This window comes from Solanum pennellii, chromosome 9 (assembly GCF_001406875.1).
Source record: "Solanum pennellii chromosome 9, SPENNV200".
Classification (NCBI taxonomy): domain Eukaryota; kingdom Viridiplantae; phylum Streptophyta; class Magnoliopsida; order Solanales; family Solanaceae; genus Solanum; species Solanum pennellii.
In genome coordinates, this window is record NC_028645.1 from 82,727,723 (window position 1) to 82,867,056 (window position 139,334).

Sequence of the window (139,334 nt, forward strand, 5' to 3'; positions counted from 1 at the left end):
GGAGCTGGAGGGGGAGGAGGAGCCGGAGGAGGTGCTGGTGGAGGCATTGGAGGAGGTGCTGGTGGAGGCATTGGTGGTGGAGCCGGAGGAGGTGCTGGTGGAGGCATTGGAGGGGGAGGCATTGGAGGGGGAGCTGGAGGGGGAGGAGGAGCCGGAGGAGGTGCTGGTGGAGGCATTGGAGGAGGTGCTGGTGGAGGCATTGGTGGTGGAGCCGGAGGAGGTGCTGGTGGAGGCATTGGAGGGGGAGGCATTGGAGGGGGAGCTGGAGGGGGAGGAGGAGCCGGAGGAGGTGCTGGTGGAGGCATTGGAGGAGGTGCTGGTGGAGGCATTGGTGGTGGAGCCGGAGGGGGTGGTGGCATTGGTGGAGGCATTGGAGGAGGTGGTGGAGCAGGTGGTGGTGTAGGAGGTGGTTTTGGTGGTGGTGGAGGTGGTGTTGGTGGTGGTGGAGGTGTAGGAGGAGGTTTTGGAGCAGGTGGAGGATTTGGAGTCGGTGCTGGTGTTGGTATTGGAGGTGGAGCTGGTGGCGGCGGAGGCTTTGGTGGTGGTGGAGGTGGTGGCATTGGTGGTGGCCTTCATTGATCAACAAAGTTTCAATCATCTTGCACACAATAATTAAGCGGTTAATAACTTTTAATTAGTCGTTATTCTTTTGTGAAACTTGTTATTCCTAGTAATTAAACGAGTCCACATCTAATCATACTTATATTGTTCTTTTGTTTGTTGTTGAGTTAAAAGCAAAAGCTTTTGTCCATCTTTGCTTCTAAATAGCTATGGACTTTTTAGTTGTAATGTCAATCTTGTCATCATCATTAATAAATATAAAAGTTCTATTCTCAACATTGTTTGAATCAATTAGAGTACTTCATTTTTTGTTTATCAATCTCCGTTCAATATAAATATCTGATAACTCTATGTTTACCAAAATTAAAATAAATTAAAAAGAGCTAGCTAAAATTTAAGCTCTGAGTTCGAAAATGTAATTTTACATAATATATCAGTACTGATATAAATATTTTTTTTAAAAAAAGAAACAAAGGAATGACATTCAAAAAAACAAATAAATTGACATGACTAGGTACAAATAATAATTATGCTATCAAAATATATAATTCAATTATTATTTAATAAGTATATATACTAGTGTTGTTCGTATACTTTTTAAAGTTTTCAGTTGTTGTTTTATATTCATATTATAATCGGACTACATTCGGAGTCGCATAACATATACAACTCTCAAGATCAAGGACTCAAACCTGAGACCTCTAGTTAAGCGTGAAGAAATACTTATCACTCTATCATAACTCATGTCGGTAGTGTTGTTCATGTATTAGTGATGCATATGTTCATTGTGCATTATGACAAATACAATATTACTTTATTGTACATGTAATTTTCTTACTTTAAAAAAAATACGAACTTATCATCATAACTAATTATTCATTATTAATAGTAAGTGATAAATGTGTGTACGAAAAAAACATATTAATTTTGCATTTAATTATTTGATGAGTGCCGATATATTATATATTTATGACCATAAGAAAAAGGAAATAGGCTTGTAACTAACATAATTTATTTTGTCAATTTATTGTTAAATTGATTAACAATAATTTTTATGATTTAACTGCGAAATTTGTCAATTAATTCTTAAAATTTTATTTTAGTGATTGTTAAAATGAAACGAAAGGAGTATCACGTATAACCATATTGAACGAATCATAAATTAAAAGGTAAAAATACGAATTACTAGAAAACCTTAAAACTCAGTCGATTAACTATTTGATGAAAGTTTGATATCTCTTCCCGTGTTCCTCCTCCCATCCCCATTTTAATAAAATATCCTATTTTCTTGCTTAATATTTTTTAAAAGAAAAATTAAGTTATGAAGTTATTATACATAAACAAAATGGATCTCATTAATTATTTTTTTACTAGAGATTCTGAGTAAGAGTTCAAAAAAAAATAATCGTAAACGGTTTCTATTTTGATCAATCTTGCATATGTCAAAAGGGGTTAAATATGCCCTTAAACTATGTGAAAGGAACAAAAATGTCTTTCATTTATAGTTTGACTCAAAAATGTTGTTATCGTCAATATTTTGACTAAAAAATGTCCTTGCAGTCAATACTTTGGTTCAGAAATGCCCCTATAGTTATAAAATTAGTCAAAAATGCCCTTTTTTTAATAAATACATTATATTTTTTCTTTTTAGGCACGTTTTTTCTTCCTAATTAAATATTATTAAAGAACACTATTTTTCTTCTTCCTAACTAAAATATTATTAAAGAACACTATTTTTGTTTATTTTCTTCTAAAATCACTTTAACAAATGAAAATTTAGGAAATATTTTTTGAGCTTCTTAATCTTATTTTATCAATTAAAATAGAATAACTTTATGCACACTTTAGAAAAGTAAGATAAACATTTGCTATTTTTTTTTAAAAAAAAAACATTATTAGAAAAGGAATAAATATTTATTTGGAAAATAAGCATTTTTGACCCATTAAAAAACAATGACATTTTAGATCAAAGTATTTAATGCATGAATATTTTTAGATCAAACTACAAACGGAGACATTTTTGAACTAAAATATTGACGATAAAAACATTATTGAGCCAAACTATAAACAAAAATTATTTTTACTCTTTTCACATAATTTAAAAACATTTTCAAACAACGATAAAAAGAAATTGGACCCCCCAAAATTTTGGGACCTAAAACCCACGGTTTGATTGCTTGATCCTTTGGTCGACCCTCATATTTTGCCCCCTTTTGGGTGTTTTCCCACATGTATCAACAAGTTAATAGTGTAATATTGCTAGTAGTAACATTTCTAATACATAAAATTCGAAAACGAAAAATCGTGGAGCGATAAATATTTAAAAAAAAATATTAGTCTCAGTCTTTGATCGAGCTCCTATATCGTAGTCGCCTTTGATAACAATGTTTTCCCTCTAATGTAAGATATTTCATCGAATTATTCAAATTTAATTGATTCTAATATAAATATCGAACTTCACACGCGAAAAATAAAAATAAAAAACATTTCTATTATTAAAAAGTATGCTGTGTTTTTCCAGGCTACATTTTGGCATCTTCTATTTGTCTTGTAAAAAATACCATAGTAAATGTTCAGTTTGATGTAGATGGAACATTCATTATGGGGACCTCACAAAGACCAAATCAAACATGAAATTTTGGAGAAAAAAAAAGTTACATTAGACAATTTTTTAACTTTTTTTGGATATGAATAAAATTAAGTTATCATATCTTCAAGATTAAGGTACTAAATTAAGTACACATATATGGTTAAATAGTTCTATTTACACTAATTAAAACATTATTATAATTAACATGAATATGAACCGTAGTATATTACTGAGACACTGTTTCATCTTTGATTAAAGGTCTCGCAAGTTTGAACCCTAAGTATGGAGAAAATCCTATTGGAAGCGCGAACAGACACAGCAATGCGGCTTTCGAAAACCAGGTGGAAAAACTTATTTTTGCTTCATTCTTTTACTAATCATATTATGCTAAACGAAAGCCAATTTGATTAGTATTCGAAGTTACATTGAATTAGATTAATTATATATTATAAATTTATATTAAAAATTATATGAAATATACAATAAGTTATTATCCGAAATTCTCATACTAATATAATTAAAATATGCATCTTATAATATTAGTCCAAATTTATATAATTATACTTTTGAAAAAAGAAATATAACAAATAAAAATAATCGAAAGAGCAGAAGAACCACCAATAATTTGAATTTACACTATATATTATAGTTATATAATTATGAAATCATATCAACTAATCAAACTTTTTTCTCTTATCATAGCCAGCTACTTTATTTTATTTATATTATATAATACATGGGCCACTTTTTTGACAAGACACAGACAAAACTCAAATTTAAACATTATTTTTCAATAATTTTTTTTATATAAAAAAAACATCATGATCTGTAGCAAAGAAAATCTGACACAACTGTATTTTAAGGGTGTCTCAAACTTTTTTTTAATCTCTGAATCACTGCTTGAAAAAATAAATAAATTCAAGAATCACAAGACATGAATTTTCATCAAACATCCTTTGTGTACACATCTACATTTAAATTTTGAAAATCAACTTTAAAAAAAAAGTATTTAAAAGTTATGAGTTAGTGTTTTTGACCATGTAATTCAGTTTTCCAAAAAGGTTAAAATTCGATGAACTGGAAAAAAAAATTCACTAAAAAGAAATAGTCTGAACGAATTTTTCAAATTTAAAAATTCATTCGTTATTCATATCTCTATCGAAATAGAATGATTTCACATGTTCTTCATTAATAATGATTATTCTTTTTCATTTATATCTCTTTTTAAAATTTTAATCCCGATTAAATTAACCTTAAATCGACTATTTTTCAAAAATGTTTTGAGTATGGTATTGAAAAACGAACCAAAAAAATTATTCAAATTTATAACCAAATGATCATTCAAATATTTTAATAAAATTTCATCATGAACATTAACAACATCAAGGGGGAATATATATATATGTATATATACAATCCACTTTTATTTATTAATAAACATTAATACTATATAGTAGAAATATAAGAGAACAAACTAATAGTTTCCCATGTATATAACATACTAACATTTTTTTTGTGATAAAACAAAGAAAGAAAGAAAAAAAGGAAATCATAATCATAGTCATAATCATAATATTAATGATACCAAATTGCTCAATAAGATGCAATTAATTTTTCATTTGTTGGACTCCGGATTTGCACCACTAGGAACCTCATGAAGGGCCTCCCCATAATATTTTCGACTCGGCGCGCCGGTCCCACCGGTACCAACTGTAGTTGTGGTCATGGTCGTGGTCGTGTCAGTATCAGTAGGAGTCGATTGTTTGTGATGGACTTGCATATTGGTGACCAATTTTCCATTAAACGGGGAAAAATTTATGAGTAGACAAATGAAGAGAAGAAGAAAAAAAAGAGTTTTTGGTTGAGTTATTTTTGCCATGAAGAAAGAAATAGTTGAATAATATTAATCGAGAAAAATAATAATAACCACCCCCCAATAACCCTAGGGAGATCAATATCCATGAACCAAATGAAACCACTAATAATATAAGAAAAATTTTACAAACTAATTATAGAAGAAATTTCTTTTTTTATAATCTATACTATGAGAAGAAGTTTTTCTCAATTTTCAACAAACTATAAATGTTATGTGACTTATAAATATGGGAAATCTTGTTAAAGTATGATATTTTCTTTTATTATAATTCCCATGTTACCCTTCTTGTTTATCTATTTTTACAAAAGATAACCCCTCTTTGTGAATGAAAAAAAAAGACTTTAAGTTCATTCACATGTGACCTAGAACCTTTGAAGAAAAGTCAAGTCAATTATCATATATAATTGAAAATGAAATTATTTGAAGGATTTAAATCATATATATATGGATATAATTTTTTTTATATATATATTATTGGAATAATGGAACTTTACATTATTTTTAGTTGATATATATAGATTATACGTTAATTATATATTAGTACACACAAATTATATATAAAATATATATATATTATATATCCATAGGCTAATATTTGTTTAACCAATTAGGTTAATTTTTTTAATTATTGATTGATAATCATTTTTTAAAATAAATAATAAATAACCTATTAAATCAAAATAAAATTATTCGTAATTATCTTTTAAATGATCTAAAAACGTAAATATTTCATTAGAGCTAGTGTGTTAGACGAAAGTAGTAATACTAGGATGATGGGGGTGGCCTTCTAAGAAGTTTTCGTGTTGCATTCCTTTTTTTTAAGCTAAAAAATTATCGAAAATAATTTCTCTATAAAAAAATAAAATAACATCACGTACACTCTATCTCTTCTATGGAATTTATAATTTATTGCACTGAAAAGAATTTCTCCTTTTTTTGTGCAATGGCTATTTAACTAACCATATATATAGCTCTCCATTAATATAAAAAATAATTAAAATAGCGATAAATGTCTTTCTACACGAAATATAATACATCTATTTTTGAAACATAAATCACTCAAAAATGCAAAAGTTACTTTAACTTACGACAACAAAATATTCAGTAAAATCTTGAGGCGCGAAGAAAATAAAATTTACGTAGACTTTAACTCTATCTCGTGAAAATAGAGATGTTGTTTTCCAGAAAATCTCAACTCAAGTAGAGAAAAAGAAAACAATGACGAAAGCATAACAATCAATAAGAATAACAATGTAAAGTTTATAAGAAAGAAACAATAACAACTACAAAATAGCGTGATAATCAAAATGCATGCAATAAACAACATATATGACAAGCACTACGCAGATATACTTACTACCCCTACCAATTTACCTCTACTCTAATACACGACATTACTCTTTCTTTTCTATCTAAAATTACATCATCGATAATATAACATTATGTCATATTCTATCTAATCACCTCTCTCCAATATTTTTTAAAGTTAATTCTATATTTTGCATATAAATTATGAAATTATAATCTCGAAATGACTCAACTTGTTTAATATCGAAAATTAATGTAAATGTCAATAAAATGAGGGTTTAGATCAATAGAAATAAAAAATAATGGTGTGGGGCTTTTTGTAGCTTGGACTTTTGCATAAGAAATCTCTCAATTTTGACTCATGCAAATCTATTGATAATTACAGATGATTTAAAAGCCTTATCATCTTTTAATATTAAAATAATAATTACATTTTTTTGGGATTATAAAATTAAAAGTTGCTAACAAAACAAAAGCAAAGTCTCCATTGCTTTCTGCAATTGTTACCTTGATTGTATGCATTAGGTCCCCACTGAATTATTATTATTTTTTTAACTGTATAAACACATGCAAACTTGTACGTTAAGGTTATTATTGTAATATGATATTTTTTGTAATTTTTTACAATTTTATTATAATTTATTTTTAATTGAGAAATGAACCAAATATACTCATGTACGATTTTTAGCGTGTATAATGTATAAAATTGAACAATTAGACACACACATCTGATATGTAAAATTAATTTGAGTTATGTTATGTAGAACACACGCATTTTGTTAAGTAGAACACGTATGTCTACTCCAAATTTTTACGAGTTTGAATATCTGATTATACATACTCAAAATTAAAAGACATAATTTCACGATATCGACCAGCTAACTTTTTAGGAACCTCATCAAGTCTAAAAACAAACATACAAAGCACATATTGCGCCTTCTTGTCTGCTGATAGAGGCATTCAAGTCTTCAACTAACTTTATTATATAATACAAAACTAAACATTAATTATGTTATGTCAAAATATGGAATTTAATTTCCACAAGAAAAAAAATCATATCTAAACAATACTTAATTTAGTTTTTGTCTTTTTTACTCTATCTATTTCTACACAAAATTGCAATTTTATTTTATATCATTGTTGAAATGGTGAAGCAAAGGATCTAGTTTGAGTCCTAATGTAGTAGAATTATATGTTCAATTTTCTGCTTTTTCAAACCTAAACATTTACTAATATTTATTTGCTATTAAAATGTTTTCGTTTGATAAAAGAAATTGTAAACGTGAATCTGATTATAAGCGTGATAATTGATTATTAAACCACACGTATACTTAATCTATTCGATCGAACACAATCAAGCTTATTCATAAATTGTTTTCTAATTTAGGTGAAAGGATTAAATTGAAGCCACTATATATCATAATAATTTCTCTGATGAAACAACTATGTTTTTTTTTTTACATCAAAAGTTAAGAATATATTAACCAATATGACCAAGTCATAATTATAATATAATAAGAATTAGATAGAAAATAAAACTATATATATTAGTCAATCTTTTCTACTGGCCATGCAAAACATCTTTTGTCTTTTTGTTTGTGAAATTCATGTACACATGTCTGAGAAAGATGCATCAACTTTATTTCTAGATGTATAATATAATGCAATAATTGATAAATAATTATAAAATTATATACAAAGTGTGGAGCAAAAGATAGTGTCTCAAGTTTGAAATTTATTACCAATTTAAGTCTTGAAAATAATTTTCGATAGAAATATAAAATAAGAATGTATATAACTTTTAAGTGTTTGTAATTAGATTATTTTTTCTTAAATTCTGCACGTAACAAAAGCTTTAATACATCAAATCGAATTGTATAATTGATTGATGTTGAGTCTCTGATGTACTTTTTTTGATTTTTCATGTGATCATAAAAGGATAAATGGAATTGAAGAAGAAATGAACATGTTAGTAGATAATCAAGAACTCTTGGTTTTTGCTACAATAGACCCTGGCCCTTTTCCTGTCTATCTTCGGAGTAGGGGTAAGCTTCATATATACTTTGTTATGCGGAATTCGAGATAATACGAGAAAATATAAACGCTAAAAACAAGACAACAGATTTACGTGGTTCACCAATAAATTGGCTACGTCCACGGGAAGAGGGAGAGCAGTTTTATTAAGGAGAGGCAAGAACAGAATTACAGAATAGGGTTTGCCATAGCGTCTATATATAGTGCTAAGCTATGCCCTAACAGGCTTGGGCCCAAAATACAGAATTGACAGATAATTAAGGGCCCAATACAATAACATTGTATACCGTCGGGCCGGGGGCGTCTCCGCCCCCCCGGACCCCCAGGCCAGGGGGCGCGTCGCCCCCCTGGACCCCCCGACTCGCTGACCGGGCAGCGAGACCCCCGTCCTTTCTGTTTGTAACGGGTCCAATTCAAGGCATTCAACATACTTTATCAGGGACGGATCTAGCCTTAAGGGTGGAGTTTCACGACATGCATCAATTTTGGTAAAAAAGTTAAGTGTGTGTGCGTGCGCGCGTGCGTGTGCGTGTGTGTGAGTGATTTATAGTTTCTTTTTCACATTCCAAACAATATATGTTTTTATCATCTAATTTGTTTATGTGGTATCAACAGAATTTAGAGATTCAATTAAACTTTTTATATAGCTTTTAAATATTTAAGATGTTAACTATAATAATGTATAGTATTATTTATATTATTTTTTTTGAATAAATTTAAATATTATATGTTACTCTTTTAATCCCAATTTATATGGCAATAATAGAATTAAAGTGTTATATAATTGTTAACTGTTGTGATATGCAGTGTTCTTTCATGTAGTTTTTACTATTTTTGACTATACTAATTGCTAATTATTTTAATATGTAGTACTACTTTATTTTATTTTTAAAATATGTAATCAACGAAATATAGTGACCAGTGAGACATGATAATTAAAATAAAGAAAGGAAAATTTTCATATATAATCATTCATAAATAGTCTAATTACTTTTCATAACTATAGTTTTTATAATTACAATTCATAGCTACATTTTATGAAAAGGAGAGAGGCGAGCGAGATTGGAGAGAGAGGAAAGAGGTGAATGAGAGAGCAAAGAGTGGGAGAGAGAGGCGAGTGAGAGAGGGAAAAGAGTGGGAGAGAGAGTGAATTATATATGTATATTGGTTAGATTATGGTATATTATACATATGCATTTGTATATATGACAAGCGAGATTAGGAGAACAGAAGACAGAAAAGCGAGATTGGTTGGTTCCGTTCAATTCGATTAATTTGAAATGTTATTGGCTCAACATGTCAGTTATAAGAGGATATTTAAATTGACTTAAAATTTGGTCAAATTTACTTTTTAGTCGAGTTTTGACTTCTGCACGTGTTTGACAAATATACAAAATAACTTAAAATAAGTCAAAAATGACATTTAAGTTAAAAAATGTTTAGCAAAGGTCAAAAATGTCTTAAAATAAATTTGAAATAATAAAATAAGCCGAAAACCAAAATTAAAAGCTCATTTGAATTGACTTAAAAATCAAATTTAAATGACTTTTTATGTTAAAAAATAAAAAGTCGGGGTGACTTGTATATGAGGTATAAGTATTAAATCGATGCTCAACCGGAGGAACTTTTCCATGTCCGAGTTTTGATGATAAATACCGAAAATGCCCTTGTGATGGATTAACTCATAAATTATATCACATCAAATGAAAGAAAGCACAATCATGNTATATATATATACATAGAGAGAGAGAGAGAGATAGATAGATAGATATAGATATAGAATTAATGTATGTACATATATTTTTATAATAAATATTTTTTTATTATAAAAATATATGTACCATTTATAGCAATAACATTTTTTTTTTCACTTGACTATTTTCAATTCATTTATAATACGAGTTTAATACATATTACAAAGATAAATTTATTATTCAAATATAATACAAGTTTTAATATGGATAGTACATTTATCACACATTTTAATACACTTATAATACAATGTGACAATTTTTTACCAAACAAACACAATATATTTCAAAAACAATTATAATTCAAATATATTGCAGTACATAATTCACGTTTAATACATATTATATATTTATCACAATATTGCTATAAATGGTAATAAACAAAAAGTATCGCTAAAATCAGTAATTATTTTTTAAAATGTATTAATTTATGTAATTTTTCCTATTTTTAATATTGACTAAGAATTGTAATAATTTTTGATTGATTGACCACATATATATATATATATATATATATATATATATATAAACTTTCATAAATAAAACTTACTAGGAGTAAAACTCATTTTAATCTCACCAAATTTAAAGGTGAAGGACACTATGCCAAATATCAATGTACCTCTAATGCTCCATAAAAATGGAGATCACGTTATTCAGTAATTAACAGTTCAATACTAGTTCTTTTTTTGATTAATACGTTCTCACGTCTAGTATTATAATTACATACTCATTGAAATTTTATGAAATGAGATCTAAGAGAATAAAGTGTAAACAGACTTTATCATTATCTCAAGAAAAAAAAGAAATTATTTTCGAAAAAACTCCTTGTTCATGTGCATCCAACCAAAGTAACAAAAGAAAGGCAATGAAAGAAAGCATAATAAGAAAAGCATCATAGAGTATACAAGAGAAAAATAATAACATCGAAATTGTGTGATAATCGACATTAAACGTACAACATATGACAAAAACTACAGAGTTCGACTAGTTCTACGATAGACGCTAGACCTACGTACGACAAGACAACACTCTGCCCCTACTAACCTTCTACCCTTCTAGTATTTACATCAAATCAAATATTTATATGTATAATTTATTCATGATTAAGTAATATAAATATGCCTTGCATTCATTGATTTGATATAAACATTATGAAACATATTATCGGTGCCGGAATGATATCTTTTTTTTAAAAAAAAATGGAAAAGACTTAATCAAATTATAATAATTGGGTTCCCATGTTGATTTGAGTCTTGAACTAAAAGTACAATAGCAAAAACATGAGGGGAAAAAGTGGTCCATTAGAAAAAGTTCAAGGGCCTTTAGTACAATTTTACACCTTTTCAAACGTCGTCGTTTTTAAGTTTATGAATCTCCTTCAATCTCAATTTCTTCTTCCCAAAACCACATAGATCAGATTCAAACTCCCATTTTTCTCCTTCTCTCTCTCTACAATGGATCCAAAATCTTCTTACAAATTCACTTTTCTATTACTTCTGTCACTCTTTCTGCATTCTAAGGTACTTTTTAATATTTTTTTTGGTTACTGAATCGATTGTATTGTAAATTTGTGAATTTGATGTTTGAATCGTGAAATTTGATCCAGGTTGCCGATGGAACCTCTTCAGTGTATTTCATCGATAACCCATCTCACCGTTACTTCCGTTCTCCATCTTCCGATGCTTCTTCTAAGGTATTTCGACTTTTTTACCATCTGGGTGTTTCTTCAATTGTAAGATATTTTGTTCTGTTATGATTGGTTAGCTGTTGAATATTGAGATTGGGGAGCTTTAGAACAATATAATGACCATTTGGGAACGTGGGATTGTTGTAATTAGGATTAAAGATGTGAACTTGATAGTAGATGTGTGAATTGAAAGCTTAGCAACTGCCATTACTTGTTTGGAGCTAAATGCCAAAGATATTGCAAGTCAACTAGTTTGAGATTGGGGAGCTATGATGACCATTTGGGAACGTGGGGTTGTTGTATTAGGATGAAAGAGGTGATTTTGATTGTAGATATGTGAAAAGAAAGCTTAGCGATTCCGGTTACTGGTTTGGAGCTAGATGTTGAACGATATTGCAAGTCAACTAGTTTGAGATTGAGGTGTAGTTGAATATACGTGTGTGTGTCTTGTGTGTTTGATTTTAAGACGAATTATTTGGTATTAGCTCGAATAGAGCATTACGGATTACATGATTCATATGGTCGGTTCCAACGATCTCGGAAATGAAGTGAATTTGCTAATATGTATGTAGCTTAGCAACTTCAATTTCTGATTTGGAGCTAAATGTTGAAAGATATTGCAAGTCAACTAGTTTGGGGTTGAGGTATAGTTGAATATAATTGTGTGTCTCTCTTGTGTGTTTGATTTTAAGACAAATTATTTAGTATTAGCTTGAATAGAGCTGAATGTTTTAGATGGTTCATATAGCCGGTTCCAACTATTTTGGAATTGAGGCATAGTTGATTGGTTGGTTGATTGCAACTTGCAAGTCAACTTACCTAAAAGTACTGGATCGGTGATTTATTTAGTTGTTTCCTCTGGCTTAATTTAACTTGGTTATCTGAATTTCCATGGGCCGTGGTTGGCTGTTCCTAAAAAAGTATTAACATCCAGTGGAGATTTGTGAGTAAATGGTTGAGATAAAATGGGTGATTCTGCTCAAGATTTTATGGCTTCAGCAATGATTAACGCGTTCCCTAAGTAGGATCATGAAGGTTACCCTCCTTCAACTGATTGTTTTCTGCGTCCATTACCATATATTCATAATATTCACCTGGTGGGTCACGTGTGTTAGCTCAAATTAAATGAATTAATGTTGATAGCTTATAGAGCACTTGAGTGGACTAACCATAAAGATGCACTATTCTAGCATTGTCCATTGTTTGTGTTTGGGTATACTTGCATAAGATAGTAATTTCGAATCTTGAGCATAATTTTAGGAGCATCCTGTTATCAATATACATGAAGGCACTGACACAGCAAGGCTATTAACATAGCGTAATCAGTAAAGTTTCAGTTTAATGATGTATTAGAAGACAAATTGAGATCAAATACACGGACTCCAATGCTGGAAGGCGCTTGCTTAGGCAGGAAATGGGGAAGGCGATTATAGACAGCCTTATGTCATTGGAGAGGCTGCCTCCAAGATTAAAACTGTGGTTATCAATAGAAATGTATACTGCTTCTACATTGTTCCAAGGTTCACTTCTGAGACATGAACATCAAATACACTCAACAAACAGCCTCTCTAACTCATCCAAGGGTGTGGCCTAGTGGTCGTTGAAGTAGTTGAGAACATGAGGTCTCAGGTTAAGTTCCTATTGGAGACAAAAAACACTAGGTGATTCTTTCCATCTGTCCTAGCCTTGGTGAGGTACCTGTTGCTGGGTTGGTGGGAGGTGGCAGGTATCCCATCCCGCGGAATTAGTCCAGATGCGCTAAAGCTAGCCCGGACTCCACAGTCATTAAAAAAAACAGCCTCTCTAACTAATATTTTAATATTCCACTGCAATTATTATGTTCAGACTCTGCGAATAGGTACTATTATCTACACAGTAAGACATTGCCTCCGTAGTTTCTAAATCTGAGTTGCCAAACAACTTGAAAATATGACATTACAAGTTCCTCTAGATATTTGGTTTGAAGTTCGCCATCCATTATTTCCATACCACAATACTCTAATTATTTTTATTGACTAACTGCATAATTGTCTTCTGTACACAGATAAGTTCCTTGTCTCTTTCCGATGTTGGTGCTACTGTATCAGTCTTGCTTGGTTTTGCACCTCCTGCTACTCTTTCCTCTGCTAGTTCATCGAAGGTAGGAAAGATGAATCATTTATTAGCTAATTTTTTTTTACTTTAAAGCGAAATATACATCATCAAATATCCATTGGTTGCAGTTGAATGAGGTTCTTGTACCAAATCCATTTGATAGGCCGGGTTCTGTCCTCATCCTAGAAGTTACAGGAGCTGAAGGTATGCAAGCTGGAAAAAATATATAGTACAGTAGATTAACATACCGAGTTTCTCTTTCTCTCTCTCACTCCTGTGTGAGCGTGCACCTGTTTGTGTTATAAGATAAATAACATACTTATTGGAGATTCTAGTGTGCTTTTTTTGTCTATTAAGCCTCTATCTGGTGATTATATAAGATTGTACTTATTTGATGCCCATTTGTTGTTATAGGTGTTGCTTTTGAGGCCCTTAGGAGCAATGTAGCAAACGAAAATAGAGCTGACATTCAACTTCCAGGTAGTTGTCTTTTACTCTTATACGTGTTGTAAGGTGTTTTACTAGTTTGATATGTTAATTACTTGTAAAAAAAGAGAATTAGATTGGTTTACATCTAATTAATTTGTCATGCATGCAGATGCAGATAAAGTTTCTCTTTTTTCATTGGATGAACCAAAAACAGATGCTGAATATTCAGACAAAGAACTAAGTGAATTTGTGAGCGTCTGTTAGCAGTTGCATTGCATGATTATCTTTTCACATTGAATAACTTCAAGGTCATACAACTCATGATATTTGTAAGCAGGCATCATGGTTGAGTGGTTCATATGTGAATGGAGAGCTGACAATCCCCTTGGAGGATGGCGCTAATTTGAAATTTCAATTGTCAAAGGTACTTTTTTAGGCTTAACAACCTATACTATGACTTCTTTTTATGGTGTTCTTTCCAATTAGGCCTTTATTGATTGTCCTTTATTACTTGCGGCACAGGAAGAAGATAGGGACTTTGTAACAAGTCTTGTTTCACTCACCCATAAGATTCAAAGAGCAATGGAGACGCACCAAGATTTGTCTGGAGCTGTGCACCATCCATCTGAGCTAATTTCTGGAAAATTTGATGGCCTTAAGGTTACATTTGAATCCTGAATTTACTTCGAGATATAGTTTCTCCTTTACCCCAAATTAAGCTTTAGTGCATACATGATATAGTTTTTCCTTTATTCCAAATGAGTTTTCTGATTATAAGTTATGCCCTTTTCTCAAAAAAAGATTCCACGAGTAGGATATGGAAAGGGTAGGTCTGCGCAGACCTTACTCCTACCTTTGTGGGGTAGAGGTTGTTTCGCATAGACCCTTGGCTCAAAAGAAGTGTAGATAAAATATGATAGAAAGGAAAATAGCGAGCCGACAACAAAATAGCAAGATGAATAGAGTAAATGAAGTAACAGGTAATAGTGAGAATTGAAGGACGCATGACAAAAACAGGCTAAGAAATATTAATGGCAACAAAGTGGCAAGATGAACAAAAACAATGGAACAAGTAACAAATAAATTACAACAAAGTAAATGTTACTATGCAAGTACTAGATAGTAATACTAATAACAAGGAGAGACTAGTCCCCTGATTCTCCCATATAAAAGTGCTACAACACTCGGCTACCTACTAACCTTCTACCCTAATTTTTAACCTCCAAACCTTCCTTTCTAGGGTCATGTTTTCAGTAAGTTGGATGTGTGCCATGCAGTTCCAGATGATCATTTATGTCTTTTATGGCTGTCATTTGTCTGGAAAGGAAAATTCTTTTCCTATATTGGTGGTTATCGGAAATGTTTGACCGCACTAAAGATACATACAAGAGGCGAACATGAAACATGTTATACCGGCCATACCAGCTTAATTAATCTTTTGATTTTATGTAGGCTCTCAAAGAGCAGTATGGAGCAGAAGGTGTTGTGGAAGGAGCTAAATTGTTTAGTATTGTGATGTCGAAGATGTTTGATTCCTTAACTGAAGCCTATAAAGGTTGGATTTTGTTCTCTGATTTTGACAATTTTGATACAACTTTTAGCAGCTTCAGCGATCTTTGAATCTGCATTTGGTTGTTGAATTTACCCATCTAGTGTATTCTTGAAACTGGGGTTGCGTTTCATGGAAGCACCTGAACTTCTTAAATGGAAAAAATTATGTGCAGTAATTAAGAGAAGAATGTGTTTCTTTGTTTCTTCCTTCTTTATTTATGTTAAATTCAACTCGTTATTACTCATGCAGGTCAAATTGTTGGAGTCATTGTCTGCAATGAAACACCTTCAGTAGCTGAGCCATTATTCAACGTTGTTTTCACTTCTCAACCATCTGCCCGCTGGCTGGAGGAAACACAAACTTCACCCAATTCAACTGCTGTTGAAGAAGTTATATTGGTTAGACGAACTGTTGCATGGATTACAGGACTCTTGCTTATAATTGCCACTCTATTAGGAGTAAGTCTTTGCTGACCAAGTACATCTCAATGCTTCAATTTTCAGAATTGAAAGAACTATTGCACATTTGTTATAGCTGACCATGCATGGGATTAACTTTTAAGTTATAGCAATCTAAGAATACATGCACATACAGATGACAGGCTGATAGCTTTAGAACAGAAATCTAGGTCTGTGTTCTATGATATCTACTTCATCAAAGAAAAAAGTCTCTTTATTTTAGATGGGCTTAAAATTCTTTTTAGTCAAATCCATCCTGAAGAGGGTTCAAGTGATTATTGAGTTCTTCTCCTCCAACCTTTGGACCGCTCGGGAGCTATAATAATGTTCTGAAGTTTCTCAGGTGCTATAATGGGCTTCCAAGTCCTGTAGGTTCCGAATAATTGCACCGAGAGTTTCCTTTTTCTTAGAAAGTATATGTATAGTTTCCTTTTTCATAGATTATCTTCAATCTCAGACGCGATTATATTTCTTTACTTTTATCGCTCTTCTTGTTTTCTTTGTACATTGTTTTGCTGCAATCTCATGGCATCTCTAAATGAATGCAGATCTACTTTCTCCTCAACATGCCACTCACAAGGGACACCCTTCTCTATTCTAACGTGAAGCTCGACTAGAATTATACAGCTGCATTAAACGTCGTGACATCAATGGTGCAATCTGCCCCATGATATTGTACAATTGTGATGCTCATTTCCTGTTTAAATTATACTGCCATTGTCATCAACTTATAGCTGTTAATAAAGCTGGTTTTGCCTACCGGGGGTTTTCACGACATGTTTGTAGCTTTATATATGGTGAATTATTCATGGAAGCAAATGAGTAGGAGCTGTTGTAGCGAAAACGAGTTGAGAAAACAGATTATGTTTTTGCTATTGTGTATTCATTTAGGTTTTGGTATATGATGTTTTGATTTGTTGTATTCAAAACCAAAATATTGGAAAGTATGGGCTACTATTATATTTTTGTCATGAATAAAATTTCGAATTTGAGTCATTGATAGTCAACACAACGATGATAGTTAACACTTATATTTTGTTGAGCTCAAATGAAGAAGTGGGAATTTATATAGTCGATCTTAAATTTGTTTGGATATAAAACGAGCTTAAATGCCCAACTAATCAACCATGCCCTTCCGAGCTATTTTCCATAGTATATCATATTAAAAAGGGAAAAAAATTCTTCGGGTGACCTAGTGGTTTGGGCTTCGCACTTCTATATTGGAGTTTCAAGTTCGAAACTTCTTGTCAGCAAAAGCACGGGGTTTGCCTTCTGGGTCGAGCTTGTCGCACCAGGCTTGCATAGTGCGGGTTATCGTGGTTTTGCGAGCTATTGCATAGGAGTTGGATTTTTTCCCCGTGCTCACTCAAAGGATAGCTACTCATTCCATTCTCATAAAAAAAAAAAAAGGAAAAAAAGACAAATATACCTCCAAACTTTGTATGCAGATACACTCTGTCATACTTCTGCGACATTAGTGCCCTTGTAGTAAAAAAACTAGAGCATGTATACCCTTTATATTAACAGACATACACTTGTTATATCATATCGACGGACAAGGTCGCGTCACGTGTACCTATTTAGTCTTTCGTAATATTGAAGTACATATATGGTCTAATTTTTTAACGGGAGGGCACTAACTTCCCTAAAATATGATAGAGCGTATATGTATCATTTACGATAGTTCGGAGAGCTTCCCGCTACTTAAAATATCTCTGATTAGTTTTTTCATATAAATAAATAAAAACCGTTAAAACTGAAAACAGAAAAAATCTGTTAAAAGTTTTCACATCCATGGCATCTTCACTACCACTGAGTTTCCATATCATTACCTCAAATCTCCATAGCAACAACACTTACACACCTAAATTCTTCTCTCTAAAAAACTCCTCGGCATCCGTTTCTGTATCTCACGTTTGCTACAGTGGTTCGCCGGAAAGGGAGGAGTCACGGTGGTTAAGGGAGGAGCAGCGGTGGTTGAGGGAGGAGCAGCGGTGGTTGAGGGAGGAGAGAAGGTGGGAAGCGGAGCGAGAGGCGTTGTTGGTTCAAATTCGGGAGTTAGAGCTTCGTGTTAAGGAGGTTGAGAGTAGTAGGGATTCGCTTCTTCCAGAAGCTACTTCTGTAACGGAGACGGTAGCTAATATTGCTAAGTTATTGCAGGTGCGGTACATGGATGATGGATCTATTTCAGTTTGGGAAGAACAAATTGTTGATTGACTTGTGCATACTAACTAAAATGCCCTAAAAATGGAAATGAATTGAAATTATCAAATTTGTGTATGATTAGGTTTATATTATTACACCTGATTTAGTTTATTTTGTTATTAATCGCTTTTCCTAATTGCAGTTTGAGCTTCAGTTGAATTGATTATTCAGTTTTGAGCTGAATTTTTGGTTTAATAAGGGCCTCTAGTAGCAACAACAACACTGGAAAAGTGATTTTGTTTCCTAGTTCGGAGTCGGAAAAGATGAGAGTAGGCTCACTAGTCTATCATTGTTTGATTAATGTATAAATTGTTAAGTACACTCTTTAGATGTGTGATCATGTTAACTGAACTATATTAGTATCAAAATTTATGATTTTGAGGCTTTTGGTGTTCTTCTCTTTTGTACCTTCCGAAATTCAACTTGGAATATGTTTCCCTTTCTTTAAAATAAGGTTCCACAATTTCATGAGTTGCTGAGTTAGTAAATGTCTATCTTTAGGTAGTTTATTCTTGTTATGTGTGTTTGATTCACGGATCCTGGTAAATTTGTTACTTTTGCTATGAGTATTCAAGGAAAACAAATACAAAAAAAAGCATTTTTTTTTCTTTGGTTAGCTTGTTTCTTTTTTTTGTTTTAGTAAATTGGTACTTTGAAGTTTTTGATCAGTTCTATAATAAGTGTATACATGAAAACCTTATCGTTTATGTTTCTTTTTTTGGTTTTCTAGCTGCTGAAGGAGGGAGAGGTGGGAAAGAATGTAACTGTGATTGCAGAAAGTGGGTCGATTGCGTTGCCATTAGTTTTAGAAGCAGCAAAGCAAAACGAGGTTATTGTCCAGGAAGAACCACAACAGGAGAAGGTGATTAGGGAAGTTCCTAAAGAATTGGAAGGAGAGGGTAACAAAGCCAAGAAGAGGCGGAGTTTGAAAAAGGGATCTGAAGGAGATGAAGTTCGACTGATGCAGGTCTGCTAACTTAGAATTACCATGTCTTTTTATCACATTTACTTGGTTAAGTCAATGCTCCTGCTTGTTTAATTGATTCTTTGCTTTCTGTTTTGTATTTTTACACATACTAGATGCATGACATAACTAAATAAAGTCATTGATTTAAAGAGAAGTACCAAAATAGAGTGTGGTGAAGTTATGAAAACTATGTGGAAACAGAGAAATGAATTTTTGTAAGAGGATATTTTCTGGGTACAGCTGCAGAAAACCCACTATGGAGACTTAATTTGTGAGACAACCTGTAAATTTTGAACCTGATTATTCATTTGCTCTATACAAGTATTTTCTTTCTTCCTTCAGCAGAGCTTATCCGTCATGTGATCTTCACGTGACAAGTTTCCTTCCAACATGAACAGACTGGTAGTCCTTGTATCATTGTCACCAAGTAGTCCAAGAGTATCCAGGTTATTATGAGCATAAAATGAGCTTAGTTAGTAGATAGTTTGACGCATCAAAGTGTTATTGTTTCAAGTATACATCAACACCAAACCGTTTAATATAATATGACGATCACTTCCCTTATTGGTATCGTTATAACTCCCTTGCTCCAGTATTTTGGTCAATCAAGCTAATTTTACTGAGGTATCATGGATGTGGCACAGAATACCTTACTTCCTGTTTTGGAGTCACGCTTTCGTACTTGTGTTTATCTCTTAGCTGAATAAATTAGTGATAACAGAATAGACTTCCTTTATCCTTGTGTGTTGTGAACTTCATGCACTTGCCGGAAACTTGAATTGTGTTGGATCACATAAGCACATATGTAATAGTTCATTGACATTGATTAGTTCTGGATTTGCTTTTTTATTTTTACAGTTTTCTTTCCTTTCTGGGTCTTTATACTTGTATTTTACATACATCCCTTAATCCCATTTGCCCTTTTTAGGAACAATTGTTAAAATTGGGCTTTTATTGTGGTGAGGAAGATATGGAGTTCTCCAGCTTCTCTAGTGGGACTGAGCGTGCTGTGAAAACTTGGCAGGTTTGCTTCCATTTGTTTTGGCTGTGGGTACAATACAGATGATTCATATTTCTCTTTTATCCACCTGAGCAGGCTTCATCTGATTTACGAGAAGACGGCATTATGACTTATGAACTTCTTGAAAAGTTATATATGGTGCAAAATATTGACAGAGTGAAGGAAAATCCCAAACAACCAGATGGAACTGAAGCTAAGGTGTGTTATCCCAAACAATGATAGTCTTGATCATCAATATCAGTGTGGGTTTCCAATGTCACTTGTGTAAGTAATCTCAATCAGTATACTATAATCCGATGTTGTTCTTTCCATGTCAGACTGGTGCAAATGGTGCAGCAATTACATCTATAATGGAAATAGAGGAAGTTCAGCAGACCATTGTGAAAGAAGATGGTGTATCTGAAAATGATGTTTCACACCATCGAGTTTTTCTCCTAGGAGAGAATCGATGGGAAGAACCTTCCAGACTTTCTTCAAGTAAGAAACCAGCAGAGACTAGTAGCGCCAGTACCACCATCAAGTGTATTACTTGTCGTGGAGAGGGTCGCGTATTATGCATGGGTATATATTCTGTCCCTTCTCTTGTATTTGAAGAACTATTGTCAAACATTGAGGGTAAAATGTGTTTTGTGCAGAATGTGATGGTACTGGTGAACCAAACATTGAGGAACAGGTACTTTTTTTTTTATAGCAATATATAGTTCTTCAAGTGTTTGGTTGATAAACTTATGTTTGAATGTATTGCAGTTTATGGAATGGATTGATGAAGGAATGAAGTGTCCTTATTGTGAAGGCCATGGATTCTTAACTTGCGATGTTTGTCAAGGCAATAAGATAATGCAAGCTTAGTTTCCAAATTTTGATTCTTCACCTTTAGAGGAAAATTGTGTACGTCACAAAAAATGATTCTCAACGAGTATCGAAGATTTATACAGATGCTAATGTTGTAAATTATGTAACATCAAATATATATCTTTAGATTAAAATCACATGATTGATAAATCTTCTATTCCGAGTAAAACTTAGACAAATAGATTGAAAAGGCAAAGTACAATAACAATAATCTCACAGCTAGGATCTGTTGAGGGTTTAAGTGTACATAGACTTACCCTTACCTCGTGGAGGTAGAGAGACTATTTTCTCAACTCAGATTGGGGATATATTAACACCAAATCAGTGCTTGAAACTTGCTGCTAGTACAATTATCAAAAGACCCAAGCGCTAATGTTTATTCAACATGCAGATATTTCTCTGTTGGTCCTCACAAACGTATTCAAAATCACAAAAACAAAATCGCACCATGTAGCTAAAATACTATGAAGTAAATACTGAATGTAGGTGTTCTTTTTTTTTTCCTCATGAAATCACCCTCTTTTTTTTTTTTATGTGGTAGTATGGTTTTATCACATCTTTGGTTCCTCAGAGGTTTGTCTTTGGTTTGTTTGAAGAAACGCGCCTCGACTCTGAACGCATGGTCACAAACTCTTCTGCGGCAGAAGGATGTATTCCCACCTGGGGTGATAAATAAGGAAAATAAATGAAGGCAGAAAACCAAAACCAAAAAAAAAAAACAAGAAACAACTCACTATAAGATAATTTTAATGTCACCATTCTTTAGTGATGAGGAGTTGAGGATTTAGCCTATTGGGAAATCATTCTATGGAGTAGGTCTTCTTTCTTTTTTGGGGGGGAAATGTAACAAATACTATTCATCAAAGTCATATCCCAAATTTATCCGTGGACGGAATCTATGAAATCAGGTATTCACTCTGTTTCGTCTTTGATGCAACGCTCTTAGTACTTGACCTTTTAGGAAGAAATTGTAAAAGTAACATAAGACTTACTGTACTGTCGAACTGCTCCTTGGTTGCTCCACACTTTAGTGCAACGGCAATGCCCTGTGTTGGTGGAAAAAAGAAATATTATCAATCATGATCATGATGTAGAAACCTTAGAATGATGGTAAAAGGAAGAAGTTCACGAGGGGCAATAAGAATGAAATTTTAAAGCTAATCTGTCATCCAGGAAGAAGCCATATTGTTACTCGATTCTGAAGGACGGTAGCTACACTGCTAAAATTGTGCATGCTGGGAAATAAAAGTGCAGGGAAGAATGAAGACAAGTGAGGGATAATCTAATATTAAGTGCCTACCACCTGTAACCATGAGGTTCTAGAGGTTGGTGACAGAAAGCAAAGTTGGGTAAGTCATTGTTGGGACTCCTGACTACAAAGATGACAAAAGGCAGTGGCACAACGTTCAAAAATTGAAATAAAGGCATTCAGCAAAGACGTGTGAATAATGAAACTTATGATGGAAATTGGATTTCAGGAGAGAGACATTGCTATGAGAGACTAAATGATGGAGGCTGTTAACATTATTATGCAACAAAAAGGATGCAACCCTCAAAGATGCTGATACTAGTGGGCAGTCATATTCTGCCATTAAGACTCAGATGCACCAACTACATGGCATGATACTCAAATTATTCACAGTCGAGAATCTCATTATGGCATTCAAGAATAGGCAAAATATAAAAGGTTAAAATTAATCCAAACATAGAAAAGGCAAGTGTACAAGCAAATTATACGCAGCAGTGAAGCAGAAAATACATGCCTGCATGATTTCAGGTGCATCTGGACCGCACATGGATGCCCCTATAACTTTATCTGTCTGGGCATCAACAAGAAGCTTCATTACTGACTTCTCTGTTCGTCTGTTACGGTATAAATATTGAGAATTAGTTGCCACAATTCTACTATTTATTGGTTTGACCAATTCGTAAATACAAAAAACTGGTCAAGAATCAATACATAACATCACAGGAATGCTACATACAAGAAATCAGTAATCATCAAACATCCAGTACTCATCAAATATGCTGATATTAGAAACATTTTGAACAAATAAAAAGATAGAGAAAAGAAATATCTCCCCTCCATTGTAGCTTAAGCTTATGTGCACACACAAGAACCATGGAGGGTCAGTGAATTGACGAGCCAGGTAAAGAAGAATTAGCTGTACTATTGGGTATACATTTAGGGGCAACCTACTGACAACAAATCAAAAAGTAATTTGGTTGGTACCCAGATATGGTGTTCTTCATTGGATTGAATGATGATGTGTAAACTGAAACTTCTCCATTTACTTGCTCTATGGCCTGTTCTTCGCTGGACCCCACAACAGAGAGAGGCGGGATGCTGTCCAGCAAAAATAATATACTTGTTATAAATTCAACCAAGAATATCAAACAAGATATTAATCATGTGATTAACCTCAAAGAAATACTTTCTACCGGGTATGGGCTTACTTCACAACATCAAAGCAATTAATTTCAGAAGTTCGATAAGAAAATGAGAACTGAATTAAAAAAAAAAAAAGCACCTATCCACACTACAGAGCTAAAGTAACTGCCACATGCCGATTTGCTTCTCTAGATAATTTGGTATCACTTAAGAAATTCACCCCCATACTTCATAAAATCGTCAACTTCATTGTCTAGTTTTCATCAATTGACATCAACTTAGGTCCAACCCAACCCCAAAAGCTAACTCAAAAGTTAAGGACTGTCCAAGATATAAAGAGACTACATTTCATATCCTCAATCCACGTGGGACACTCCAACACCATCAATGCTTTGTACTGGATATCTAGGATGTGGATAACATAACAGGGATTGGTCTGATATTGTTATGATAGCAAGAAAATGAACCTTAGGCCTAACTCAACCCCCAAAACTAGCTCAGGAAGTGAATATTCTCCAAAATCATCTGTAAACCTACCTGCTATTCCCTTAGCCAATGTGTGACAGTCTAAACATAATTTTTTTTGACAAAGAACAGTCTAAACATAATTGATTTCCGAGAAGTACCCGTTTCTGCTGCTGTCCTAAAAAACTTCACAAAATGTTGACATCGGCTTTTCTATGAGATTGAATTCAAAAAGTCCCAATTTCTCTGGAGAATGTTCCCATCAGCTGTCTTATGAGATAGAATTCAAGTAATCAATTTCTTTGTTGTCATGTTTTCTCCACTAGAAGTCAGCTCTTTATTGACAGTTGTAAAAATTGTACTTCCTAAATGAGACTAGGAACTCCAAACAACTTACATCGGGAGATCTTTCTAAAATTGATTCAACTAGTTTCAAACTATAATAATAAAGGATGACATTAGGAACTGACCTACAGTTCGTTCAGGACTAGGACAAGCTATTTGGGATGAAGCGTTACAAATAGGTCAGAATAACAAGAAAATAAGAATCAAGAAGGTATATCAAAGACGTACCAGAACACAGCACATGGGATATGTGAGTAGTCAGGCTTGGTAGGCTTTCCACCAAAAACAGTTTTCTGCAGACATGAAGCACAACATAAGTAGGCAATTATCTTTCAGGAGATGACAACAAAAGCAACCATAGTGAATCCACCAATCCAAGTTAAGGAGAACTAAATGATTTCACTCAGAAAAAACAAGCATAAGAAAAAGTTACCGCAAAACAGGTTCCTTCCATCAAAGCAACAGGAGTAAGATTCATTCGATTGGTGACATCACCAATGGCCCAAATGCTGGGTATATTGGTGCGGGAGTACTCATCTACCTGGACAAACATTAGGGAGGTCTCTCTCAAGACAACAGCATGAAACATCTTTAATTTACTTGAAATTACAGCAATTTGCTAAACAAGGTCATCACTAGAAGGCAATCTTAAATACAAAATGAAACATAAGCATGTTCACAACACTGATACTAGTAGGAGAATTAACAAAATCATATACTCCTTATCCGAGTATTCCTGGTCTGAGGATAATAGGTCAATTGATGTTTGATTATTTAAGCAATTTTAACAAGTACAGATTTACAGGGCTCCAAGGAAGGTATGTTATTCACTTGGTTGGAAGTGGTGGGGGTGCATTCTCATACATGTGAAAACGTGCTGAAGACATCAATTACTTTTTGCTACACTTTGAAATTGGTAATCATTGGGGTGGACACTCTACCAAAATATAGTGGGCAATTAGTCAAGAATATGGTGTTTAATTGAGGCCTCAAAAGAAAAAAAATGCAAAACATGGTATGTAGGCATGTAACTCCATTAACTCTTTAGGTATCTTGGAGAGAAAGGTATAGGAGAGCCTTCAAAAGTGTGAAATGATTTGTATAGATGAGGGCATGTCTTCTATTTCTAGTTAGTTTTTGGTGCACCCACGATATTCCTGTTGGATGATTGGATGTTACTTGTTTTAAAAAAACACAATATGGGCAAGTTCTCGATTCCTTTTCTCTTTTCTGTAAGGTCTCTTTTAGTATACAGATTGGATACTAAAAAAAAATTCCACAGCCTTAATGAGATTATTCTTTATAGAAAATTAACTGTTGTTGATAAGAAGAAGAAAAAGCAATTGTCATCAACTTAAGTTAGAACTGAATTTTAGAACAATTTAGAAGCAACAATATTTTTTGACATTAATTTAGAAGCATGAAATTAGAACCACATAACCATGCATACTGACTAGCATTGAAAATCAACAGTTAGAATTTCATATACTGGAAAAAAAGGAAGTAGCATTTAAGGACTCATAATGCAACTTTTCCCTTTGTTTTAGACTCTTCAATGTGTGTGGTAAACTGCCAGATGGGCTGAAGGGGATGCATATTAACATACAAGATATTAAGTAACCCAGCATAATAAACACCCACACTAGACACTTCACATTTTATACTCAGTTAACTCTAAAGTCCTGCGAGTGCCTCAATGATCTCGTTCATCATAATACATTGAATAGATGACCCTACATCATTAAAATTTTCAAAAAGGAAATTTGCATTCAAGTTCATATCTCAATACAGCATCATATTTGTAAAGAAGATGTGGGCCACATCTAAGAAAACCCACAATGCACCAACAATCATCATCTACAAGATCTTTATGAAGAAGATAAATCAAGAAACTCAAATAATAGGATAAAGCACTCGTTACTAACCTTCACCGCTTTCATGTTGTCAAGCTCGACACCAACAGCATCCAGATTCAACCTTTTTGTGTTAGGGAGACGACCTGCAATACATAGTATTGAGCTGCTTAAGACCAATCCAACAAGATAAGGAATTTTGAAAAAGAGGGAAAAAGGGCATTGCTGGAGAAGAGACACAAAAACACTGTAAGTAATTAGACAATGGTTTACTACATTGGCAACAGAGACAAAGATAGAAGGAACTTCCAGTTGTATTGGACTGCAAGTTTAACTGAGGAGAATTAAAGAGAAGATACTTGGACAGCCAAAAACAGATAAATGGCCCAACCCAATAGACTTAGTAACCTGACTTCAGTTTCTCTATTGAGTATACTTATAATGAAAAAATTACCAGTTGCAACGAGCACAACATCTGCCAATATCACTTCACCATGGTCAGTGTGCACTTTGATGCCACCTTCTGCTTTTTCAAGCTGAGATATTAAATTGCAGTTAGGAGTAGCAAATATGTAAATGCAATTACTCAAAATATGCAATATAGGCATAGCAAAGATAATCAACAGTAACTTCGGGTAAAAGGAGTAGAAGAACATAACATAGGAGGATAAACAACACATACTTTTTACTTTAGGGTGGGGGTGTAGCTCGAGGATAGGTAGTACCTTTGAAGATTTGAACATAAATTGCAGAATAGGCAATCAAACCAAACCAGCAATTGGTGATGACAAAAACCTTAGGTAAATGGGGAAAAAAAATAATTCCCTGTGTAGAGTTACACCGAAAAAACAAGTGTTCAGTCTCCATACAGTTACGGGAAATAAAGTACCTTAGTCAATGTCGTGCAAGGATGCATAGTGATTCCTCTGCCTTCTAGATTTCTTGCAACTACAGCTCGCATTTCATCATCAAAACCTCTGCAATTCAATTTGGTAATATTATAACGTCGCATGAGGTATTGAGGTGTCACAAACTTATGACCACTAGCACTAGAATAGAACTCTCTTTGTAATTTTGATTTACACAATTCTAGAGAGCCTGCTGAAAAGACTCTATTTCTTTGAGAAGAGAAAAGTTGGTCTTCCCGACTAACTACTTGGGAAAATAGACCTTCTTTATTCAATTTTCGGTGAATTATAGTGTCTCACTTCGACAAGAAACCACTTCCCTTCTTTAGAAAAATAGAAAAAAGATAATTTATAACAAGACATATTTTTACCTCAGTGGGAGTTCCTTTCTGAAACATAGATCCACCGTTGAACCCATTCCTCGCCATATAGAAGCAAACTCAACAGAAATGTACCTGTAGTAAAAAAATACCTAGTTCACATCCTAATTCATCAGTGGAAACGAACTCAAGATAACGAAGATATGGATATGCACATACCCTCCACCAAGTATCACAGCACGCTTTGGTAACTCTTCCAAGCTCAAGGCTTCATCTGAAGTTATGGCTAGCTCCTATTTGCACAACATAAGGTACACGATTAAGAAAGAAAAAGGTAAACGGCATTGAGAAGTGAAAATGAGACGCCACAAGAAAACCAAAGGAAAAAAAAAGGGAACAAGATTATACAATCAGCAAAGAGAAACTACTTTTTTTTAAAGGAAACCAATGGAAGAGAAACCAGGGAGAAAGGTGCCCGGGAAGGGAGCAAGATAATCATTAATCACATTGTTAAACATCCAACGAAAATTATCCCCCACACAGATTCTAGATTCAAGTTCCTATTGATGTAATGAACATGACAGGAAGCAGACCGCCAGAAATTTAAGCTCCATTTAACCATGTTGCAATAATTATGAAGTTTTAGATGGATCTGATTCACCTGTCCTGGAATGTCTGGACGATAAGCCCTACTACCAGTTGCAATTAGAATGTGCTTCGCCGAATAGCTTATCTTGGTGCCATCCAGTTGAATTAACTCAACTTCATTTGGACCTACCACTCTTCCCTCACCTTCAAATAGTTTTACTCCTGCATTTGAAAGTAGCCTCTTATAGATCCCATTTAACCGTACAATCTCCTCGGTCTGCAAGTTTGAAACATAACATTAGCAAAATTTGTATCTTTGAACTTAAATTATCACTCGAAGGAAAAATACAAGGGCTAGTGAAAAGGTGGACAGTTCTGTTTCTGCATGTAAAATATATAAGTTTGAGAAGGTATCCACAGATTAGGCCCCACAGTGAATACCATGTCAAAGCTATCATACTCTGTGTTTCATTTTCCTTAAGATGTTGATGCTTCAATCAAATGAACTTAAAATTTCTTGTCTATATAAAAGATCAAACTCTCCACAATTATTTCCATTGTACTTCCTCAGAGAAATGACAATTCCTAGAATAGAATTCTTAGATGAGTTAAAAGTACGGATGAGGTCTGCCTACACCCACCCACTCCCCAGACCCCAATTGTGGGAATATACTGGGTATGTTGGCGGCGCGATCCCTCACATAAAAATCAATATTTCTAAAAAAAGTTTGAACAACCTTTTTATGCAAAAGCTTCTTCCAGTTGAAATTGACTTTCTCATTCACTTCCCATCCATAATTCTTTGCATCCTGCAGGTCACCCAGAAGCATCAGAGGACCAAATTACTTGTATCAATTACACTTTACTGTCGTGTAATCGAACTAAGGCAATGGCAGAACAATAGAAATAGATAGTTCTGTAAGCCAAAATATTTAGTAGGAGTAAAGTTTCACCTCCAGTTCTGGCCCATAGGCTGCTCCATAAACCAAAATCTTTTTAGGAACGCAACCACGAAGAACACACCTGTAAAAACCGGATTTACATTGAGCTTCTGTCATCTAATATGCATAAAACTGAAATAGTATAATCACATACAAAAATGTTTCTACCACATGATATTTTTTTAAATGAGGAGCAATCTTATTTCTTGACAGGTTACATATGGGACTTCAAGAGAGAGTTCATTTTCAATTGGTAGTCATAAACCAACACAAGTGAAATCATAAACATTAAATTAGTCTGCAACTGAAAAGGTTATAAGAGAAATAATATGAACTCACGTTCCACCAACTCCCCCACTAACTTCAGAGCCGATGGGATCAAACGGAAGCTCACAGATTGCAACCTTCAAAAATCAATACAAAATTATTGTGTAAAGGAAAATTGAATGGGTTTTTATTCAAGGATCAATAGAAGATAAGTAAATAAGAGTGGTAAGGACAAGTCACGGAACAACAGAAACATGTTTCATCATTATGTGATGACATATCCCAGCAGGAAATGCAACCATTGAGGAAGAGAAAAAACAGAAACCTCAAAAATAGTAACCAAGCATGTTGCTTCAGTTAATGCTACTCAAGACATAAAGCCATCAGAATGAAATAAGATCCTAGAGATGCTATATCCTATATTTATCAATATTTGATTATAATGGTTTCACCATCTACCTGTCCATGACTAGATCATTCTAGTCTTAAAGCTCTCTTAAATTGAGTTCCGCAGAGAAAAACTTAAAATTACCACCTGGATAGAATAATTATGACTTACAAAATGGACACTAACTATCTAGTCTAACCATTCTAGAAGAGACCACTCAACAAACAAATAAGAGGACAAGTCATTTTGACACAGGTACTTATCCAGCTTGTCAATGTTGTTCAACAACGTGAATGGAAATTCACCCTTCATGTAATCACAGAGACGCTAAGACCAACAAACGAAAGCAGGAACAAACTTTTACTAGCTTTGCTGCATATCTCAACTTGTCATATCCATGAACAAAACTAATGGAAATTTATCCCTTTCAAGCGACCTTAAAGCTACAGTTGAACAGAAAGATCCCAATAACTCCAGTCCATTGCTTCGAACTAACTGTTGGGCACATTAGATTGAAACAATTTGAATCATAAACAAATTTCAGAAGTACCATATACCTTAGCTCCATATTGGGCTGAAAACCGACTAGCTCGAACCCCACCACTTCCAGCACCTATTACGAATAAATCAAAGTCATAGTGCGCTTCTTCTTCACCAGGTTTGCTCAACTCTCCATCAATTAGCATCTTCCTAGACATGATTAGTCTGTATGCACAACACCCATAAAGGAAAATCACCACTACTTTCATATACTGCTTACCAGGAGAGAAATGCACAGAAAGAAGAAGGGCAAACAAGAGAACTCTTGTGATAAGTACATGGGCACTACCAAACGAAGTTTAACATAGCATTTCAAAACAAGGAGCTCAAAAAACCCAATATTTGAAACGACCCATTAACTTAAAGATGCCTATAAAATGATAAGGAACTAGGAAGCAACTTGTTTGTAAATAACTCAAGAAAATAACACCTTAAAACAATACTAAATCTGTTTATACTTTTCTGCCACCCTTTAGTTCTTAATCACACCAAGATTCTTAGCAATAAACTGTAGAAAGAATCACATATTAGAATACCTTAGTAAACTTGAAGCAAACAGTTATCAGCAAAGTTAATCCTTTTCAGCTTAAGGGGATAGTTAATCTGGAAAACTTCTGAAAAGCACAAAGTGTTTATAAAACTAAAAAAAAACTTTGAGTGGGTCAATGGAGAGATGTGTATACCATAGTGTTCACATGATAAAAATATAGTCAAATGTGTATAGGAATTGTAGAACTATACAACAAAAAAAAATCTATCTTTCTCAAAAATAATATTAAAACAATAAATATAATATTTAGTTAAAGTATATAAAAAATAAAAAGCTCTTTTGGTCTCTAATCAGTGAACAGGAAGAAGTTTCAAAACAAAATATGTATTATTCTACACAAAATAACAATACTGTTGAATAAAACATAAATAAATTCTCTTGCAGCAGCCGCAAAATCAAATATAATCACGCAAAATATATAAAATTCCGGTTTCCCGATGACCTAGCAAAACAACCGACAGCACGCCGGTGCCGGATCGAAATCAAAAACTCAAAACTCAGTACTAGTATCAATTCAAGTATTAGAATCAACTAATCGCTGTAAACCTCGATAAATAGTTCGACGATTGTCAAATTAAAACTTCAAAAAGTTTCATAGTAAGCTGAAAATATGAAATTACCAGTAGATATAGTGAGAGAGACAACTTCCACTCGCCGCCGGTAAACTATCGCCGGAGTAGACAACGGAGAATTAACTGCAAGTGCTCCTCTTTATATAGGGTAGAAATGAGAACCCGGTTTTATAAAACCAAAAATGAACCGGCACCCACCGGTTCATCTAAGCGATATTCAAGGTTTTGGGGAATTTATTTATTTTTTCTTCGAGGAACCGAAATTGACTATTTTTAATTCGAAATGTATTTAATTATACGAAAATTGACTATAATTTTATATAATTAATAATATCGAAAAAATAATCATAAAAGTTGATTTATTAAAATGAAGAAAAATATAATGTATTTTTTATATATATAAAAGTCATGTAAAATGAATTGGAAGGTGGTTTGGAGAGGTGAATATCATTCACACGGATGACTTAGATCGATTTTTCTCGTTGCCTTATTGTTTACAGTGGTTTACAGGAATTGTGACAGAAATTATAACAGTTGCGGATTATTTCAAAATTTAAAAAAATGAAATGAAAGGAGTAATAATGATCTCATTTCCGAATAAGTTTGACATCAGCTCTGCGAGTTCTCATTTTTTAAAAAATTAAATCATATCATTGTCATAAATAAAATTAAACTGAAAAAATACATTAAAAATATGTAAATTATAGTGCTAATTCATACTGATCTAAAACATAATATCAACTAGTTATTATTATTTATATGAATCTTTTCGTTCTTTTTTGTTAATCATGTCTTATCTTTAACTAAATCTATATTAATATCAAGTTTTACAGATTTATTGAGATCACTTTTAACTATATTTATTATAATATTTTTTTTTAAAAAAATATCAAGTAATTCGTATTTTGAATAAATTTCTCACAAATACAATGAAGTAGTAAATTACAACTTCTCTATCTATTAGTTTATGGTTTGATATAAGTTGTTGCCTAAATTATTGTTTGAAAATAAATATGTCATTATCACAAGTATAATATATAGTTATTTATTGAGATTTTTGTTGAAGATTATGCTTAGCCAACACAAAAAGCTGGATGGTATTATTTTTTCTTTTTTATGTTTCGCATCGAGTCAGAAATCTGTATTAGAACTTCAATTAAATTTAAATTGTATAACGCAAAATTCATTTGAGGTTGACACATTCTCCATATCCAAGACTTGTTAAAATAAAACATGTACTAAAGCGTTGCGCACAATCATATATATATTTGTTATTTTTAATATATGTTATTTGAATCGAGGATCTTAAGAAAATAATATAAATGTCTCTCTACTTTCACGTGATAGGATACAAAGTCTATACACACTCTATTCGATTTCACCGAATATGTTATTATTACAGTATTGTTCTAAAAGATTTTTTCTTTTAAATGGTATGACGATCTCTCTACTTTCACGTGATAGGATGCAAAGTTTATATACACTCTATTCGATTTCACCAAATATGTTATTATTACAGTATTATTCTAATTTTTTTTTTTTAGAATGGTATGACGATCTCCCGTTCGTCATGTTTGATGCATATAAAAGTAGTCTTGTGTTTGAAACTATAGAAAGAAACGAAAATGAATAAAGAATTATAGGACAAATTCATATGTATAGCTAAAGCCTAAATGATCTTTAAAATTATATAATATAATGAAAATATTTTTAAGACAATAACCTATTTTTGGAGGGGTTCAAAATTAATGTAAAGTTATAATGAGACCATATTTCATTTTCATAATTATGGTACTAACCAATCATTTTCATAATTATGGTTACTTGCCCTACATAATGAAAGACACTAATAATTAGCCTATTCGGTGAAATCTCACGAGGTGAGATCTGAAGAGGATAAAGTATAAACGAATCTCATCATGATCTCATAATTATAAAAAGATTATTTTTGAAAGATCTTCAACTTAAGTACATCAAACTCAAATAATAATCGAAGAAAGCATATATTCATTTTTTAAATTCGTTCCATCAATTTTTTTAAGTTTCGATTTTCTACTATTTATATTTCTTGTTTGTAGACAGTCAAGATGATTATTTCCATGATATGATAGGTGATTCACCTAGAATTTATACATTTGTTAATAGAAAGAAAACAAAGATACTTCAATAGTATTGTCTTGTCTTGTTATCCATCGCCATGATTTATTATGTTTTAATTATTGTACTATTTACACATAATAATCTTTTTTTAAGTCTGGAGTCTAGAGGGTGAAAAATATTGACAAAAATTCCAAAATTGTATATGATTATTTTTTTCAACCAAAATGATAAAATCGCTGTGACGAAGTAGCGATTTTGTTTGCCGAAAAAAGCAAAATTGTCGCTATAGCAGCGATTTGCGAAATTTGATTTAAACAAATATTTGCCAAAGCAGCGATTTTCAAAAATAAATTTATTTTTTTCTTATTTTTTAATAAATCGCTGCCCTGACAGCGATTTAACGTGTGCTATTTTAAATAAAAATTAAAATAAAATTGCTGCCAAAGCAGTGATTTTGATACAAATATTTTTATTATTATTTTATTTATTATGGTTATATACGTACACATTAAATTTTAAAAAAAATTGTACCAAAATTGCTGCTTCGCAACGATTTCATTTTAATTTTTTTAAATTTTTTTATTATGATTATATTTTTTTATTATGATTATATACGTACACATTAAATTTAAAAATTTAGAAAAAAAATTGTACCAAAATCTTTGGCAGCAATTTCATTTTAATTTTTTTAAAAAATAGCAAATAAAAAAAAAATTCACGTTAAATCGTTGTCAGGGCAGCGATTTATTAAAAAATAATTTTAAAAAATAAAATTATTTTTTGAAACTCGCTGCCTTGGCACCGATTTGTTTTTTTTAAAAAAAAATTAAAATTTTACAAATCGTCTACATAACAACGATTTTGCTTTTTTCGACCGATAAAATCGCTACTTCATCAATGATTTTACTGTTTTAGTTAAAAAAAATTCGTATATCGTTTTAATTTTTTATCAATATTTTTCACCCTTTAGATTCCGGACTCATCTTTCTTTCTTCATTGTTTTCTTTTGAACTTGAATTTGATACACTTTGAACTGAAGTATCAAGTGTTATGTTTCAATTATCATATAATTTCACTTGTAATAATTGTTCTTTTCTTCATTATTTTCTTCTTTCTTTAACTTAGAATTTGATGCATATTAACTGAAAATCTTTTAAAAAGTCTCTACTGCCTTGTCCAACATCTCTATAACCACGTAGTTGTAAAATCTGTATACACTCCACCCTTCCGTAAAGATCTGCATACACTCCACCCTCCCGCGAAGACACCACTTAGTGGCATTCGTTGTAAAATCTGTATACACTCCACCCTTTCGTAAGATCTGCATACACTCCACCCTCCCGCGAAGACACCACTTCGTGGCATTTCTCGGAATATGTGTTGTATCAAAAACTCATTAAAAGGTATACAAGTCTGTTAACTACAATCAGAGAAATCATTAATTAGAACAAAATTGTGCTCTATGAACAGAAAATATTTCAGCTCCATACTAATAACATCCTATACAAACTGACTTTCTTGCAGATTGACTACACCAAACTTGAGGACCCGTCTCAACCCGAAGCACGTCCACTTCGCACCGTTTCAGCTCAAAATTATAAAGAACTTAGTTTCACTAGTATACCAATGCACCCAGATATCACATGGATCTTGTAATATACACACATACACATCAGAGATGTGTACTTACAAAGTTGAGACTCATCGATAAGGAACCACCAGATTATCATACCAGCTTTCGTCATTATATCTCTATCAAGTCAAGTACTGCAGATCTCTTTATAGCCCTTTTTGTCAAGAGATTAGCCAGACAGCGACTTTTCACTGTCTCCCCTAGACGCGGAAGAAAGGAATGAATTTCTACAAAAGGTTAAAACCTATGAACTGGATTGACTCTTAGCAAGAACAGCTGAAGATAGAATTGTTAAAACATTTTGCTTTTTTGACTATTTTCTGGACACCTGTCTCCTGAGGAGTGTGGGGTTTCACTTGAATTCTGTCCATTATATTGACCTTAGGGGCATCAAGGATTGTCTTAGGCATCGATAACGCCCATTGCATGCCCCAAATTGAGAGAGGCCTCATATATATCAGAGATCGAAAATGTCCATCAGTAGTCCAACCTTCGGGTGTTTGAAATGAGTATCTGCATGATAAACGGAAAGATGAAGACACACAAGAAATCCAAAGAGACAAAATTCTATTGCTATCTTCTATGTTGGCAAGTAAATCAAGACGCAAACCAAAAATGCATATGCTTGAACTGGGTGAGAAGTGCTTGAGGTAACGTAGATACCATAAAATGGATTTTCTTTTATCTTCAACATAATAGTTCCACCATTTATGGGATACACACTTTTATTTGACTAAAGATGCGATGAAAAGGCTGCAAGTCCAGCGCTACACCAATTGACCGTATTTGTTTTTAAACTTTTCAAGTCTTTTATGGAAGGACCAACAATTCATCAACAAGGAAATGCAGGAGGCAAAACATTACTAAGTATATAAAGTAAGACTCTAGCAATTGCAAGAAATAAATAAAACAACAAGAAGTCACTTGATGTGAATATTGATCTAGAAGAAGAATGGGCATATACAAGTAAGATGTCCTGCCTAGCCTTCTTTATTTATGTTTACTGCTCTGTTAATGTTGCTCCCTTTTCTAAAAAGAATAACCGAGAAACACCCTGCAAGTTAGATGCCTCGATCCAGTAGGCCGCCTCGATCCAGTAGGCCGACGGTTTGAAACTCAAGGCCGTAGAGGCCAGCACTTTTACGCACACCCACCTATACATCAGGCTTCAGACACCTAGCATGTTTCGTACTCATGACGCTCTACCTACACACCTATGTTTCTTCCTCGCCATTGAACCCAAATCCTGTGGGCTCTACTAACTCTGCTCTCTTTTATTTACTTCTTGTTTGATAATGCTTACTGCTACTCAATTCTTAAAACGTATGCTCCATTTCTAGTCCCCTATACCTTTATGTTTCTCCTCTGTATTTTATGGTCTCTGCTAAACTTTTTTCTTCTTGGTCTCCCTATATTTTTTTTTAAAAAAAAACTGTTGGGACTTCTTCAAGGGACAGTGGTGGACAGATGCAGGTTTCAATTATACAAGGCTATCAATTAAAGAAAGCACTTTCGGTACGGCACACTCCATATAATTTGTTGGTGATGAGGTATCCGAGATTTGAACATCTTTCCATTGAATGGATAACTCTGTGCATGCCTTAGAAGGTTATACTCATCGTGTTGGTAATTTTTACAAGATCGGATAAAATGCAGCATAGTTTTTTCTGTTTATGTAACAAATTACTTGATATGTTATGGATACATAAAAAGAAATTATACTGTTCTATATCAAGATAACATGGTATGCGTACCAAATCATGAAATTATGTTTTATGTGATCACTTTCTAACTATCAGTGTGTCCTCTAGGCTCTAGCTATACTTTTTAAGCAAATTATGTTACAGTACTTATCACTTCTTGAAGCAGTGTCTCCTATGCTTCAAACATTTAGGTGTTCAAGTCTGATGTCATGTTGATAAACAAGGATCTTACAGAACGTGATTGTTTTTGGGGAATTGCCTAATTTTTACTTGTATATCGTCCAGCTATTTATAAATACAAAACGTGATTGTTTTGGGGGAATTGCCTAATTTTTACTTGTATATCGTCCAGCTATTAATAAGGCAAAGTTCACTAAATGATGCAAGGGAAAAATGACAAGTGACGTACCCATAGCCATCCTCTGACCAGCCTGCCGTGAATATGCCTTCAGCTGTATTGAATGCCTGTTCCTCCATACCAGCATGAAGCATGGTGGCAGCCACACCATATGTGACACCAGTCCATATCTCACGAGATTGCATGCAAGTATCATCCACCTTTCCATTTGGATGCATTCCATTTACTGCTCCCATTCTGCCTCCACGAACTTTCATGACATTGAAGTCGTAAATCTTTTGAAGAGTACTCTTGATCTTTACAGCATCAAAGAGATCAGGCAAGCCAGAAGATGCCATATACCACTGACCAGCTAGCTGATCAGCCTGGATTGACTTACTGTTACTACTAGAACCACTGTCATAGTTAAAATATGAGCCATTCCATAATTTTTCCTCATATACTGTCTTGGCTTTTATCAATTTGCCTTTGCATTTTTCTGCAAAGGCATAGTCGCCCACGTGCATGGCCATCGCAGCTGCAGCTTGAAGAGCAGCAAGCCATAAACCACCGCAGTAAGCACTTATTCCATGAACCGTCCATGTATCATATGTTTGATCAGGGAAACCATCATTTTCAATTAGACAATCATTGTCGTGATCAAATTGATCCATATACTCAATTGCAGCACATACAGAAGGCCAGACGTCTGTAGCAAAGGAAAAATCTCCAGTTGCAGCAAAGTCCCTATAGACCTGAAGCACAAATTTTGGATTGAGGTCCTTCCATTTACTAGTATCATGTATGTTATAGGCATTCATTTCGTGCCAAGGATCATGCATTCCAAGATCATGAGGAATAGCGCCCCTGGGCTTCCGTATTCCCCAATTACCCTCTGCCAGAAACTTCACTTTTCTCCCATCTTCACATAAGACGGCTTTGGCAAATTCCCGCTGAATGCTGAGCTCAATTTTAGGAAATAAAGCAAGAAGCGCAAACGAGGCATAGAAGTGCACATCATATGTACACCACATAATATATTCTACTCCTTCCAAATATAGAAACCTACCCACATCATCACTGTCAGTACTTGACCCTGATAACTTATCAGAACTTGACAACTGGATGTCTTCCCCATAACCATTATATGCAGTCTGCTCCACTTGTACACCATTTTTAATCGATTTAACTTTAGTTACTTCCGGTCTCCCTGTTCTGGCACTAACCGAGTCTGAAGAAGGAACACCAGAGTCTGCAAAAGTGAGAGTAAAGAAAAAATCACCATAGTGATTTAAAGATCACAACTCTCTCACAGGTAGAGCTTTTGTATTGAGATATCTGAATTCAGCTGAGTACAATAACATTGTGACATTTTAAGGACAGAGGTGTATACAAGATTTTGAGATGATGAGTGCATTATTACGAAAAGGTGGATCTAAGATATAAATTTGATCGGTATAATATTTAGGCTCTCATCACTGAAAACCATTGAAAATTTAAAATTATAAGTCCAAAATTATGTTTATCTATCCAAACCACTTAGAGAGGCGTTACCCAATTTTAGAAAGGAAAACGAAACAAGATTAAATAAAAGATTCAAATTTCTAGTCTCACCACCCAATCATCATCGCATGCTATTATATGATGCTTCAAGTGTGGGTTCACACATCTATATTAAATATTTATTTAAACAATACAACACTACTATATATGATTGCAGGAGGAGAGCATGGGTTCACGTGAACCCGGTGCCCCCCTCCTAGATACGCCTCTGTTTAAGGACAGCATATGATGCTGCAGACTTATAGAATAATGTCATTCGGGGTTCAACAGAATAACAAAAGAGAACGGAAGAAGCAATCACATGTCTTCCCTCAACCCACAATAACTTCTAATCACCTGTGTTGGATAGGAATCGCACCCCAATCATCCATTCAGTTCCAATAGGTGTTTTAAGTGTGGAGAAATGAGAGATTCGATATAGCACTTACAGTTCAGGATTCATTCAAGAATTTAAGACAATAGCAAGTGTAGAATGAATGAAAAGATGAATACCAATCCAAACTGTTCCACCAGCCACCAGAAAATACAGCTCGTTAAACAGCGTAAACTTGTACCTGTAAATATCAGAGTTTTAACACCTCAACACTCGCACCAGACAACATACGTTCACCTCAACACTCACATGAGACATACATATTTTGACCGCTGTGTGAATAGAGCGTATACAACTGTAATGTTCAGCTACAACTCCCAAAAATGTTAAAAGAAATACAATGAAACCAAACTCTGTAGATAACCCAAAAACAAACAAGCAGCCAATAACTAGAAGAAAGAGTGAAAAGAACAGTACAAAAGTAAGAGAACAACAACTACGCTGCCAAGCTAGTAGGTGTCGGCTATACAAATCCTCACTAATCATGTTTCTCCATTTAAACTCATCTGAGGCCACTAATATACGAATAAAATAAGTAGTACTAGAAAAAAAGTCCTATATACTGAAGGCTAAAGAAGTCCTAACAAGTTTGGGACTTGAAGTAAATATACTAACATGACAAAGAACATTCTCAACTAATTGGTATCGCCTACATTTTTTTTCCTTCCCTTGAGCTGCTTTCACTAATTCTGCATGGGATGCCAAGAGGAAAGAATAACTACTTTCAAATCGTTATTATACATCCACTTCATGTTCAGAAAAAAATAAGAAGAAAAAACTGGTGACATCGGTTCTCCCTCAATATGCTTCATCTGTCCCATTCCATGTCTGACCATACAAATGACATGTATCAAAATCAAATACTAACATTATGGTCAACATAGTATGCACTAGCATGCATTTTTTGAATCTCCCTCTGAACTCCACGTACTCTGCTTGACGTCAAGATAACACTGACGAACAATTTGTTCTGTAGTTTATATATAAATCATAAGATGTTGTTGGACGACTTCATTTATGCACAATATAATTGTTTCATGGACAGCTGATATGTGAGAAGTTGAACCTTCCAAAAGAAGGAACACAGAGAGAAAGGAGTTGATACATATTGTGTGACAAAATCTTGGTAGTGAACTCTATACATAATTGGATGTACGAAGTGTTGGTAAGTCCTAAAGATCTTATCGCAAAAAGTTGTGTGTGTTAACTTTATGTTAACCTTCCTTTCTCAAATTATTCTCATGCTCATAATGATAACTAACACAAAAAAGCATAATGCTATTACCACAATTGCAAAACTCTATCAATACTTACCATTCCGGTAGCTTATTATCATTAAGGATAGGATTTTGCCATTTCTCAATTTCTTCTTCCCACAACTTATAATCTGATCAATGTAAAAGAACAGTAATGCCAACAATTAGTAAGTACAACTAAGAAAACAAACAGGAATCTAAGAAGAACAGAAGATACTCACTTGTCAATGAATGATGAACCAAATCGACAGCAGCCCTTTCTGAGGTTCCATAAAACCTTGTGTACCGCCTGTAACAAACCCCCACACCCAAGAGAAGGAAAGTAAAAGAAAAAAAAGAATAAGACGAGCATCCTCTAACAGATACTTTTGAGGAAAACTTAATACCTTGACAAATTTGACTATATAGCTTGACAAACTAAAATATGATAAACTCCTGATATAATGAGGATGGACATTTTTTACTTGTTGCCTATTCAACTCCTTATGTTGTTACGTTTTTGAGGATAAGGGGACCACATTATGATCAAGTTCTTAGACAAGGTAAAATTGCATTAGTCACAAAGAACCTAAATTTTAACAATATGGGACCACAATCGAGTGTACGTCCAACATCCAAGAAGAGTAACCCATGCATGAGATCTTACCTATAGTATGACTTCCCTTTCATGAATTTAACTTGAGGAGATGACCAAGCAACAGCGAATGCCACGGTACATTTTCCATGTGGTTCAACCCATGCAGCTGCAGAAACAGCAGCACAATGTGTTTCCCCAGGTGATGATGGCATGCTTGGTCCTTTGCTGGAGTTCTCTCGATCAAAGTGCCCATCCTTAAAAAAAGATAAGGTAGCCATGAGAACATTGTATAGTGCCCAAAAAGAACTCCTGCTTCAGAAATTTTACCCCATATGGACTGATGCAGGACTGGTCTCCAGACAGATAAAAAGTAAGCATGATAATGGACCATCAAATCAAGGTTAAATAATGCACCGGGAAGTCTCAACTATCAGAATATAGTTTAAGCAATTACCTGCACCATTTTACCCCACATATCCTTTGCTGTTACACAGCTTCCCTCAGTCAGGCCGAAACAGGGTAAAACAGTTACACTGACATTCTGGGTTTCGCATGCAGCTACAGCGAAAGTAACAGGAGGATTTTCTTTTGTCCTGCAGTCCAGCCAACGACATATCTATCAGCACGACACTCAAAATTTCAAATCATAGATATGGGTTCACAAAAGAGAAAACAAAACCTCAACCATGATGATGGAATAAAAGACGTTTCCCTTTTGTAATGACCATGGATGTCATTATCCCAAGAGGGACACTTTAAAGAAAGGTCAATAACAGTTACTAGCAGTTAATACATGTTTAGGATTTTGAATCTAGTCTTCTCCTCAACTAAAAGCAACTCCCGAACGTCAAAAGCAGAAAAGCAGATAATCACACTAGTACAATAATATGCAATATCAAGCAGTAGCTTGCTAAAATCAGAAAGAAAATATAAGCTTGTCCTCTTAACCTTTTGCTCTACTCAAAGTTCAGTCTGGTACGGATTTATTGATAAAACTGTACACAGACATCCACTTGCCGCTTTGAGCTCAAGTCACGTGCTTCAAGCCTCACAGTGGATGAATGCCTCATTAAAGCAAGTGTTCAAATGAGAAATCTTTTAAAGTCCCTTGTATCTCATATGGTGAGAGGAAAATAGTTTAATCCAAAGGTAATAACATTCTCTAATCGTAAAAGTTTGTACATTAAAAGAAAAATAATGGATGATTATACTGTAATGACTGAAAAATTAAGGCCTGTCCCTTACTATTTTAACAGCCGCTATTCAGTTTTAGAGAAGGAAACAGCAAAGACTGAAGACTTGAGAGCCCAGATATATAAAGATACTTTGACTGTGCTATGAACATATTCTCCAATGTAATGCTAGATTATTTGTTTACTTGACTAATCTAATCGTAAGTATTCAAGAGGAAAGACATATTTAGTGTCTCTGGAAGTTGTTTATAACTGTTAACCTCTACAGATACACAATTCTCTTTTTCACTTATCCAGTGACAGCCTTCCCTTGACTTCCACAGACTACAAAACTGAAAATACCGAGGAACATCTGCAAACCAACCGTCATATCTAGCTAATAAGGTTTGATGACTTGCTTGTGATGTAGGAGTACGCCAGAGACTCCGTCTTCACCTCTGTCAAAAGGAAGATAAAGAAGAGTTGGAAACCAATGGCAAAACCGCAAATATATGGAAGATGATTGATAATAAATGATAAACACTCACATAAATGGTTCGTTCACGTGATCTCCTGATAGGTGTGAGACACCACCAATTGAATTCTGTACAAAACAAATTATTGTGACTAAATATTGAATAACCCCATGTTTTTTAACTGAAGGGGGCAAAATAGAAACAATCAGAAGAGCGGAGCCACTAACCGTCCATGTAAAAAGAAGGCTAACTTGTGCTCTTTCCTTCCCAGTGTTCCTCAACTGCCAAAGAGACAAAAGGAAAGATGCTAAATCAAGTCCCTTGGATCGAGCTTAATGCTGATCATATTAGGTAAATATCACTTCATTGATTTCCAAATGACTTCCGACTCTATACATTGACTTCAGCATGTCTGCATGTCAAATTTTATGGATTCTAAAAATGTCGAGAAACAGTAACAAATATGTTCACTTTTCCTTAAATAACATTATAGACTCTCTTGCAAAGAGAAACAGTTACTGGTGAATGAAGAACACACAAATAATGATTATGGCTTTCATAATCTGAGCATTGAAAACAGCACTTTGAAAATATTGATACACATGAACCATTTTTTTAATGAAAATCTGTGTGAATCGTTCACATGACTTCAGGTTCCACCACAATACAAGATCTTCATAAATGAATAGCTCGTGCTGCAAAGTTGAATTTAGCTACTACAGTAGTCTTTCAATTTAAGATGATGCAATAGATGTATGAATTATATTACCGGGAAAAGGGAAATCATGCATCATTAGAATGACATTTTTTTCTTTCATAAAAAAAAGACATTTTTTTTATGAATTCATTAAATGACAGTTCTTCATTAGATCAAAGTATCACATTGTTCAAGAGAACGAGAAGCAGAATTTGAAAGGTCATCTAGCAGAACAAGTACGCATACAGTGTAAACAAAAACTGATGTAGGAAGACTGCTCTCGCTGTAGTCATGTGGGATGAACGGTGATATTTGACGACAAGAAACTTTCAGTTCTGGATCTGGTTCACCTGAATATGAAAGAAAAATCAAAATGCCATCTATAGAAACTCAAGTCAACATATCAGATAAATTAATACTTCAGATAATAAGTACATACCATCATATACCGTCCAAGCCCGAGGAAAGAGTGCATGATATGTAGAATGCTGTCCACTCAGATTCCAGCCCCATGATGATATACCATGATCACTAGCCTTCCTGTAAGATGGACATCACAGACATGAGAATCTTCAGTTTTTACATTTTCCTCTTTTTCTATTCTCTCTTATGTAAATAGAATTCATGTATCAAGTCGAGGTGTTTTGGAATGATTTTAACAAGAGAAGCTCATTTACTTCATCATGAATAAATCAATTCACACCTCATTTAAAAACAGTAGACCTCCTGTACACATTAGCAAAAAAGCCACTGGAACTCAACATAAGCATACCACCAGTTACTTTTGAATCAGTCGTGTATGAAGAGTAGTAACAGAATGGCATCAAAGGTACTTTTTTCTTTCGTTTTTCTCTCTTCCAGAAAAATTTCAGCAAGTTGGTTGTCCATCAGCTATTGAACTTCCTCTTATTTCAACAGGAGACTCATTTTTTTATTTTTTAATTCCACGGATCTACTGATGTGGCTAATGTATGCAAGAAATGGAGAAAATATATTAGAAATGGAAGCAAGATGGATGTTAAGGAACATCCCTACTCCACCCCACCCTATCCCATCTCCACCCCGAAAAAATAATTTATAATAATGAAAGAAGAAATCTACTATCAGTTGGCATGGAATTGAAATTACTCTTCAGAAACTTAGTTCCTTACCCTAGCCCTTCATGTTCTCCCGGAGATAAAACGGATGCATACTTTTTGTTTCCTCCGTCCCGAGATATGAATATCTGCATTATTAAAGAAGAATCATGATAAACTAAGCATTACCATCATATATCCAAGACAAAAGGAATCATGATAACTTAACTGCTTTAGTCACACATTCAACACAACAGTCTTCCCAAGCAACATATCACAAGCCTTGTTACAACTATATACTTGAAAGCTTATCGAGATACAAAACTATTAACTCTATCAAATGCATATACCCGTTCTATAAAACCAACTGGATTAGCTCGACCCAACTCACAAATCCGTGTCAGTTGTTTAATTCAAAGACCCCCAATGGCATGTGCTAATTCCATTTAAAGGACGGGCATTTTTAATCCTAAAACTAAAGTTAATGGCAAGTGGGATCCAATAGGTGGAAGGACGCCTTTGAAAAGTCATTTCTAATATGTCAAGGGCATTTCTGACTCTTTCTTGTTTAATTGTCATCAGATAACCCATTTATTCTCTTTTCTTGGTTGATTTTTCTAATGAGGTAAGTTATTTGGTGACGGGGAATATTAACACTAACTTTCAAGACTACTCATGAAAAGAGTTAAATATTCCTTACAAAATAATGATCATAAACACTATCTTTTTCCTGTAACCAAGAAATCAGTTGTATTAAAAATAAAGACATCGTGTATGATGGCTCCATCCAACTAACCTTCTCCACTTCAACACAAGATTTAGTTCTACTGGCATTGCACTAATGAAGTACGCCTACCGCACATCCCATGTTTGTAACTTTGCTACTGAACCAATGCCCAAGGGCTAAAACATGATATACATGTGTACAGAACCTATGAAGAAATGACATTTTTTGTTGCATGATAAGTATGCTTCATCTTAGATCCAGAGTTTCTGATTGTTTACTATGAAAAGAAAAAGATAAAAGTGGCATGACTGTAGCTCACACTCATGGTTCCTCATTCGTAAAAAGAAGAAAACAGCAATCAAATTATCCAAATAAAGATATTTACTGAAAGATATAAAGTTGAAGGAACGAGCATTACTGAGAACTGATTGGACATGATTGGAGAAGTTTCACATGTTCCGGGAAGAATTTGAAAGTGCTTAAACTCGCCTCTAAAGCCTCTGGATATGCTGCCGCTCCTGTGATATTATAGGTTTGATACCTCATCAGATCAATAAAAAGAATTCCAATATGCTAGTTAGTAACACAGAGATTAGTTACAGGAAACCTATGTATTATTTTCTGCAGGGTTCAGTTATTCATTCATGTATTAGTTATTTCATCATCTATCCGGCAAAACATAATGCATAGACTCTCTTATAACTTATTCATGTATTAGTTATGCGGATTTCTAAATTACAAACCAAACATTGTATTAGGTGTGTTGAAATTTATACATACCAAAAGAATACTACCAAACATATTGTCACTTATGCAAGATCTGATACATGAACATTTTAGCTCTTAACAAACTACCAAACGACCCGTATACACTTACCCCATCCCTCCAAGTGGAACACCCTGAGATGCTGATGGTTTGCAGCGTTCTCGTGTAAAGGGATCAATTGGAGCTCGCTGCACATGTAAGAAAATGGTAAGACCTTGCTTAAATCCCTTAACTTACAAAACTAGTTCTAAGCATAAATTTATTCTTGTGTTACAATAAATGAGATGAGATTGAGAAAGTTACCCTTCCATAGGACGCTTCTTCCCTTACATATGACCATAACCGTATACCAAGCCGAACCTAAATTATGAAAAAATAAACAAAAATTACAAGACAAAACAACAAGTCAAAATCGAGGAGAATATTCCAATCTGACAATGGTGCTAAAAGCCTAGCAAAGACTTGCTTACCATTTTTATTGCCTCTGTGAATGTGACACTAAATTCTTTTAACTTGCTAGCACGGCTGTTTAGTTTCCTTCTCCATGCTTGAGATGGTGGTGCAGCACTATCAAAATCAAACTGCAGCAAGCAAATACAAGTGAGATCATAACACTATAAAAGAATTGAACATCACAAAAGTGAAATATCCCAGTGGAGGCAAAAAGCACTAGATGATTTATTCTCCCTCTTCAATCCTTTGTGGACACCACAATTACCCAAAAAAAAACACTAACTTATGAAAAACAAAAGAAACTAAAGGATAGAAAAATGGAGTTATGCTTGCAGAGTTGCAGGACCAACATCAAGACATCAAAAGCAAAAATGATTCAGTTCATTACAACTTCAGACATCCTTAACAACATTTTCCTTGAGCCAAGGGTTTATCGAAAACAACCCCTCTATCTCTATCTTCTCCGAGATAGAGGTAAGGTCGGTGTACACTATACCATTTCCGGACCTTATTTGTGGGATCATACCAGGTATGTTGTTATTGTTGTTCTTAGGTAAGACTTTTTGCTTTTGAAAGTCAGCAAATATTCAACAATCATATTCAACTGGTCCCATACATTTTCCCCATGACATAAAACAACAAAACTAAGTTCATTACAAACAAAATAACAGAACTCAAGTAGTAAGATAACAACAATCAAGACAACAACTTACCAATTGCAAAGTTGCTTTAGTGATATACTCCTCAGGTGGCCATGAGTTCTTCCTATAATGAAACAAAGTACCACTCACCATTTTATTCCAACTCTATAAACCTCTCACCACCCCCTTTAACCACTCAAAATCCAATCTTTCTCCAATCAAAAGACCCTCAAAACCATTAACCAAATCCCCATATACACAAAACACCAAAATCTCTTGCCTCTCTCTTCAACAGAACACCAAACAGTCCCTTAACCCCAAAAAAGCAGGAAAAAAAAAACTTTAGTTCAATTCTCCCACCACCCTTTAACCACTCAAAATCCAATCTTTCTCCAATCAAAAGACCCTCAAAACCATTTACCAAATCCCCACATACAGAAAACACCAAAATCTATTCTCTCCCTCTCTTCAGCAGAACACCAAACAGTGCCTTAACCCCAAAAAAAGAGTGGGTTCAATTCTCCCACCAATCTCCTCTTTCAACTACTACACTACAAAACTTAGATCAAACTCACTTTGATCCCAAATTTCAAACAGAGCAAACACAAAAACCAAAACTTGGGTATTATAAAGATTGGATTTTTTTTACCCAAAATCCAATTTTGACAATATATCAAAAGAAATAACCAAAGAATACTTTCTGGGGGTTTCAATTCTTGGGTTTTATTGTATTCTTTTTCTATATATACCCTCTCCTCCTCTTCTTTTGGGTGGTTTTTGTTGAAAAAAGTGTTGAGTATTGAGAGGATCCAACACCTGTAAACCAGAAATTCTGCAACTGTATCAAACAGTTGCCAAGTGTATCATCAAAGTAATATAAATTTGGGTCTTCTTGTTATGTAAAATGTATATAATGTAATGCTCTTATTACACTTTTTTGTTGATATGTGTAGAGAGAGAGAGGAGAGAAGAGATGATTGCAGAAAAAGAAAGTTAAATTCAGAATTTTTAATTGTACAAGATAATGATGTGATATGAGAATTTATTTATTTTTTAATTCGATATCCGATATTTATATTAATTTAGATTTGTATTGTGTATGGCTTTATTAAAAAGAAAATATTTCCTACAAAGGACATTACTGTATATCTAAAACATAATCCTAAAAAGTCTGTATAAATGTTTTCTGCGAACGACATTACCATATCTAAAACTAAGCCCTAAAAAGTCTATATAAGTGTTTTCTACGAACTGATATTACTATAGCTAAAACTCAACCTCAAAAAGTCTAAATAAGTGTTTATTAAAAACGACTTTTCTATATCTAAAACTCCATCAACTACACTATATTCATTTGATTAAAAAAGTTGATTTTGTGATGGCTGTAAAATCACTTTTTAGAAAGGTCTAAATAATTTAAAGTCAATTATTAATCAAAACTATTATTCCTATTATTAATATTATTATGAAAATAAGTATTGATAAACATTTATTTAGTAAAAAAAGAAGATGAAGTTAATATCCTCTTTTAAGTTCAATTAGCATCATCAAATAAAGATAGAGATAACACTCGTCACGTTTAAATTTAGGTCATTAATGACATACGAAAAATTGTAAAAGTAGCTAACTAGAGAATAAATATTATCATTATATGATGTGAGAGGCGATATTAAAATTTAAATTTATGATAATTAAAGGCAAAATTAATTTTTATAAATTTTAATTTAGGTCATAAAAATTAATTAATCGACCAAATTAAATGAATATCAATAGTTAAATTGAGATATATAAAAATTATTCTTACATATGGAATTCGTTATTAAAAATTATAATTAGTTTAAAGTATCTTTAATCTATCTAAATTACAAATTATTTTATTCAAATAAATAAAAAATCATATTTTTGTAGTATAATTAAGTCACCTAAAAGATTCTAGAATTCAAATAGATGTCTTTTAGTAAAACAACTTCATTTGTGTTCTAGAATACTTAACCATGGAGAATAATAAAGAGACAATTAATTTATTTATTTATTGAAAAAATACCCTTATCAATTAGAAAATATTATATATTTTTAAAAATATTTTTAATTTGATAAAATAAATAAGTATATTCAAATATTTTTTTTTATTGGAATCAAGTAAAATATTTACTAATATTTTTTTAAAAGTAGAAAGTGGGTCCCATAATGATGAATATTATATGCCATCAAGATTGAAGGAGTAATTAATTATAATTAGAAAGAACATAGTTGGCCAAAAGTACTTTTGACAATGAACGGCCATCCATTTTGAACACACAATTTTAATTTAAAACACTAATTTGTTATAGAAAATTAATTTTAATTCTAATAAAAAATATTTATATTGCAATTGATGTTACTTTATACCAGATTCACCAAAAATAACTAATATGTACATTAATTTGATAATCATAAAATATCTAAATAAAATAAAATATAATCATAACTAATATGTACATTATTTTAATTGATATTGTCATCTTCACTTTTAATTTTGAAAATTTGTTAACGATATACGATGATATCTATGAAGAGATTATTTTTGCAAAAATTAGTAAATTGACAGTGATGCTAATATTAGTAATAATAGATAATGAAAATGACAATCGAATAAGAAATTTTATATTATAACTTTATTCATATATCGAATGTTTTGTAAATATTGTTAACTTTACGATGATGAGGAGAAAATAATTTTGCCAATAATTTGAGTGTAATACTAATATATTAATACTAATTGGCATTTGAAAATGACAGTTAAATAAGAAATAAATAAAACTAAATTTTGTGCTAAACCCTCAAATCATCTAATCAAATGACTTCTAAGTACATAACATGTATCTTTCAAAATACTATGTTTTTTATTTACCTAATTATAGTTAATTAATTTATGACTTAAAAATAGTAAATTTATTATTTTACAACTATTTTATTTGATATGTTTTCAATTTTACTTTTGTAAAGAGAAAAAACATATGTTTCAATTAAAAAAAATTGCATTTTTTTATTTGATTTATCGAAATTTAAACTACATCAAATCATAACGTTTTTTTTTAAAAGTTGAAATCAAACAAATTTACGTGGTAATTGATAAAGATTTTCATCTTAGATTCTTGTTTTTGAAACATGCAAAAAAAAAAATTGTACGATATAAATATTTTATTATTGTAATATTAATTGTATAACTCAAATATCATACGAAAATAAAAATATCATGTATCTAGATGATTTTGTTTATTTCTGGATGATTACTAGTCTTTAACTTGAATTAAAAATAAATGATAAAAGAATCAGCCTTGGCAGGCCATTAATTTTCCTAGTCAAAATTTGAATAATTTATTATCAGTTGATTTTTGTAAATTTTTAAAATGTCTAATTTTGCAAATTGTAAGGCTTTGGTTATATTTAATATTGTGAAAGATAAGTGGATGATTTAAAATTTCAATTTTATATAATTTTAGAATATTGATGATTTCAAATGATAATAAATGAGTTTAAAATTTAATATATATATATATATATATATATATATATATTATAATTTAATTATGTTGCTCAAGTAAAAGTTATTTGATTTGGTTAAATTTATACTCAAATATCTTCTGACTCTACCTTCGATAAAAATATTAAACCATTAAATATATATTTATACGAATTTATGAGTTTGTAGAGTAATTTTAAATTAACTTTTGGACTTAAACCATACATGTTTCTGTTAATAAAGCATTATTAGTCTACGAATCAATATTAATCAACTTTGTAAAATTCAACTTAGCAGTCAAGAATTTGAGGATCTGACTATTTTCTTTCTTTTCTTTTTTTGGTTAAAAAAAAATAAATAAATATAATTGAAAATAAGTCAATCTAATAATTAAAAAAATTGAAAATTGCACCAATTGTAAAGTAACATTCCATATTGAATTGAGAAAAAAGATTATTCTATTTCCTACCAGAATTCATGCCTAATTATGGCTACTTATAGTAATCTTAACTTTTTAGGAGATGCTTTTATGGAATATTTTGAAATTTTGATGAATTTAAATTCGTTATTTTTTAAAATGATTTCTTTAATATTTCAAATCCGATAATAATATAGTAAAATGTGGTTATTTTTCTTTAAATCATGAGTTTGGTAGTAGTCACGAAGCCACCTTATAGTTAGGGGTTCATCTGAATCTATTTGGATAGATAATCATATTATTTATACATAGTTAAAATAATTTTTTAGGTACATATAGTAGATATTAAACCCTTTCGACTATTTCGTGTGTCTATTCCTTCAAAATTTAGACCCTTAATTAAAAATTCTAATATGTCACTGATTGATAGGAAGCTTCCCCAAATGAGACTTTATACTACACGAATTGAAAATAGTCAGACTCCATATAACGATTGAACCCGAAATGTCTAATTTGCGTAAATTTTTTATTTTAGATAAAGTAGGTAATTTTCCTAAAAATCATATGAGAAGTTGGTCTATTTGCAATTACCATTAAAATGAATATTTTTTCCCCTTACACTATACTTTCTTTCTTTTTTGTCAAAAAGAGAAACACCATTACTCTTAAGCAACAAATTTGAGCTTTTGAATTATATATTTCTCATTAATTTGTTATTAGAGTGAATATCAAGATTTGCGGTTTAATGATTGATGAAAATTTTACATATAATAAGTTTCAGTTTTTTTCTCTTTATTTTCCTTATGTCTAATATTAAAAGAATAATATATATTTATGGTTATCTATATATGCTAGACAATCCAAAAATAAATTATTCTTTTATATATATTATAGAACAATTTTGAATTTAGTTATAAGCTGAATATATAGAGGAGTAAATAAAATTTATATTTAATTTTCTTTATATATATCATAGTCAAATTCAATTATATCACTATATTCTTTTTCTTTTATATTATAAAATTTGTGATATAAGAGAACAAACATTATTGAAGCAAACACAAACTTTCCAAATTTTGGCATTTTGTTGTCATCTTGCATCTGTTTTTCCCCTTTCCCCTTTTAATTAATTTTTGTATTTTACTTTATGGTGGTAGGCAGGAGCGGAGCTATCTGTACGAAGGAGTTTCAGCGAAAAATTATATTATTTATATATGGTAATATAAGTTTATATGTATATGTATAGATGTCAGACCCTCGAACTCTCTTTAACTATCTATTTACTGACTCGTTTAAAAATTATTTGAATTGAAATGAATCTGAAAGGTAGTTTATAATTAATGTTGCATGCGGTTAAGTTGTTGTAATTAATTTTAATATTTGATCTACTTTATTATACTTAGTTCATATTAATTTTATGTTATTTCTTTCATTTTTCTTTGAACTATCGTCCTAAGAGAATGATGAATATCAAATTCACGTCAGTGAGACGATTGAAATTTTTTTTACTCCTTTCAATTATATAGACATGTATAATATTTTTGTTAATAAAATATTTCATTGATAGATTAGTGAAATTAATTAATATTTCATAATCATAATTAAAAACATGCCGAATATGTTAAGTTAGTAGTCATGTCACATGTCAAAAGTCTTTACAATAAGATCATAGTTTCTAAGACACACATTTCACTTTTTAAAAAAATAAAAATATGACCTTCATCAATTTATAATTAGTTACGAAAATTCATCGATACAATTTTAAATTTTTTAATATAATATTTTTCATATTTTACGAATAATGATCATTATTTTGCTATGTTGTAAGTTTAGCGTTGGCTATAGAGGTAAAGCTTGATCCAAGAAATGTTGGAGAAAGGTAATTTGATAGAATATGATCATATAGTTATGTTGATTAGGGATATATGACCTTAGATAGGAGGTTACGAAAGGGTAGAGGATTAGTTAATAGTAATGTGTTATCTCGCTAGTCCTTCCATACTAATAGTAGTAGTAGTAGTGCTTCATGTGATTCGAAGCCAATCACTATGTATTGCAAAAAAGTCGTATGTGTACTTGTGTAATCTTGAATCGATAAATCTTTTATTGGAGATGAGAGAAAGGAAGAGAATACATTTTATGTAGTACTAGTCGTAGTTGGTGGTTTATATATCAAAAACAAATATATAAAACAATTATCTTTATACGATTAGAGAAAATTACAAAGAAGAAACAAATTACAAAGAGTAATCTCGAGGAATATGAACAGCTAGCTAGTTCAGGGATTAAATCCGAAAATTTGGCTTAAGAGAAAATTATAGAGAGAAGCTGACAATCTTATTATCAATCAATGAATGAATGTCAATGACCAACGCGTGCGTCAATGATATATGATATCAGAGTCAAATTCAATTATATCACTATGTTATTTGTATCGTAAAATTTTTTGTGATATAAAGATAACAAACATTATTGAAGCAAACACAACTTTTTTCACAAACTTTGGCATTTTGTTGTCTTTCAATTTTTTAAATTTCTAGCACTATCTTTTAATTAATTTTTGTATTTTATATTATGGTGGTAGGGCAATTAGGTGTGGTTTGGAACCTATTCATGTATATAAGAATCTTAAGAGCAACGTAACCTATTTATAGTATAGTTTCTTAATCTATAAAATATTTAATTAGAGATTTCAAGTTACATGAAAAGTAAAGAAAAATAATGTCTTCAAAAGCAAATTTTGTAATGTATAAGTTTAAATTAATTAAATCCTAATATTAATACAGAAGACTAATAAAAAGAAAATATAAGAAATCATTTTAATACAATCTAGGGAGTTTTTTTTAAATGGTTTATTCCATACACAATTCTACACTATTACACAATGGTTTAAAATTATCATTCCTATAATTACACACTAAATATGATGACGTATAATTTTAAAAATATTAACAAAGTTGTAAAGCAAAAAAATAAATTAAAATAAACATTGTGAAAAAAGTATTAAGAAAAAAAATTCCACTTGATATTTTATTGGAAATATAGTATATAATAGCAAATTATTAATTCAAATTAAATGTTATGACTATAGTTTACTTTATTTTCAATTCGCAACTATTGTTTCATATAATTTGATATAGCAACTTCTCCCAGCAAAATGACAAGAAAATGACTGCTTCTTCGGCTATGGTTATAAAACTAGCGGGATTCAGAAATAGAGTATACAATTAAATAGCGTTTGCTTCAGGCATATAGCCGTATATAAAAAAAGAAAGAAAAAAACTCATGAATTTTCTTATACATATACAAATTCAACTAATAAAATTTTTATTATTTTATATATATAAAAGCACAACAAAAAGAACATACACCATTATGTTGTGGTTCTGTTTTGTATAAAGCGAGAGGAAAATGTATATACACATGCAAAAACATATATTTTCTTTCTATATAAGTATAATTATACAATATACAAACATTTTACTTTGATTAAATTGTATACAAATGCAAATTTTATACAAATATTGCAACAAAACAGGCCAGCGAATTATACAATTGCAGCAAAATAGGCCAGCGAATTTACAATTGCAGCAAAATATGCTAGCAAATTATATAATTGTATATGTATAGCGAATAATACATTTATGTGTTTGATATGGAGCGCAAATATGTAAACTTTGCTATAGCATATATATATATATATATATATATATATATGATTTTTTTTGTTTACTATATGTGAAAGTTACACTATATCATTTTGCAAAATTTCATAGATTTGTTTAAAAAGAAATTATTAGAAAAAAAGAAAAGAGTGGGAGAGAGGTGAATTATATATGTATATAATTGTATATAATTGCATATTATACATATACAGTTGTACAAATGGCAAGCGATATTGGGAAAGGGAGGAGAGAGGCTAGCGATATTGAGAGAAGGAGGAGAGAGGCGAGTGAGAGAGGGCAAAAGGTGAATTGTATATGTATATAGGCTAAAAAATTGTATATTATACATATTTATATGTATATCCTGGCGAATTATACATATACAAACGTGACTTCTAATACAAACTTGAAGTCAACCCACATAATTAATGTATAATATTAGTTGCGAGTGGTAATTATAGCAAACTATAGCTATAATGAGTAATTAAATAGTATAAGTTTGCTTATCCATGTAATTTTCCCAAAAAAACAAATACACAGTATTAATCATTTCATTTTTTAAAAAGAAAAAAATGAGGTAGCTAATCAATTAAATAATTTAAAATTATTGAGTATTTTTTAAAATATTTTCTATAAGTTCGCATCTATTTTGCTTTCCTAATAATTTAAATTTATAAATTTAGACATTGTGAAAGATATCATCTTATCATAACATATAAGATATATGATATTTTCATCCCTTTATCACCAAATCGGTTCATTAAAAAAATATATATGTGGAGGACAATAGATTATCGTTGATATAATCGAAAGTTTCTTATTTTTTTCATACGAAAACACTACTATTTTTCATTAATTAATTAAAATATTTATTGAAATAGACCCTGAACACTTTCTCAATGAAATAATAAAATATTTTAAATTATTATTCATGTTCACTTATAGTACCTTTTGACTTTTGTGTAGTGTATATAACTTTTGTTTAAAATTTTGAAAAAATAATATAGAGCCTTTTGTATATACATTGATTTTAAATATATGGGTAAGATATTACATTCTTCATAACTCAATTATGAAATTATATAAAAGTATATAATTATTGATGTTACAAATAAATTCATAACTGAAATTAAATAATTTGATCATAATACTCAAAATCTTTCATATAAATTGATTTTTTTTTAAATCTAAATTACTCATCATTGTTTTAAATAGAAAATCAAATTAAAAGATAAAATAATTAAAATGAAGTCAAGTATAAACGAGAGATATTTTTGATGATGAGCGCTTTGACGGGTCGCTTTATCGACCGTCAACTTTAGCGTCAAGAGCTAATAAAAGCTTCATAAGTTCGAAGGTTAAATGACGATTTACCTGACGTGGATCGTCAAATGAGACGTCATATATCATAGGGTCAACTTTCACGTTTTAGTTTTCAATTTTTCAGGGATTATATATAGTATCTTTTAGGGTTTATTTTATTTGCGTTGTTTTTTAGCAAAGAACACATTCACATTATACGCTACAACTGAAGTTTATTCGGAGATAACTTGATTTCTGGAATCAAAACTTTGATTGATTGTCTTCAGTTTTGTAAGTTAATTCTTATTCAATTAATGTAATTATTTGTTTCGTTTTAATTACCTTGAATAGCTCAATCTTACAATCAAAGATTTTGAAATTCACGATGATTTGACATAAATAAGCATTGTTTATAGAAGAAAACATCTAGTGTCACTGTCTAGATTGTTAATTTTTTCATTTGATGATGTTCCTATATCTGCAAACATTAGAACACGTCCTAGATTTAAATCGTTTGAGAGAACGATATTAAATCAAAGAAAAGAACTAACAACTAAGATTCGAGACTTCTAAGATTCGTCTAATAATAATGTTGTAGCAAGATTAATCAATTTAGAATGAACATCAATTTGTTTAGGGTTAACATTTTTAGTTTAAAATAATAAAAATAAAACTCATTTAATTCGATTGAAAAACACGATATATCACAAGGATTGACATATAAACATACAAGCTCTATCAATTTGAATTTTGTGATTATCCGAGTTGATTCATAACATTTTGATGAATACTAGGACATTTCTAGTTACTCTGTAAATTAGTTTCTTCGTTTCAAATCAATATTATTGACGTTAAGTATTATATTATAACATCGAGAGATAATCAAATCCCCAAACCTATTTTACTTAAATATTTACATACTATTTGGTTCTCGTCTTATTTTGTGTACGATTCATTTCCAATATTATTGAGTTATATTTTTTATAACGAGTTAGACATATGATAAATTTAGATTAGTCGAATTTCAAAATTTCCAAAAAAAAAAAAAACCAAACATACTTGTTCTTGTTCCTTCACTCTCTCTCCTGTTCTTACTGGAAGTAATTGGAGTGATGATGATTTCAAGAAATAGACCCTCACTATGCTTCAATATTTTGTATATTTCTGCTCCATTTTTCTCTGTTTATAACTATGGATTTTCACCCCCTTTTTTCTATGAGCTAAGGATGAGCATTTGAGTTGAAAGAGCATCATCAGATACCCATTTTCTGCCATGGCCACTGTGTATCGAGTTAAAGGTCAGTACTTTCTTGTTTGAGCTTAAAGCTCTAATCTTTTTAGTTTTTGTAGTATAAATTTGAAGACCCTTATTTCTGATTTTGATTTTTAGGTTGTTTGATAGAATTATAGAGTTATTTGCTTGTTTCTTGTAACCCTAGTGAGAAAGTTCGATTTTTTTGATAAGTTACTCTGGAAGAAATCATATTTTGCTTTTGCTGGCATTTGAACCTGAAACCAGGTGATTTTCAATGGTATTCCCGGGTTTGATAGTACCTAGACCCCAATGTGTGGGGCTACACTCTGTATGTTGTTGTAGTAGTATTCGCGGAAACATAACTCCATTGAAGGACTTTGGAGAATAGGGTTCAAATCAGGACCTAGGTGAACTAAGTTATTTGAAACATGTGCTAGTGGGAGGTAGTAGCTATTTGGTGGAATAGTCGAGATGTGTACGAGTTGGGCTGGACAACACGGTACAATAAAGAAGAGAAGAGAGTAAGGAGGTGAAGGAGCTTATTATGCACAAAACTAAGTTTATAACCTTGCATTTTTGTTTAGTACAGAATTTATGTAATGAGGACTGTAACACAGCATGCACTAGGTGAATGAGGTCAAATACTCCTACATAATAAGTGATATTTTCGCTTTCGAATGCTCTATTGGTTGCGAAGGCCAGAAAGAGCACAGAAACTTGTCTTTATATGTATGCAGCGAAAATAAGTATATCAGACAGCTTTTCTTCTTTATTGACCATGACTATTATCATCAAAAGGCACTATTATGAGTTCTGATTTAGATAACTATGTATGCCAGAGCAGTCAAAGAATATGATTTTTCATAGTAGAAAATGCTTAAAGGAAAGAAACTGTTGCTTTCTAATTTTATAGTTTCTGGGCTGGTAGTACCTTTGCCTTTTAGAGACATACTTTGTGTCTTAGTGGTATATAATAACTCAACTGTGATATGTAATGGTTCTTGCAGTATCAACTAGTCACTATGTTGAATTATCATCTGCTTTACTATTGGCTGAATCATCAATTGATTAAACTATGATGACAGTTATTCGTAAGAGAGCAGAGAGGCATGAACGGAAGCGAATGCAAAACTATAAAGTGCAGGCGGAACGACTATCTGCATTTGAAGAATTGCTTAATGAGATTTATACAGTTTGCCGCCCTAAACCAAGGGATTATGAAGTCAGGAGAGATTTGATTTCTGCTTTTAATGAGATAGCAAAGGATATCTACGGTAATCTCTGCACCAAAACTTTTTACAGCACCATTCAGCAAATGGATCCTCTGAACTGGCTTATAGTAGCTATGTTAATCAACTTGATAAAAAAAAACTCAGCATGATGTGACAGTTTCTCCTTTTTTTCTTCTTTTTCAGGATGTTCTGGTAATGTTCCTGTCGTGGAGGAGTTTGGATCTTTTGTAATGGATCTATTCCATTCAAAGAGTGACCTAGATCTATCTGTTAATTTTGACAACAGTTCAGCTCAATTTTCGCATGAGAAGAGGATTCAAACTCTCAGAAAATTTGCAAGGAAGCTGTATGCACTTCAAAGTAAGTCTTTGATTTAATTTCTTTGTTTCCTTGATACTGTCTGCAGTTCATGGATTACTGCCTGTCCTAACCAAAATTTGAAGTACATTTTTACTTTGAAGAGTAGATCGAATTTTAGTCAAATAGTAGATTCACTACTCTGAATGTTCTCTAGGTGAAAAAATATGTTGCCACTTCAAACAACTGGCTATTTCCGATTTTCCATTAGCAGAACCAATTAAATAAAGTTTAAATGTGAGGTGCCATTTATTTTGAAAAAGTGACCTGGTTTTCTTAGTTTTTACAATGGAATATGGTCCACATGGTATATGCAACGAGGCAGGTAAATGTGGTAGAAAATAGTGAAAAACAAGCAGGTTGAGTCAACTGTTCCTCAGTCCCAAACTATTTTGCAGTTATATGGATCCTTCGTATATATATTTGCTCTATATAGCACTTTATTTGTCACTACTGGGGTTTAGTATGTTTGGTTTATTTCATCTGTGGTTTTCCGTGCTTCAGGACATGGGCATGTTTCTGGTGTTCATCCAATAACAGCTGCTAAGGTGCCCGTTTTGAAAGTTGTTGATTGTGGAACTAAAGTTGAGTGCGATATATCGGTTGAAAACAGGGATGGAGTTTCAAAGTCTAAGATAATCCACATGATTTGTTCTCTTGATGAAAGGTTTCAGAAGCTGAGCTTTTTGGTAAAATTCGATCTCTTGTATGTTTGCAATAAGTACAGTTGTTCCTGAAATGAAGTAGAAGTTTAATTCTGCTTGTTCAATCGTTTGGAAGACCATTTCTTTGATTCCTGAATGCATCATAGCAGTTCCACAGGGCTACTAGGTCTTGGCACAATTACCTGTGCTCCCCGCACATAAATGAATAGAATAGCCATTATATCACTTTCTCTAACTTCACTTGAAATATATTCAGAAATAAGAATTCCTTTCATATGGCCCATGAGATATACAATAGATAGCAAGTAAAAGGAAGTTCACAATATAGGACTATGCCTCCTGTTTTTGCCAGCCAAAAAGACATGGCATGTTATCACATGGGACAATGGGAGTATAGGATTAGAGAGAAGAAAAAAAAGGCAACGAAAGGAGCCAAAAGCCTCTGTTTGAAAGGAAGCAAACTTGCAAGTTGTATCAATTAGTTATGCACAAAGACTTGCATCTTTTAAGTACCTAGATTGACAAATAAGGAGATAAATTATTTTTAAACTCCTTTTTGAAAAATTACTTTTCATCCTTTTATATCATCTAAACTTGTAAAACAGGTAAACAACACTGAATCCTGCTTGCTCCAAACATTGGGGAAGTAAAAAATATTTGATCTATATCTATAACCTCATCAAAGAAACTAGTAGGTTATGTACTCTTCCATGATTGTTTATTTATGAGAGAACTTCACTTCAAGGAAGGACAAAACTAAGCCAAGTCATGTTGATGAAGGGCGAGCAATGTAGTTTCCATAGCTTGTCTGGTCTCTCATTGTGCTGGGAAATATTCTTTTGCTTACTAATCAAAACAACTTCAGAGGCCAGCTATATTTTATGTATTAGAGTTTATTTAGATTTATTCACATCATTCTGTTCAGTTATCAAACAAATTTACATCATTCTATTCGCATCCTTAAAAAGTATGATCTCTTGTTTTTTGCAGATGAAAACTTGGGCAAAAGCGCAGAATATTAATAGCTCAAAAGACAAAACTTTGAACTCATTATCTGTAATACTTTTGGTTGCTTTTCATTTGCAGGTATGATCCAAGTACGCGTTATTTCTCTGTTGCCGTCTTACTCTTTTTTTCGTGCTTATATATTATGGACAGCATGCTGATTACTTTGAGTCAATATAAATTGTGCCTTCAGCTGAATGTTTTGTTATCGCGGTTAATCCGTCTGCCAGTGTAGGAGCTACTGGTCAACTAATAACATAGCCTTACACAAATGTTACCAGTTTCAAAAAAATTAACATAACCTTACACAGCGTACACTATGGTAAATTTGTACTGGTTACAGCTATGAATAACATCTTCACCTTATTAGAAGAAAAATTTCTGGACAGCTGTAGTTTTAATGCAACAAATAGTTATACAAAAAATGTTACCTTCTCAAAAAATTTAGAAGAAGATTTACTCTGGTGAAATCATATGATTTGACTTTAGTCTGTTGTGGTTATTCAACTCTTTTTTTCCAATGCCCTCTCATTATTTTGTTGCTTTCTTGTTTTATTTAATAGGGACCTTAATTTTAGTGATTAAATGCTCTGAGATATAATACCGTCTCTGAAGGCTATTCTAAGCAAAACAGAATTCCCAAAGTCTTAAAAATGTGGTTACAAGACCAAATTTATATTTTCAACTTAAGAAAAAACAAAGTCTATCCTAGCTGGTCAACCAAGGTTGGTATCTAAGTGAAGAAAGGAAGAAGAGCAGGACCCATTAGCCACCAAGTTTGTGTTGTTTCAACTTATAGAACACAAAAGAAATTTATTTTTTTCCTCTTGCAGTACCTTCTAGGTATTATTTAATGAAATTCACTTTGCCTCATCCAAAAAGAAAGGAGAAAGAAAAAAGATAGTTTGGTGAACCCTCTTGTACAAGCATTGTTGCTCTTGTAAGCTTTTTGTTGCTGGATTTAACCCTTCTTGTCAATAAAAGCATTATAAATAATTCTGATTCGTATTATTATGCTTTGCTGATTTAATTTTGCGGGAATATAAATTATGAAAGTCTTGTTTTTTATAAAAAAAAATCTGTAAGGAAATTGATGTGTACTGAGAATTATGTGTAGATATCTTGATTTCTTTCTAGAGTGCTATTAATGTAGTTTTTTAGTTAATAATCTGTTTCTTTTTTTGTCATTTGGGGTCGTCTGAACTTCTTTCTCTAATGAATGGTACTTTGCAGACACGAAATCCTCCAATACTACCGCCATTTTCTGCCGTATTAGAAGGTAAGTATGAATTTTCACTTATTCAGTTTTCGGACGCCTTTTTTGAAGGGATATCAGTACACAGTGTAGTGAAGTACTGTTGTAGAAAAGAAAAATTCCCAAGAATAAGGATCATGATAGAAATACTTTTTTCGTGAAGGAAATATATAGCTCTATGCATCAGAACTGGATGTGTATGAAAAATCTCTCATTTGTCACACTGTCAATGCAGTGATACATATGCATAATTCTTTTTCTTTTATACATGACTTGGCAGTTTTGGTTTTAGTACTTGTTGCTTTGTTTGACTTTTGATTCATATTGATACTTGGCCCTACTGTGAATAGTAAAGGAGAAATATGTTCTCTTTCATGTTAGGATTATGTATTATGTGGTGTAATAGTCATGGCAGTCGAAAGGGAGTAAGATGATTATCTTGATTATTTCCAGTTACATGATTATTCTATAACATCATGCGATGCTAATAACAAACGTCTGAAACACCAAGCAAGTTGACCAGAGGAACTGAAATGCCGATCCCTATGGAAAAGAAAGAAAAGCTTTCGGAGGAGATCAGTTTTTGTTTTTGGTGCAGTTCAATTGCTTGAGTGGTCTTCTCTGGCAAGTCTGTCGATGATGTAAAAACTACACAGGATCAAGTCAAATAGTAAATCCTCAACACTACCAGTTTTAAAAACAAATTGTCAAATAGGAAAATCCTTATATCCTTTCTGATTAGAAAGTGAGGAACCAAAATCATCACTATAAGATATGTAAGTTTCAAGAATATTGTTGAGGTTTTCTATTCAAGTAGATCCTAAGTGATGCTTCTCTTTGCACTTGTTTTTTTTCATGAGATCTTTTGTTTTGAGTAGCTCGGTAATATTCCTTGGCGTTGAACTGTTCTAGATGGCTCTGATCCTGATGTGGTGGCGAAGTCATTGAAGAAGTTTGTGAACTATGGGAAGGGGAACAAAGAGTCGGTGGCTGAGCTGCTAGTTACACTGTTAATCAAGGTACTGTGAATTCAGTATCATCTTAAAGTGGGGCTTTGCATGAGACTCCCAATTCATAGCAAACATCCATTTTCTGGCTCATTATGGTCTCATTTCATTGCAGTTATTGTCAGTTGAGAAGCTATGGGCCAAAGGACTATGTGCAAGTACCTACGAAGCATCTTGGCTATCTAAAACATGGGACTCCAAAGTTTGCTGCATCGGTGTAATTATCTTTCACTTATTGATGTCCTTTGTGCTTAGCAATCTTTGAAGTGTTAAAATAATGACTTATTGTGCAGGTTGAGGATTTCATTGACCGGTCTCAAAATGTTGCAAGGGCGGTTGGGAAAGGAGAAGTAAAACGGATATACAAGTGTATCCAGCGTACCAGCGAATACATTTCTCTTTTTATGGACGGTCTGGTCGAAATACCCAAATTAAAGTCTCAGTTGTTTGGCAATGCTGCTCCCTTTCAAGACGTTTTTGAGACAAGGAACATGAAAGAAGATGGAAATATAATCACTCTTCCTTGTAGAGATATCAAGAATAAGGAGGACCAAAGTAAAGAAGGCCAGAACGGAAGTCAGTGGGCTATACCTTCTGAACCTGTTGCGAAGTCTACCGAAGGTTGGGAAGGATTAGCTTCAGTGAGTGGGGGACAGTCAAAAGGAGAATGGTCTACTGAAGGTTGGGAAGGCATACATTCAGCGAGTTGGGGACAGCCCAAGGAGGATGGTGGACCAGCTGATTCTCGATTGTCAAAAGGAAAATGGTCTACTGAAGGTTGGGAAGGCATACACTCAGCGAGTTGGGGACAGCCCAAGGAGGATGGTGGACCAGCTGATTCTCGATTGTCAAAAGGAAAATGGTCTACTGAAGGTTGGGAAGGCATACACTCAGCGAGTTGGGGACAGCCCAAGGAGGATGGTGGACCAGCTGATTCTCGATTGTCAAAAGGAAAATGGCCTTCAAAAGGTTGGGGAAATACATCTTCAGCGAATTGGGGACAGTCAAACGGGGACAATGTACCACCAGTCTCTATCTTGACAAAAAGGAAAAGATCAGAAGAAACCCCGCGAAGAACTTCTTCTGCTCAATGGCTGGGGAAATCAGACACGAAAAGTTGGCCCAACAGAAAGCAGAACAGTAAGTATGCACCTAAGGCTAAGTGGTCAAAAATGCAGAGAGGAGGTCAGGGAGGAAGCTAAATGAACCATTTGCGCGTATCTAGTTGAATCATCTGCAACAACTTTTACATTCTTGCTCCGACTTGAGGAGTAGCTCGTATAGATAACGTACCCCTCGTTATCCTCTTGTTTTTTTTACTAGTTGGTTAGAACATTTTGTGCAGAACTTAGCAATGACCTAACAAGATGGCATGTTAACTGCTCAATGTAACATTTAATTTTATGTACCTTATGAACATCAAGAAATCGAATGAAAAACAGATTCTCGAGAAGCCAAAATCTCTCTCTTTCTGTAATAGTCGAAGTGTGTGTAAGCTGGTTATCACACCATCATTATAAAAAAAAGAAAATGAAATCAACAAAGAAAAACAATCCAGCAGAAAGATCTATCAAATTTCTATGACTAAATTCCAACAAAAACAAACAAGGTTGTTTTAAGTTCCACCTGAAATTAACAACATAGTAACAAGTCAAGCCCGATGCATAAAATATCTTGTATTCACGCAAAACCTGGAGATTTTAACAACATAGTAAAAGAACATCTTGTTGCATAAAGTATCTTCCGTTCACACAGGAAATTTAACAACATATAGTTTGTGATAATTATTAATAATAAAAGTCTTAATAATAAAAGTCTAGATTTTGTCTCCTCTGACAGACTTAATACTATCGGCAATAGCTATAGCATCCATTGAAATACCCGCAATGCCTCTTTTTGAAAATCCAGCAGCGTAGAGCCCATTTTCTCCTTTCCAATTTTTCAATGTGCCATCTTCAAGGAATATTGAGCTATAATCCTACATACAAAAAGAATTTTTTTTTTTACATATGTGAGACAATGATAGTAAAACCTAATAGCAAGTAAAATTAGTAACTAGGAAAAATTATCGAAAAAAACTTATTCACACACGATATTTATAGGCAAGTGGAACAGTTTCAAGATTCAAAATTAGAACAAAAAAAAAAACATAGTGATAATTTGCAAAACGTACCTTTAGCAATTTGGTAGCAACATTTTTGTATCCAGTAGCAAAAACGATTGCATCAAATTGATGTTTATCTCCATTTTCAAACACTACTGTTTGTTCCTTTATTTCGGAAATTCCAGGAAGTACCTAATTAACAATTCACCAAAAGTTATTTCACAAAAAAATAAGGGTTATTTCCTTTTTTTAATACTCCATCCGTTTAAAAAAGAATGTCCTTGTCTCCTTTTTAGTCTGTTTTTAAAAGAATGATCCATTTTCATTTTTGGTGAACTTTCCACGTGGCGTATTTAAAACCACTAGATCAAAAGAACAAATTAGTACATTTGACATAACTTTAATATAGAACCACAAGATTAAACAGTCTTCTTATTTTTTTAAACTCCATTCTAAGTCAAACTAGATCATCCTTTTTTAAACGGAGGAAGTAATAGTGTAATACATTAATGCATTCTAGATGAACTTTTTATACAAATTTAATGTTTTAGCAAAACTTACTGAATTCTACTAATTTTATAACTATAACAGTAAAAATGTTGTCCATGATAATGAATTTTTACCCATCTTCATTAAATACTAAAGTCATCTATTTTTCACATAATATTTCTTACGATAGAATGAAATAAAATAAAGATAGTATCGTACCTTTATCTGTCCGTGTTTGATCTTATCGATTGCACCAACATCAATTACCGGAGATCTACCTTTTGACATTTTAACAGAAAATGGGCCTTCTTCTGGCTGTGATATTCCTAATTTTGCCAAATTTCCGAATTTAAATTTTGCGTACTTTGCAATTACAGCGTCAACCCAAGATACTGGTAAATATTTTAGCATTAACATTGCAGTATACACCATCTCCCTTGTTAGTATATGAATCTGAAAAAAAAAAATAGGATAAAATATATTAAAACCTTTAAAATTAACAACCAAATTGAATGTACATGTGAAAAACTTGCATCATCTAACTATAGAAAAATTATAAACATAACCACATAGAATTATAAACGTCAAACTATGTATATTGTTAGGGCCCGTTTGGATGGGCTTAATAAAAGCAGTTTTAAAAAAGTAGTTTTGAAAGTGCTGAAACTTATTTTTAAAATAAGCAGTTATGCGTTTGGATAAAAGTGCTGAAGTTAAAAAAAAAAAGTTGTTGATGTGTTTGGCAAAAAAGTGCTGATAAATAGCTTTTTAAATCAAAATGTCTGAAATACCCTTAAAAGCTGTTAACATAATAAAAGTTAATTAATTTATATTTTACAGCCATAAATAATTATATTTTTCTATCATTCACATATTTCCTCAGTTCAAATTGGAAGTACAGGAAGAAGTTCAACAACTATGCCAAACGTGAAAAGGGAAAAATGGAAGATAGAGATGTTAGGGTTATGTGGATAATTTGGAGATTGTATAAAAATATTAAGGGCAAAAAGGTAAAAATGTGGTCAACTTAAAACAGCTTATAAGCTAAAAAAAAAAAAGCACCCCTACCCTAGCTTTTAACTTTTGGCTTAAAATAAGTTTTTTTTAACTTAAAATAAGTTATTTTGAGTATTGCCAAACAACTAAATAAGTCAAAAACCACCTTTTAAGTCAGTTTGACCAGCTTTTAAGCTGAGCCAAACAGGCTCTTAGTGTAAAAAGATATTTACGTTGTTAATATATATATTTATCGATGATAATGACGAAGATATAGAAAACATGTGTACACATGTAATAGCTAAGTATAATCTTTTCTCCGAATGAAATATAAATAATGGTAGAATAAATTCTGATACCTACAATGGTTTTCATCAAACATAAATTGGTGCTCTAATATTTGTGAAAAAGTGATTTTCGAACTAATTAGCAAAATATAAAATATTTCAAAATAAATAGAACGTTGTAAATTGATCAAATAGGCTATTATGTCATCAATCCAATGATGAAGGGTTAAAAATACTCTTTTAACCATTATGGCAAATATTAGATGATGTAATTACGTAAAATGAGATTTTTAATCATTACATAACAATGAATTTAATAAAACTGTACAATCAAATTTAAAGAACAAACAAATGAAAGTGATTGTAGTAAGTAGGAGAATAATGCCATCAAATTCCATTTGCGGAAAAATCATGCACATATCTAATATGGACGATAATTTTCATGCAATTATTATACTCTTGCTTCGTGCCTTTGAAAATATTGCATGATACCTAAAAATTTAATCATATGTATGTGATTTCTCTTGCATTGCCTTCTCCATGTTAAGCAAACAATCACTACTAAAAAAATTGAATTTAGCGACGGAAAATTTTTATTGCTAAACAACAAATTCCGTTGCTAAACACATTTAGAGACGAATTAACGACTGATTTTTGTTAGCAATGAGCAAAACAACAAAAGAATGAAGTATGTTTTTTATATAACATGTGAAAAAAATAACTATGCAAAAAATTGTTAATATGACAAACTATTCTACTTATAAGAAAAAGAAATCCTAATTTTTTTTTTGTTTCAAAGTTCAAACTCAGTTCCTCAAAGGAATTCTTTAAACAAATTAACTATATATGTTTAAAGCGAACATGAATTTGAAATTTCCAATTTTGTATCATTTAGAAATGGAATTAAAAGATCTTTTCTATCTTTTAGGAAAAATTTTAGCATCTATCCAATTAAAAGAAAAAAAAAGCAACAAGTGTTAAAAGAAAAAAAATTAATATCGATTAAAAAAGTCAACAAACACAAACCTACATGAATACAAAAAAAAATAAAAAAATAAAGAGAATGAAGTAAAGACAAGTTATAGAGACGGATCGAGAGAATTACTGGGCTTCTGACGACTATTGATGCGTGACATCCATAATTTGAAAGATCAAACGCTATTTCCATTCCAGAGTTTCCCGATCCAACAACTAATATGTTTTTTCCTTCGTATTTTTTCCCGAATTTATAGTCACTTGAATGAATAATTTCGCCTTCAAAATTTTCCATCCCTACCACCTTGGGAATATAACCTTCACTATTTTCCCCCGTAGCCAAAATCAAGAAATCACAATCATACACTTTCATATCTCCACTAGACAAATCTCTTGATTTGACGTTCCATTTACCCTCCTCATTATTGAAATACGCCCATTCAACGCAAGTATGAAATTTCGGTTTGACATCGAAATGTTCTACGTACTTATCTAAGTATTGAATAAATTCATTTTTAGATAAATATTTCGGAGTCGAAGTTGTATATGACATAAAAGGTAGAGAACAAAAACCCTTAGCTAAGTGCAAATGTAGTCTATCATAAGTCTTTTTCTTCCACAAATAAGCACAACAATCCTCTTTTTCTAACACAACATTTTTTATACCAAATCTATTTAAACAAGCTGAAACAGCTATCCCAGATGGACCAGCTCCAACTATCAAAACTTCAATTTCTTGCTTAGAAAAAATCACCATTGTTAAATTTTCACAATTTTTTTTAGTATTGTTGAAACACAATTGCAAACAAGAGTTAAATTCAGCCAATGAGGGGTGTGTATATTATATAGTTTTCAAACGATATTTATTGTTTTTTGTTTTTTTTTAAGAAAAAATATGGAAGATAACAGTTAGAAATGTAAATTAGTTTGGAAGTAAGACTGTTGATTTGTCATTTTGGTGTTATAAATGGATACAATTCATCTATAATTTGTTTTATATGAAGACACTATTTCCACGTGTCTTCAGTTAGGTTCATGGTTTTAAATATTATTATTTTTGTGATTTCATTTTATACTATGGTAATTAAATATAAAACTTAAAAAAAAAAAGAATTCTTTTTAGAATTTGTTTCATTGCAAATTATATGTAACGTGACTCAAGGATGGTTAGTGGTCAAACACCTTTCATCAAAAAAATTTAGTTGTCATAAGTCAAATTATATTAGTTAATTTTAGCTAGTATTAATCACATACATTCTTTTTACTGATAACTCTGGTGTATACATACCTTAATTAAATCGATTAATACTATGTATTTTGATTCTTTACACACACCCTTCTCAAACATTGTCGCCTTCCCTTCCTTTGCCACCAGGTACGTACTCAAATTTGATCAATGATCGATTTCTAGATTTCGTTATAAACCTAATTGATTATTTCAAATACACTGTTTAATAATGTTAGAAAAACAAACATAATTGGCACTTCATTGAATAATTATTGCTAAAATAATAAACAACGATAGTCTAGCATAGTATCTAATTTTGGATTTCTTGCTAATATATACCTAATTATCATGAAGAAAAACGTAACAAATTATAAAAGTGACTGAATGGAGTAACTTGATCTTTGACTAGTGTAATTAACTAATTTTGTTAAAGGTGTTTCTCTTCTACACATCCTTTAAGAAACAACATTAATTAGGAAGGATTTTTAACTATATTATCCTTCATTGATATTTAAACAATCATAACATCATTCCATAATTGAGGTGTTTGTACTCTTAAAAAATAATAAGCACCGTATAATAAATAAAAAAGACACTCAAACTTGACCTCGATTGTTAAATAATCACTTCAACTTTGAAAACGCATAACTAGACATCATGATATTTTACGACTCGTACTTGATCAGAACCCAATAGCTATACCACTTCTAATGTGAAATGGAGAGTATTACACAACAAATTGAAGTAAGAACAATAATAATAACACGATAAATGCAATAACCAAAACACAAAAATACTAGTGATAGATGAAATCAAAGATCAAAAAATTACGAGAATAGTGTTAATATTACTAGTGAAGGAAGGTCCAAGTATATATACTTAGCACTTTTGCTTCCACATTGGTGTATTATTTTATCCTCCCAAATATATATACATGAAATTAAGTATTAAAACTAAATTAGTGATGGAACTTATCCTAAATAACTGGAGAATTAAGATTAGTTAGATACTATGTGATTAGAAACAATTCTGTTAAGTAATGGTTCTGCCCCGAACAAGATAATTGACAAATTAAAAGTTTACTAAAAAAATAATTAAAATAAAAAATGTTGTTAAAATAATTAAATCAAAAAGAAATATTAATTTTTTTATAACAAAATCAAAGAATAACGAGATCAAAACTAACATGATTCTTGTTTGACGTCAAAATATATAGTCTGAAGAGTGATTCTTGGAGACACGTTGATGATTGTCCTCGAATGGCTCAATTTCGAAGGGTTACGAAGGAGTCTACGGAGTTAATGAATCTTGGACAAAAATATTTATCTCAAAAACGAATAATCTAAATTTGAAACTATATATATTTAAGATGTATTCATTTAAACTCGAATCAATAAAATTAATTAACTAGAATGCATAAGTAAATCGACTTACATATAATTACAAAGCTAAATGAAGGAGCAATATTAATGTCAGTCAAGAATACTAACTTGAAAAATCTAATCTAGAATACAATTTATAAGATAATACTAACTTGATAGACCTAAAAATGTGCTGAAAAAAATCCACACCCAAATACTTGAAAAATAAATTATTTTTCAGTAAGGAGTAATAGGGTTTTAGTATAGCTACGTAGGAATGGCAATGAGGCGAGACGGATATGAGGCGGGATGAGCTTAAAGCTCTATGGGAGATGAGGCGGGTTGAAGTGGATTTTTTAAAAATTAACGTAGGGCGGGACGAGTTGCAGTTATATGTGATTTCACGTGGATTCAAACTTGATATTAACTTCTTACATGTTATAAGAGTGATAAAACATTATTTATTAAAATAATGTCTTTAATGTTCAATAAAAAATAATACAATTTCTTACATGTTTTCAAATGACTTTTTGAAAAATAAAACTTTAAGTCACTATCTTATTAAATTAATACAACTTAATGAAAAAATGAATTTCTTTTTATAAATTTTATTTTTATCATCAAACTTAACTAAAAGATAAAAATATTTAAAAAAATTATGTAAAGCCGATTCATGCGAAACAGGACAAATTAAAAATTATGCAGATTACGCTCAACCCTCCCCAAACCCTACACCATTCCATTGTCATCCCTATATGTACAAAGATTTAAAACAAGAAGAATAGAGATAGTGCCAACATAAGTCCCCAGTTCATTTAATTCATAAAGTTGATAAATGATCACCTTTTGTTTGGTCCCAAGATGACTATAGTTCAGTCATTGAGATGACAAGTACCAATTTTTTTTTACTCGATGTTAGAGATCTGATTAAATTCAAATTACAAATAATATGACTTATTTAAAATAACGTTTTTAATAAAAGATAAGTATCAAGTTTATATTTTACAATCGTTATCTTTTACCTTCATAATTTGAACCACTATAGTACCAAGTTCATAAACGTAAAAAATTTATAATAATAATATATTTGATGTAATAAAATCAATTGAATTATGCAACAAATTAAATCTGACATTATAATTATAAAAACAAAATTTAATAAAAATAAACTCCACCACAAGAATTTGGGCAGACTTTTTGTCATATTCATTAGCATTAAGTTTCTTTCAATTTTAGCCCAAAAAAAAATTTAATAATAATACAACTTGTTTCTATGGTGAGGTCCACTCTCATGTTACTATAAACTTCTTTCACTCTTGTCTATTCCATTGTCCCAATTTTTTTTTTAATAGTTGGATATTCTTATTGAAATTAGATTAAATTTAAATTTATATTCAAATATTTTATATTAGGAGGTGAAATGATGTAATCCATATTCAAGACAATTTAAATTTGAAATCTTTAATTAACGATAAATAAAATATTAATCTCTCCACCAGAATCGTATTGGTAGAATCTCTTTCATCCAAAGTCACACATTCATTAATTAGTTCAAACTAAAGTTTTATAAAATTAGAATTGTATCATAGTTTCTTGAAGATAAGTGATATTAAAATTATTTTATTCTGTATTTGATTGAATTTTTTATCCGAAAGTAACTAGGGTAATTTCGTTTATAATATTAACATGTCAAAGATATCCTTCTTCAAAGCTTTTATTGTAAAGTTCTTTTTAGAAAAAAATTAAGTCTAAAATTGAAAATCAACGTGTATTTGAATTCAGTTTTAATATTATAAATTTTGTATTACTTGTTTGAAAACCAAACAATGAAACTAAAAATTGATGTTTTTGGTCATGGCCTCATGACACTTGCAACAACCTATAGTTGACAATATATTTTTTTCTTTTTTTTTTAAAATAAATTTTAAAATTATTTTATAAAGATGACATTACCAAAAATGTTATGTTTTGTTTATTGTCACATTTGTGGTCAAAAGAATAAATTATGGACTAGGACTACTTTAATCAATTGGGGTATGATTAGTTATTTAACCATATTAAATTAAACTAAAGTTACTTACTTTAAAAACATTGATAGAGACAACACACCAATAAGTAAAATTCATTCTATCTTAATTTGTTTGGCTTAATTCAGAGTACAATAATCAAATTTAATTAATGTTGGTCTATATTTGGAAAAGTATAAAAAATAAGAACAAATCAATAATTAACAAATAATATTTAAAAACATTATGATCAAATAAATTGTTTCTTGATTGTTCAAATAATAACTAAGATAAACAAGTTAAAACAGAGAAAGCAGTACTTATGAAAGCAAAGAAGAAATTGTTGAGATTAGCCACTAATCCAAGTAGTTATTAAGACAAAATTGTCTCACTAATTATCTAATGTTTAGGGTGCACTTAAGTATTAATTAATTCCACTAGGCACTAATAATAATATTAGTTAATTACTCAAGTTTGAGTTGACAACTCTGCAATCATGGAGTTCAAATAATATGAAATTTATAACTAATAGTTTCTATTTTGTAATAATCCTATATTCTCTCTTAATTTTGAAATATTATATAGTAGTCTTTTTTTTTTTTGTAAAATTATACAAGTTGCATACATGTTTTTTTTTAATTAAACAAGGATAAAAATAATCTTGATTTTGTTTTTAAGTTCCAATATGAAATTTGGTAATATCTTTGTTTCAATTTATTTGATCTGTTTTGATTTAACACGAAATTTAAAAAAATATTTAAGACTTTCAAATCTTGAGTTCTTAAATTAAAAATGCATAAAATGTATTAAAATATCATTTAATCTTGCATATTAAACACATCATGTGGAAAGTTAAAATTAAGTAGTTGTTGAAAAGGAAAAGAGTAAAATTTTTTTAACGATCTAAAAAGGAAAATATATCTGATTATAGAACTCCGTTATCATATATGACATCGTTTTTAAAAATCAAATTCGAAACTTCTATTATAGATTGATGCATACTTGCTAATTTGAATCAGTGAAAAAATTCACTTTTTTTAGGTTTTTTTTCTGGTTTCTATGCTCCTAACTAATCTTGGATTATACGCTATAAAGTCCATCTGAAATTGATATTTTTGATATAATTTTTTTTATACTCAATATTTAAATTTGAGATCTTTAATTAGAAATCGATAAATCCCGACATAGGTGTCACTTTGGGGTAACTTAAGTAGTCATGCCTTTTTTAAATTAAATTAATTAAGAACACTTCCATGTTTATTTTGTTTAATTTTAGATACAAAGTAAGTTGACATAAAATATGCACTTCAACATATAATATTTATATTGGCTCCTGACTATAATATTTTTCTAAAATATTATGATTGTGAATTGGCCCATTATTGTTAATTATGATTATTAAAATATTTTCCAGAAAAGAAAAAGAAAAATTGAAAAGGACGTAAGAGAAAACTCATCATTGAAATGACAATACATTAATACGAAATCTTCATTTATTACTAAAAGGAGTAAAATAGAAACAAGTGTTCTTTCTCATCCCATATTTCATAGAATGATTCGATTAAATTAAAATTTACGTATTACGCAATTACAATACAATTAATAATTTCTTAATTTTTTAATGTGAAAATTTTAATTTGATTATTACATTATATAGTGAAATACTCAAAAATGACAATTTTTAATTAAATATTTGAACACACAATTAGATATTTATATCTGAAACTTTCAATTTACAATTTAAATCTTTGTATTCTAAAATTCTTATTAGATAATAAAAGTTATTAAACACAAACCAATTAAACTTCTTTCATTATATACTTCAATTTCAATTATGAATAAGATTTACAACTTATTAAGATGAAGACTTAAAATTAATCAAAGAATGTAACATATTTCAACTAGTTAACTTATAAAACAATTATTCCAATATTTTGTCATAAATCTAAATGCTCAATTACTAAAATATAAAATTTAAATATCTAAATAAAATTTTCCGATAAATATATAATGAGCCAAAATCTTCTTTTACTCATTAAAAGTGTGACATACATACAGACTGCAGAGAGAAAGAGAGAGAGGAACACAAAGACAAAGACAGCAAAAAGAGACAAGGGAAGGACAGTACATAACAAGACAACTCTGCCTTGTCCTCCCCCCCCCAACACCCCACCCCCCCATACTCCCCCCCATATCCTCCATTGTTTTTCTTCTTGGCATACCAACAAAAATCTTCACATTTTTCTCACTGTATCAAAAATGCCTATTTGAACCAAACCCCATTCCCTATCACACCATGTAGTTTAGTTTTTGCTCATCAAGATTCAATCTTTAAGCATTTTTCTTCATTATTAGGTGTTTTCTAGTTTTTGGGTCATCATGAAAAGCATTGAAAATTCAATCTTTAACCATTTTTAGGAGTTTTCAAGTTTTTGGGTCATGAAGAAAAACATTAAAAATTCAGTCTTTAAGCATTTTTGTTCATTTTCAGGGCTTTTTAAGTTTTTGGGTCATCAAGAAAAACATTAAAAATTCAATCTTTAAGCATTGTTTCTTCACTTTTAGGACTTTTCAAGTTTTTGGGTCATCAAGAAAAACACTAAAAATTCAATCTTTAAGCACTTTTGTTCATTTTTAGAACTTTTCAAGTTTTTGGGTTATTAAAAAAACATTAAAATTCAATTATTAAGCATTTTTGTTCATTTTTAGGTCTTTTCAAGTATTTGGGTCATCAAAAAAACATAAAAAAAATTCAATCTTTAAGCATTTTTCTTCATTTTTAGGACTTTTCAAGTTTTTGGGTCATTAAAAAAACATTAAAAATTCAATCTTTAAGTACTTCTCTTCATTTTAGGACTTTTTAAGTTTTTGGGTCATCAAGAAATTCTGAAAAAATGTATTCAACATTGCCTATAGGGAATTTGGGTATAGAGGAAAATGGGGATTTTTTCAATCATCATATGAATCATAATCTTCAGGCTTCTCTTTCAGTTGATGGTACAAATTTGCCTGGTGATTCTTGTTTAGTTTTATCAACTGATCCTAAGCCTCGTCTTAGGTGGACAACTGAGCTCCATGAAAGGTTTGTTGATGCTGTTACTCAACTTGGTGGTCCTGAGAGTAAGTACTCCTCTTTTATCTGCATTTTGTTTAGTCATTACGATTTATGTGTCACTTTTCATTTTCCGAAAACTAATTTGAGTAAGAAAAAAGTTTAATTGGGACTAAAGATGCTCTAAGTGTGTTACCCAGTGGTCATTAAAGTGTGTTTGAAAAGAGAATCATGAGTCTTAGGTTTAAGTTTTAGCAGAAACAAAAACATGAGGTGTTTTCGTTACAATTGATGTGACACTTTTTGTTGTTCGAGAGTTAGTTTAACTACAAAAGGTTTAAATTGAGACAAAAGATGCACCAATTGTGTTATTTAGTGGTCAAGGAAGTCTCCTCTTTTAAGTCCCCGCAGAGATAAAAATACTAGGTGATTTTTTGTATTGTTGGTGAGACCTGGTAGGTGAAAAATATTTCGTAAAATTAATTGAGGTACTCGAAAATTGGTCAGGACACCATGGTTATCAAAAATGAAAAAAAATAAAATACTAGGACACATGGAGTACTCTTTTAAAGGATTTAACTTTAGCTTCCTCTTTACCCTTTAGACCATTCATACTCCTTTGTAGATGTTTAATATATAAATCATGGTGTAAAAATGAATTTTGTAATATAAAGAAGGGTAAAATTAAGATATTCAGTATAGAGCTTTTAAATTTTTTGAAAGAATTTTTTAATGAAGTATTGATTTTTTTTACTGTGCTGTTCTATGTTGTACATTATGCATTAGTAGTTGTTCTTTCCTTTTATGGCTATTTGTTTTGCTGCTTTTATATTCAAACTCCCTTATCTCTCTGTCTGTCTTTTACTTTTGGGTATTTTTGTCTCTTAAAAAGAAAGAAAGTGTCGTAGTCTTCTTATAATATATAAGGAACCTTTTTTTTTATTGTATACACTCCTTTTTTTCCTGTCACAAAAGCTTTAATGTTCTTAAAGACATAAATAAGTACTAATTATTGAAGACTATCATGATTATTGTGATCATGTTGATTGACATGTATGCTATGTTGCTCGGATTCTTCAAAAATATTGTCGCACACGTGTCAAATCCTCCAAAAATCGTGTATTTTTGGAGGATCCGATATGCACCAGTCGACATTTTTGAAGAGTGTGAGTCTGAGCAACATATGATGTATGTATCTCTCACTTGGGGAAGGGGAAACTAGGCAATTAAGGACTCTCTCTTTATAATTACCTCTACTTATCTTTTGCGTAAAAAAGGTCGATATGGTAAAAAGGAAGCTCGATGCACTAAGCTCTTGTTTTGGGAAAAAGTTTAATATGATGTCCTTTACTTATTTTTCAATGTCTGGAGCAAAGGCTTGTAATATTAGAGCTGTCAGTGTATTGTTAAAGAAAATTCGTCATGATCTTTTCCTTTTCGTATTTCCTTATACTGCTGCTGATTGAACACATATATAGCAATATGGATAATCAGCATTCGTATAGACGACCCCAACTAGATTGGTGTGTAGTTGTTGTAACTTCTTTATAGTGCTATTTTCTGCATAGTCTACGTCTACAGGATGTCGATTGTATAACAGGTAAGCATATTATCATGAAAGTAAATTGTGATGAAATATATCGTTGTTAATAATATTTCGAGGAGATAAACTTCCAGGACATTTTCCGATGTGAAATCTTAAGAAATCTTTTTATTTGGTTTGCATGTTGCCTTCTTTGTACTGATCAGTAGCATAATTATAATTATGGGGTTGTTGCTTCATTTTGCAGAAGCAACACCAAAAACAATTATGAGAACAATGGGGGTGAAAGGTCTGACCTTATACCATTTGAAGTCACATCTCCAGGTATGTTTTTTTCATCGCAGTTTGCTTTTTGCTTCGTTCTCATATTCCACAGACATTGAAACATCTAGGCTTGAAGGATAACAATACACTCCGAATACACTAGTGTACCATCGTAAACTAGTGTTTCACTTTATGCCAGCTCTAATATCTAGGTTTATGTTTTATAATAACCAATGAAAGAGGTATCAAATGATATTCTATTATAGTGATCCTTTGGTTTTACACTCTGCTTGAGCATTACCAAACAGGACGGACGTTGTGTTCGATTAAGCTCTCAGTTTGGCCGAAAGTATCACTAATAATCAATTCCGATAGCCAGATAAAACTTCGAATTGCTGAAGTCTGAATCTTACATTTCCTTGCAGAAATACCGCATGGGGAAGCAATCTGCTAAAGAGGCAACCGAGAATTCTAAAGATGGTAATAACAAACTTCTCATTAAATACTAGAGTTTCCTAATTAGTTCAATGTCCTTGTTATTTGTTGTAGTTAGTTCTCTCTTTTTATTCGCCCTTTTGTATGCATGCATAACGATGATTTCGAGAAGTACAAGCATAACGATGTTTCCTAGAACTTTCTCTGGTTTCAATTGTTCGAATTCCCATGCCTCTTCTTAGTTCTCTTTCTGTTGGCTATGCTATAGAAAACCTTTTTGGAAATTCCATCTGGATTACACGTTTTCCTGTTGTTGATGCATAGTAAGAAAGATGTATATATAAATGACGATGACACCCCTGAGAGGAGTACGTAAATGTTAGAAGAATAATCTGTCGGAGAAATAAAGAGAGGCTGAAACTGGAATTGCTTTTGTTGTTTGTGTTTGCAGTATCATGTCCGGCTGAGAGTCAAGAAACAGGTTCCTCTACATCAGGTTCATCCAGAGTTATTGTGCAAGATATGAATGAGTATGTTATGTCCTTTAACACATATCTTTTTGGCAAAAAAATGTTCTTTCTGGTTCATATCGACTTTGAACTCTCTTATATTTTTATTAAACAGAGGCTTACAAGTAACGGAGGCTTTACGAGTACAGATGGAAGTCCAGCAAAGACTGCATGAGCAGCTAGAGGTTTGTCCCATACCTCTTCTTTCTCTCTACTCGTAGTGTTACTGTACTTAGTCTCAATCTTGAGTTCGTTGAGAAAATGTGCTCGTGTTAGACCTGATCTTCATTATCCCTTTTTAGTATTCTTTGCTTTGTCCAGTTTCCATTCTTCTGTACAACGGGTATAAGGAGTGGTGAACGATATGTTTTTGGGATAATATTTCGTACCAAACACATCACATTTTACATCTCCTAACTAAAACCTCTTGTAGGTACAACGCCATCTACAGCTTCGTATAGAGGCACAAGGAAAATACTTGCAATCAATTCTCGAAAAGGCTTGTAAAGCTTTCAATAGCCAGTCGTCCCTCGAATTGAATGGCCTAGAAATGAACAGGGAAGAGCTCTCTGAATTAGCATTCATCAATGGCCCTTCATTACCTGATATTGGACCGAGTTTTGAGAACAAGAATGCATGTAACATCCCTGCCATGCTAGGCGATTGCTTGCTTGACGACTGCTTGCCATCAAATGGAATCAGTGCTCTAAAGAAGAGACCGCGAGGTTTTACTAATGTTAATGGATTACCTATGGAGAGCAATACAAGGGAGGTGGAATGGATGATGAGTAATATATGAACAAAAGATGTAATTTTTACCAACTTTTCTACCTATCATGTTTGATCCAAGATCAAACAATGTTGTTGCAAATGTTTGTTTTATTACCTTTAGTTTAAGTACCTTTTTATTAGAAATGAACATCCAGTTGAAACCTTCACTTAGCATTCTTGTGTGAAGTGATTGTTCAATATGGAATTTGGAATTCTAATACAACTATAGTATATATATATTTTTCTTCTATATTCCCTGTATATTGTGGTGCCGTGGTGGGAGTGTTTCACTCTTAATTAAAGATTTTGAGTTTTCGAGTTTTGGTATAGAGAAAATCCTGTTGGGAGTGTCACGCTCGGATGGGCGTCGCAGTGTGCGATTTGAATTTAGTTTGAGCTCCAATGTGGGCTCGAGACATCGCCTAACGGAATTTTTTATTTTGCCACCTTGGTATAAATATTTATTTTATTTTATTATTCCTTGAAAATGCAAAAAAATAAAAGAATAACCATCATTAGAAGAAGGAAAGATAATATGATATATCAAGCCATTTTAATTTATGGTAGTAAATTAATAACATTAGATAATAAATATATATTGTGATTATTTGGTTTCCTCTATTGATTTGAAACGAATATTTTATTCTCACAACAACAAATCTTGAAATTCTATTTCCTTTTTATGCATATAAAATAAATATAACTTATATGAAAATATATAAACCCTAATGCAAATTTATTTTTATTGTCTATTCACAATTGCAAATTATATTATAATGTCAAATAATAAATTAACCATTGTGATGATGTCCTATATTTTTGTATCTGTTTCTAAGTAATAGAATATAATAATATGTGACAATTACTTTAATAAAGCATATTGTAACCACTCCAAAGTGAAAAAATATTGTTACAAAGAGTTGATACTAATGCATTTCAGTTTATACACTTGGAAACTCTCCAAGTTGTTGTCACTAATGACATAAAATTCTCAAGTGTTATGCTAATACGATGGATTGCTACTATTAGTGACACAAAGACGTTTCTTTTATGGAATCTATTTGATTAGAGAACAAAAAATTTCTTGAATGTTCATATTTGGACAATTCCACGTCCTTGTACTCGTGTATTGTGTTACGATTAAACAACTTGTGACTATAAAGTTATATTGAATTATAAGTCGTTTTATGCTAAATGAATTGAAAAGTTCAAAACTTTTCATATAATATCAATTTCTTGTGCTGATTATGTAAAACATTGTTATAACCTTTTAAGAATGATGAACTTATCTTTTATGAATCATTTGGATCATGTATTTTGTATTTACTAATTTTGGTTACGTGCTTTGAACGTATATTTGTATTAGTTAGTGTCAAACATTTACATTTAATTTAAATTGGTATATTACATGATAAAAACAAATATTAAAGTATATCGAAAAATATAATGTATATTAATCTTATATTTTAATCTCCTTACACTTCCATTCAAAATGGATTTAATATTTGTAAAATTAAAATACAAATTAAGGTAATTTTGATACTATTTATATAATAGTTACTTTATATGAAATATGCATACATGTTTCTCTATGATGTAAAAGAATACAATATTTTTTTAAATATTTTTTTTATAGAACATTCTGCACAAATTTTATATTAGATTTGAGATATATTTGTCTACCTATAATAATTTATACGTTTGTCTACCTTAAAAAGATAATGTAAAAGAAAAAAAACTCCTAATTGCGTTGAAATGCAAACCAATTGAATTAGTATTATATGCGGTATTAAGTACTTATTTGATCTTTTCTCTTAGAGATATTGCTGGTAGAAATTACTTCAACATTTATAGTGTGGGCATTTCATTAAGTCATTAGGGTAGTAAATATTTTATAAAAAATGGTGAAAAAATGTACTAAGTTTTATATTATGATTGATTATAATGTAATTTTTCATTTAAGGTCTTTCCACTTGTAATACGATACATGTTTTATTACTTAATGATTAATTAAATGATTTATAATATTATAATTTAGTGTAGGGCAAAATTAAAATCTAATTTTGTATTTTGAAGCTATCTACTTTGAGAACGTTCAACCTTCATAACGATGAGTATGAATTATTAAAAATCACATAATTTCTTTTAAAATTGTGTCAAGTTACAACAAAAATATGAAAAATAAAATGATAAATGTTTATAGTGTATAGTTAACTCATAAAAAAGAAACTCTTTTGTATTAATTAGGCATCTCCTTATTATAATTTTGATGTATAAATTCTATATTTATTTTAAAAGACAAAATAAAGTAGCAAAAACAAACATAGAGACACACTACCTTGTGGTTAACTTCCTTAAAATTTCTCTACCGTTTAAATAAAAATGACCTTGTTTGACTTGGAACGGAGTTTAAGAAGATTGAAGATTTTTTAATTTTGTGGTTTTAAATTAAAATTATGTCAAATATACCAAAATGTCCTTTAATGTTGTGGTCTTAAACATGTCACGTGGAAAGTTAAAGTTAAAGTGTTACCAAAAAAAGAAAGGGGTCATTCTTTTTGAAACAGAAAAAAAAAAATAAGATCATTCTTTTCGAAATGGAGGGAGTGGTGAACTCAACGATTTGCAATAATTAAGCAATAATATGTATAGTCTTGTAAATTATGCATATTTGGATACTTTATGTTTTCCTAGACTATAGTTTTTTTTCTATTGTATTTTATTTTTTAAGTTTTGAAATATTAGTTCTTAGTATTCCTACTGTTTCAAGTTTATTTTCTCATTTTTTGCAAATGTATTTTTCCGCATGATACATAAATATGTCTTTTATCTTGGCTTTAATTGATATTGATATCCTCTAATTTTGAGGTGTGCATAAGTAGATCGTTAAATTTGTATAAAATTATACAAGTAACTCAAATACACGTAAGACATTATGTAAAATACAAATTATCATTGTTATTAGATGTCTATAATTATTTGACTGTGAATTTAATTATTATTGTTATGAAAAATTTGAAATAGTAGTAGGAATCTCTTAATTACATAATATTTGTACTTGTAGTTATTAGAAATTATAAATTACAGTAGTTTGAATTGCTAAAACATCCTTTTCACCATTGAGTTTTTCAGGTGAGAAAAAAAACAATTATATAAAACTACTATTTATATAATTGTTTTCCTACTTTTGAAGATTTGATATATTTTATATTCATATTTTTGGATTATTTTACTCTGTAGAATGTTTTTCCCTCAGTAGCAATTATTTCCAAACAGAGCAATATTTGGACTATCTAATTAAATAAAAGCTTTTGGAATATTACTTTTTAAAGTTATAAAAGATTTGATATGATTTTTTTGAATAGATTTTTTCAGCATAAATTTATACCTCAGTAGAAAATATTTCTATACATAGAAAAAGTTAAATCACTAGCTGGCTAATTAAATTTATATAAATTTTTTTAATGGATTTTTTAGTAAATAAATGTTTTTAAAGCACCTTCTTCTCTTTGTTATTAACGCTCTTAAAAGAGATGTTGATAAAACTATTTGATATACGTCATTTTATTTTTTATATGAATGATCCTTAATTATAAATTAAAAAAATTCGATTTGAGGAAAAAAAAAGATTGTCATTTTTCGAAAAAAAAAGGATTACTTTTCGAAGGACTCCTTTTATAAATTATTATCTTTTTTTTATTATTGTATTTTCTTTTCATACTAATTTTTATATATTTTATTTGAGTCAATGATATATCGGAACGTCTCTACTATGAGTGGAGCCAACTTATACTCGAAGTTCATCTGAATCTCCTTTTAACTCAAAAAAGATGATACTATATACATAATCAAAATTATTTTCTTATGCATATAGATTAGTAAAAATTCAAATTTCATCACTAATTTAGGTATATAATTATTGTTATTGTCATTTTTAAAAATTACGAGAATACTTATTATTTCATCACCTACCAGTAGTTGTTTCTAATTAATTGAACTACTTTTTTTGCATTGCTTGTGCCTCTAGATAATAGACAAACATGGAAAGAGTAACTTTTGTACATTTTATGACATTACATTTATTTCACTCTTTGTTTTATTTTTGTCATCTCTCTATTTTCTTCCAATTCATGTAATTATTTTCTTCACTTAATTCACTCTCTATTTTTTTTTCCCTAAAATTTTTAAAAAAGAAGAAAGAAAATGGAAGGAAATAAGAGAAACAAGAGACCATTTGAAGAATCAAGTGACAAAAATTATATAAATCTCAAAATTAAATCTCAGGTTAGTTCCTCATTTCACTTTTTAGAGTTATTATATATCCGATGAATTTAATAGATCGTTTTAGAAGGTCCTAATGACTATAAATCGAACGTATTATGTGTTGGGACGTAACATCCCTATATATATATATACTGAACCCAATAGATGAAAAATCGTTATTTAGAATTAATAAACTAAAATTCCTTGTTCCGCCTCTTTGTGTATATTAACTTGTTCACCGAATAATTTGGACTGCATTTTTGCCCCTTTTGTTCTTTTACTAATTCGTCGTCTTAAAATATTTATCATGTTTTGCTTTTTGTAAGTCAACTATATAAATTTCGATCAACATTTAGACGTAGTATTTCACCAAATTGACATTAGAATAACAAAATGTAGTATTTTTTTTTATATAGTTTTTGAATATTTGAATTTTAAATTTTAAAAATTGAATCAACCTAGTCAAGTTTAGCTCTACAAAATAGACAAATTAACCCTCGAGAAGTGAAACATGACAACAGTTTAAGAGCGGAGGGAATATTTCATTTCCTTGTTCAAACAACACTGGTTATTTTGTTAAATAATTATGAAAACTTGGATAAAATGTATCCACTATTATACTACTCCTTTTTGCAATATGTTTATTCTATTTTGACTTAATACGAATATTAAGAAAGTAAAAATTATTTTTGAATCTTCTGCTATTAAATTAAAAAAATGTCAAATATAATAAAATGTTATAATCTTAAATATGTTATGTCAAAAGCTAAATTAAAAAGTTTATCAAAAAAAGACATTTTTTAAGAACTACAAATATTTTTCAGCATCATTGTGAATTACATTTGTAATCTTAGAATTTATTAAAATTTTTAAGTAATATTATTTTTTTTTACTAAATTTTTTTTTTTTTGGGTTGTAGGATGGTACATTTATGTACTACAAAGTTAAGCCTACTTCGATAATGAAGAAGTTATTCATGTCATACTCTGAGAGGAAGCAAATTCTAAATTACAAAACAATTCGATTTCTCTACAATGGTAATCGTGTTTCATCAAGAAGTACTGTAAATCAAGTAAGACATAATTTTATGTAACGTAAATTAATTTATTTTATATCGCAATAGCCTTCATGTTTAATTTTTTTAATATTTTTTTTTTGTATATTCGTTTGATTTTATGAAGCTTGGATTAGAAGATGGCGACGAAATTGATGCTATGTTGGATCAAGAGGGAGGAGGTTTTGCACATTGAGTAATAAATATGTTGCACTTCCCAATGTTTTGCTAAATTATGTATTTGTTTTTTTGGTTAATGGCGAAAAACATCTATTTATTTTGTTTTATGATTTAAAAGTTCAATTCTTCATTATATGTATTGTTATCATATGAGTTAATTTAGTCAATCAAACAAATATAAAGAAATAGTTCATCATTACTTATTAAAAATTGATTTCAAAAGCTTTTTAAGTTTATTTGATTTCATGTCTAAAATATATAATCGTAGAATTTCTATGTACTGAATTTTAAAAGCATAGACTAGATTATTCCTCTATCTATTAAACATCATTTCCACCAATCTAACCATATTAATTATCTCTATTTATTAAATATAATATGCACACCAACTATATTAAATATCTCTATCTATTAAACAACATGTTCACCAACCATATTAAATAAACATCTCTATCTATTAAACAACATGCCTACCAACCATAGTAAACATCTTTGTCTATTAAACAACATACACATTTAGAGCTTACAAGGAAGAGATTGTTCGTAAAACGTGAAAAATTATATAAAATAATAATTTTTTTTTTTGAAAAAGTTTGAGTTAATTTGACTGACAAAATTTAAAAAATGAATGTACTATAATTGAATCAGTGACAAGTCTGAGTATATGATTCATATATTGCTCTTGTCTATATTATTAAATTTTTGTTGTTAATTGTTATCAATTATGTTTTAATATTTTTTTGGTAGTTTTCTTTGGACAAGTAGTAACCCAAATTTTGTGTACTTTTTTTTTATTTTACTTAATTTATGTTCACTACACTATTATTTTCTATTTATGTGATGTCTTTTTTATTTTAACACTTTGATCAATAATTAGTAAAAGTTACATGAAAATGGAAATTATACAGAAAACAGAATAAAGTAAACTATACTAAAACTAACTAGCTAATGAGGACAAAAAGGGTTCACTTTATTACTTTTATATCTTTAAATTACACCAATTGTTTGTATCTTTTATTATTTCTCAAATTTTTAACAAGAAATTTGAAGGGAAAAAAATGGCAGAAGGATCAAGAAAATCCATAAAGCTAAAAATCAAAGCTCAGGTTCATCATCTCATACTTTTTTTTTTGTATTATTATGTGTTATTTAGATACAATTTTTTAATATGCATACGTTTTATTCTTTTCAAACTTTGAGATTATACACCTATTTAATTATTGTTGTTGTATGAATGCACTTTTAATCTTTGAAATTATTTTATATTTTTATACGTTCTATTCTCTTCGGATTTTGAAATTATATGAATTATATTTTTATTCTTTTGTAGGATGATACAATACTTCATTTCAAAGTGAATCCTAGTACAATTATGAAGGATATATTCATGTCATACAGTTCAAAAAAACAAATGATGAATTATAAAGTATTTCGATTTTTCTTAGATGGAAAACGTCTTTCGTCACATAAGACCGTGAATGAAGTAAGATTTTATTTTGCCTTAATTTAATTTAATTTATCGTACACTTAATAATTTCATAAATTTATTTTGTGTATATTTTATGAAGCTTGGATTAAAAAACGGTGATGAAATCGATGCTATGATTCATCAAGATGGAGGAGGATCTGCTTGCAACTATTAATGAAGCAGCATATCACACATGAAAATGTTGCATTTTTGTAATTAGGCTAATTTTTAGTTATCTTGTAAACTTGACATAGTTTATTTGGTCAAATTGATAAATTAAGATTTGGGATTTGACTCTTTAAAATATTAAATTTTAATATTTGATTGTTTGTCTATTTGTAACTATAATATTTTCTTGATAGTCGACTCTTTAGATTGATTATGGTGAATTTTCACATATTTGAAAAGGAATTTCATCATTATTAGTAACAATTCTAAAATCATATACAATTCTTTATGAACTACTCACAAAGTACGACATTATAAGTAATATTTATTATTGATTTTTCATCGTTTCATTATCCAAACGTCAATGTTTTGCTATTGATTTTGATATCGTATAAATCATTACATCTTCTCTTGAAGAAGTCTATTAATAATATTGAAGATTTTTCTTTATAAACTTTGATTCTAAAATAGATCTAATTAGGTGGTTCATTTAGTTTTCATTTCATTAACCAAAATATACTTAGAATTTGAGGATTTCTTTTAGTCGTCTATGAATTGGTGAGTTTGAAATAAAAATTTCTCGATATTAATTCGACGATGATAACTATCTTCACGTATGAACTTTCATATATTCCATATTAATTAACATAAGAATATAATAGAACTAAAATATCATATAAGCGAAAAGTTGGAACATGTTGGATCTCTTTAGAGGAATTTTTGTTTATCTCTTGATAATTTAAAGAATTTTGGGTCTAAAAATCAAATACATTTGTGGATGGCTTAAAGTAAGACCACTAAAACATCTTTTAGTGGCAATATTTTTTATTTTTATACATAACTAATCAATAGTATGTGTTTATAATTTTGTATCTAAAAAATAAGTTGTTATATAACTTGAAAAAAGATTTTTTCAAATTAATAAAATATTAAGTTTTTATTGTAATATAATACGTCGGATACTATATTTAAAAATTTATTAATAGATAATAAACTATAAATAATTTAATTTGAAGTTCTAAAATATTAAATAAAGTTATAATATCATTTAACTAAAAACTTTTATTTAGAAAAAAAAAACTATATAGGGAATATGTTCATTCCTAAAGGCTAATGACATGACTTTATAAGAATGATAAACTTTTAAAAATATTTTGGGAGTAGGAAATAAAAAAAAAGTTTATTTTCCTACTCCCATACCTATTAGAACTTTCTTTTTTTTATTTTTCAATGTGTTTGCCTTTTTTTATTTTTTATTTTTCAATTAGTGTTTGCCTTTTTTATTTTTCAATTGGTGTTTGCCTCAATTTTAGGGTCTGATAAATCCAAAGTAACTATATATTATGTGTCATTCTAATATAATAGGCTAATTTTATGTCCATACACTTTCTCATAAGAATAAAAGTTTGAATTTCTCGTATAAATTTCTTAACCTTGAGGCTTGATCGGGGTTGATAACTTATTAGGATAATTTCACTAGTATATAAGCTAATTATTTAAATATACGTTATTTTACATTATTATAAATTTTACTAGATGTTTGAACTAAGTTTTTCGAACTTCAAACTTAGTTTAGCCCTTGAAACTTTTGATCCCTTGAAACTTGATCGGAGTTGGGCCGGGTCGGCTCATGAAATTTTTATTATTTAAGCATAATTTACGATAATTTCACTAGTACATAAGCTAATTATTTAAATGTACGCTATTTTGCAATATTATGAATATTACCCGATGTTGCTACTAATTACACTAGTGTAACCCTCAAAATAACATCATTAATGTCTTATTTGATTTGAAAATTAAATCTGTCTGCCTTAGCTCTTTAAATTCCCAAAAAAAATCAATTCGATTACATAATTCAATTTTCGGTATTTCATGCTCAGCCCTACTCTTCACGAAGATAAGTTGTTGAAGACGTATCAAAGAAGTAGGATATTATAAAAAGTTGAATTGTAATGCTAAACCTAATGCTCAAATATTATATTTATAACATTATTACAATTTCTATAATGCAATCTTTAAACAATAAAAAGCTCAATTTTATAAAATCCTTAGTTCAACCTACCACTTCAATTTGCATCTGCATCTTCTCAACTGATTCTCTTTTTATTCTCTTTCTTCTCAGCTGCATCTCTTTCTCTCTTCTTTTTCTCTTCGAATCGATTTTCGGAAAATATAAACTCTCCGAAAATATTGGAACAATATAATATCGCGAATCATCCGACATATTAAATTGCTTAACAAATCGGTCTTGTTTCAAATTATAAAGGGCACAATATTGAGACTCAAACGTTCTAATGTGAAAGACAATTTCATCATGATTCGTTGAATCGATCAAAATCACACTATTTTTTACAAATTGACCACATAACACATGATGTATGCAACTAATCGTTAATGATAATCTCCATTCCTGTTGTTCCATTATCCAAACGTCAAATGTTTCGCTAGTGATTATACCACCGTATAAACAAACACAACCTTTAAAAGAACCCAATCTGTACAAATGATTGTTTTCACGTATAAAGTCTGGTTTTGATAGCTCCTTCAGTTCATCTGATTTCACGTCAAAGTATATAATCTTAGAATTTCGACCAACTAATTGGTGAATTCTCCATTCAATTGACCAAAACACACGATTTCTTGTGTTTATTCCTGGACAGCAATCCCATGATCTTACATTGAGTTCTCGTACAAGAGAACTTGTTTTTTTCCCCCAACTATCACTAATTAGGTTATAAATCGCGTAGAACGATTTATAAATCAATATAACTTTATAATCAGAAAATCCACATGCGTGTGGACTTGTACAGCTGTAAGTTTTCACGTATGGACATTCATATATTCCGTATTCATTACTATAAGGATTCCATAAAGTAAACGATTTATAACCTAGATGACTTTTTAATAGAACTATACCATCACACGACCCCAAAGTTGGAACATGTTGAAATCTCTTTAGAGGAAACTTTCGTCTTAGTAACACCTTGTTATTTTCGAAAGGTTGAAACTCGTAGACACCCTTGATCGTTGCATACAACATCGAATTTTTGTTACTTGACGATGATTTGGATCGATCATGATGAGCTTTTATAAATATTTTGTCACGTATTATATTTTTCCATGACTTCGAAACACACTTAAAACGCATCAAAGATTTAACACATGTCATCACAAGGATGAGATATATTACATCATTCGGAATAACAAATATACTATGATCCATCGACGAGCTCGTTGAACAGAAAAAGAATTATGCATTTAGATCTGTATTTTAAGTTATTATAAATCATAATTATCATTATAAAAAAGGCAAAAGTATTTTAGTTAATGTGAAGAAGGAAACAAAAAAAATCGTGATAGTTTACAACTTAAATAGGGATCAATAGCCATGATTAAGAGTTTTTCTTAAAAATTTATTTATTTCCTACTTCCATAGTTACATATCTTACTAGAATTTATTTGCAGTTGGAACTATATCATATTTTAACGAGGGTATAAAAGTCGTGGCCTTCTTTTCTTTTTAGTTCGTCTGAGAAAATATTGTTTTACTATAGTTAGAAACAAATTAAATTTAATATTCCTTTATTATCTTTAATGAGATAATTTATAACTTCAAACATGTATTGAAAAAATTACATAAATTAATACATTTTAAAAAATAATTTACCGATTTTAGCGATATTTTTTGTTTATCACCATTTATAGCAATGCTTTGTTAAATCTGTAATATGTATTAAAAGTGAATTATATATGCAATATATATAAATTATAATTATTTTTTGAAATATATCATGTTTGTTTGATAAAAAATTGTCAGATTATATTATAAATGAATTAAAATGTGTAATAAATATATTATTCATCATTAAAATTTGTATTATATGTGAATAATAAATTGTTCTTTGTAATATGTATTGAACTTATATTATAAATGAATTAAAAGTGATCAAGCGAAAAAAAAAAACATTATTACTATAAATGATAAATACTTTTTTATTATAGTATATTTACATAAGTTTCCCCCTTTTTTTGCTGGTTGTTATTTTCATCTTAGTGTCCATGCATTAAGCACTTCGTACCTATATTTTCTCGGAAGACCTCTAATTAAAGGTGGACAAAATCATCTTAATAAATATAGATAAAAACATGTATAGCCTTCTTACACAAACGTTATCACTACCTTACCAAGATAAAGAAGCTATTTCCAAAAGATCCTATGATTAAATCTAAGAAAGCGTAGTTTTTAATAAGAAAAATAGTGTAAAGTCTACGAGAACGAAACCGTAATAACCGCGGATTAAAAAGAGAAGTTGTGATCATTTTCTCTTTTTTTCCTTGAACTAATTATGAAGTCCAAGAAACAAAAATCTCTAGTACAACAAAAATGAAGTCACAAAGTTTTCTTGATACATAAAGAATATGCATTTTAACAATCTACTTAGCAGCAAAGACATGATTCTTGGTGCAAACAAGACTCTAAATATGATTCGTATCATGTTTTTCTTACTCTTGACCTAGTTATAGCCAACAAAAGAAGGAAAACCCAGACGCGGGGACGGGGCAGAGAATAACCCTAGCCTATAAACGTTCATCGGTATCATTCTTAAGCCAGCTCTTGTTTACTTCTACAAAGCTCAGGCAGGAAGTTCGAGTTTGGTGTTATTCTTCCAGCTGCAAACGAGGAACAATGGCTTATTATAACGTTTAAAAGAATGTAACACGTGTATACACGGAAATGCTAAGAAAATTACCTTTGGAAGTAATAATAGAAGAAATCAGCATAAAGCAACGTCTGAACGAGGCCTGCAATCCAGGCTGCGATAACATAAAAGAGCAACGAAACATAGGAAGTTGTCATGAAACAGAAACCTTAAAAAGATGCTCGTCTGCAAGGAATAAACGAACAGCAAAAGAAATGAGGAGAGGTGGGTGGCGATTCATACTTATCCAATGTACAAAGTGTGGTTCTGTGAAGTAGCGGTATACCCAGTTCAAGATGTAAAGTGACCGATATGCGCTGCAAGACAAGAATCAATAAACCATGTTAGGTTAAATTTGTCATCACTTCCATGATCACCTATGAACAATGTGAAGAGCGAGATCAAAGAATGGTTGATAATCCCATATCTCCATTGGTTTGTAATAGCACACAGGATTGTTACATATCCTGTTGGCTGACAAGCAATATATTCGTTGTAGCCAAAGGTGGTGGTTGTCGAATGATGTCTCAGTAAGAAAGGGATGCGAGGCTGAGACTCGAATGAGGCAAATCTGTCAATCTGATACCTGATGAATTATGTGACCAGCCTGTCTAATAGCTTAATAACGTATTTATACCTTAACGGGACATTCAACAAGAAGAATTTTTTCAATGATACGCGCCCTAAAATGACCTTAAGCAAGTGAAAACAGAGCAAATTTCACAACCCACTACATAGAAATACATACAACAAGAGGAGGTACAAGGACAGTATCAGCCATCGGGCTTCACCATTCTGAACATTTTTTACAATTTTAAAAAGAGGATTCATTTCCCGTCCCTTCTTTTCGTCATCTCGAACTTCCAGACAGAACTTTTAAACCTCAATAGAACATGCATTGGAAATTCTCAAATACTGAAGAAGAAATTAAAGACAACTACACTTTAGGGTGTTAAGTTGACTGCACGACACCCTTGTACCCTGCCAATGATTTGATGTGGCTAATTTCCTGGTTGTGCGAAGCAAATTTTTAGGCATAAGCAGCATTACCTATCCAGTCATGCATTAGGATATACGACACTTCAAACTCTGGATCTATATACTCACCCATAAAATCAGATCATACAGAATTTTGATAATATCAATGAATTATTGTAACGTTGCACGACCTTGTCAGCTAATCGAAACTAGTTCAGACTTCTCAACCTCTAGAGAATCTATGGCACTAAAGGGTATAAACTTGATGACACACTCAGCACTGAAAAGAAAAATTACACCAACTGCCCAGAAACTGAAATCAGTTTCTCAGACAGTGTGTTGTTGTGTTTGGGATCACAAGTTTATTTTTCAGACGAGGCCTAAGAATTGAACTCCGAAAATCAATCAATCAATTTACTACTCCTCATTCTTAATTTAGTTAGGATTGGCTATTATCAGTCCTTGGTATCCATTTTCCTCTATCCAGGTCCACATGTTCAACAAAAGATTACTCTAGCCCAGGATATTGTATCTGTTGGTTACTGGTTCACTTCTCTCATGACGATTTGTCAATGCACCATTAGTTATAGGTTCTTCCTATTCCTTCTTTCCTATATTAAGACATACTCTAAATTTTATGCATATTTATCATAATTTCTTCTTAAAATAATAAATAGAAAAACAAGCACCGATAACCTGTTATTTGAAGTCTATTTAACTTTCTAACCAATCAACAGAGAGAGAGAGAGAGAGAGATGTGACTCTCCATGAATAAAGAAGCTATTTAAAACAAGTCTCAATGAAAAGACGACAACAATTGTGGATCCAACAATAGCTTATCCAGCTTGTTCACATTAATATCCAATCTCCTTAATGAGAAATAGTTGCTACAAGCGGGATACTCACCCTCCACCCCCACCCCACCCAAAAGAAGAGCATGATAAATAGAGACTCAGAAAGAAGCCCTTAATAAACAAAATAAGAAGAAAAAAAAGGAAGTTATTTAGACATGAGCATAATCAACTCTTGCAAAAGGAAAGATACATTACCCCAAGAGTAAAATGTATTGTCCAGTCAAATTGTCTATGTTTCTTGTTCTCTGCAACAAGACAAGCTGAGGAAGGATAGCGACAGCTTCCAAGAATATGGAGAAGGTCCACATTACCTGATCAAAAATGCAACCACATGATGATGAATATACCATTTAACGAGAAAGTGGAAGCACATCCAAATGACATAATAATATGAAATGTTACCAAAAAAAGTCAGTGAGCTATAGAGAGTGCATTAATACCTCCTTGAAGGTAAACTTTTCATGTATAACAAGAGCCAATACAAGGCAAGGAACCACAAGGAGAACATGACGGAAAGTATCTTGGTCTTTGTCATAAGATCTCCGAACAATTTTGTGATGCCTCATGTACCACACAATTGACAAAGAGCTTCCCAAGAAAACCAACTTCATTGTAGTATTGTATAGTGAAATAAAGTCTGTAAATATGTCCAAGTAGCGAGTAACAAAGACAAGAGCATATAGCTCTTGCGTCTTCAGAGAAACACCTGTGAATAAATAATTCAACCATTAAGAAACATAGTCTAGTAACTGGATATTTCCCTAATGTACCATTCCAATGTTAATGGATGTCGCATGAAACGAGATTTTTCCCCTAGGGATAAGAAAACTAAAATGTAAAAGGAGCATAATCCCTTAACATGATGGCTTTCAGCTCACCTCCTTCTTTTTCTTACATATCTCATGTCCATGTTTGACATTTTCAAAAGAACCTTCAGACCCAGAGTTACTTTAACCCAGAGTTACTTTAACCTTTCGAGGATAATATTTCTCCATTAGAAAGTTAAACCAAAAAAGGAGTAAAAGATTATCTCTCTTAAAAAATTTCATCCCCTGTTTGTCATGATGTTTATTCTTTTCCTAAAAAAATAATAGTGATTCCACTAACTAACAACTTTTCTCTAGTTATTTGCTCTCGAACACTCTAAAGGAAAAGGACCTCTCCGGCATTATAATTTTGTTTCTGTTTGACGCTTCTCATTTAGTTTCTAAAGAATAACACTCCATTAGCCAATGAAGTGTTAGATTCCGCTTTCTGCAATAGTGCAATATACAGGGTAACTGTAGTTTATAGCCCAAATAATAGCTACTTAATGCAGCAGAAAGCACCATTTCTGTTCATTGAACAAGCTATTCACCAATAATTCACTTTCTTCATTATTAGCAGTATACTATATCTTCGATATTTTTCTCCCATTTAATAGCTCACACAAAATTTATCATAAGAAGTCAAGATTTTCAGAATAACGCAATTATGAAACCAGCTGGCACAAACAGATTGCCTCAAATAAACTCTGCCCAGATTTAAGCTCAGCAACATCCCTTAACCAACAAATCCAAGAGCAACAGGCAAACTCAATCTAAATGCAGTGTTATCAAAAGCGAAAAGCGCAACAAAGCTCTAAGGTCCGTTGGAACTTTAAGGCAAATAAAGATGGGCGTTTATGAGAAAAGGTGCAAATGGAGAAATCATACAAATATATATAGGTTTAGTCCAACATCAATAATTATAAGCATGGATAAAAAATATATAGACAAATCTTTTTACAATAAAGTCGTCTCTTCAGGAAATCGTCATTCGCAAGGAAAAGTTTATCTTAGAGATTTGATGAAGACATTAAAGCACAAATTAAGTGAGGCGAAGCGCTCAACGTGCATCGAGGCTCGCTTCAGCGCTTAAGTGTGCTTTAAACGCAAAAAGGCCACAATGTCAGTTGGGACTTTAAGCACAAATAAAGTGTAGGCTTTAATAAGAAAAGGCGCAAATGGAGAAAACATACAAATATATTTAAGTTTAGTCCAAGATTAACAATTATAAGCATGGATAACAAATGTATGGACAAAATATTTGAATCTTTTTACAATAAAGTCGTCTCTTCACGAAATCTTCATTCGCAAGGAAAAGTTTATCTCAGAGCTTCAATGACGACACTAAAGCGCAAATTAAGCAACGCGAAACACTCAACATGTTTTAAGGCTCGCTTCAAGGATTAAATGCGCTTTAAACGCACCTTCGACAACACTATCTAAATGTACAACATTTCTGAGCAAAACTTAATACATTTTAATCCAAAATCCAACCAATCAAGACAAACTTTCTATAAGAACTAAACATGACAGCAATCAACACTCCTTTTTTATGGCCGTGTTGCCCAGGCAGCTTTCGCATATCTCAACTAATTCCACGGATGCATCCCACCTCCCACCAGCAACAACAGGCATCAGACAACACTATAAAACTGAAAACTCAGTAGGCAAGAACAAATTACCTCAACACCTTTCCAAATCAACATTACAACAAACCTTAAAAACACAAAAATCCATCACAATTCCCATAAAAACCCAACTTCAACAAAATGAAATGCAATCCATTCAGCTCCATAAAAAAAAAGAGCCTACATTCCAATAAAATCACAAAAACTACAAACAATACCTTCCAAAACAACACATTTACAAATCCCAATTCCAAAAAAAAAAACACTAAATTTCAACATTTATCACTAAAACAGATAAAAGGGGTATCATAATTTGAGATTAAAAAAAAACATACCAGCACAAGATTTAATAGTATGGATCTTGAGAAGCAAAACAAGAACACTAGCCAAATGGGTCATATCCCCAGCAAGCCTGAATATATTCATCTTTTCTCTAAACAAGATCAAAATTGAATCTTTATCAACAAACCCCACCAACAGATCTACTCAGAAAAATCACAGATCTTGGCAAATTCTCACACACACACACTGCCACCAGTTATTTTGTTCTTGAAAAAATTGTACACAAATATTTCGGGCCAAAAAAGGGATTCGTTTAGGTAACGGCAAAACAAAACGGGTTTAACCCGTTAATGTGAATGAATGGATGTAACGTGGCTCGTCCAATCAAAATGTAGCATCATGCGTGTAAGATTTTTAGTAATACATTCGTCTTTTCGTTTTAATTTTTTTGTCTGAACATCTTTTTTTTTTGATAATTTTATAAAATTCACGTAATTATGTGTCAAATTAAAATAGAACAAATGAATTGAAACAGAAAAAATAATAACTAAATGTGATTATTATTCATAATAAAACATTTTTATATTTAGAAAATAGTAGCTACTTTTCACTCTTGTAATAATTGTTATTATAATTTTATAACGAGAAAAGAGAAAAAAATTTCCCCTTAACTATTGTAAGTGATACGTAGATATCCTTCGTCATATTTTTGGGACATTGATGTTCGTGTCGTCAAAAACTATAGCATATATTTCCTTTATACTAACGGACATATACGTATCATAATCTTATTTATCGAACCAATATTTTTTAAATATTGAATTGACAGATAAGATTAGCGACATATGTTACTATTTAGTCTTCTGTTAAAGTGAAGAACATATATGCTCTGATTTTTAGACAACGCAAGCACAAAGAATATTTGCATATTTCTTACAATTGTTCGAGTATATAATTTCAATTTAAAAGCAAATACTTTAATGATTTATCCATATAATCTATTACTAGTTTGTTAAGTTATAAATACTTTTACTGTTTTATTACTCATCACTTTTCGTCGATAAATATCAAGTGATTTTATTTATTAAAATCAAGAAAATGAAAAAAGTAATAGAAAGTATTAGAAAATGGTGGTTATATGTAGATGACGTTTAGACATATTAGAATTTGTATGAAACGGATTAGAATATTTAAGGTCAACTTTGGAATTTTTGATGTTGATTTCTTGAAGTATTATATTATATAGTTTTATAAAATAATAATTAATTATTTATTATTTTTATTAATATTTTGGATATTAATAATTTTTTAACACATCGTATGGAGTTTCGTGTTGCATGGGCCGGAGAAGAGAGAGTTGGAGGAGATTATATGGGCCTAGACCAATTGACAATTTATAGGCCCAACTCGATGAATGAGTAAATAACTTACGTATTCAATCACTTCATCGATAATAACGATATATTTGATATAATTTCGTAAATGAAGCTTAAGAAGGGTGAAGTAATTGAAACAAAAGAATCGAATAGGTAACAATCATTTGAACAACAAGATATCAGAAAAGTAATAATAATGTTGTTGTGAAAAATTAAACAACACTCGACTACTTAATAATTTTCTACTCTAATCACGAGCTTCATAGCCTCCTTTCAATATCACGTTTTTCGTAAGCTATGAATGTGTGATGCAATATCTAAGCACCTCTCTTTTAGATCTATGTGTATATATACCACTCCTCATACCCATCGCCCACCATATTGTCAATCTCTCACATCTCCTCAATGGGGCATCCGTGCATCTACTCTTCATATATGTCCAAATCATTTAAGTCTTGTCCGTCTCATCTCATTTATCACGAGAGTCACTCCCACTTTTTCTCGATTATCTTCATCCATAATCTTATCTCGCCTAAAACGCTAACACATTCACTCGTGATGGGTGTTTAAGATTGTTTTAGTGTTGCTGAGTTTGGACACACAAATAATCTAAACTCTAACAATCACTTGATAAAGCGTGCCTTTAAGTCTGACTATCACAATCTTATTATACAATATATGAAATGTGAACTTTTATTTTATCCAAAAAATCAAATCATATAGAATCAATTGTATTAAATAGTACTTAGCTACGTAGACGAATTAGAAAGGAAGATACAAACAAATTATTTTAATGCTAAATCCTTCAAGCTTAATCTAGAGTCCATTTAGCAAAGTGAATGCATTATATATATTGATTAGTTTGACCAACTAATTATTGCTTCATTTTTTATTTTCAATAAAATATGATAGAGATCCCAATTTGATATTTCCCACTTAGAGACTAGGAATATACTTATGGTATTTTGATTATTCCTTGAGAAAAGAAAAAAAATGTCTAACTCAAAAATGCATTAACAATGAAAAAAGTCAACTTTATCGAATTATGAATTAAATATACATCATAAAATTTAATTAAATTTAAATTTATATAAAAAAATTTATAATATTGTGTTTCGTATTCAGGACACGTTAGTCACATGTCATGTTTCTAATATCTATATAATTAATTAAATATTAATAAATTAATTTTGAGCTTAATTCAATTTCAGTTTCAATTTAATAAATTTAATTTAAACTCGTTCAATAATATAAAAGCTCGATTAATCTCGATTTACTCAAACTTGTATCCATTGGCCTCGATTTGCTCTTTTTAAATCTTTACGCAAACTCCGTATTCACTAAATTACAAAATATAACAAATTCTAAAGTAGACAAAACTCTTTTCTTAATTTTATTTCTTGATAACAACAAAGCTCAATTTTTTAGGAGGAAACAATACAATAGAGTATCTTGAAATACTTTATTTTGATTTTTCCTCACTATACATTAAAAGAAAATAATTATACCATATTCATCCACTATCTTTCTCCAAATATAACAATGCAAAAGAACTGTTTTTATTTATTTATTTATTTATTGTGTGTTTGATATAGACATATAGTAGTAGAAATATTATTGTAAATGTATTTGTATATAATATTGACAAATGTTATGTATTTGTATATAATATTGACAAATGTTATGTAACTTATATTAACTTGTATATAAAAGTGAAAATAGTCGTGTTGAAGGATGAAAAATAAATCATATAAAATATTACTCATAATTTTTTTTTCTATTATTTTCAGTAGAAAAAAACTTATATTAACTTATATATAAAAGTGAAAATAAGTCGTGTTGAAGGATGAAAAATAAATCATATAAAATATTACTCATGAAACTTATTTTTCTATTATTTTCGGTAAAAAGAAACTTATATTTTTTATGATAAAATTTTTTAATTTTGTATCCAAATTAATATTGAAAAAAATCAATAACGTTTCTCTATATTAAACACACCATACGAAAAGGGTAAATGATCACTTTTACTAAGTAAAAAAAGATTAATTTTATCTATCGTTATACTATCGATACAAAATTTATCCCATTATTACTTATATAATTCTGATATATCTTTCATCTGACATTTTAATAAAATAAAATCATGTGACATATCACCTCAACAAATAACTGCAAGCCCCTTTGGCGTGAGAAACTCTGCAAAGTTTATAATATAACAATAGTTGGCGTTAGAAACTAAAAAAATCCATTGATTTATGGCTAACTTTTTTCTCTTTTCAACTGTCGTGAGCGGAGCCATTTTAAACGAAGGGTGATTTAATATAAAATATTTTGTTAAAAAATTACGTTATATATATAAGTCAAATATTCGTTATTATAAGTATATAAAATAAAACAAATAATCAGGAATATCCTTTTCCCACCTTTTCTAGCAAATTCCATTTTTCTCCCCACGGTTTTATTTATATTATATGTTCATGTCTAAAAACTTCAATTTTTTTTAGAGCATATTCTATAGTTTCATCATTTTTTAGCTATTGTTATATAACCCCTTTTGATTTTTATTGGTGTTATAGTGATAAAGTTTGAATCTTTATCTATGTTTCTGTGAACCCTTTTTGGTTTCTTGAAGTATTAAACCTGGAATTTGGTTATTTGGGGCATGCAAATTCTTGATTGATTATGAAGTATTTTGGGGTTGTGGGGTTAATCTTGATTTGGTTTTTGGTTTTTGTTAGCTTTGTTGAGGTTAATGAAGGTCAAATTCTAACTACACTTGATGGACCTTTTAAGCCAGTGACTGTCCCTCTGGACCAAAGTTTTAGGGGACATGCTGTAGATTTGCCAGACACTGATCCTAGAGTTCAAAGGACTGTTAAAGGATTTGAGCCTGAGCAGATATCTGTTTCCCTTTCTGCTACTTATGACTCTGTTTGGATTTCTTGGATTACTGGTAAAAATGTTATCTTTTTTGTTTATAGTTTGAATTTTAAATTTTGAATTTTGAATATTGTTGTAGGTTCATACTAGTTGTTATTGTATTGTTTTCTTAGTTTCTTGTCATTCATTTCTGTTACTATCTGCTGTTTGTTACATTTGGACTGTTGCATTACTTTGTTGTAGTATTGTTCTGTTGTTTCTTTTATTTGGACTATCGTAGTACTTTGTTGTAGTATTGTTCTGTTGCTATCTGTTATTTGTTGTATTTCGATTATCGTGTTACATTGTTGTAGTATTGTTCTGTTGCTAGTGATAGGGGGAAAGAAGAGGAAATCAGATTATGTATGATGAGTTATATTTCGACTATCGTATTACTTTTGTGTCTGTTGTTTCTTGTACTTCCATTACTATCTGGAGTTTTTTCTTGAGCCGAGGGTCTACTGGAGATAAACTCTGAGGTAGGGGTAAGGTTTGCGTACACTCGACCCTCCCTCCCGAGTAGAGGTGGAATTATGATTTCAACTTTATAGGTTATGTATTTTAGAATGATGACTTCAAGTATTAATAACTGGTTTCTATGCTTAATAGTTAGATATATTTTATAGGTTTCTTTATACAAACACACTGTTTGAGTAAAAGCTACAGTGTTTGACTGACCCCATAGTGGCTTCTAGCTTCGCTCGTGCTCCCGAGAATCCACTTTGTGGAACTGCGGGGGTTAAGTTGTTGTTGTTGTTAGTTTGAGTATAAATTCTAGCTTGAAGAATTAGTGCTTGTATCAATTCTATATGGTGTTTCGTTGGCACAAGAGTTCTTAAGAAATGAATATTTTGGAGTCTTTTGTGGCATTTTCCCAATGCTTATCTATAAAATGTATGTTAAATTCGGTTATTAGTCACAAATCTGAGTTGATAAATATGGAACTTACAAGACCCTGTTTGGTTTTGACTCATATCCAACTTTTAATTGACACTGATATGAGCACAGTATTGGATATAAAATATCTTCTTTGTTGGTTTGTCCAAAGTTTAAATTTTTTGTGATGACGTATATTTGTCTTTACGTCTTCCATCTCAGATACATTAAATTCAATTATCCGCCATCAAATTTGAGTTGATAAAATGGAAACAAGATTCAACATTTTTTTTTTTAGTCATGGCCAACTTTGAGGTCCTGTTTGGCCATGAATATAATACAGAAAAATATTCGGTACTGGTTTGTGCAATTTTAATTTGTGTGAGATGAGATATGCTTTGGCTAACTGGTTAGAGAACCTTAACATCCTTGATCTGAGATGGAGTTTAAGAATTGTGTGGTTTACTGTATTTGCAGGCGAATATCAAATTGGCTACAATATTAAACCATTGGATCCAAGTGAAGTTGGTAGTGTTGTTCAATATGGGAAACATATATTTTCCTTAAGACGCAAAGCAATCGGCCAGTCCGTTATTTATAATCAACTTTATCCATTTGAAGGACTTCAGAACTACACTTCTGGTATTATACACCATGTCCAACTTACAGGTATGCTAGCTGAAACTTCATAGCTGTTTTTCTGGTCTAGTTAAATTTCCGTAGCGATATGTTCGGTGTTCAGCAGAAAGTCACTGAGATTGTCAAATCCATTCACCGATTTTCTACTTGTGAAGGAGTTTAAAGAGACCATTCTTTAGTGTAGCACTTCCTCTCGGCCTGTCCTATGTTTTTGTAGGAGTTGTTATGAACAACCTCGTACTTGTAATTACTATTTTTATGTTTTACATGACCTGAGATGAGTTTTGATGAAGTAATATTGTCACCGAGAATTCATATAGCTGGCACTATCTAGGCTTCGACCATTGTAATAATTTCAGAAAGCAAGTCTCCCTGTAATGATTGGTCTCTCATGTTTGATTTAGTCATTTACTGCAATTTTTTCCTGCTGCAGGATTGAAACCAGACACATTATACTATTATCGATGTGGAGATCCTTCTATACCAGCTATGAGTACTATCTATCATTTCAAGACCATGCCTATTTCGTCTCCAAAGAGTTATCCGAAGAGAATAGCAATTGTAGGGGACCTTGGTCTTACATACAATACCACTTCTACAATTAGCCATTTGATGGGAAACAATCCAGATCTTGTTCTATTAGTGGGAGATGTTACGTATGCTAACTTGTATCTCACTAATGGAACTGGTTCAGATTGCTATTCATGCTCATTTCCCGACACTCCAATACATGAGACATATCAACCTCGGTGGGACTATTGGGGAAGGTGAGAACTTGGAATCATTTTTGCCCATTCAAAATTTTTCTTTACGCATCTCGAGTAAAGTAACAAAATACGTGATTCATTACCATAGAACAAAATGGATAGTTCAACTTCTGTACTGAGAGTTTAGTATTTAACAGAGATAATCCCTAACTAATCTTCATAAACGACCAGCTTTTTTTATTTCCTTTCAGAGCATGAAAACATGTATACTTCGCTAGTTTAACTGGTGCTTCTGTTTCTGACATTGTCACGATAGATATATGCAACCGTTAGTGTCCAAAATTCCCATCATGGTGTTGGAGGGGAACCATGAGATAGAAGAACAAGCTGAAAATCAGACATTTGCAGCATATCGTTCTCGCTTTGCTTTCCCATCAAAAGAAAGTGGATCATCATCCCCGTTATACTATTCTTTTAATGCGGGAGGCATACACTTCATCATGCTTGGGGGATATGTCGCCTATAATAAATCAGGTAAACTACAAACCCAACCTTTTCTTCAATTTTGTTACTATTGTCCCTTTGGTTACGCTTGTAATCAACTTCGACAAATTATCTCAAATCATCGATCAGCTGGAATCTATCGTGTTTTCACTTCTTTGCCGTTCTGCTAAATTTCGTAAAGTGTCATGATTCTCTAAGCTTATGATTACAGATGATCAATACATGTGGTTGGAGAAGGACCTGGCTAACGTTGATAGGACAGTTACTCCATGGCTAGTTGCCACTTGGCATCCACCTTGGTACTCTACTTACACAGCACACTATCGAGAAGCTGAATGTATGAAGGTAGCAATGGAAGAATTGTTGTACGAGTATGGTGTCGATTTAGTCTTCAACGGACATGTAAGTACAAGACTAATGTACCGATATCCAAGAGCACATAAACTACTTTGTTCCCTTCTTAGGTGCAGCAAAATAACATAGATGTCGGATACTGATGAATTGAAGAAATCTACAGGTTCATGCCTATGAAAGGTCCAACAGAGTCTATAACTACACACTGGACCCTTGCGGTCCAGTCCATATAACTGTCGGTGATGGCGGAAACCGCGAGAAGATGGCGATAGAACACGCTGACGAGCCAGGAAAATGTCCTGAACCATCTAGCACACCAGACAAATTTATGGGTGGATTCTGTGCCTATAATTTTACATCAGGTCCAGCAGCCGGCAACTTCTGCTGGGATCAACAACCTGAATATAGTGCATATAGAGAAAGTAGCTTCGGCCATGGAATACTCGAGGTAAATATACATCTCTTTCACCATAACACACCTCGATACTGAGTTTGACTATGTTTTGTAGCCGAAGATCATTTGGAGACCTCATTCTATAGACCGTTTGACAATTGCCAAAACTTGTCAAATGCCTATAAACCAAAATAATGCGCTCCCACGACTTTGGTCTAGTGGTTAGGGACACGTCACGAGTTTGAATCCTATCTAGGTGATCAAAAAGCTTGGTATTTGAGTAACGAAAGGTAGGGTAGAGGGGCGAACCATGTACCACCATACCCTCGGGGATTTCTTGGTTACGAAAGAAGTCTTGAAGAGTCATATTATAGATTGTTCGAGTGATTCATCCTGCTATGCATAGGTTCGACTTTCAAGATAAAGAGATAGACCCCTTCCATTTCTTTGATACACACGACTTTTTCACCGAGTCTACTTCCACTGTTGCTTGAGCGACAACCACCTTGCGTCCCGTTCTAGTTCTTGCATATTTTAATTCTTGTGGTTAACATTTTTGCAGGTGAAAAATGAGACACATGCTCTATGGACATGGCATAGGAACCAAGATATGTACAATAAAGCTGGAGATATAATTTACATAGTGAGACAACCTGAGAAATGTCCTATTAAACCAAAGGTAATTAAGCCCTGGTTATTACAAAATTACAAATTTGATTTGATGAAAAAATTAATCTAACCCCAAATTATATAGAGAAAAAAATTTCCACTTTTTGGAAATTTTGATTCACAAATCATAGTATTTGATAACACTAATATTTTTTAGTACAACAAAAAATGTTAAGAAATTCCACATTTGTTGTATATTTTTGGAAGAGATTACTATATTTGAATTTTAATATTTCATGTAATTTTTATTTGATTTGTTATGAATGTAATGGAAATACATTTCCTCTTTCATTTTATTAATCAGTTAGATCGTTTAGTTGCTGGTTAGAGTTATGCAGATGGTAGAAACACAAGGATTTAGATATTTTATTTTTTATTTTAAATAAAATAATATGTAATTGATCTAAAACTATTTTTTTAAAATGTGGGATTGTAAAAAGATAACAAAACATAGAACATACAAAACAACTAAAATGCCATAACACATGATATTTAGCTATGCAAATTTTAAATTTTTAATGCATGAATAATTTTCTTGTTAATTAGCAACCAAATGACTCCATAAATTCTTTTTTTTAAAAATACTTTTATTTTATACCATCATAAAGTTATTGTGCAATTCATATGCATTAATTTGGTTGAATATCATATTTTTCTGAAATTTATTTATTATTAAACTCATTTTCTGCTTTTTAATTATTATTTTTTCAAATCTTAACAGAAGCAGATGATGGGAAACAAAGGCAAACGTTATTAGAGACAATGTTTCATCAATTTGCAGTTTATTAATCATAAAGAATAAAAGAGTTAAAAGTTTTATGACTATATTTGTTATGATCGAAATAACTAGATGTTATGCAGAAATTAGCAAAACAAATTTTGAAAGGTCAGGAATTAAAAGACAAACAAGTTATATCAAAAGAGAGTAACGTGGGTTGATTGAAATCAACTTATGTCTATAAGAGCAGATGTGAAATTCACTATATTTATTCAAAACTAAAAGACGTAAACAAAATTCTCTATATTTAGCGATTTAGCACTGTTGAAACATTACCTTATATTATCTTGATGGGATGTAACATCAAGGTACATGTGGGCCCACCACTTTGTCATTTTCACTCAAATATATTATAAAACTCGTGACGTATATCTAACTGACACATAACGTGTTTCGTTCTAATGATTTAAAAGACCAAAATGTTACTCCCAAAAGGGCTAAACTTTTCATAATAGCAAAATGAAAAAATTAATTTTCTAACCAAAATTGTAATGTCCTAGCCTTAAATTACTACCAAAAGTATGGCTATATTTCTAAACATGAATGGCTACAACTTCAATAGTTGAAAAACAAGAAGTAATAGAAGCATAGAAATTGCAACATGAACTAAATTTGACTTGTTATAAGAACCATTAGATGTCTCTGAGTCTGGAATCCCCGGACCGCGCGGTGTCGTTCCTCCGTTGCTATTCAAAGGAAGAGCAGTCCCCGGTGGTGGTGGTGGTGGAAATAGAATTGGCGTCGTGGTGGTTGCCCCTCCAGTACCACCACCGGGGGTGCTCGGAGTAGTAGTAGTAGAGCCACCAGCAGTACTGCAAATAAATCAAGTTCAATACAATATATTTTGTGTATCACAAGTCACAACAAGTGAATTTCATTTAAAGTCATCGTTTAATTGACCTATTCCGTTAATTGACTATCTGAACTCTAATGCTCCGTTGACCGTGATGCATTGGTATGCAACACAAAACTATGTGGTAACATCCAACATAACTGTTAATTGACTACCTGAACTCTCGACTTATGTTTTGATCGTGATGCATTGGTATGCAACACAAAACTATGTGGTGACATTCAATATAACTGTTAATTGACTACCTGAACTCTCGACTTATAATGCTCGGTTGATTGTGATGCATTTTTATGCAACACAAAACTATGTTTTAACATCCAACATGACTAATGTTATTCGTCGTTGTTCAAACTTTTCAAAAATATTATCAAGTCGTCAGGAAACATTTGAAGTATCCGACACAACACACGTACAAATAAATAACAATATTTCGAAGAATCTGAAGAATGTTATATTATATTATATTGTCAAAATCAAAATGGTCTGTTCGAGATGACTATTTCCTATAGCTGGCTTTTGCAGCCTTTCTCAGACTATATACCCTATGCATAATGACATTACACATTCTTTAACATACACAATAATTTCAAAACACCATTTTAAAAAATTAAATTCGATAATAATGTACACAATAATTTCAAACACCATTTCAAAAATCACGTGATAATTTTTTTTTTCCTTAAATTTCGTGACAAATCAAATTAGACCATTCATTGTGAAATGAACGGAGTACTGCTATAGTCTTTTTTTTTCTTATCAAAACTTATTGTGGTTTCATAGCTCTATTATCTGAACTTAAATACTAGACTTACTAGACGTTTTGATCATAAATTTCAAATATTTTTTTATTTGATCTTAAATAGGATTTTGTTTTAATTTCACTTTGAATAGAGAATATCCAACATTCTTTTGGTAGCCAAAGTTAAAAAGAAAAAAGAAACAAACCCAATCTGCAAACAAATATAATAACCTAAGAAGTGATTTTTGCTGTCTACAATATTCCCTAAGCACTTTTTTTTTTTTTTAAAACTATTAGTAAGACAACTTTTACAAAATTATCAAGAATTACCATATTTATACTCAAAAGAAAAAGGAAAAGCAATGTGAGAGAAATTAAAGTTGAAGTTCATACCTAGGAGATGCTGGATAAACACAAGATCCATAACCTACATTAAACACAAAAAATCATAAAAAAAAAAAAAACTTAATCAATACTCAACAAATAAAATTTAATATATATTTCCTTTCGATTCATTTTATATAATAAATTCAAAGTACGACGATCAAATTATTCGAGTGTTCTAAATAAAATTTACATATTCAATAATCTACATTTAAAAAAAACTTTTCTTTTTTAAAATAATCAACTAGTATTCAAAATACATTAAGATCGAAATCTTTAATTAAATAAAAAAAAAAGAAGCTAGGGACTTTAACTCATACTCTCATAGTAATAGTAAATAATTCAAAACATTTTCTTTAAAAAAAAATAAACTTTTTTCTTGTACACCCAAACAATAATCGTATTGAAATGTCAATCACCGCATTATGTCTCGTGTTCAAATCTTAAGTATAAAAAAAAATCTTATTAGACCCTATAATCAAAGCTTCAATATAAATATAAAAGATTGAGTAGTGTGCGAAATCAATATAGCACTCCACCTTTAACCAGAAGTCTCGAATTCAAAACTCTGAATATAAAAAATTATTGGAAATATCACAGCTAACTAGAAATAAGCAGTGCGACCAATCAGACTCCAATAGTACAGATAGAGAAAAGTTAATGAAAGAAATGATTACTTGGATCAGTTTTAGCAATAGTAGCAGTGCCAGCAAAGTCACAAGAACCAGGTGCTCTATTCATTCTTTGATAAAATCCATTAAATGCATAAGAAGCATGAGCTTGAATAGTATTAGGAAGATAACAAAGTCCATTTTCTAAAATTGGTGCACAATCAGCACCAGAAAAACAAGCATAATCTAAAGCATTTTGTAAAGATTCTTCACTTGCATCACTTCTTGCTACACACCATGTTGCTTTAACATGGTTTAAAGATGAAAAAATTATTATCATTACAATAAATAACAAGTGAAATGGTGGTGGTCTTGCCATGGATTTTGAAGGGGGGTGGAAAAAGATCAAGAAATTATATGGGGTTTTGTTGCTTTTGCTTTTTTTTGGTTTGTGGGGTTTGAAGAGTTGGAAATTTGAGTGAGACAAGTTGTTTTTTTTTTTGGTTAAAGGGAAAAAGAGAGTGTTGTGGTTTAGGGTAGACAAATGGACCACAAGTGAAGTATGGGATGGGGTGTGGGGGGTTAAGTCGAGATGATATCGGTATTTAAAGTTGAAGCTTATAAGAGGGTATCAACTTTAAATGACAAAATTAAGATGTATATCAGACCCTTTTTCCTTTTAAAGTTTATTCATTTTTATAGTGTAAGATATAGTAATAATAATTGATTTTGTTTTGATATAGTGTAGACAGAGGGGGTGGTGGTAAATCAAGGCGATTAAAGTTTACGAGTCATTATATTATTTTTGAGCTAGGTTTACGAATTTTTATAGTGTAAGATGTAGTAATAATAATTGATTTTGTTGTGGTATAATGTATAAAAATGGGGGGGGGGGAGGGGGGTTTAAGTAAGGCAATTAAAGTTTATGAGTTTCTATATTATTTTTGAGTTACGATATACTCCCTCTTTCGCTATTTAGTTGTTCACTTTATAAAAGACACGCATATTAAGATAATAATAATTAATACGAGAAAATTAAAATCTTATCCTTAGTAAATATGGTTTCAAAAAATGATAGAATTAAAATTATGAAATTTTCAAGAAGTTTAAATGAGGGTATAATAGGAAAAAAAAGTTTGTCCTTTCTTGATTTGTCCCTATTTACTTGTTCATTTTGACAAATCAAGAAAGGATAAAAAAAAAATTCTATTATACCCTCGTTTAAAATTCTTGAAAATTTCCAAGTTTTAATTCATCATTTTTGAAACCATAATTAATAATGGTAAAATTATAATTTTACTATTTAATTATTGTTATCTTAGTGTGTCATTTCTAAAGTGGACAACTAATTAGGGACAGAGATAGTAATAATTGAATTTGTAAAGTCAAGGCGTTTTCAGCATTTAAAATTTATAAGCTTCTGTAGTAATTTCGAATTAAAGTATAATAATCATTGAATTTATAGTTATGTATTTATAAATATTTCATTCCACGGTGCATAGTTTGGATAAGCTATTTGAACTCATAGATTGTACTCTAAATTATTGAGTGTATGCAATTCATTAAGCAATGAAAAAATCAAATGAAAAATGATGGCAAATTAATACTCTTTCTCTTTCATTTATGTGTCTTATTTTTGTTTAGAATAATACTAATATTTATTATTAGAAATAAATAAATTTAAATTCTTGTATATTATTACATAAATCGAGATAAAAATAAATAGATTCACTACATTTTATATTGAAATGGATAAAAAAAATTCACCCTTAATTAATAGACGAAATTTTTGTATCCTTAATTAGAAGTTCGAAGTTAAATAGAGTTGTATGCTAATTAAAGTCAGTAAATTTTGACTACAAAATGCATAAAGCAAGAATAGAATGAGTAACAAGAAGATGGTTATTCTTGTCTTTTTATTTTTTTATGTGTTCTTTTAGCTGTTTCCTTTTTCTTTTGTTTTATTTATTCTTTTTGTGGGTTTTGCTTTAATTTTTATTTTATTTGAGATTTGAGTACTTTTTTTTAATATATATATATATATTTTTTAATCTTGATGAATGTCTTTGTAATGAATTTAAAGATTCTTTTGGTTTCCTTAATTTCAGCCTGGGTTGTCTTGGAACTTACCAAAGTTACCACAAGGTACAACAGGTAAATATTTTTTAATATTTCATATTTACCTCAAATCAATAAATGTATAAATATAATTATTACGAGTTACTGATTCATATTTTTAATTACTAAAGTTATCTACAAATTTACGGATGTGATAGATAAAAGTATCTCATATGAGTAATTATCTCAATTCTATATATGATAATTGATCTCATTATTTTAATACAAATAAAAATAACGAGATGAAATAATTTTAAGACTCAGCCAAATATGAAATATTATTTCATATTTTATTTCGAAGTTACTATCCTTATCCCACATTATATACCAAATGTTAAGAAGCATATAAAAAGTAAATTCTTGAAAAAATTCTATACTTGAGATATAGTCTAGTGACTCACCAAACACCTTCCCAGATTGACAGAACGTTTCACTACTGACACTTGAAAAAGCAAATTTCAAGGTTTCGTCGCTTTGGTGAATCACTTGAACCCTGATACATTTTCGATTTCATAGAGCTAGACCAGTGAGCTATTACGCTTTCTTCAGAGGATGGCTGCTGCTAAGTCCACCTCCTGGTTGTCATCGCTCAATTACTTTCTTTTCCACTAAGTGATTGCTTAGAGACCTTGATCTGGATACTATCGAAGCTTATAGTCTAGAGATACCATTACTATCACATCTTATAGTTTAACGATACCTGTATCATCAAAGCTTATAGTCTAGTAATATCAATAACAGTCTCTCCCGCGTCCCCCTCGGAATTGATGAACAACTACAAGGTCATCATGCCAAATCTTGTTCCTCAAAATGGCACTACAATACTCACATAATGAAAAACAATTAGTAAGAATTAAGAAATAAGGATTGCTTCTTTTTTTTCTCCATAAATAAAACAAAGAATTACACTTTCTCAACATGTACTACATCTTAAAGTGATGGCACATTGAAACAGTATAAAATAACAAAAAATGGGTGTTAATACTACTGTGATTGTAATAATACAACTCACAGTTTACCCCTCCAGAAAACCCCTTTTTCCCTTTAAGTATATGTATTTGTTTTCCCACACGCGAATACGTAGGGTTATCAGCTCAACCCAGACCATTTCAAAAAATTGCAAAGAAATTCGTATCAAATTTCTTCGTAGAACAAAATATAGGCTTCACTTTGAAGAACTTCTTCCAATGGGACCTCTCGTACGTAGGCATCACTGGCATAATACCACACATAATCTTCCGCGTCCTTGTCTTTCCCAGCGATCTTTGGGCCTCCTCTAATATATGCAACATAGTGACCTCCTCTCATAGTCCCTGAATGTTCCACGACACCTAAAAGTCGGTACTTGTAAGCCTCCTTCTGCAAGCACCTGGAGTTTACATCATTTCATCATCAGACAAGTGTGTACAGATACCATTTCACGAAAAGAGACATGAATTGTTGAGGTACTAGAAGTGCAAACTGACATTTTGAAATCGAAGCTTCAAGAGAGCAAATTAGAACAACAGCTTCATCATGAAACTGACAGTCCTAGGAAGAAAGATATAAAACTCAAAGAACTCGCACTGCTATCCCCTTGCTCATGAAGGTCACTAAAGAACTGAGGTTAATTTTAACTTTGACACGGTGTTGTTAATAGCGCGCTTAAGCTCTGAAGTGAGGCTCAAAACATGTTGAGCACTTAGCCTCGCATAATGTAAGCTTCAGGGTTGTCATCGAGATTCTAAGGCATACTTTTTTACTTGCCAATGAGCCTCTTCTAAAGAGGCGAATCTAACTGTTCCCTAAACCCAACTATGCTCGCCAAATCAAGAAACCCAAACAACAACATACCCGGTGGTGTGTGTGCAGCCTTACTCCTACCTTGTGCAAGTAGAGAGGTTGTTCCCCAAAGACACTCAACTAAAGTACCTCCGAGGATAGTCTTGAAGGTACAAGTCTAACTGTCCGTAAACCCAAACTATGGTCTGCCAAGGGATTGAAATGGACATTTGATTCTCCCACACATTTTTTTTTAGTACATTTGCCAAAAAATCTCCACAGTATAATAGAATAGTATAGAATATGAGCTGCTGTATCTAGCGAATTGTCATCCCATCCTATGAGCGTATTCTAGGTCATCCTCAGTTATATGGCAGATAAGAATCATGTTGTTGAAAGGACAACTATCATCTAACCTCTGAAGCAAAAAAATGATGACCCTTAATAATGGAATTCAGGACCATATATAAAAGAAGAATGTAACGTGACGAGATGAGAATGGCATGATTAATTTGGAATTTCAGATGCTAAGACATAATTGTTAACATTCAAAAGTATAAATAATTGTGATAATTTATTAACTATGCAAAAACCAAATATTTGTAAAACATAAATATGTATGCATCTATATTGACAAAGAAACATCATTTAGGCTACAAGACTATTCTACCTCACCATTGCATGCTTTAAGTTACTGGAAACCTCTGATGGCTTATTGATTTAATAAGTTCGAAAATTTACTGACTCGCACTCCTGCTTCTTTTGTTCTTTACCATAATGAACAACCTTAGGACAGAGAAGAAGTAGCAACTGTGTTCCTCCATAGTCTTAATATGATAGTTAATTCTTTAGTCTAAGGTCAAGCTTTCTCCAACTGGAGGGAGACAGTATCACATTTACACATTCATTCTCATCTCCAAAAGTATATTATGTTTAAGGAGGCCACTTAACTGGCACAGATCTCATAGATTTGACACATAAAAGATAAAGAAAATTGCTTGAGTCTCAATATAGTGAAGAAGACGAAGGCAAAAGTTCCAATTTTAACTGATCTTCCAAATGAAGGAAAATTAACACACCTGGGATCAACAAAGGTTGTGAGATCAATAGTATCTCTGAAACTCACGTGGCCACTCAGCTTACTTAAACGTCCGCGAGCATCTTGGCTGAACCTCTTTAGATGAATTGTCAAAATAGGAGGGGCTTTATCAATGAGTATCCTTTTAGTTGCATCTCTTTCCACTTTGACACCTTTAGAATCGGTCTCGTTCTCACTTTCTCCAGATTCATAATAAGCAGAACCTTCATCCAACTGAACTCCATCGGTCTGACTATCGCAATTTACTAGACTACAAGCTTCTTCCTGACTTGAATCTACCCCACCTTCTGACGGGTTAGAGACTGGATCTTCATCAGCTCTGTGGCTAGTTTCTGGCATGCAGTTCGAGTAACCATTTGTTCCATTTTGGTGCACCAACCTATCATCAAAAGCATCTGACAAACCTTTACCGGCACTTCCATTAGTGGCTCTCTGATCAATTTCCTTTGAATTACTATCCTCTGGCGCATTCCCCAGGTCCTCTGATTCAGGTTTCAGCAATTTCTTCTTCAATTTAATCCTCTGTTCTCGTAGAAGTTTTGCACAGTTTTCACATTGCCAAGCATGTTCTGTTTTAGATAGAAGCTCAGGCTTTGTGAAACAAGCCAAACAACTCTCCACTGACACGGGAGCATCAGTACTGTCAACCTCATCTGGATCAGATTCAGAGCTATTTCCAATAGCAGAACTAGCTTCTCCGAATCCATTTGCCACTGAAGCAGCACCACTTAGTAAAGGCTTTTCAGCCGGCCCTGCAACCGGCTCAGGTTCATTAAACAGGCCACCAAAACCATCAAAGTCCAAAATATCTTGTTCACAGCCAGCAGCATCTGGGGACACCTCGCTTTCTCCTTTCAGTACATCATTGGTAGTTGAGGTTTCTTCTTTATATGGAAGCAACAGAATTTCTGAATCTTTTACCTGTAACGGGGCTTCAACTTCCTCGAGGCTTGCTGATGAATCAAGATTTGAATCCACTGAGAGGAACCGGCTGCTTGATGCTGAGTTATGCTCAACTTCTATAGCATTCCAATCTTTAACTTCTACTTCTTCACCAAATTGAGAAGCTATATTGCAGTCTGGTGACTTAGATAGTCCTTGATCATCCAAGCACATAAAATTATCTGAAGAACAAGCTTCCTGACCCAATGTCAATTTACTGTCACTAGGAGCATTCAGATCATTTTGCAAGGAGACATTAAGTTGAACAACGTTTTCAGCTGCACAACCCTGATTAGACAGAATATCAGCTTGTGATGCAACGTCATCACCCTTAGGCATAGTATCTTGATCAAGATACTCCGAACATGTAAAATTGTCCATTGAAGTCGACTGTCCAGCAACACCATCGTCATTTTGTTCATTAACATTAGGCAGGATATCTTGATCAAGATAATCCAACCATGAAAAATTGTCCACTGAAGTCGGCCGCCCAGTGACATTGTTGACATCTTCCTCATTATTAGACTTCATAGAGGAAGATATATTATGTGAAGATAAGCCCATATCATCAGCCATAGAACTAGCATCAAGAGAATCTACCAATGCACAATCAGAGGGAACTTCCATTCCCTCAGCGATGGGCGCACTAGACTGTACCTGGCAGAACGACTTGCTACCACTTTCTTGAGCACTTTGAGAATTAGGAGAAGCTGCATCTCTATTAATTTTGGGGCACAGTCTTCCACTTCTCTTTGGAGCATGTTTTGCCTTCTTCATACGGGAAACTGGTTGAGCTTTTTTAGACGGAGTCTTCTTAGTGGGAACCGGTAATGAAAGATCCAATAATGGCTCATAGACTAATGAAGAGTGTCCACACTCCAGACAAGTAACAGTACTAGAGAGACGACCCCCAAAGATAGTATCGACATAAGTAGGAGACTTGACTTGATCCTGAGAAGACTTGAGTTTTTTTCTGGCAGTCAATTCCTCGGAACACAAAACGTCAAGCAAACTATGAAGAAACTCGTGACTGTCGTGCTGTTGATATCCCTTAAACTGTGGAGCCTTCGCACACAGAGAACCAAAAAAGGATTTTGGATTAATAGCACTTCTTGAGGCATCCCCAATACTTGTCTCAGTAAAGAGCTTTTTAAAAGCAGCAGCAAGAGGACCACCACATTCGTCCAGTTCAAGAAAGTAATCGCGCAATCTATTCACTGCTAGTAGGTTTTGAATTATTGAATTGAAAAAGCAAGTGTTCCCTAAATTATGCAATCCCCTAACAATGTGGCCACTTTTCCTGTAGGCACCAATGTCAAGACTAGCCTCTGACTTGATCCCGCTCGTGATATTCCCCCTCCCAAACCAAACATCCTCAGCATCAAGACTAGGCCCTTCAGATGGCCGCCCTTTAATCATCTTGGCAATGTCCTGTAATACATCTTTTTGTTCAGTGCCATCCTCTACCTTTTCAGCGGGAATTAGTCTATCGCACGGGAAACACCATCGCAATTGAGGATTTTCAAATTGTACAGCCAAGTGGTGGTGGTACTGTCTTGCATGCCGAACTGCATGGCTCTGAGGAGTAGTAGGAAATCCAGCACCTCCGCACGAAAAATGACCACATTCTAAACAGACCCAAATGGCTTTAGACGCCGACTTTGATTCTCCACCTCCCTTCTTTTTTCCATGTTTACCTTTTCCTTTAGCAGCCCGTCGATTAGCTGCTCCTTCCCTGCAATCTTCACACCTAACAGGTCCTGAAGAGCCAAGTTTAGCAGAGACTTTCTCCACATCAATACCCTTATCAATATGGGGGCATATCTTTTTTTCATTCACAGCTGTAACTCCATCCTCAGGTGCATTAACATTTTGAGCGTCTTGTTGAGGGATGGGATTTGGTGATGCCATGCGATTCTGCTTCTCCTTCGCACCACCTCTAGCCTTTCTCTTAGCCTTCTTCACCATTATTCCCTACAACCAAATCCAGAAAAGATCATAGACCCTTAATACAATACACTTATACATAAACAACTACGTTGCAATATTCCGTAGGCACCACTTACCTTCATCCTAACTTTACTTATTAAAACCTACTTCTCAAAGAACAGTCACTTCACAAAAAAAGACAGAAGCTCAAGACACAATCATTGCGTTCACACAAATAGACCTAAAAAATGGCAAAGAAACCAAAAACTACATGATCGCAACAACAACAAACCCAACATAATCCCACAAGTGGGTATGGGGATGGTAACATGTAAGCAGCCTTACCCCAACCTTTATGGGGTAGAGAGGTTGTTTCCAATTGACCCTCGGCAACCCCCTCATCCTCAATCAGGACTTGAGACCAACAATGTGAATAAGCTCATACAAGCTAGCAATTCTAGTCAAAAAGCTATAAGTCATTGAAGGGAAATACAACACAGGATTGCAGTCTAGTAAAAACAATTCCATCCTATAAACGAAAACTCATTACTGTAAGATAAAATCAACAAAAACATATCTTTATCAAGAAACCAAACAGCACCAAAACCAAAATCTATTCTATTAGATTAAACACAAGCGCATTCAACAACAGCAAGCCTAATGACCCTTAAATCTCACAAATTTCATAACCCCAACTCTTTACCATCAAAATCCCAAATACCCAAAAAAAAACATAACATTCACAAAACTCCAATAACTAAACAATCAACAAATCAACCAAACTTGTCTTAAATCCTTTCTCTTCTTAGTAGATACCTTCAATCTTCATATCAATAAGATTGAAACTCAAAAGGGTACCCTAAAAATCGTTTCTTTTTATCAAATTTTCATATAACAAGCCTAGATACACACATCCAAGTTAAAAAAAAAAAAGCAAGAACAAACAAGTTCAATAAAAGGGTATTCTTACCTGAAACTATGGATGAAAAAAGCCAAGATTTTTCCAGTAATTTCAACAGATTTAGTATATCATATAGAAAAAAACAGCTACACACAGAGAGAAAAAAAACAAAAATAAAAAACTAAAAAAGGAAAAAAAAAAGAATGGGGTTTTTTGGGGACACTCGCTAGTTTTCTTCTAGTGCTAACAATGGAGGTGAAAAGGCCTCTTTGTAGGATAAAAATCAATTTTTTTTTTTTGGTTTTAGTTCAAAAACCTCTCTTGATATGATAATTAAGGAGTTAGGGTTGTTAATGGAAGTGATTTGTGGTTAAATCCTTATTTAAGATTTTAATAAAAAGTTTTATTTAGTCTAACAATCCCGTTTGCGTTAGGGATATCGAGGCGGAATCAAGTAAGATCAAGAGGTGTTAAATTTTTTTTTTTTTATGTAAATGTTGATTTATTTAAAATTTGTGGTATGTTTACTTTTTATATTTTGAACGTAATTAATATAGTTTTAATTGTTTTTTTAAATAACTTGTTATTTAAAAACTTGTTTGATTTAGAAAAAAGTTATCTCAAATTTGTTTCATGATTGAATTTAAACTTGTTTAAAATATACATAGATAAATGATTGGTCAAGTAAAAATTTGTAATTCGAATATATTTTGTTTTATGACTTTGAAAAAATAAAAATAGGACTTATAATTTAAGGTCGTTAAGAAATAATGTCAGTGAGACACAAATAAATATTATATTATATTAAAATTAAAATGAATAGTGAAGTCATAAATCCAAACATTATTATATGTTGAGGTCCCTTTGTGTTGAATATAATTTAAAGTTTCTTATGATTTTTGTAATGCATGAAATTTTTAAGATTTCACTATATAATTCTTCAAGGTTTTAAAAGATTTTACAGTGAGCTTAATGAATATGTCATTGTTTAACATAAAAAAAGATTAATTTCGATCTCACGAAAATAATTACAAATATATATTTAATACAATTGGTATACCTATATATATATTCTATAAGTACTAGTCATGATTTTTTTTTTAATAATATATGGATTCATCATAAAGATATAAAGTGAATTAATTTGTGGAAATATTTTGGAGAAATGCTGAAAATTTTATTTAATTAATATAAAGTTTGATTAAAAAAAAGTTATTATTTTACAAATAAAAATACTTGCGACTTGATTATTGCTATGAACAAGTCAAACAATTTGCATGCGACGAAAAGATTACAAACAAGATGAAAGTTCAGACAGTCAAACCACACAAAGCAATTGTCAAAAACATATTCGACTAAGCTTAAAGACTCAACATATCCAAAAAATATATACTATGACTACAAAGACTGTAATACGATATCAATATTTGAAAATAGATCAAAATTGAAATGCATCATCTACAAAATTAAATAATATTTTTACTATAGAAATAAATACACACTAGATTTTTTTCATAACCTAATTTTTTTTTTGTATTTTCATAAAAAAGTTTTTAATGAGGTAATTATAAATGCATATTACAAGATATATATATAATTTTATATCTTTCTTTTGTGCTAGATTTTTGTTAATTAATATTTTTTTTCAAAAAAAAGAAAAACTATTTAGCTTTGACAACTAGATCAAAACATGTTAGGTACAACTAAGAAATAATTTTTTTTACTAACACCACGATGTTACCACTTTTTTTTTTTTAATTACCAAAAAGATACTAGTAATAATTTATTTTTCCCAATTTAATGGTGATTAGGAGAAAAATAAAAAGTCAAAACCAACTATTTAAATAATTAGTCCTTCAATTCTTCATTATTACAAATCTCCCCCTATCACTTTATATTTTCCTCTATTGTCTTTCTCCAGCGTTTCTTTTGGTAAAGACCATCTTCCGATTCTTCTCCACCGACCCATTCAACTCCTTTACCATGACTCATATCCTTAAAAATTCATGATTTTTAATCTAATTTTTACATATTTATGCATAATTTTAGATTGGGTTTGAGTTCTTTTATTGGTTTGATTGGTGAATTTGTTAGTATTTGCTAAAGTTTGGTGATTTTTGTGTGTTTTTGACTTTTGGGTATTTGAGATTTATGGTTATTGTTGTTTGTATGGTGTTTTCTTTTGAAATTTTATGGTAAAAATTGTATCTTTTTTGTGTTTAGTCTTGTGGGTATTTGAGATTTATGCTTATTGTTGTTTGTATGGTGTTTTCTTCTGAAATTTTATGATAAAAAATTGTATCTTTTCTGTGTCTAGTTTTTTGGGTATTTGAGATTTATGCTTATTGTTGTTAGTATGGTTCTCTCTTTTTTTGAAAATTTATGATAAAAATTGTATCTTTTTTGTGTTTAGTCTTGTTGGTATTGGAGATTTATGCTTACTGTTGTTTGTATGGTGTTCTCTTTTGAAATTTTATGTTAAAAATTGTACCTTTTTGTGTTTAGACTTGTGGGATATCTGAAATTGGTTGAGATTTATGCTTATTGTTGTTTGTATGGTGGATTTTTTAGAATCTATGGCAAAAATTGTATCTTTTTTCTGTTTAGTTTTGTAAGTATTTGAAATTGGTTGAGATTTATGCTTACTGTTGTTTGTATGGTGTTTCTTTTTGAAATTTTTGTGAGTTTTTTAAATAAAAAATGTATTTTTTTTGTGTTTAGTTTTGTGGTAGTTTAGATTGAATGAGATGTTATGTTTTCTTGATAGCATGATCTAGTTGGTGTTTGGAATCTAATTAGATTTATGTTTGTTTTTGTGGTTTCTGGTGCTTGTAGCATGTGTTTTGTGATTGATCATATACTAGTTTTCTGTTAAAGATTGTACCTTTGTGTTTAGTTTTGTTGGTAGTTCAAATTACATGAGATCTATATCTCCTTTTGTGTATCATGATGTCAGTCTTGGTAACTTTGTTGTGTAAACTTTGTGGGTACATGAAATCTAAGCAGATCTACTTTTAGTTTTATGGGTTTTTTTGTTTGGATTTGTATATTTTTGTGTTACCTTGACTGAATCAGACGCGGAAATCAGAGGGAAAAGGATCGGGAAAGAGCTGCAGCTCGTGCTGGTAAAAGCAAGAAGGGACCTGATGATGGTTTGACTCCTGAGCAGCGCCGTGAAAGGTTTTCCTAATTTTCTTAACTGTACTTGTTGTATCTTACTTTATTCCAAGATTTGGTTTTTATGTGTTTAGCTTTTTGTTTATCATTGGATTTTGAGTTTTTATCTTTATATGTTTGTTTGAATGTAGGGATGCGAAAGCTCTGCAAGAGAAGGCTGCAAAGAAAGCAGCAAAAGAGGCCGCCGGAGGTAGCAATGCTGGAACTAAGGATACCAAGAAATAGAAAGCTAGGTGTTGTGTACTTCATTGCAGTCAGTAATTTGTCATTCCCCTTTGTTTGTCATGTTATTCACTGTTTAAATGTTGTGATGCAATACAACTTAATACGTCTGGATTGTCAATCCATTCGGTTTTGAACTATCTCGTCTTTCTTTGAATATGATAAACTCCACCCCCAAATCACCCGTGTTTCAGTTGTTGCAATACTTATGTCAATTGTGCTGATATAGAGTTGTAATGCACCTTGTGCGTAGAATTTTATGCAATGGCAAACGCAGGGTAAATGTGATATCGATGTCATTAGTGAAGCGTCTTCTGTTATTTGTAAGTTTGTTTGTTGTGTTATTCCTTTTATGCCCAGACCTCACTTGTGGGATTACACTTGGTATGTTGTTGTTGTTTATTGTGTTATTCCTTAACTCTGGCTTGAAGTTAAAAAGAGAAGGTATAATTCAACAGTTTTTGTATTAGATTTTTGTCCCAAGTACGAGTTTCATAGAATGCAGAGGTTCCCTTCCAAGTTCTACGGTTTTCTTGGAAAACAGAACAATGGACTTATTGATGTTCAAAACTGATACACTCTATTCTCTAGACGTAAATTATGGTCTAAGCTGTGAGATCCCATAGCTTTCAGATTATTTGTGGATGATTTTAGTATGACTTTAGGAAAGCTGTGATCTTTGTGGTTCTGTACCTTCCAACATCCAGGGCTTCAAAGTAAAATAGGTGCTTCGAGTTAGTTCTAGTCTCTCTACCTCTCAAGGTAGGGGTAAGGTTTGCGTACACGCTACCCTCTTCAGACTCCACTCGTGAGATTACACTAGGTATGTTGTTGGTTCGAGACAGTTCAAGACTAGATAAGAGTTATGTTATGCTTACTTGATTCCCTCTGAAGTTCTCAGTCACACCATATTGGTGGTCATCCATAGAAAAAATACTGTATAATTGCTGCCCTGTAACCTTAGATTCCTCGTTACCGCTTGTTAGAGGTATCAAGTGTATTGCATAATGGTCGATGAAGTGAGTGAAAACCGTAAGAAGACCAGGGTTCAAATTTTCAGCAAAGATGCTAGATAGTTCCTTTGTGTTTGCCTTAGAGTCTCGGTGGACAGAGTTGCCTGATACCTTGCAATTCATTGTTGACATTTCCAGTTTACATATGTTTGAACTGCCTATGCTCGTGATCTTTTCCTGTGGCGGAAATTGCTCTCAGTGTTGCGAGTTCTTTGGGTTCTTCAGCTTTACGAGTTCTTAGTTTTCGACTTTTGCATCATCAGCCATGAAATCTGCAAGTATTTTTTAGATTTTTGTTGCAAACTCCATACTGATTTAGTAAAATTGTTGTTTGATTGTTTGTAAAGAGTGACTTGGTATTGTTTCTGACCTTAAAAAAACACCATTCATGTTTCAACTTTTTGTTGGTCAAACATGAAATAAATACTGTGAATTTCGTTTCAGTTCATGTGATATTCTTTTCGTTTAGTAAGTAAAGCAGTATTTTTTTTAATTAATATTTAATAATAATTTAACTATGAAGTTCTTATTTTACCTTTAGTGAGATAATTTATAACCACAAAAATTTCAATGGCTTGCTTATAAATCGAAATATCGAAAGTTTATTTCTCCTTTAAACTTTGTATCAAGTCACATTTCATATAAATTTGTGACAAAGGTGTCCTTTGATTTTTATATCAATGACATACTTCTATTGGTACGACGAAAATAAGATGATTCTTTTGATATCACAATTTTTGTATTGGTACGAAAATAAGATAATTTGTTTGATCACCAGGCTATATCTTTAGATATATTTCAAATTTTATATCTGATCAAATTTTGCCACATATTGAAACGTTGGAACGGTAAAAGTGTCCCATTTAGTATGTCAAAATTTCATATGAGATGATAACACAATTCTAACAATTGAAAATCGATATTCTATGCATGATTCTTATAATACTAGAGACATACCCAACAAAGTATATGATGACTAGCCTTAAAAACTAAAATTAGTATTTTCCATTAACTTTTACATTTTATAATAAGAAAAAAAATAAATAGAAAACTACAAAGAACATACCTCAACAAGCCACATCCATACCATGTTAAATGCTTTAGTGGTCATGTTACAACCAAATAGATTACATTTACATGTGATGTTACAAATTAAGTTGACCAAAAGCATATACATTATAATATTAGAAAGTTCAATCAAGGAAGATGAAGGGGTGCCTCTAAAGTTGGAGCAAAAGTGTGGTTTGTGTTTTCGTGTAATTTATACATCACAAATTTGAATCGTGAAAGCAATCATCAGTATTTGTATTAAGGTAGGTTGTCTACGTCATACCTCTTGAGGTGTGATTCTTTTTTGAATCTTACGTGAATATAAAAATGATTTGTAGATCGATCTGCTCTAGTTTTTAATTAAGGCATATGAGCTAAGGGAAGTATATTCCAAAACCCTTTAATTGATGGCTTGAAATTGAAGCAATTAGAGAATAAAAGAACATGCATCTAAACAAAGCCAATTAGGGGTACCTTTTTTTTTTCTAGACATTTATTCTCACTTTAGAATAATTAGTAGTATTTTGTTTGTTGAGTTCGTAATGTTTTGTATAAATTATTTAAAAAAAGAATTGTGCTACCACAAGGTTAAGTTGACCTACAGTTTCAAATGATTATTTTCTTAAGATGAATAGTATAAATATATTATTCGTCGATAACAAACTTTTTCTATTATTCATCACATTCGGTTAAGTTTGAGTGAGTAATCAATTCATTTTGATCCGCATATCCAAATTGATACATGATTTGTCGTGATTTTTTTAAAAATATTGTTCTTATAACCATAATTAGGAAAAATAAGAACTTATGCCTAGTGGGGACATACGTTATTTGGAAACTGAGATCATATCCAGACATAACTTGTGAGATATTATGATACGGAAATATAAGCTCACGAGGGATGTAAATTAAAGACCAACACGAAATGAGGACGGAAGCGTAAATGACCCTATTTCATTGCTTGGATATGGGCCAGGATATTTAGGGCCAAGTTTCAGCCCAATTTTAATTCAGCCTAGGCCCAAACCAGTGATTTATTCTTGTTAGCCCAAAGATATAAATTAATATATGTAAAAAATACATAAATATTGAATTTCATAGTGTTAAGAGCTAATTGCATAATTTCTCTACTCTTTTTCAAATCACGAAAATTCATTTGATATCGGATACATCAACAGAGAAGCGGATAAATAAGTCGCAGTATATTGCTATTCAAGAAACTTGTGGATACATAGCTCATGAACATACGCGAGAGGGGATAAAAATATATCTGAGAGGATATAGATGTATCTGAGTGGTGATTTTTGTAATTTTTTCAAATGGTAGAAAATTTTATAGATTATGATAAAATAATATGTGTATTTAGATAATTTTTCCTTAATATTTTTCCATCTTATTTTCAAAAAAGACTTTTCTAAAAATATTTTTTTGAAAGAAATGTATTTAAAAAAAGGCAATGTTCAAAGAAGATATAATAAGAGACAAATGAGTCATTGTTGGATCTTCTTTTAATTAAAATAATTTAGTAGTCAATTTTCAATGATGCAATTTTGCATAAATATTCTAATTTGTGGCCAAAAAATTAAGTTATATTGACATGTGAATATATGTATATCTAATTCCAACTTGTGTATTACAAAATTGTGGAAAATAATATTCGTTTATTATCCTAAACATATAAAAAATAAAAAATAGTTTGTATCAATATATGTACTAACTGCTGAAAATAATAACACATGTAATGTAGTTTTAGAAATGAGAAACAAAGATTATAAAAATACGTAAATCTTATTCCTATCTCACGAGAACAAAGAGGGTGTGTCAAATAGATTCTCAATTCAAGTAAAATATTTTAAATCAGTTTGAATGATCGAGGAAATATGGAAAAGAAGGAGAATATATTTATATACTAACCTTAAATGAAAATAATACTCTCACCATATTAATTTATTTTGATTTTTCTTTTTAGTTTGTTTTAAAAAATGTTTCGTTCCCTCTTTCTCAATTCTTTAATTTCAACTTTCTACATGACATGTTTAATAAAAGCATACGATTAAATGATATTTTGATATATTTTACGTATCTTTAGTCTAAGACTATTTTTTTATTTTCTTATATTTCGTATCAAGTTAAAATCAGATAAATAAATTAAAACGACGTGAAATATTAGTATATAATATAGAGTCTATACTCTAGACTACTTATGGGCAAGAATAAGTAGGTGCAAATGTGGTCCTAATTATAATTTTAGGTTTTTGCTTTTCCTAATAACGTGCAATCCACACCACTCATCATATATATATAGTCTATATGTTAAAGTTCAATTAATCTAATATTAATGGTTTTAATCAATATTATCATCTTTAATACTCGTATTAATTATGGCATAATTAATTATGCATTGATTTAGTTTTTTTCCATTCAATTTAACTCCGAATAAGATGGAATACCAACCTTTTGCTTAATGTATTATCGCTACGTTTTAAAAATTATTTACTGTCTTTTATATTTTCATTAATTCTTATTGCGTCTATTTTAACTTGAGTCGAGTGTCTATCGAAAACAAGTTCTTCCAATTTATATTCACTTAATTAGATAATGTTTCTTAATTAATTTGTGGTTCTTAGTTCCTCTTAGATTACGAAACAATTGATTGCAACCTTTTTCTTTTTAATTAATATTTTTGTTTGCACTTTTTCTAAATATTCTAATTTTCCTCCATCCCTCATAAGCATGGTTAGCAATAAATTGCAAAAAAAGGTTCATTATTCAAGTTTGATATATACCTTTAACGATCGTAGTACACATAAAATTATTAGATGATTTTCTCATTCTATTTTAAATTTGATGAATTGATAAATATCTCGTAAAACTAGTCGAGATGCGTACAAACTGATCTGAACATTAAAATTATTTTTTATACCTTCAACAAACAATGGAGTAGTTACATTAATTTGGATTATATTATTCTCATTAATTTCTTACATAATAATTAACAACCCTTATTTTGTCGTTTAGGCTAAACTAAACAAAATTATCCTAGGATTATGAAAATGTCAATGGTGGACACCCTCATTAAATTAATTAAAACTAATCAAATAAATTAATTCATTTTACATTTGTGGTCCAAATTAAACCAAAAGAGAATTACAAAAAAATAACTTTTTTTTTAGCAAACTAACGTCCAGTCGATAACATCGTGACATGTGTTGAGGTCCCATTCGTTGTTCGATTACTTTGTCAGAATTTTAGCTTATCTGCCAACTAATCATAATTTTTTTAGTTTATCTTTTTTATAATTTTAATAGGTTTTACTTAATTAATTATAATTTTGTAAAATAACCATAAATTGTGTCTAATTTATTAAAATAACCAAAAAGTGCAGTGGGGGTAGATCGTGGTTATTAAATAAAAAAATAGCCATTTTGGTGGAAGTCATGATGGTTTCTTTGTTCATTAGGAGTAATTGGGAAAGTAATATATAGTTTTAATACTAATATAGGATAATGTTTTTTTTATTCAAAAAAAATTAATTTATTAAAAAACATTGCTGTATCTCTACGTATATATTGCCAAAAGTACTTGTGTATATATACAAAGGATATTTACATAATCATGTTACTTACTCGCAATGTAAAATATTTTTAATTTACGGGCTTGATGAAAAGGAATCTGAATATGTATTGTAAATGGCTCATTAAAAGAATCTATCGAAAGAGATGACAATAGGATGAGATGAGTTAGAATTTTTTTAATATAAAAAATTATACGTGAAATAAAAATATATCAGAAGTTTTTATAGATTTACGCGAATTTACCCTACAAGAACTCAAAATTAAAAGGAAGATTCCTTTTGACTTAATTACCATATGATATACATGTTTATATCATCACTATAAATTATTCCATTTATATATATAGTAATAAATTTCAATGTAATATTCTCACAAGTTCAATGAATTGCATTTTGTTCCAATAATTCACATTACCTTTTAATACTCATGATTCTTATCAAGTCAACATAAATTAACCTTATAATTTATAAATTCCCTTTTTTGATCAAAAGGAACAAATTACAAAGATAAATTATCTTCCATAATATACCAATTTGTGTGTAAGGAAAATTCTTTGATACCATACATTTGTCAAAGAATACATAATTATTTAGTTGAATTTTTTTAATATTCTATTCTTTTCACTATTCTATAGAAGTTAATTAAATTTTAGTGTAAATTACATAAATCTTATACTTTTAATATGAAATTACAATCTATCACTAATAAGTTTCTAATCATTAATTTCTTAAAAATTAAAATAAAAATCGGATACAATAATTGAAGCTTGAATACATTAACATATAGCTCGGATATATTAAAAATTAGGTCGGATACATACTATGTAGCTCAAATAAATACTGGCTCAAACACATTAATATGTAGCTTGAGTACATTTAAAACTAGCTCGCTCGAATACATTAATATACAACACGGATACATTAAAAAAGTGAAATAAAATGTGTGTATTTTTGTAATTTTGTCCTACATTTAATGAACATTTGTTCTCACAACATTACATATATTTGATATACAATAACATAAAATCTTGAATGTTAAATGTAGTATATGTGAATGTGTTCTAATATTCTTTTTCCAAGTGTTTAGTTTGTGAAAATTAAAATTTATAACATATGATTTGTGAAAAAATGGTGATTAAGAGAAGTGGAGTAAAGCAAAAGTAAGAATCATTCTATTTCCTATTTGTATACATTGTATTCACTTTTGTGTAGTGGGTCATGTGGAACAATATTACATATATATGAATCCATGGGCAGCCATAACTGGATTCTGAAAGGAAACTATTCCGGACGCGAATCACGTCAAAAAATCTCATATTAAATAAAATCGAGGAGATTTTATATATATCGAGATTAAATTTGAGACTTTTTAAACGTTATTATGAAGAAATACTTATCACTAATCCAGTACATAAAAAGTGACAATAACGCGTAACTATCTATAAAAAAGTGAGATTATAATATAAGTAATAGAATAACAAAACTTAAATAAGGTTAAAGTTAACAAGTAGTTGCACCACACAATTGTTTGTTATAGTTTTTACATTAATATAATAAATTAAGCTATTAATTAAAAATACATTGTTAATGCATGTATTAATTACTATGCTAATATATAATTTTTTCTTTGCCAAATTTGGATCTTGGCTTAGGGGTAAAGGTTATATTTGTACTAATTTTTTGACACCTAAAAGTGTAAAGCATGAAGAATATTGCCAAGAATATAGAGTGATGTACAATAATTAATTAATAAAATTAGTTGCAATCATTTACCTAAATTACTCTAATTTGTTTTAACAAAAATATTAAATCTTTAAACTTCTAAAATATTCTGTTTTTCTGCGGCTTTGTTGGACGTTACCCCATCTTAGTTATAAGAAAATAAATAAAACCTATCGACATATCTATAAAGTACCTGATTTAATTAAATATAAAATAAATTATTTTTAACAATGCTTTACTTGTCATGAATCGAAATTAATGCATTTGAAAATGCTGCTGACACATGTGATATATATATATGTATATATGCATGACGTCATATAAAGCTCGTGACTAAGGTGTTTAGTTAAGTCCTGCAGTAAGCACAACCTTCATATTTATTTGTCATATCAAAAGCCCCATCGTTAACAAATCTAAATGACGAATATCAATAATAGGAGAACATTCATAACAATTATAAGGAACGACAGACACTTAAAAGGTACGTAAGATCTAGTGGTCAATAAATAAGCTGAAGAATTATGAAATAATCTTAGACAACAATAATGTGATTTCTTTTATGATAAAATGCAAAAGCTTAATTAGTCAGTTAATCAATCATCATTTGAAGCCATATATACAACAAAATAATGATCATGCTGAAGCTTGATGAGAAATATATAGTAATTAATTAATTAACTATGTTGTTAGTGGTGTCATAGTGTCTAATAATATTATACCTAAGATAACATTAAAGATAGGTAAAAATTAAATAAAGCTGTCCAATCAAGCAAAATCCTTAACTTCACATTAGAGAAACTGAGAAAAAGAAATGATGGCTATACAATAAACTTTTCTTCCATTTGATCGGAGTTTTGATGTAACGATAAAAATTTTCATCGTACGATTAAAAGTTTACGAGTTTGAAGAACCTATCGATTGATAAATTGTCTATTCTATAAATAAAATTACTAGAAACTAAAAAGTATGATAGATCTTTATAATTTAAGTTATCCATTGATGCTGTCAGAAATTACCAATTGCATGCCTCAGTCAGTTAATTATATTTTTGATAAATTAATCGCCAAATGTATTATTCACGATAGTTTATCGTTAGTATGTGTTAAATAAATTCACTTTTTAGTAATTTAGGTGTGTAATAGGTCGTCATAATAGTTGAAGCGCGTAACTGAGTTTTCGGTATAAGTTTGAGGGGAAATTTATGTCTTTTCCCTAAAAAGAATTGTGTATAAAATATACAATATGATTTAATTGTTTTCTAAACCCTACCTAGAATAGAAATTTAGTGTATCGAACTATTTTTTTTTTTTAAAAATATTTATTATTATCATTTGATGACAAAATTCAAGGCTTATTAATTTTTTTTTGTCTTTCTTTGTTGTACACATGATTTGTCAATTTTACTGTTTGGTCAAGCTAAGCCACTTTCCACTACTCCACATGTCTAACCCTTCAATTAATTATTTTATATTAATCCAATTAATTAAAGTAGTGGTTATGTGTTACAAGGATGTTAATTAATTTATTCTAATTAACAATAATCTGTCTTTTTGTGTATTGTGTGAGGTTGAAAACTGAGAAAGGAATAAAGAAAAATAATAATTAAATTAAACAGTATTTTTTTATTATAAAAGTTAAATTAAAAACTAAGAAAGGGGAAAACAACTTTAAAGAAAACATGGTTTCTTGTCTAGCTGCCTTTTAATTTGTTCATGACATATATATTAATTAAATTAAACTCATTCCTCATAATCACAAGCAAAAATAACTTCTATAATTGGACTAATACCATGTTCTCTTCTTTTACTTTTTTTCTTAAAAGTTTTTACTCGATGTCTGATATTTGTTTTACGGAAAAAAATTACATATTATATAAATAAATAAATTTTTTTATATAAGTATATCATTTTTACTCTCTTCATTATAAATTCTGATCACTTTACTATTAATATTAGGGTATCGATTTATTTACATTCATTTAATGTATGGACCATTAAAGAGAAAAAGTGTTATACAAGAATTTTTTTAATCAAAAACTCAAACTCGGGAACTCTGTTGAAGTCGATAACAACTCTTGGAACAAAAGAATTACATTAGGGAGGTTTTTTTTTTTTTTTAAAAAAAATGAAATGATAATTGATATGTGGAATTTGGGAGGTAGCTTAATTATGAATGAAATAAAATTAAATAACATGCACTACCAATAGTATGAGTCAGAGTGACTACTAATCATTTGGATTTACAAATATTTAATTAATTAATTATTTTTTGTTTCTTGTTTTGCCTTATTTGGAATGAAATTTGAGAATTTTTCTTTTTTTTTTTGGTTAAAGTGTCTCAATGTTATTCTCAAAAGACACATAAGAGAAATGTCTTAATTTGAGGGTTTTATAATTATTTAGTATTAAATCATTTAAAGACAACCATGATTTCCTCCTACTAATTAAGAACAAAAACTAATTAAACCTCATTATCTTTTTTCTTAAAAATTCATTAGTTTTTTAGTCCATTATTACAATGATGATGATAATATTAATTAAACACTAATATAGTTTAACTTAAAGTTTTGCTGGAAAAGTACCTATATAAAATTTGGAGATGATGATTAGGCCAACTAATTAATCTTCTAATTAACATACATAACTATATATGAGTCAAATAACAATTATAAAAAGACAGTTCAGCGCATTAAACATTCTGTATTCACGTAGGATCTGAGAAAGACCGTCAACACTCATCAAAGACGTGATTAATTATTAATAGTTGCTATCACGCGTAACACAAACTATAAGTACTTTTTACGGTTGCTCCACGCTCCGATACTCAAACAACAATTATAACTAGAGGATTATCATATGATTAATCTTTTGTTTAATAAGTTACTAATTATAACTAATTACTATATTTTAATAACTAATACTTGTCAAAAAGAGAAAGTGAAGATACCATTTTCATACTTCAAAAAAAGAAAAGTGAAAAAAAAAAAAAAGAGAAATTGATCATGTGCTTGTTAATGAAAATCACATGATCATTTGCTAATAAAACCAAGAAATGAATGCAAAAAACAATAAAGTAAATTAAAGCAAAGTTTTTTTGAGGTTATTTTTTTAATTTTATTTTTGCAGTCATTATCATAAAAAGAATATACATCCCTCCTGTTATAAACCTTATAAGACAGGTAACAATACAACTCATGAGTTGGCACATTTGGATTGGTTTATAAAAAAGAATATATATGAAAATGGGATGCACGAATTAATGTTTCTAAGACTTGTAACAAAGATCTAGAATTTGAAAAGAAAATTATGAAATTGTCATGAAATTTTCTGAAAATTAAAAAAAATATAAAGTGGAAATTAGATTGTCCTGATTTCGAAATTTATTGATCCGACTAATTGAGCATCACATTGTGTAGGGGATGATAAAACATAAACGCTTCTTACAATCGAAAGTTGTGATTTGACTAATTAATTTGAGTTGACGTTACTTACAGTATTAGTAAAAATATACCGATCCGATTAATTTAATCTGAATATGTATCATGTAAGGTTCATTTAAGAAGAAACGACTACTACTAAGCTTTTCCCTTTGTTTTCAAGGCTCGAAGGTTACCGATAACTAATCAAACTGTCGGAACCTACTGATTTAGCTAATTCGAACTTATACATCATATATGGTCCACTTCCTATCGAGATCTGTTTTCTTCATTTTTCAAACTTGAAACTGAGATTTCTGATTATAAGTGGAGAGATCTCAACTATCTCGCGATGTAACATACCCTTATTGATGGTCCTATTTTTCTATTGACCCTTTATTAAAAGTGCCTCTTTAGTAAACATATAATATAATCTTCTTCCTTGAGACTTAATATATATACCACAATGGCTACATTTTTGTAATATCATCATTATCTCTCTCTCTTTTTTTTTTCCTCAATACCAATCTATTGGATTTCTCATGGAGAATCAGTCTCTAAAATCAGAATCCATCATGCAAAAAGAATTGCCAACTTGTTATAAACAAGTAGCCATAGAATCATTATCTAGATTTTTCAAGGATCCACACATTTTTAGTGATTTAAATCATGAAATTACTTCTATAAATTCTTCTTCAACAAAATTTTCTGAATTTCTTCCACTTAATTTCCATCAAAATGAATCGTCATTATCATCATCATCATCATTATCGACTTCTTCAAGTTATCAACATCATCAAGATCAAGGGAACAATAACAACATTTTTCCTTTAAATAATTTTCTTGATCATCAAATATGTGCTTCTTCAACAAATTCACTATCAAGTAATTACCCAACTTTAGGGTTATTTTTGCAAGAGCCTTCCATTTTAGAGATTTCAAAAAGGGCAGCTGAATCTCTAAGCAACAAGAATCACAAGTATGATACTAATTTATTTATTTGCCATTTTATTCACTAATTTTCTCTTTATCAAATTGAGTTTACCAATAGTACATATTTAGATTTTCTAAGATCAGTATCGAAATCAGTAATTCTATCAACAACATGTAAGAATGTAATATCTTTCACTTATGATCAATATGATTCAAAAATGTATGTAGTTATTTTGTTTTTAGGGAAGGGGATTCAGTTGCACCCCTTCTAATCAATAGGTAGTTACACTACTATCTAGGATGCACGAGTTCCAATACATTGATAAAAGAAGAAATTAGACAAGTACTGTGAATATTACGATATATCTTTAACCTCTTAAAAATTTTTTTTTCATGTTTTGCCAGGTCATCAACCGCGGCGTTATTCCCTATGTCTTCATCAATAGGTCATGAGAGCCAAATTCATTATCAAGAGGTTGCAACTACAAATCCAACAAATTGGTTGAAAATGAATCAAACCATAACAAATTGTACCACAACAAAAGGTTTTAGTGACTATTGGCTCAGCACTACAAAAACTCAACCAATGAAATTCAAAGGATCATCAAGAAAATCATCACTTGTTCATTATGAAAAGTCATCTTCATCATCATCATCATCATCATCTTCTTCTATGATCGCTTCCCAAGGGAAGCTTTTTCGAGGAGTAAGACAAAGGCATTGGGGAAAATGGGTGGCGGAAATAAGGCTACCAAGAAATAGGACTAGGGTTTGGCTAGGGACATTTGATACTGCTGAAGAAGCTGCTTTTGCTTATGATACCGCGGCTTATATGCTAAGAGGTGATTATGCACACTTGAATTTCCCACATTTGAAGAATCAATTAAAGGCTAATTCTATCAATGGGAACATAACATCACTCCTTGAGGCGAAAATTCGAGCAATTTCAACACAATCAAAAAAGAAGGCTAATAATATTAGTGATCGCGATGAAATTATTATATCTCCAAAAGGGGTATCGGATGATGATGCAACAATCAAGAACACGATCGTTCAGAATCAAGAGAAGGAAATTAATTGTGAGAAATTAATGGAGATTACTAAGGTGAAGAATATTAATAATCAAGAAAATGTTGATGGTGTTCAATTGAGTAGAATGCCATCTTTGGATATGGATATGATTTGGGATGCACTTCTTGTTTCTGATTTATCATGACACTCAATTAATGTATTGTATTTTGTTTTTTTTTTTATTTACCAAAATTATTTCAAGATCAAGAGCATACATGCATATAGTTGTTTAATTTTATAAAAAAAATATTCACTTTTTTGGAAGATCATGTAGTGACATTGGTTGGATTTATGCTATATCAATTTGTTGTTTTAAGTGAGTGTTCATTATTATTATTATTATTTTTTTATCATGTAATTTTTTGTTTTAATGGCCATAAGTTTGTTTTGTCTGTGATTTATTAGTTTGGTGATTTTGATTGTTTTTTGTTCGTTGGAAAGGAAATGCTCTAAGTTTTATTAGAAAGATATAATTTGTTAGATGATAAGAGTGTGTATATATATTTATTATTAAATACGTTTATATATCGTTTGTTATTGCTAATATAATAGAAAATAAGATAAAAAATAAAAGAAAAATTACGAACAAATTATTTTTTGTATATGAATTTCGATTCAAACCTTCTAAAATACTTCCTCTAACTTAAATAACGATAAAGATATAGTCATTGAAGAGTTATTGGTTTAATATATTCACTATATATATATATATATATATATATATATATATATATATTGATTTATTTTATTCTTAAAAAAAAAAACAAATTTGTAGCCCCTATTGTAGGATTGTCATGAATCATGATGTTGCAACTTATTGTAACTAGTTCATCATCATCACATTTTGCTAAATTAGTTGACTTTGGGATTTAATTAAGTTTTACTTTATTTAAATAAATATATAAAATATCAAAATCAAATACTTCTTGTTTTGTCAACCCCTCTCAAAGGTTTGACTTTTTTTTTCATTTTATAATATCAAAAAGAATTCCCATGCTTATTTGCTTTAATTTGTCATATATTAAGTGACTTTATTTTAAAAAAACAATTCTCTTTAACAAAAAAAGAAAATTCACTCTTATCTTAATTTCCTTGACTTTCTAATTCTATACTATAGAATAAAATAATCATGATTTTGAATTAAATGTATTATTTGAGAAATGGAAGTACTATATATAGAAAATGAAATAAATTTACAAGTATTTACTCATTTAGATAATATTTGGTTGAAGTTTTTTTTAAAAAAAATTAAAAAAAAGAGTTGATAGTCATTTTCATATATGAACTATCATAAGTATGCGAGTTTACTATCTGAACAATGACACTAACTATTTATCAAAGATGTTTCAACTATCACGAGTGTGAATTTCCGTCCTGAAATATGATCACACTATCGTTTATATAGAAAAATGGAATAATCGATAGTTAAAGTATGTTTTCATAAGTGAACAATTACACTTATATAATTAGCAATTAATTAACTAATTGCACTACTAAGTTTCAAAGAACTGCAATTTTAAATTAATCAAGTGCATTTATTTATTTATTTTAAAAAAAGTAGTATGGCATATAATCAATATATAATTTTAGCAGTTGACAACTTCAACTTTGTTCATTTAAATTAATTCTGGTTGACCTAATTAATGTCCTTAATTAGCAAGTTAGCTTTGACAATGTATACAAACTTGTTGATTAAGCTAAATAAGAAAAGCTAATAATTAACGCAGTTCGATGTATAAAGTATTTTAAGTTCGAAATTCTACAAATGTTGTATAACCAACTTTTGAACTTTGGCGTCGCGTAACATGAGTGCACGACAAAAAATAAAACCCTAAAATAAAATGAGTCGTGAATATTACTTACATAACGTAAAAGAAAATATCCTGATACAAATATTAGTAATTGAATTTACGAAACTCATGAGTCATGACCTACAACTTCAAGAATACTATTTAATCATCCAAATAAATATTTGATATTGTGATAAAATTTTAGGAAAGAAATTTTAATTAAATGTTGAAAATGTTGCATATATAAGCAAATGACATCAACATTAATATAGTTGCTATAAACTGAAATAGGATTGGTTGGTCGGTTATTTTTTAACATTAAAAATAATTAAAATTCCTTATTAGAAGATGATATCACAATGAAAAAGCCATTTTGAAAAAGAATGTATAAATTTAGTTAAAGATGAAATTTATATAATATTTGCTAATTTTTTTATTAAAAAAATTGCTTTGCTTCAAAAGTAGCTGTCCTTCTCCATTATTTTTAGTAAGTCTAATAATGATTAGGTCATTATCACATTTTTATATGAATATATTTATAAGAGGTTTCAGTTTCGAGTCATAAAAATAAATAAATAACCTTTTAGATATATAAAGTGTTTTATCCACCTGCTTATTACGTAGGTTTATACGTGTAAATTTTTAAATAAAATAAATGAATAACCAATGTTCAATGACATGATTAAAAATCATTGACATTCAATGTAACAATTTGTGCATAAAAAAACCCACACCTAAACATGTCTCAATTATATGTTACTTTGACTCTAAAAAAAGTGTTGTTACACATGTGTTAGACATCAAAAATACACCTTTTTCAAAGAATCTAACTCGCACCTTACAACATTATCGAGAGTTCAGAGTAACACAAAACAAATGAAACTTTGAATATAAAATCATCTAAGTATGAACCATATCCATGATCCATTCTTAGTAGGGAGCGCTTCTCCCCAGATAGAACCCAACGCGGAGCGTATCCAAATTATACGAGCTCCAATGCAAGTACCAGACAACGAATGGAAAACCAAACAAAAAAGAGAAAGTACAAGATATGATGTGCTTAATGCTCATATTTTTTTAACATTGCATAACAAAAGGGCAGTTAATCTGTAAAGTATGCCCATGGAATACATCAAAATGGTTCATACTTTTTAAATTATATCCAAAACTACTGCTAAAAACAACATAATTATCACTAAGTCAAAACAAACACTATATAATTAAGATAAGTTGTAATATCTAAGAAGCTAAGTAACTTAAGCTTTACCATGTTTATATTTTCCCCTCAGTTGGTAACAGTTTTTTCTTCTAGGAAGAAAAAAACTTTTTCCTTGCTATGTTGTAATTCTTCTTGTTTATCACCTTCAACTTCTTCTTCCTGCATTTCTTTGTCCTCGCAATCGACCATGTCTACTCTCTTAAGCAACTCAAATCCCTCAACGATCACGTTGTTAGTCTGCATTTCTAATACCGGAGGATCTGTGCCTTTGTTGTTGTTGTTGTTGTTGTTCTCCGAGTTGCTCTGTGCACATTTATCAGAACTTGTTCCGTGCTCTGGACTCCAAGAGACGTTTCCATTTTCACTTTGAAGTTCAGTTGGCTGATCCATCATATCGACATTGTGTTCAAGAGGAGATTGTATTAGCAGTGGACTACTAACAATTTGTCCAGTTGTTTGTCTCTCGCGATAGTCTTGCATCTCCATTCTGTATCGTTCTTTGTCTTGCAATGCTCTCTCCTGATAGACCTGAACTCAACAGAATATAATCATTCGAAGTAGTTAGCATGAAACAAACAAGAACAATCTCATACGTCTTGGGATATTTAAACCGGAGAAAGGCTCATAAACAACCACCTAGAATACGAAATATCTTAATTGTCGTTATACTTTTGAGCCATTTATACCCTCAGTGTCTGTCAACAAATCATTTAGTAGTTGACCTCGACTGTAAAGGAGTTCCAACCTTAGTCCATGCTAGAACCCCATTAAAGTCAAGGTATATACGAGGACATTTGATAACAAGGGCATGAATGGCCTCAAAGTATAACGGAGCAAAACTAAGATACTTTGCATAGTAGAGGAGTAAATTTTTGGACCTTTTACCGATATGAAATATATCGTTTGGTTCCCTACCATCTTCTCTGGAACGTTCAGATTGTTCCACAGTTCACCTATCATCCTACTAATCTCTCTATCCTTTCCAGGATAAAGAGGTTTCAGACGGGCATGTTGTTCTGCAAAGAAAAAGTTATAACCACTTCTGTTAGGCTTGGGATGGGCAGGGTCGCGCTTTTTGATTTCACTTTTCTTCCTACGCTTTCTTCGAGCTATCCCAGGTGTTGATGCTTCTTTTTGAGTGTTGTAAGCAGGTACATTCTGATTTTGCAACTCTTGCTGCTCTTGGTCAATTGGAATCTGATATAGAACACCTTTAAGATCCTCGGATCCAATCTTCACTGTAATAAGATATCCACTCTCAAACTTCCCGTCAATGAAACCAGACACAGGTGAACCTGTCGATGGTATGGTAGTTTCTGCAAGCACAAAAGAATTGGGTGATGGACATTATTTGTTCTATAGTAGGAAATTATCAGAGTCTAAACAGTTAAGCAGTAAAAATTTATCATGTTCTACTACTTCACATGTAACAGAAGCATCGATATCGATAGTACTCATTTTATCATGTGAATCAGTAGATACAAAGTTTTAGAGTCTCCCAGGGTTCACAACTCAATGGATAACCAATATCTTGGACCTAGCCCCTATTTTCTTTGTTCTCCTTGTAAGGATCACCTCACTTATCTCGAAAAGGACATCAAAAATATCACCATACATGGATTTGAAGACTTCCAAAAGATATGAATGAATGACTATGACATAAAGATTTGGAATAACTCTTACCTTCAGGAAATGTTGTTTCTATCCTCTGAGGCTGGGGCATGGTGGCTTCTATTCCTGGTGGTGGAAGGATATATCCAGCCAAACCTTGAGCTGGAGCTGCAGTACGAGAGGCTCCCTGCAACACGTCTGAAATAAATCTATGTTTTAGTGAGAAAGCCTCGGCACAATTAATTAAGTAATGAAAGATTCCACACATACCAGGAGGAGGAGTCCAGTACTTTGCCTTGAAATAGTAGAGTCTTTCGTAGTGAAATAGCAATGAGATGTAGTATTTCCGAAGAACAAATGAAGCATTTGTGGCTGAAGAAGGAAAGTTAAACAGCAATGTTACTTCCTTCCATCTTTTCTCCCCTAGAACCTGCAATTACGTTCGAAAAATCATAATTATACAGACTCAACATTAATTTCAACCCAATCATTCCTTTCTATGCATATTAAGAGCTATACTTGTTTACGACAAACAACAACCTTAAGGCCACAAAATTCTTCAAACCCATCCTACAACAAGCTTGAAAGAACAACTCGTAAAACAACTGAAATGAAAATGAAACCGAGCTCCAAGTGTTCTGGTTCCTTACACCAAAACGCATACACCTTCCACCTATTTGTATGATGTTCTAGTCTTACCCGTTTCTTGACTTTACTCCAGCTGAGCATACCCATGAGCGTAACAAAACAAGGAGAAGCATTTAAGACGCGAAAGCTAAACTTGAATGGAGTATATCCTAACCATGTGGGGATGGATAACAAAAATAGTGCCTTCTGTGGCTCTTTACTATGGCAAAGCCAACTCAAATGAAGTTCATCAATCCAGAGGTCAATATACCAACTTATGCTTTTAGTAAGAGAAAAAATTAAGAGAGAATACCATAACATGGAGATATATGATGAGAGTTACTCTAACCTTCCCCAGCTATTCTACATTTTAAATAATTAATCATGGATATAAAACGGAAAGAGCACAAAAAGTTTGAATACAATGAGCCCAAGTTCTATTACCTTTGAGAGACCACCACGAGTAGTTACCTCGACAAAGAGGCGATGCAGATCCAGCGGTTTGCCCCCTATAACAGGGGTCCTGAAAAAAGCACAACCCACAGAAACATTAATAAATAGTTGCATGAACTATATAAATTTGAGACAATGTGTGGGAACTCAGAAGCCTATGGCATAGTATCGAGATTGGTGGACCAAAATTGGAATAAGGATAGCAGTCTTTAGCAAAGATTAATCAAATCAGGAAAATGTAGGTGTTGCTAATAATCAATGAAATCCTCAATAAAACTGCCTAAAAATCTTCTCAAATAATTGTTGCTTTCGGAAAAATGATCTTGTGCCTAACTCAACGCACAAAAGGTAGCTCATGAGCTGAGAATTGACCATCTAAGGAGAAAACCACATACTAAGAAAGACAGCATTTCTTGATCAAATTTAACACAAGGGAGGGAGGTACGCCTTGTGACAGGATATAGAGATGGTATTCGGGCATGATCTAGTAGTTAACGAAGTAGGTGAAAACCATGGGAAACTAAATTCAAATCCCAAAACAGGCAAAATACCTAGGTGGGCAAAGCTATCAAGTTGGTGAAGTACTCGAGGTGCATGCAAGCTGATAGAAAGAAACTCATAAAAGGACATAAGGAAGCAAAAAGAGGAAAGAAAAAACTCACATGAACTTAGTTCTCATGAAAGCATGGAGCTTCTGCAAAGTTTCCATGAACAGTTGAGGAGAGGCAACTATATTCTCATATTTAACCAAGGGAAGTGGATATGGCTGATAATTTGGGGGTGCTACTCTGAGTGGCACTGGACTATTTTCAGCAGAAGATGATGCCATTCTCAATTTCTCATAACATGTTTCAAGAATCACTTATCACTCCAGTCCTTGTTTTCTCAAGAACCTCTAAGCTGCAGACTACAGAAATACAAATCAACACAGCTATAAATAGCACCAAAATCACAAAACAAAACAAAGCTCAATTTTCAAGGTGAACTAACTTAAACATGTAAAATGCTAGTGATAGAAAACAGACAAAAGAGCATCATCAGAAATTTCCAGAAAATAAGACTAATGAGTCCAAAAACAGAAACCAATGGTAATTATACACAGTCCAAAAAATGAAAAAAAAAGATAAAAAATAATTATAACAAACAGACAAAATCAGAAACCAGAAAGCAAAAAGAAAGTGATAGATAAACAGATAGATATACAAAGAAAGAAAACACATACAGAAGCAGAGAAAAAGAGAACTTAATATCTGTGTATCACCATGAAAATGCCACTGGAAGAGCTGAACAACAACAACAACCCCTTTTATGTGAAGTAACTCCCAAGTACCATAACAAAATACCCAAACCCCAAGAAAAGCATATATAGTACACCATAGCTGTCACAGCCATGAGTTTTCTCAGAGTACCAAATATAGGAATCAAGAAAACCTATCAAAACTCAAAAAAAAAAAAATACCCCAAAAGCTGAGATTTTTATTACTACCAAATGAAAAAAAATCAGACACCCTTTTAGCCCTTTTAGACTCAGGTCATAAAGATCCCAGAAACAATACATCAAGAATCCCTCTCTAGGTCTATTATCTACATAAGCTATATAATCTTTTGCTGACATTCTAAAGATTTCTGCTAATATCTGCATGTTTAACAAAGTCCAAAGCTCTCTATTCCTCTTTTCTCCTGACACACTTCCCAGAAGTAAAGATTTATGGCCTAAGCTAAAAACAGCATGGTGGGACATTACCCCCAACCCCACCCCACCCCACCCCA

General features: G+C 31.3%; 16 protein-coding genes across 24 annotated transcripts in view; 9 read left to right on the forward strand and 7 right to left on the reverse strand.

Annotated features, from left to right (window-relative positions):
* Positions 1–837, forward strand: part of LOC107030484 (glycine-rich cell wall structural protein-like) — a 2,278-nt gene extending 1,441 nt beyond the window's left edge. The window contains exons 2-3 of the mRNA XM_027919527.1: positions 113–352; positions 428–837. Coding sequence (XP_027775328.1) covers positions 113–352; positions 428–579 — 392 coding nt within the window. The 3' untranslated portion in view covers positions 580–837. The remainder of the gene's footprint in view (positions 1–112; positions 353–427) is intronic.
* Positions 838–11,484: 10,647 nt separating this feature from the next.
* LOC107031452 lies at positions 11,485–17,336 on the forward strand. Its single transcript, XM_015232840.2, has 11 exons — positions 11,485–11,640; positions 11,727–11,813; positions 13,852–13,947; positions 14,030–14,105; positions 14,316–14,381; positions 14,500–14,579; positions 14,668–14,754; positions 14,853–14,990; positions 15,783–15,885; positions 16,132–16,340; positions 16,889–17,336. The coding sequence occupies exons 1-11, from the start codon at positions 11,575–11,577 to the stop codon at positions 16,955–16,957; spliced, it is 1,077 nt and encodes a 358-aa protein (XP_015088326.1). The 5' UTR covers positions 11,485–11,574; the 3' UTR covers positions 16,958–17,336.
* A 755-nt stretch (positions 17,337–18,091) lies between these two features.
* Positions 18,092–21,522, forward strand: LOC107031133 (protein disulfide isomerase pTAC5, chloroplastic). The gene is made up of 7 exons (XM_015232372.2): positions 18,092–18,500; positions 19,276–19,512; positions 20,441–20,536; positions 20,609–20,731; positions 20,851–21,094; positions 21,169–21,206; positions 21,281–21,522. Exons 1-7 carry the CDS (start codon positions 18,135–18,137, stop codon positions 21,380–21,382), a joined length of 1,206 nt encoding a protein of 401 aa, XP_015087858.1. The 5' UTR covers positions 18,092–18,134; the 3' UTR covers positions 21,383–21,522.
* LOC107031132 (glutathione reductase, chloroplastic) lies at positions 21,520–31,721 on the reverse strand. Of its 2 annotated transcripts, none has more exons than XM_015232371.2 (17): positions 31,563–31,721; positions 30,410–30,557; positions 29,537–29,601; positions 29,210–29,279; positions 28,994–29,065; positions 28,330–28,533; positions 27,888–27,961; positions 27,720–27,803; positions 27,330–27,417; positions 26,895–26,976; positions 26,513–26,586; positions 25,021–25,128; positions 24,816–24,880; positions 23,619–23,732; positions 23,149–23,248; positions 22,378–22,431; positions 21,520–22,045 (listed from the first exon to the last, which is right to left on the reverse strand). In XM_015232371.2, the coding sequence occupies exons 2-17, from the start codon at positions 30,548–30,550 to the stop codon at positions 21,953–21,955; spliced, it is 1,488 nt and encodes a 495-aa protein (XP_015087857.1). In that variant the 5' UTR covers positions 30,551–30,557; positions 31,563–31,721; the 3' UTR covers positions 21,520–21,952. The 2 variants fall into 2 exon arrangements, with proteins under 2 accessions (XP_015087857.1, XP_027767724.1); XM_027911923.1 differs by lacking the exon at positions 31,563–31,721 and adding an exon at positions 30,929–31,065.
* A 3,271-nt stretch (positions 31,722–34,992) lies between these two features.
* On the reverse strand, positions 34,993–48,074 carry LOC107031372 (non-lysosomal glucosylceramidase). Of its 2 annotated transcripts, XM_015232711.2 has the most exons (18): positions 47,137–48,074; positions 46,441–46,551; positions 46,274–46,330; positions 46,082–46,158; positions 45,623–45,722; positions 44,553–44,626; positions 43,841–43,941; positions 43,648–43,751; positions 42,932–42,985; positions 42,777–42,832; positions 42,648–42,686; positions 41,511–41,649; positions 41,126–41,310; positions 40,701–40,768; positions 40,538–40,610; positions 39,343–39,404; positions 37,360–38,539; positions 34,993–35,760 (listed from the first exon to the last, which is right to left on the reverse strand). In XM_015232711.2, the coding sequence occupies exons 1-18, from the start codon at positions 47,215–47,217 to the stop codon at positions 35,511–35,513; spliced, it is 2,811 nt and encodes a 936-aa protein (XP_015088197.1). In that variant the 5' UTR covers positions 47,218–48,074; the 3' UTR covers positions 34,993–35,510. The 2 variants fall into 2 exon arrangements, with proteins under 2 accessions (XP_015088197.1, XP_027775444.1); XM_027919643.1 differs by lacking the exons at positions 44,553–44,626; positions 45,623–45,722; positions 46,082–46,158; ... (1 more) ...; positions 46,441–46,551; positions 47,137–48,074 and adding an exon at positions 44,105–44,285 and having other exon boundaries at positions 35,041–35,760.
* Positions 48,075–56,990: 8,916 nt separating this feature from the next.
* Positions 56,991–64,180, forward strand: LOC107029190 (protein HESO1-like). Of its 2 annotated transcripts, none has more exons than XM_015230542.2 (9): positions 56,991–57,249; positions 58,303–58,480; positions 58,622–58,798; positions 59,300–59,484; positions 60,451–60,546; positions 61,699–61,744; positions 62,633–62,739; positions 62,843–62,944; positions 63,021–64,180. In XM_015230542.2, the coding sequence occupies exons 2-9, from the start codon at positions 58,330–58,332 to the stop codon at positions 63,927–63,929; spliced, it is 1,773 nt and encodes a 590-aa protein (XP_015086028.1). In that variant the 5' UTR covers positions 56,991–57,249; positions 58,303–58,329; the 3' UTR covers positions 63,930–64,180. The 2 variants fall into 2 exon arrangements, with proteins under 2 accessions (XP_015086028.1, XP_015086026.1); XM_015230540.2 differs by having other exon boundaries at positions 56,992–57,249; positions 58,292–58,480.
* Positions 64,181–64,425: 245 nt separating this feature from the next.
* Positions 64,426–68,335, reverse strand: LOC107030886 (probable indole-3-pyruvate monooxygenase YUCCA10). Its single transcript, XM_015232106.2, has 4 exons — positions 67,709–68,335; positions 65,540–65,773; positions 64,901–65,023; positions 64,426–64,705 (listed from the first exon to the last, which is right to left on the reverse strand). Exons 1-4 carry the CDS (start codon positions 68,333–68,335, stop codon positions 64,544–64,546), a joined length of 1,146 nt encoding a protein of 381 aa, XP_015087592.1. The 3' UTR covers positions 64,426–64,543.
* Positions 68,336–75,067: 6,732 nt separating this feature from the next.
* On the forward strand, positions 75,068–79,006 carry LOC107029538 (protein PHR1-LIKE 3-like). The gene is made up of 6 exons (XM_015230972.2): positions 75,068–75,293; positions 77,016–77,092; positions 77,458–77,512; positions 77,919–77,997; positions 78,092–78,161; positions 78,410–79,006. The coding sequence occupies exons 1-6, from the start codon at positions 75,068–75,070 to the stop codon at positions 78,773–78,775; spliced, it is 873 nt and encodes a 290-aa protein (XP_015086458.1). The 3' UTR covers positions 78,776–79,006.
* Positions 79,007–82,803: 3,797 nt separating this feature from the next.
* Positions 82,804–86,006, forward strand: LOC107030885. Its single transcript, XM_027912028.1, has 4 exons — positions 82,804–83,031; positions 83,930–84,082; positions 85,575–85,727; positions 85,813–86,006. Exons 1-4 carry the CDS (start codon positions 82,951–82,953, stop codon positions 85,885–85,887), a joined length of 462 nt encoding a protein of 153 aa, XP_027767829.1. The 5' UTR covers positions 82,804–82,950; the 3' UTR covers positions 85,888–86,006.
* A 4,174-nt stretch (positions 86,007–90,180) lies between these two features.
* Positions 90,181–95,451, reverse strand: LOC107029174 (ER lumen protein-retaining receptor). The gene is made up of 6 exons (XM_015230525.2): positions 95,185–95,451; positions 92,856–93,121; positions 92,611–92,726; positions 90,827–90,900; positions 90,635–90,698; positions 90,181–90,554 (listed from the first exon to the last, which is right to left on the reverse strand). The coding sequence occupies exons 1-6, from the start codon at positions 95,273–95,275 to the stop codon at positions 90,518–90,520; spliced, it is 648 nt and encodes a 215-aa protein (XP_015086011.1). The 5' UTR covers positions 95,276–95,451; the 3' UTR covers positions 90,181–90,517.
* Positions 95,452–99,025: 3,574 nt separating this feature from the next.
* Positions 99,026–104,389, forward strand: LOC107029810 (purple acid phosphatase 15). Of its 2 annotated transcripts, XM_015231257.2 has the most exons (8): positions 99,026–99,463; positions 100,783–100,974; positions 101,378–101,711; positions 101,968–102,185; positions 102,367–102,557; positions 102,673–102,957; positions 103,466–103,582; positions 104,294–104,389. In XM_015231257.2, the coding sequence occupies exons 1-8, from the start codon at positions 99,193–99,195 to the stop codon at positions 104,327–104,329; spliced, it is 1,644 nt and encodes a 547-aa protein (XP_015086743.1). In that variant the 5' UTR covers positions 99,026–99,192; the 3' UTR covers positions 104,330–104,389. The 2 variants fall into 2 exon arrangements, with proteins under 2 accessions (XP_015086743.1, XP_015086742.1); XM_015231256.2 differs by lacking the exon at positions 104,294–104,389 and having other exon boundaries at positions 103,466–103,868.
* A 332-nt stretch (positions 104,390–104,721) lies between these two features.
* On the reverse strand, positions 104,722–107,492 carry LOC107030705 (PLASMODESMATA CALLOSE-BINDING PROTEIN 3). Its single transcript, XM_015231973.2, has 3 exons — positions 107,004–107,492; positions 106,336–106,369; positions 104,722–105,162 (listed from the first exon to the last, which is right to left on the reverse strand). The coding sequence occupies exons 1-3, from the start codon at positions 107,314–107,316 to the stop codon at positions 104,898–104,900; spliced, it is 612 nt and encodes a 203-aa protein (XP_015087459.1). The 5' UTR covers positions 107,317–107,492; the 3' UTR covers positions 104,722–104,897.
* Positions 107,493–109,908: 2,416 nt separating this feature from the next.
* On the reverse strand, positions 109,909–115,987 carry LOC107031600 (ubiquitin carboxyl-terminal hydrolase 2). The gene is made up of 3 exons (XM_015233025.2): positions 115,757–115,987; positions 111,896–114,831; positions 109,909–110,424 (listed from the first exon to the last, which is right to left on the reverse strand). The coding sequence occupies exons 2-3, from the start codon at positions 114,823–114,825 to the stop codon at positions 110,190–110,192; spliced, it is 3,165 nt and encodes a 1,054-aa protein (XP_015088511.1). The 5' UTR covers positions 114,826–114,831; positions 115,757–115,987; the 3' UTR covers positions 109,909–110,189.
* A 1,558-nt stretch (positions 115,988–117,545) lies between these two features.
* On the forward strand, positions 117,546–119,389 carry LOC107029235 (small EDRK-rich factor 2-like). The gene is made up of 3 exons (XM_015230606.2): positions 117,546–117,677; positions 118,765–118,867; positions 118,996–119,389. Exons 1-3 carry the CDS (start codon positions 117,671–117,673, stop codon positions 119,087–119,089), a joined length of 204 nt encoding a protein of 67 aa, XP_015086092.1. The 5' UTR covers positions 117,546–117,670; the 3' UTR covers positions 119,090–119,389.
* A 10,987-nt stretch (positions 119,390–130,376) lies between these two features.
* LOC107030765 (ethylene-responsive transcription factor ERF062) lies at positions 130,377–132,105 on the forward strand. Its single transcript, XM_015232021.2, has 2 exons — positions 130,377–130,839; positions 131,199–132,105. Exons 1-2 carry the CDS (start codon positions 130,403–130,405, stop codon positions 132,007–132,009), a joined length of 1,248 nt encoding a protein of 415 aa, XP_015087507.1. The 5' UTR covers positions 130,377–130,402; the 3' UTR covers positions 132,010–132,105.
* A 2,601-nt stretch (positions 132,106–134,706) lies between these two features.
* LOC107029413 (high mobility group B protein 15-like) overlaps positions 134,707–139,334 on the reverse strand; it is a 5,671-nt gene continuing 1,043 nt past the window's right edge. The window contains exons 1-7 of one of the 5 annotated variants that reach the window (XM_027912025.1): positions 138,787–139,308; positions 138,227–138,464; positions 137,556–137,634; positions 136,755–136,914; positions 136,557–136,682; positions 135,789–136,189; positions 134,707–135,401 (exon numbers count right to left, since the gene is read on the reverse strand). In XM_027912025.1, coding sequence (XP_027767826.1) covers positions 134,940–135,401; positions 135,789–136,189; positions 136,557–136,682; positions 136,755–136,914; positions 137,556–137,634; positions 138,227–138,393 — 1,395 coding nt within the window. In that variant the 5' untranslated portion in view covers positions 138,394–138,464; positions 138,787–139,308 and the 3' untranslated portion in view covers positions 134,707–134,939. Of the gene's footprint in view, positions 135,402–135,788; positions 136,190–136,556; positions 136,683–136,754; positions 136,915–137,555; positions 137,635–138,226; positions 139,309–139,334 lie in introns of those variants that run through there. The other 4 variants (XM_015230819.2, XM_015230818.2, XM_015230820.2 and 1 more) reach the window with 4 other exon arrangements.

Excerpts from the sequence above, each read along its gene's own strand:
- LOC107031452 (XM_015232840.2), top strand. The coding sequence starts at position 11,575 with ATGGATCCAAAATCTTCTTACAAATTCACTTTTCTATTACTTCTGTCA. Across the intron at positions 13,948-14,029 it reads CCTCTGCTAGTTCATCGAAG|TTGAATGAGGTTCTTGTACC; the intron begins GTAGGAAAGATG and ends CATTGGTTGCAG. Across the intron at positions 14,755-14,852 it reads TGAAATTTCAATTGTCAAAG|GAAGAAGATAGGGACTTTGT; the intron begins GTACTTTTTTAG and ends CTTGCGGCACAG.
- LOC107029810 (XM_015231256.2), top strand. The coding sequence starts at position 99,193 with ATGAAGTATTTTGGGGTTGTGGGGTTAATCTTGATTTGGTTTTTGGTT. Across the intron at positions 101,712-101,967 it reads CGGTGGGACTATTGGGGAAG|ATATATGCAACCGTTAGTGT; the intron begins GTGAGAACTTGG and ends TTGTCACGATAG. Across the intron at positions 102,558-102,672 it reads ATTTAGTCTTCAACGGACAT|GTTCATGCCTATGAAAGGTC; the intron begins GTAAGTACAAGA and ends AGAAATCTACAG.
- LOC107029174 (XM_015230525.2), bottom strand. The coding sequence starts at position 95,275 with ATGAATATATTCAGGCTTGCTGGGGATATGACCCATTTGGCTAGTGTT. Across the intron at positions 93,122-95,184 it reads TACTATTAAATCTTGTGCTG|GTGTTTCTCTGAAGACGCAA; the intron begins GTATGTTTTTTT and ends ATTTATTCACAG. Across the intron at positions 90,699-90,826 it reads ACACTTTGTACATTGGATAA|CCTGGATTGCAGGCCTCGTT; the intron begins GTATGAATCGCC and ends ATGTTATCGCAG.
- LOC107031600 (XM_015233025.2), bottom strand. The coding sequence starts at position 114,825 with ATGGTGAAGAAGGCTAAGAGAAAGGCTAGAGGTGGTGCGAAGGAGAAG. Across the intron at positions 110,425-111,895 it reads ACAACCTTTGTTGATCCCAG|GTGCTTGCAGAAGGAGGCTT; the intron begins GTGTGTTAATTT and ends TGTAAACTCCAG.
- LOC107029538 (XM_015230972.2), top strand. The coding sequence starts at position 75,068 with ATGTATTCAACATTGCCTATAGGGAATTTGGGTATAGAGGAAAATGGG. Across the intron at positions 75,294-77,015 it reads TCAACTTGGTGGTCCTGAGA|AAGCAACACCAAAAACAATT; the intron begins GTAAGTACTCCT and ends TTCATTTTGCAG. Across the intron at positions 77,093-77,457 it reads ATTTGAAGTCACATCTCCAG|AAATACCGCATGGGGAAGCA; the intron begins GTATGTTTTTTT and ends ATTTCCTTGCAG.
- LOC107030885 (XM_027912028.1), top strand. The coding sequence starts at position 82,951 with ATGGAAGGAAATAAGAGAAACAAGAGACCATTTGAAGAATCAAGTGAC. Across the intron at positions 83,032-83,929 it reads ATCTCAAAATTAAATCTCAG|GATGGTACATTTATGTACTA; the intron begins GTTAGTTCCTCA and ends TTTGGGTTGTAG. Across the intron at positions 84,083-85,574 it reads CAAGAAGTACTGTAAATCAA|GATGATACAATACTTCATTT; the intron begins GTAAGACATAAT and ends ATTCTTTTGTAG.
- LOC107030705 (XM_015231973.2), bottom strand. The coding sequence starts at position 107,316 with ATGGCAAGACCACCACCATTTCACTTGTTATTTATTGTAATGATAATA. Across the intron at positions 106,370-107,003 it reads TATTGCTAAAACTGATCCAA|GTTATGGATCTTGTGTTTAT; the intron begins GTAATCATTTCT and ends TGTTTAATGTAG. Across the intron at positions 105,163-106,335 it reads GTTTATCCAGCATCTCCTAG|TACTGCTGGTGGCTCTACTA; the intron begins GTATGAACTTCA and ends ATTTATTTGCAG.
- LOC107030886 (XM_015232106.2), bottom strand. The coding sequence starts at position 68,335 with ATGGTGATTTTTTCTAAGCAAGAAATTGAAGTTTTGATAGTTGGAGCT. Across the intron at positions 65,774-67,708 it reads CAATAGTCGTCAGAAGCCCA|ATTCATATACTAACAAGGGA; the intron begins GTAATTCTCTCG and ends TTTTTTTTTCAG. Across the intron at positions 64,706-64,900 it reads TTGCTACCAAATTGCTAAAG|GATTATAGCTCAATATTCCT; the intron begins GTACGTTTTGCA and ends TTTTGTATGTAG.
- LOC107031372 (XM_015232711.2), bottom strand. The coding sequence starts at position 47,217 with ATGGTGAGTGGTACTTTGTTTCATTATAGGAAGAACTCATGGCCACCT. Across the intron at positions 43,752-43,840 it reads GGCTTGGACGGTATATGATG|GTGAACCAGATCCAGAACTG; the intron begins GTATGTACTTAT and ends TTTCATATTCAG. Across the intron at positions 41,311-41,510 it reads TGTGGGGTAAAATGGTGCAG|GATGGGCACTTTGATCGAGA; the intron begins GTAATTGCTTAA and ends TCTTTTTTTAAG.
- LOC107029235 (XM_015230606.2), top strand. Across the intron at positions 118,868-118,995 it reads CCTGAGCAGCGCCGTGAAAG|GGATGCGAAAGCTCTGCAAG; the intron begins GTTTTCCTAATT and ends GTTTGAATGTAG.
- LOC107031133 (XM_015232372.2), top strand. The coding sequence starts at position 18,135 with ATGGCATCTTCACTACCACTGAGTTTCCATATCATTACCTCAAATCTC. Across the intron at positions 19,513-20,440 it reads ATGAAGTTCGACTGATGCAG|GAACAATTGTTAAAATTGGG; the intron begins GTCTGCTAACTT and ends TGCCCTTTTTAG. Across the intron at positions 21,095-21,168 it reads GGGTCGCGTATTATGCATGG|AATGTGATGGTACTGGTGAA; the intron begins GTATATATTCTG and ends TGTTTTGTGCAG.
- LOC107029190 (XM_015230540.2), top strand. The coding sequence starts at position 57,225 with ATGGCCACTGTGTATCGAGTTAAAG. Across the intron at positions 58,799-59,299 it reads GAAGCTGTATGCACTTCAAA|GACATGGGCATGTTTCTGGT; the intron begins GTAAGTCTTTGA and ends TCCGTGCTTCAG. Across the intron at positions 60,547-61,698 it reads TGGTTGCTTTTCATTTGCAG|ACACGAAATCCTCCAATACT; the intron begins GTATGATCCAAG and ends GGTACTTTGCAG.
- LOC107031132 (XM_015232371.2), bottom strand. The coding sequence starts at position 30,550 with ATGTCTAGGAAGATGCTAATTGATGGAGAGTTGAGCAAACCTGGTGAA. Across the intron at positions 27,962-28,329 it reads GTCCAGACATTCCAGGACAG|GAGCTAGCCATAACTTCAGA; the intron begins GTGAATCAGATC and ends TTGTGCAAATAG. Across the intron at positions 26,587-26,894 it reads TGTTGTGCTCGTTGCAACTG|GTCGTCTCCCTAACACAAAA; the intron begins GTAATTTTTTCA and ends TATGTATTGCAG.
- LOC107030765 (XM_015232021.2), top strand. The coding sequence starts at position 130,403 with ATGGAGAATCAGTCTCTAAAATCAGAATCCATCATGCAAAAAGAATTG. Across the intron at positions 130,840-131,198 it reads CTAAGCAACAAGAATCACAA|GTCATCAACCGCGGCGTTAT; the intron begins GTATGATACTAA and ends ATGTTTTGCCAG.